The 144,179-nt window shown below is 44.0% G+C and overlaps 1 protein-coding gene across 1 annotated transcript; it reads left to right on the forward strand.

Annotated features, from left to right (window-relative positions):
* The first annotated feature begins 14,357 nt into the window (after positions 1 to 14,357).
* Positions 14,358 to 116,212, forward strand: STOX2 (storkhead box 2). The gene is made up of 4 exons (XM_008710496.2): positions 14,358 to 14,523; positions 98,273 to 98,425; positions 105,339 to 107,604; positions 112,888 to 116,212. The coding sequence occupies exons 1-4, from the start codon at positions 14,358 to 14,360 to the stop codon at positions 113,081 to 113,083; spliced, it is 2,781 nt and encodes a 926-aa protein (XP_008708718.1). The 3' UTR covers positions 113,084 to 116,212.
* The last annotated feature ends 27,967 nt before the right edge of the window (positions 116,213 to 144,179 follow it).

Here is a 144,179-nt window from a genome sequence, read left to right on the forward strand (position 1 = left end):
TGCACTCTCTCTCAAATAAATAAATCTTAAAAAAAATTAAATTAACATTTACTGAGCACTAACCAATTGCCAGGCCCAATTCTAAGCTCTTGACGTGCATCTCACTGAATCCTCAGACCAACCCCCTTAGAGGGGTGCCTTTGTTCCCTCCACCCTGTTACAGACCAAGAACTGAGGAAAAAGAGCGATTATAGGGCACGTCCACGGTCACCTGGCTGGGCAGCGGAGATGCCAGTATTCGGACACTGACGCATGCATTCCAGAGCCTTCCCTTGTGACTCCTATACCACGCCGCCCTGGCAAAATCTTTGCAGGGAAATCCTTGCCGTAGCAAAATTCCAGAGAGGGAGTCAAGGGAACCATGTCCCTCCAAGATGGCTCAAGGCCTGTCCCGTCCGTTCTCGGGTCCTGGGCCCCCGAGCCTCCTTCCAGGAACCTGCAGCTGCACACAGCCGGGACCCATTGCCCCGATGTCATGGGTACAGTCCAGCGCTGCAGTTCTCGAACTTGGATCACGTGTAACTCTGACAAGTGCGTAGAATCGCTTTCTCTTAAACTTTTAGATTTTGGTGGCTGAGGTTGTGGTGGCGATTACAACACTCTGTGATGACACATAAAAGCCAACTGGATGGTCTTCTCCTCATCGATGCATACATAGGATATATCTAGCCTCTCTCCCCAAGCAGTTAGTTTTCACTTGTTACAGAATCTAACTTTAAAATATCACACTTGCAGTGCCACCTATTCATTAGCATATGGGTGATGACTCTGAATACATTTATTTGTTAGGACCAAACATGGGTGGATTTCCTTATGCCTGAAACTGAAATAACATAAGTTTGAAATTGTATAATGGTTCTGGAAAATTCCATGGAAGGCTTACCTTCAAGGATTTGGAGGTGTGTAAAACACAGTGTCTGGAGGCCAGGAAGCCAGATCTGATATCCCCTGGAAATCAGTCTTTGAGATTTTTGAAGAAAACTGTGTCAAGTAACTGTGACTCTTTCTTATCTCTGGTTCAATCTTCTCTTTCCTTCATTGCCGTCTGTCTTTTTTGTAGCTTCTTATTTGGGTTGGGCCTTTTCCCACCTCTAGGATACTCTCCCTCCTTTCTTCTGAGGAGCCACTGAGATAGACAGTTTCCTGACTGGCACAGAGGTCTGTCCACACAGAGCCCAAATGCAGGCTGAGGCCAAGGCTCGACTGTCAGAACTGGGTTTTTTGTGTGCCGAAGCATGTTCCACATGTAAAATGTTAGAAAGTGTGTCATTGTCCCTTTCCTCTGCTGCCAGTGGCCTCAACACAGTGGCCTGGAGGAAGCCACCAGTGGCGTCTTAACACAGTCATTCCCTCCTTCTCTGTGGGAAGTGAGAGAGCGCCGGGGACAGAAATCTGGGGAAGGCTGAGTTCACGTTCCCTTCACAAGGAGCAGTTGCCGTCACAGGCAGTTACCTGAGCCGGTTGGTGTTTTGTTTTTTGGCAAAGGGGGGCATAGCAGAGCCGGTTCAGTACATGTGTTGGCCAGAACTAAACGTTTGCTACAGATCTTTGAATCCTCAGCGTTTTAGTCAGAGGAGAAAGAAGAGCAGATAGAGACACCCAAAATATTATTATTTTACATTTAAAAATAACATCTTCTTGGTAACTTCTCTTATCTCCCCACTTGAGATTTATTTATTTGCACCTATAAAGCAAAACTTAAAATTTTTTGACTAATCTTCCTGAAAGTAGGGTGACCAGATGTCCCTGTTTGCCCAGGAGGGCACTGGTTTAAGCATTTTGTCCTAGTCTAATTAATAGCATTCTTTCTACTTTAAAAAGTGTCCTAGTGGAATAATAAATAATATGGTAACTCTAATGAAAGTTGCTGCAAACGATTTTTAGGTTATAGCTACTCCTCTGTGTTTGAACTAGAGGGTCCACAGCGCTTTTAAAATAACCAAATGAACAATAATAGGAAGATTGAAGATTATTGTCCACAAGTCTAATTACTTCAACTCCTAGTGAAAGAAAGCTAAAAAAAATATTTCAAATGGACTCAGCAGAAATTATTAAATAACTGCATCTGTGTGCTTTTCACTCCATATTAAAGTTTAAAATGTTGGGGCGCCTGGGTGGTTCAGTCGTTAAGCGTCTGCCTTCGGCTCAGGGCGTGATCCCGGCGTTCTGGGATCGAGCCCCACATCAGGCTCCTCTGCTGTGAGCCTGCTTCTTCCTCTCCCAATCCCCCTGCTTGTGTTCCCTCTCTCGCTGGCTGTCTCTATCTCTGTCAAATAAATAAATAAAATCTTTAAAAAAAAATAAAGTTTAAAATGTTGTTAGTAATTATTACATGATATTACCTATAAGTCCTATTTGCACTAGAAGTAGACATAGTTATTCTTAAATACAGGCTGGGGAGCACCTGGGTGGCTCAGTCGTTAAATACAGGCTGGAATTTCCATATCTGGGACCTTTTTTTTTTTTTTTTTTTTTTTTTTTTTTTTTTACAATTACTGTGATTCGATAGAATAGGAAACAGAGCTTTGCTTCTTTTTTGCTGTATGATTTTAATTGTTCATGTATAACATTTCCTTAAATTACAGGAAGGCACATGTTGGGAAAAAGATCCATCCTTTAAAGTCCATCTGTGATCTAGTGTGGGTTTTTTTCACTGGCTCGGGAAACGGGTCTGTGGTGACCTGCAAACAGAACTGAAGAAACAACGTTTCAAGATTGATTAGTCTGCAGGAGGGTGTGGGTTTAACTGAAACCTCGCGCAGCGTCCGCACAAGCAGCCGAGGGAGTTATTTGAGTCATCTGCAGAAATTCGTCTTCTGTGTCACACGCACCCCTATTCATAAAACTCATTAATAAGATAACAGAAATTTGTGGGCCATTCTAGCAATATAAAATGTGTGTGAACTTCATTCATACCGTGAGCAGATGAGCCTTGCAAGTGCTCGCATCAGTCCTTTCAGAGGCAGGTGGGTGGGGAGGGAAACTTCTGGACTGGGAATCTCAAGGATGGAAGCCTGGGTCCTCAACCTTCGTATGACTTTTGGGCAAATCCCTTACTGCCTTTGGGTCTTCGTTTCTTCCTCTTTAATTACAGCTCCTGCCTTGCTCGCCTCAGACCTCAGAGACTCAATAAACTGTAAAGTCCTGTGCAAACAGAAGGCGTCATGTATTATTCCTTAGCTGCAAGTGGACCTGAAGGAAAACAAAATTGATAGAATATTAGTTCGCTTACGATCCCAAATCCACTTTACATACCCATGGTATTTGTTGCATTCTGCTAGGACCACAGCACTGAAGAGGGTCTAAAATTAGCCCAGCACTGCACACATTTATCGAGGGCCTCCTTTTGGAAAGGCACGAGGCTTCCCTGATGACTAGAGTGAAGCTGTCCCCGGCCACCCCATTTTAAATCGCAAAGCTTCAGCCCGGTGTTTGTCCCTGGCTTTATTTTCTTCCATAGCAGTATTGCTATTTCACGTTCTCTGTAACTTATTACTTTATTTGTTTATTGTTGAGGACGGTGACAGAACGTTTTGTTCTTTTTGCTCTTGATTTGTGACCGCAGAACTGACAGCCTTTGTTAGCACATAGCAGGTGCTCAGTGCGCTGTGGTTCCAGGAGCGAAATGGCCCTCGGTCTCAAGGAGCAGACAAGCCAGGGAGGCAGTTGGAAGCCCGGTGCAATATTCTGTTGTATGACAATGTGGTGAGCGCAGAACAAAGGCTTCGCACTCTGCAGGAGAACCGGAGGGCTGAGGGAGGGAGAAGGGGGAAAGCTTGTCAGAGTGCTGACCACAGTTCGAATCTCGAAGGATGAGTGAGTTTTCCAGGAGGATGAAGAGGTGATAGGCATCTCAGGCAAGCAGGGCGGCTTCCAAGAAGGCCCAGAGAAGGGAAATGACGTTGTTGAGGAGTGGGCGTAGCTCTGCGTGTTGTGCCCGTTGCAATGAGTGCCCGAGGTGATCCGTTGGGCCTTCAGGAGAAAATGCAAGGCCTTGTGTTCATACTACTCTTCTAAGTAAAAGGTACAACAAAAATGAAGACTTAGAGATTGAGGGCAGCAGCTGTATTGGGTGAGTGTGTTGGGTGGCTGTGTGTCACCTGGGGATGGCTTGGGAGCACATGGCGTGGAGGCCATTTCTGTGTGGCCCCGTACTGTGTTTTTTTTTTTTTAATTTTTAATTTAAATTGAATTTAGTTAACATATAGTGTGTTATTAGATTCAGGGGTAAAAGTTAGTGATTCATCAGTTGCGTATAACACCCAGTGCTCATTCCGTCACATGCCCTTCCTAATGCCCATCACCCAGTTACCCCTTCCCCCCCCTCCCCTCCAGCAACCCTCAGTTTGTTCCCTAGAGTTAAGGGTCTCTTATGGTTTGTCTCCCTCTCTGTTTTCATCTTATTTTATTTTTCCTTCCCTTCCCCTGTGTTCATCTGTCTTGTTTCTTAGATTCCACATATGAGTGAGATCATAGGGTACTTGTCTTTCTCTGACTGACTTATTTTGCTTAGCATAATACGCTCTAGTTCCATCCACATCATTGCAGATGGCAAGATTTCATTCTTTTTGATGGCTGTGTAATATTCCTCTGTGTGTGTGTGTGTGTGTGTGTGTGTGTGTGTGTGTGAGTGTGTATACACCACATCTTCTTTATCCATTCATCTCTCCATGGACATCTGGGCTCTTTCCACAGTTTGGCTATTGTGGACATTGCTGCTATAAACATTGGGGTGCAGGTGCCCCTTCAAATCAGTATTTTTGTGTCCTTTGGATAAATACCTAGTAGTGCAATTGCTGGGTCGTGGGGTAGTTCTATATATAACTTCTTGAGGAATCTCCATACTGTTTTCCAGAGGGGCCGCACCAGTTTGCATTCCCACCAACAGTGTAAGAGGGTTCCCCTTTCTCTAGCTGTGTTTTGCTTTTAGGATATTCCTCTCTGTTGCAGATTATCTGTGCTCAGGAAGTGGATTTACAGCTCACACAATCTTCACATTTTGTCACGAGGTGAGGAGTAACCAGGAGAAGAATTTCTAGACAGAAAGCCTGCTGGTTATCTTGTGGCAGAACACTTTAAGGAGTTGTTCAACATAAAGATACAGTATTTTTTATTATAAAATGATGAGAGTTAACAATTTTGCTGACCGGGGCGCCTGGGTGGCACAGCGGTTAAGCGTCTGCCTTCGGCTCAGGGCGTGATCCCAGCGTTATGGGATCGAGCCCCACATCAGGCTCCTCCGCTAGGAGCCTGCTTCTTCCTCTCCCACTCCCCCTGCTTGTGTTCCCTCTCTCGCTGGCTGTCTCTATCTCTGTCGAATAAATAAATAAAATCTTTAAAAAAAAACAAAAAAAAAACAAAAAAAACAATTTTTCTGACCTTTTCTGCGTACAAGGTTGATACCACTCACTATAATCTGAGGAACCCACCAATACTGTGATTTTAGCTCGTCTTCTATGGTTAGTCAAGTATGAGCTGAACATTCATGGAGACATTGTGTCGGGTTGTGACCAAAATCCTGGTGGTCCAGGGGAGAACTCAGCCTACCTACTGAAGCTTGGCCATGGAAGCAGAAGCTTCTCACTGTCCTGTAAGCCTGACATGTCCATGAAAAATGGAAAGAGTTACTTAAGGGATTGTTAATATTACCAGTCATGTCAATTGGGCAACGTTCTACTTTTTCTCCTCTCAATCTGCATGGAGGTGATGTGACTCAAATTTTTCATTCACTCCATTCACTCCACTTGTTTCGTTCTGAAGCTTATTGGATCATGTGAGAAAGCCCGGTATACATCTGCATGGGTTTCAGAAAAATATTAGGCCTTTCTAGAGGAAGCCGATTCTCTGTGAGAGCGTGCCTAGTTGCCCCTGGCCTTGTAAATGGCCATATTTTGGTGCTATCTTTCATTACTCGAAGTCTTGTGAGGGTAAGTTTAGGTTCCTTAGGTTGCTATTTTGCAAAGACAGTTTTTCAGTATAAGGAGGATTAAAAGAGGTGGTTTTGAAGCTGGACGTAGGGGCTGCACACCAAGATTATCGTGAACGGGGTTCTCTTAGTTGGCTGAACCACCAGATGAAAACTCTTCTGATTTTACTGAAAGGATGTTAAGCATTTGAAGAGAGACTTGCAAGCTTGATATGAGATCCTCATGGGTACTTTTCCAAAGAGGGCAGAAGGTATTACTATGTGGCATATTCAGAAGAAAAACCCATTCTGAGGTTTACCTCAGGTAACAGAACTGTTGAACAGAAGTCAGCTGCCTCATGGTCAGTGTCAAAATCTTATCAGAGAAGATGGTTAAATAGCTTTATGATTTCCAACTGCGTTCACATTTGATTTGGGGCTTCTCCGTTCTAGTTAATATAGAGACTGAAATGTATAATCTTTTTATGACTATACAGTCTGAGTTTTGCCTTCAAGTATTTAATATTGATCCAAATTACTGACGATCAATTTCCATTTTTAATTGTAAAACTTATTTTGAAGTATATATTTAGACAAATAAATGAGTCATATGATTATATATATCTTATTTTCATTTGTGATATTTAAATTTATAATATAGTTTTATTTCACTGAAGATTTTTGGTTACCCTTTGTGTATCTTTGGCACGTGACACTGGGTTTCTGTTTATGGCCAGCCACTGCTTCCCTAGTGCCTTGACTCAGGCCTTTGGGACAAAGGAAGGCAGTAGAAAGCCAGAGGAATATGGTGACAACTGGGGGTGGTGAGGGGCATGGGATGGATGGGAGGGAACCCTGAGGGAGAGAAGCGTAGGCTAGTTGATTCCCACGTTCTTGCTTTATGAGACTGGATGCCTGGGAGCACCACTCACCATGTTCGGAAAGCCAGAGGTTGGGAGAGCGGGGATGAAGATGATTAATTTTGTGTAATGAGCAGCTTGAGTTTGATTGTCCATGGAGAATCTGAGGAAAATATTCAGTTGACAGACTAGGGGAGAGGTCAGATGGTGAGAGTTTGGGGAAAGCTTTCACGTCCAGGGGTTAACACGAAGCAGAGGGTGTAGTCGAGCTTAGCTAGAGAGACTGAAGGAACCCAGAGAACGCCAGCTGGACGAGACCCGTAGCTTCCTCTGTGGATTTCAGACCAGTGTCTTCGCTCAGGCTACTTTCTCCGGTTGGTAGAAATGGAGAGTTAGAATGGAGTGTTCGTGAACGAATTCATTCATTCATTCATTCATTCATTCATTCATAATATACATTTAAAGAGCAAAAACCTCAGTGTCTGTAAACTTAAAAGGAATCTTAAAAGTTTGTTCTCTCGATCTTTACAAATTCAAACGCATCCTTGAAGGACACCTTTCCCACTAATACTTTGCTGGCACCTGACCCTGCTGGTTTACTTCTGAGCCTGTGCTATGCTCATGGCCTCCCTGATGTTAGCCCGTGCTTTCAAAGGTGATGGAGGAGAAGGTGTGTGCAACCAGTGCGGGCAGGTCAGAAGGCCAGTGCGCACTAGCTCGTCCTTCCGGCAGCAGTGCAAACGTCCTCTGTTCTTTTTCTTCTTACAATATCGGTGAAATATACATAAAACAGTTACCATTTTAATTATGTTTGAGTTAGTGGCACGATGCACATTTACATTGTTGTGCAACCATCACCACCATCCGTCTCCAGAACTTGTTCATCTTCCCAAATGGAAAGGTACTTCATTTAAGGGGAATCATACGGTCCTTTTGCGTCTGGCGTCTTCCACTTCACTTAATGTCTTCACGGTTCACCCGTGTTGTGGCCTGTGTCAGAATGCCTTCCTCTTTAAGGCCGAGCACCATTCCATCGTCTGGACAGGCCACATTCTGTTCGTCCACTCACTGATGGACACTTCGGCTGTTTCCAGCTTCTCTGGACTCTCTTCTTGATCCCAGTGACTTCTGCACTTGAATCCACGTGTGCGAGGCAGTGAATGCCTCAGCTCCCGAGTTTGCTCTAGCTGGGCTGGGTGTTCTCTTCTTTCTATTTTCCTAGCCCGGGGTCTGGATGCTGTGTATTTCACCTACGCAGCTCAGCAGTGCCCACTGTGTCTGCGTGCTCGCTGGTAAATCCCTGGCCCCCACTGGAATTTAGCCTGTTTTGTTAATTTGATACAAAGCAGGGTTCATAGGTGAACAAAAGGATCCAGAAAGGATTCAGGTTTTTAAAATGCTTCCCTCCCTCAGTGTTCAATAGTAATAATAAAATTGGTTATCTTTTATTGGTGCTTTCTTTCTACTTGTTAGCAGTCAATCAGGACATTGGTATATTTACCGCAAATCCTCGCTGCAACCCTTTGAGAGAAGTATTATTCCCATCACAATTGAAAAAACAAATGGAACTCAAAGACTGACTTTTCCAGGTCCCCCCCTAAGATATGATCGCCCATATCCTGGGCATCCCCACGCCTCCCTGCCTTCTGTTACTCTGCCTGCGATCAGTCTGGCATCGAGATGTGTCTCACATCACAATGTTGCCAGCCCCCCCATCAGCAGGCCTCCCAGACTCAGGCCCCTCTTGAGTTACTTCTCCTTGGTGACTCCCTCCATCCCCGTACATTGCTATCTTTGAGGGTGGCATTCACCGACAACCGTTACTCATTACGGCCCTGTCAGGAGCGAATGACAAGTGACAGTGTACCTAAGTGAGGATAAGAGACATTCAACTTAGATTTTGATAGCAAGGGAAAGGAAACCTATGCATACATTCTCATTATTCTTAAGAGTTCTCTTAAACGTGTTTTATCCTATGGATTATCACTTCCTGGGGTGTTTCAGCCACCACCTGTCCAGCATCTTCTAAGAAGGACCATACGTGCCAGAGCTGTCAGTTAAAATTGTAACTAGCAGTTTGGAGCCTGGGTTAAGGAAAACAAAATGTGGACAAAAGTGCCCTGAGGATAACGCCTTGGTCAGCTACCTTAGTTAGCAGCCTTTGAAGGCCAGCATCTCCCAGGCCCTACGGATATGGACATACACCTAGGGACGTAGGAGTGTAGCTATGTGTCCCATAAGAAATTCCCCCAATTTTCCATCTCACAAGCCTCTGAAATAGCCCTAGTCCATCAGGGGCGTGCTCTTTTCCAGATTCCATCTAGCTTTATCACCTCAGCCACACAGCTGCCCAACTTCATGGTGTGTATGTACGCCTTTTTTTTTTTTTTTTTTTTTGCTAATCGGTGCATTAGTCAAAGTAACCTATTGATTATCATCTGCAAATCATGCTTCAGGACGAAGCAGAAAGAGAAATTACTATCAGACTTGGATTTCTGAGTTTTAGGGGCAGGCGACTGGGTGGCTGAGTTGGTGAAACATCTGACTCTTGATTTCAACTCAGGTCATGATTTCAGGGTCTTGAGATCAAGCACCTCATCAGGCTCTGTGTTGGTCATGGATCCTGCTTAAGACTCTCTCTCTCTCTCTCTCTCTGCCCCTTCCTGCTCATGCTCTTGCTCTCTCTCTAAAAAAAAAGAAAATAAATAAAAATAACAAAATAAAAAATTTAAAGAATTTAAAAAAAGAATTCTGATTTTTATTTGACAAATATTTTAAGCACAAAGTTCCATGCATGTATCGTGTAACATACATCAATGACTATTTCCTTTCTGCACACTTAGGTCTTTTACCATACCAGTCATACTTGACTGCACCCCAGGGCATTGTGTGCTTAGGAGGTCCTGGATTGAAATTCATCTTTTCTAGGCTACACGGTCAAGGCTTGGACCTGTTACCACTTGTATTTATGCTTGTATTTATTTCCCACTCATCTCAACCTTTACTCCAGTGATTCGGTTTCTCCCCTATCTATTCCATGTTCAGTCTGTAGTCAGTATGGGCATTCTAATGTCTGAGGGGGGCTTTCTGTGCACAGCAAAGATAGTTTACAGATATTTAGGTCGTTCATTAATGTTCAGTATGCTAGAGATACAAATTGAAAAAAATCAAATTTTCTTTTACGAGAGATACACACTGAACAAAAAATGTCCTTAAGTTTTTAGATTCAGTTAGCTCTACTTGTAAATTTACAAGAATAAAATAAAATAAAAACCTGTAACTCTTGGGGGAACTTTGAAAAAATTTGATTAATTCAAATTGAAGACTTAAGTCCCTTTCCTCAACAATTAGTTCCATTTAGAAACACAGTTAAGTACATTCCCTTAAAAACTTAAATTGCATTTATAAATTTGGTATGTTTAATTTTTAAAAAGCACTTAGTATGTCTGACTGGGAAGGCTTCAGACCAAATGTTCCAGACTACTAGCTCTGGCTTCATTAGTCATCCAGTACATGCCAGGCACTGCTAGCCACTGGGGATACAGCTCCGAACACGTGAGCAACAGTGAATAAAACAGAAGAATCCCTTACCTTCATAGAGGTTATATTCTTACAACTCTTAAGCTCATTAAACTCTTGAAACCTAATAAACCAAAGTTTTAAATGAGAATTTCAAAGTTAGAATTCTTATACCTTTCAACTTAAAAGTATTGGTCTAAAATCAGTTACACATTTGAGTTAGAATCACAAAACAAACGTGTATGTAATTAGAGTCTATAACCTGATCGTCTCTCATCTGATATGTAAATACCAAGTATACAGATGATTCTTAAGCTTGATTTTAAAAGTACTAATACTGTAAACTTGATTTGCTTTATCATGTCTCCATTTATTTCTAAACTTTCTAGTACTGAATACTAGATTATGCAGCTGAGCTTCTGCGATGTTCCTAACCCAGATACATGATTGTCTCATGTAGGTTGAGAGATTTGAAACTAGTGGGACTGGGGACCTACAGGTTGCATATGACCAGAGTGAACATTTCCATAGGACAGATGGATACACTGAGCCTGATTTTAACAATGACTACAATAACAGGGGATTCCACATTCACTGGTTTCATAGTATGCTATTTGCTAGAGTCGAACCTTAACTTCATAACCTTTTTCGATATTGTCATCTGATTTGGATAGGTAAATTATGTAACTATCCCTACCTCTCCTACTTTACTATCTGATTCCATTCAGCTAACCCAACCCATTCTGATTCTTCGTGGCTGGCTATTTGGCTTTGCCTGCGAGGGTACTCGATTTATGTACATTGGACGATGCCCCCCACCCCGCAAGGCCAGCGTTCAGAGGTGGCTGAGTGTAGCTCTCCTTCCCAAATCTCCATCACCCCACCCCATTTTTTTCCATACAAACAATGAATATTTTCTCAGTTTTAAGTCAAGGGCAATTCAAGCTTGCTTTCCAGAGAATTCCTGGCCGACTCCTCCCTCCAAATAGATTCCCTCTGCTCAGCCCCTTCTATATAGAAATTTTACAACTATCATTGCTTCCTTGCTTAAAACCCTTCCGCAGTTCAAACTGCACTTGGGATAGAATACAAAACCCTTAATGCAAGTCCTTGCATGATCTGGCTCTCGCCTTCCTCCATGACCTCATCACACACCTTTCTCCTGTGCTCCAATTCCAGCCACCCTGGCCTTCTTTAACTGCTTCCAGCAGAAGCCATGCTTCTTTCCCACCTCAGGCCCTTTGCATGCACTGTTCCCACTTTCTGAAACACCATTTTCCCTACTCTTTGCTTGGATGACTCCTCATCCCATAGGTCTCAGATGAACTGTCATTTTTCTCATAGAGGTTCTTCTTCGTAGAATGTGGCACAGTTTGTGCCTTTATTTGCTTACTACGAGACCACTAAACTGTGTGGGGCCGTGCGTGGTGTTCTGTTTGTCCAGCACCCATCACAGTGCTGGCATATTCTAGATAGTCAGTAATTATTTACTGAATGAGTAAATACCACAGTTACCACGGCAATCACCGTTAACCCTCAGTGATAACTGTTGTAATCATTCATATCACCACTTCTGGCTCCTGGGAGGTACTGAGTAACTGTATGCTGAATTGGATTAAGATGCTTAAACATCAACATCTGGTGCATTCATTGATACAGTTATTTTGTATTACCTTTATGGTTCTTTACACATTTAGTCTTCTATAGCTTCTAAAGCTGTAGTCTTTCTGCTCTTAGAAGATCTCTTTCAGTAAAGAAAACATTTTAGCAAAATGTGCCTTTTGGGAGACTAGCCTTTCCTAATTTTAAAAAAAAGTCACTGACCATTAGCTAATTGGCTTACAGTTAGTACTAAATTTTGATTAATATAAGTTCCATATGTTACTTAGTGATCTTATTTGTTTGCTTGTTTGTTTACCCCCCAGCATCCCAAGAGATGGATTAGTTCCGCTGGTCCCAGGTTACAGAGGGCAGCCTTAAAATACTGAATGGAAACTCTAGTTCTAGATTATCTAATGCTGTGGCTTAAACCCTGCCCCCTCCGCATAGTTCTTCAAGAACCTTGCCGCCCCCCCCCCCCAAGAATTCAAGTCTCGGATTAGCACCGAATTGCTCTAGAACTCTTGAGTCTTAACCATTTAGAGCCTGCTGTTTTTCTGGTTTTTGTTTTTTGGCGGTATCAGCGTGATAAGATCATAGCCCCATAAAGATTTCATATCCTCGTTTCTGTACATTGGCAGCTGTGGCTACAAAACTACAGCATAAAAAAACCCCCCACAATTTTGAACGTTGCATCGTTAGTAATTTTTTAAAAAGTGCGAAAAAGGTAAAATATGCTGAAAAAGAAAAATCAGGTTTATTTTTGTTGTTTATAACACCCGAGCATTTTTGGAAACCCAAATGTGGGGGTATGAGCGTTTTGAAAAAAAACGTCGTCGGGGTTCGCAGCGTTGTGACCGCGCGCCTTTAACTCGGCGTGACCTCGGCGTCCCGGGCCCCGCGCCTCGGCCGGGGCGGCGCGTCCCTCCCCTCCCCTCCCCTCCCGCGTCGCGCGCATTGTTGTCCTATAGCGATTGGTTGCTGGACCAGAAGCTGCTGTGCAGAGCCGTGCTGTGTAAAAGACCTGAATGCAGGTTAGCGGGCGGCTAGTGACTTACGCGGGGGATCGAGGGAGAGAGAGGAAGAGCCGGAGGCCACCACCACTGCTTTTCCCAGGCGGCGTGGACCAGGCGCCCCGGCGTTTGCGGCTGTCGGAGGAGCCCCCGGTGGCGGCCCCTCCTCCGGCTCTCGCTGACCTCGCGGTTGGCGCAGGTGGGCAAGACAGGGCACCGCACATCTCCCGGTTCCCACCGAGGGGGTTCGCTCTCTTTCTGCGAGGGGGAGGGAGCATCCTAGAAATATGTAAATATCCAAGCGCGGACTCCAGGCTGGGGCACCGGCCAAGGTCCCCGCGCCGCCGCAGGGTGTTTTACATGAAAAAGAGAAGCCTGACAGGATCCGTGCTCTAACTTAAGGCAGCTGGGTGATTAGCATGAGACTGGGCGGCTGCCCTGCTTCCTGCCCGTCAATAGCCATCGTGCGCGCTCGCGACCGAGCAGCGGTGCCACCGTGCGGGTGTGGATCGGCAGGCACGGCATCGTTGGCAGCCATGGCTCCCGACGCCCCCTCGGCCAGTAAGTAGGAGCATGCATGTGTAGGGGGGCACATGCGTGTCGGCGCGCGCGCGCGCGCGGGCACACACACACGCACGCACGCACACCACCCTGAGCCTCGGAAGGAGGAAGATTGACGAGGCGCTGCAGTTGCGAGGACGACTCGGGCTCTTCCTGGATTCCGCAGGAGCCCGCCTGCCGCAGCTGCTGTCTGCAGAGCCTGCTCGGATCCCTGTGCACACGCGCCCCCCATTCGAGCCTCTGTAATGAAGACTGCCTCCCAAGGACTGCAGGGGAGGCAGAGCCAGCCTGCGCCCGGGACTGCGGGCCGCGCGGTCAGAAGGCCCTGGGGGACACGACTTGGACACTGTCAACCCCACGCCTCGCTCTGAGCCGCCGGGTGCGGAGGGTCTGCCGCCGCCCCTCCGGTTTCCCGGGCGCCCGATCCCGGGTCAGCCCGGGAGGCCTCGGCTTCCTCATTTGTTTGGGTCTTTTGTGCCGTGGCTCACAGTTGGCTAAGCACTCCTGCGCTGAATCGGGCCATTGTCTGCGCTCCCATTGCTTTCACGCTGCAAGTCTCGGCGCCCCCACCCCGCCCGCCCCCTCCCCGCCTCCTCCTGGCCGGGGAGCCTCCTAACGTGCCTTTCCCCCCAGGAATCTGGAAGCTATAAGCCGGGCGGATTGCAAATGAAGTGTAATGCATTGTGGGACGTGTGTAAAATCGGAGCCTTCGCCGTGGGGGGGTGTGGGGGCGTGGGGAGGGCCGGACCCGCCGCTGGCGGTGTAGACGCCGACGAGGAGGGGCTGGGAAAATGTGCGCAGAGTCCGCCCGGGTCGTGCCCGCCGTAGACGGATGAAGCAGCGCGCTGCGCCCCGGCGCTGAGGCCCCCAGGATCGGGGCGGCAGGTCGCGCTCCCCACCATGAAGAAGACCCGGAGCACAACCTTGCGGCGAGCCTGGCCTAGCTCGGATTTCTCGGACCGGGCCTCGGACCGCATGAGGTCCCGCAGCGAGAAGGACTACCGCCTGCACAAGCGCTTCCCCGCGGCCTTCGCGCCCCAGGCTTCGCGGGGCTACATGACATCAGGTGGGTGCCCGCGTTTCTGCCCCCGGGCCGGGTCCGCGGGGCGTGCTCGGTGCGCCGCTGCCCGGGTGCTTAGGTGGGAGGACGGCCGGTGATGGATGCGCTAAGTTACGGGGAAAGCAGGAAAAAATTAGCTCCCATCCACCATTTTGTACCTCGGCAAGATCCACAGCAGGCCCGCTCAATATGGGGTTGGAGAGCTAGTAGTTAGGTACCACGAGGGAGGGGGACGTGCCGGGCGTCTTGGCCGCAGGAGATAAATGACTGCAAGCTCCTTGCGCCGCAGGCTCCTGGAGCTTTGTGGCAGAGCCTGCGTCCAGCGCTGCCTCCAGTAGCGAGCGGGCTGGCTCCTGCATTGTGGCCAGTCCTCCTCGTGGGCATTCCAACAGCCCCCTTCTCTTCAAGGGGAACAGGTTCCGTCCACGTTCTGGACGGCCCGAGTCGGGGAAGAGCCCCACGTACATCGCAGGCTCGTGCGATGTGCACGCAGAGAGCTCTGTGGGAGCTCGTTGAATGCATTCTGTGGGGTAATGGTGTGGCTGCGGATTGAACGCTCACATGATTCCGTGTGGATGTAACATACGTTGCTCTGAATTAGGTTGTATGGAAAGCATGGAGGCTGTGTTTGCATGTCAGACAGGAAGGACGAGCAGAACCTAAACGGGAAGGAAGGCTTCAGAAAAGGGTTCATCATCGTAAAACGCAACGCTGTTAAAAGCATTTCGGATGGAGCCGGTTCCCTTTGGCAACACAACGGAATGGCTTTGGTTGTGACTTGGGAACGCAGGGCATAGCATACTGGAGGAAATGCTGAAGGAGGAAGATCCTGGAACTCTTCCCTTGTTTTCGCCTTCCTGATTGTTGACCACTTGTATGCAGGGATGTAGAAGACATCAATTTTTGTTCGTTTTTCATTTTGAAATAATTAATTTTCTGCCGAACATAATGTGATGGGAGAGCCGAGATTATATTTGAAACCACATACTCTTCCAAATCATCCTGAGCCCTGTCCTAACTGGCAAGATGGCTTTAAGCTTGTGGTTGGTGCTCAGCGTAGCTCCACTATCTTTCCCCTAAAACAGCAAGTTTTGTTGTTTTTTTAACTGGGGCCAGTACCTCATGCTTTAAAAATGTCTTGTGACCACATTTCCATAAATATAAAACCTAAATAAAATAACCATCTTTTTATTACAAAATCTGGCGACAGAAGGATGTTGTACTCTTTTGGCAATAAGGCTCCCTTGCTTTTCTCTTTCATGAAAAGCCAGATTTGCAAAGTGACAAGTACAGTTTATACTTTAGTAACTTCAGTCAGTCACTGCTGTGGTTGCAACGTTCTTCAGACTCATGATAGTAAATTTTGAAACACACCTAAGTCGAAATCTAGCCTCAAAACACATCTGTACATGAACGCGTGTTGAGATGATTCCGGGTGTCAAATGCTTGGGCTTGAATATCTTCATCCACACTGAATGGTTCCCATCTTTTTAAATCCCTCTTCGGGAACCAGTACTGACACCAGGTGTTAGGCTGTAGGAGGGCAGGTGGCCATCATTTCTTCAACAAACCTGTGAGGTTCTTTAATGACTTCAGGCATGCTCCGTGGAGCCTGTTTTTATCTGTCTTTAGCATAGCTTCATTATGAGCACATTTTCATTATTTGCTAAAGTACTTTTCTGCTACGTTGCCAGCTCTGCAAGGTGTTTTTGAGGACTCGGGAAAGAAACTCTTAATTTTATTCGAGTCTTTCTTCTTATTTCATTGCTTGACCTGCAAATGGTAAGTAAGCTGGTCTTCTGGTGGTATTGAAAGATAAGCTGTTTCAGGTTGGTGGTTTTCTATGCAGATTTAATGTTAGGCATCCACTGAGAAAAGAAACCCAGGAGGTGGGGGAAGAAGAGCTGTGTCATTCATTCAGCGTTTTCTGGAGTGTCCCCTAAGAGCAGAGTGCCTTGCTAGATTCTCATGGGGCTGTCGGGTTGGATATAATATGGTTTTGCCTAGGGATGGAGGGCTATTATTTATTCATCATTTTAAATGTTAGCCAGAACATGTAATGAAAGGTATTGGTGCTAATGGAAGGCAATGGGAAATATTAAGACAGACACCTACAATGAACACTGGGAGAATAGATGGACTCGCTCCTGTGTATCTTTTGTGCGTTTGGGGGGGTATCTTATCGATTTCCTTTTCAAATATGGCTCTTTTCCAAATCTCAGCCTCGATAGGAATAGACGGTATATTGAAACACACAGAGATCACTTACAGGAAGTTCTCTTCCTCTTAAGAAATGTAAAGGAGATCCATTTGTATCAAGTTAGTGACTCTGGATACAAACAGAGCCTTTGTCACATAAAATGGAATAGAAAATGAAGCAGCTGAGAAACACATGAGTCTTTTCATATTTCTTCTTTCTGTTTGTCCAGTCATTTGGGATAATGACGACTGGTATGATCATACTTCGTTTTCAGTAAAAAGGATTTTTTTGTTACTGAGTTCAAAGGACAAGATAAGTTACCGAGTTACTTAAAACAAGGAATTTAAAATAACTTCAGCTGCGACTCTTTAGAAATCCACCCCCCCACAAATATTCCTAAAAAATATGAGGGGGAATCACTTTTTTCTTAACTTTAGGAAAGGAGAGAGAGGGGAAATTTGAATAGCTGTTGTTTTGGTCTGGCATACCTGTCATGCAGGAGATACTGGAAGTTTAACTCTGTTTATTAAGGCAGAATTGCAGGCGTTCCATAATAGCTTTCTAATGAGACAGCACCATTTCAAACAGCCTTCTCTCCACTAATAAGTAATTACCAGTTTGAAATGTGATTTATAGCAATAGGCTTGACATTTAGCCTGGGCTTTTTCTTATAGCTTCAGGATAAACTACCCTTAAACTCAAGAGGTTCGGATAGGCGCCTGTAAAACTTAAAAGAGATCCTGTTGAAGCATAGTTCAATAGAGAATTCTGAAACTTTAAATCTTGAAAACCATGGCTTTTATGACTGTGTAAGCTCCCAATTCATGCTACCAAATCTCAAATAATCCTAAGAATTCACAGGCCTCCTCCTGGCAACCAGCAAGTCCACAGGCCATGGGATGAGTTCATTGTTCATCTTGAATATTAATTTCCCATTGGTAGTTTCTGGGCAGAAGGGGGGAAATCTTGCCTTTGTTCAAACCAAGATGAATAACTCCATGTGCATGCATTATCTGAAGAAGAAAAGAGGTTAGATCAAATGGATGTGGGATCATTCTTCTGCGTTTTCTAAAACCAGAAATTATGATATCAATTAACTAGAGATAAAAGTAAGCCCCTCCTCCCCAAAGAGGGACATATCTGTATAATTCCTAGTGCTTTACATATGAAAACATGCTCACATACCTCCATGAAATAATTTTCAAGGCACCAAAGCTTTTGTTGGTGAAACTGTTAGAACCCTGTGTGTTAACTGTGTGACTCGTGACTTCTTCACACAAATGATGCTACCAGTTCCATTTTCTTCACTGCCTTCTCCCCCAGCCCTGGGGATGGGTCCTTCTGGATGTTCCACATGTAATGTCACCAAGCTCGGGGGCATTGGGATTGGAAAGTAGTTTTTCCATGAGAAAGGGTCTATCGAGCATGTTCATAAAAGGGGTTGCTTAACGTGAGATCCCTCCAAAGTCATGGCACTTTCAAAGTGATACTTGTCATCTTAAAGAACAGGAAAGCAGACAGTTTTAATACTACGGCTTTAAAGGATTTGAAAAGAAAGATAAATCAAAAGCCCCAAATTGACATCTTTTTAAAGAAAATTTAAATCGGTTTTGTCTCCCCATCTAAATAATACCATCAGTGGGGCGGAGTGACCAGCCCACCACTTTGATGAGTATATTAGTTTTCATTTTATAGAAACGAATTCTGGGGCACAGCTGATGGTGTGTCCCAGTTCCTTATGTTCTGTTATTTTAAGAGACGTGAGAGTTTTCTGGCAGTGGAGGATGGACACTCGAGGTTCTAATCTGGGCCTGCCACCAACCAGCTGTGTCCCTGGCGAGTAACATGACCTCCCTTCCCGTCTGTAATGGGTCCTTCTGGTCCTCGCTTCCATTACAGAATTGGGCCCCACAGTGACTCTGTAATGAGCCATCACAGGACTTCTGAGCACTTACACAGAAATCGTTAGAAATAACCTTTGCCCTTTCTGCTTATTGGAGTCATGTGCTTCCCCGTCTGTGGGATATGTGGGAACAGTGCTCATTTTGCAATAGAATCCTATTTCTTGCCATCCCCAAGCGTTGCGTTAAATATGCGCGGGGCTTGTCCTGGCAATCAGGGTAACGGGGGTGGGAGATGATGGGCGAACTATAATCATATGCAAGTTTTAATAAACAGCATCCTGTCGCCTCCTTTCCCCTCTTTGCAGAGATCCGTTTTCAGCCAGCTACTCCAACTGTGTTTTAATTTGAAACTACTTGTGTTGACTCCTTTCATCAGGCCAGTGGAAGTGAGGAATATTACACTTGGTGGTGAATGACTTTATTCTTTATTTCCCAGGAGAACATGAATGCGCTCACAAAAGGTCACCTCTCGTGGTATTTCAATATCTTTTACACTCTTGTGAACGTTTTTATTTGAAAAAAAGGAATATGGGATTATTGTATGAACGCCTCAGCATTTTTACACCCCAAGAGCAATCGTGGCTTAAACTCCCTATGCCCCAGCGAGTTGGGACAGTTCAGACAATGGCATGTTCTTTGGTGCACGATTGCTTATGCTGAGTGCAGTTATAACCAAGACACAAAGTCTGGTTGGATCCTCGCTGGTGGGATAATATGCTGACTTTTGAATTGGGGGTGGCTTTTGTGGATCAGTGCTAGAAACTGCGTGGACCTCATCTATAAGGTGAAGAGTAGAGGTCCTTGTCGTCTGTAAGCGTGTAGGCTGTGGTCAGCTCTAGACTAACCTTAGCCACAGTAACACCAGAAAGAAATGACGTGGGTGATTTTTTTAAGTCGGTAGTAACCTTTTCCCTAAGTAGTTAATCCCTAGGCTATTTTTATGTGGCGTTGGAATGTACAACCAGTTGGTCAGAAAATCCAATTTCTACCACCTAAATATTTCTAAGATCCGCTCGTCCTTCTTCATCTGTGGTGTTTAAATCTTCTTCTGTTCTATTACAGTATCTTCCAGACTGACCTCTCTTCCAGTCCAGTTCATCCTCCAGGTGTTCCCAGAGGGTTTTTGTGTTATAGTTACATCATTTCTCTTTTTCAGTGTTTCGGCCTGTGGATAAAGTCCTAGACCAAGGTTCTTCATGGCATGACCTCCCCCACCTTTCCCACCTCTTCTTTCTGTGCGTTCCCCACCACCTCGTGCTCTAGGCTCGGGAAGCTCTTTACCTTCAGCAAGACCTCACTGCCGTTTTCGTGACTTTTGTAATGTCTCCTCCGCCGCCGAGAACATGCCCCCCTTCTTCAGAGGTCTGATGGAATACTGTTAAACCTTCCAGAACCAGCTCATAGACCCCTTCTCTCTCTGTCTTCCTCCAGATCCTTTCTGGAGTAAATCACTCCTCTGACATGCGTTCTGTACCCCTGTCAGAACCGCGTGGTCACATTAGGTCACACCACAAGTTCACGTGTGGGTCTCCTGTCGGAGCCGGTGAGTTCCTCAGTGGCAGTCCGTGTTTTATTCCCGTCTCTCTTTTGCCAGCAACCGCAGCGCTTGGCACAGATCGGGTACTCAGTAAATGTTTATTGGAGGAAGGAATAAAATAGGACTTCTCTTAAAGAATTGGATCAAGACAGGACCAGCTCTGTGGATGCAGCGTTAGAAAGCAGTAAATAATAGGATATAATCAAGAGGCAAGTGGGGTGGTTGATATGGACGGTGTAAATGGAACGGGAGTTCTGAGAATGGTATCAGTTAGAAGAGGCTGCCCAGAGGGAAGATTTCTCTGTGTCTTGAAGGACTGACTGGGTAGGATTTGAGGAGCTAGGGAAGGAGGGGGGTGGAGGGAAGGTTGTAGACGCGGTAGGAACCAAGGGTGAAAGGAGCATTTTAGGAGGGGTGTCTGTGGTGGCTTGCAGGACAGATGGGAGAGATGAGAGTCTCGAGGCCAGGAAACCAGCGAGGAGGTGGTCGAGGGGGCCCGTGTGATCAAGCCATGAGATGATGAGTCACCTCCACAGAGCATTGCTCCCCACACTGCTGGGCATTAGCCCACCGCCGCCAAGATTTTAACCATGTCCACAGACCACCTGTATTATTTACTTAATATTTTTCCTTCACCTGACCCACTGTTTTATTGAAATGAATTAAAAAGAAGATTTTGTATTCTGTGTGAAATTACAGGTTTCATTTGATAATTCTATTTTTCCAATCCCCATTAAAATTATTACTATATTACTATTTCAGTTAAAATACTCAAGTAAGTACCATCTCACCAACCTGAGTGGTACTCCTGCCGCAGTCGTAGAAAACCTGTATCGGCCAAGGAAGAAGGGATGGGCCTGAAGGGGAAAGGGAGAAGCTTCAATAATAAAGAACTGGCCATTCTTTGTAACTGGATTTAAGAGTTTAAAAAAAAAAAAGACTTGAGATTTGTGTTGGAAGAATGCGGCATATGACTGGGCAACAGGGGCGGTGGAGCCGATGGTGAGTTGCAGTTTGGATGTAAGGGGCTGGTTAGACACACGTGTTAGCAGGAAAGGTTGCAGACAGAGCGTGCGGCTCATCCCCTTAGCCACGTTAGTTGAGAACGTGAGGCTAGCTTAGCTTTTTGTACCGCACGTTCCGTTTCTTAGAGGGAGCAGACGACCGCCTTATTTTTATTTCCAGCAGATGGACGGTCAGTTGCGTTCCGTTCACGCTGAGTCCTACTTGGGTTGCTGCAAATGTGGGGGACCAAGGTTAGGACTGCTTGGGGGTCATCTGCTCTCCCGTTCCTGAATGCGAAGCGCTCTCGGCTGCCAGGATCTGCTTTATTAGTGTGTGCGTGTATTTAGAAGCCGGTGTGTTGTTGATAAAAGGAGAGCTGTTTGATGTGTACGGTCAGGTGTGAAAAGGGTTAGAGCTATGCGTGTAGCAGCCAGAAGACCAGACCAGCTACGTAGGTAATGTACATTTCAAACATCTGTCATATACCTATGCAGCTGAAAAATTATGGTTTAGGTAACTCATACACACAGTTAAAATCTCCATTTATCTTTCTACTCAAATCCATGATGGCCCCCCCAGGCCAAGTTTTCTCGTTTTGAAGATAAAAGAGAGAGATTTGGCATTTGCCTGTGGGCATTAGTGGGAGCAGGACTTACGCCTGGCCCTATCCTTCTGATAGTCGTGGTTTCAGAGGGAGGAACCATCTAGCTGTGCAATTACCACCCCCACCTCACCCCTGCTGCACATTCCTGTCTAGCTGATCCCCCTAAGAGAGCTAATAGGCCGCGTATTGCTTTCGGCATAGCCAACGTTTGCTTTGAAATCATTTATTCATCATTACGTGAAGTGAAGGGCCCTCGTAGCAATGAGGTACTGTGGATATTTCTCATTTTGGGGGGCTGCCCAGCATCTGAACCCCCACTTCATCTCTAATTCCCTACTGTCATGGGTTGAATGAGCCCCCCTCCAAGAGCCATTCAAGTCCTAACCTCTGGTACCTGTGACTATGGCCTTCCTTGGAAATAGGTCAGATGTAAGTAAGGTAATCTGGTTAGGCTGGTGTCCTTGTGAGAAGAAGAAAAGAAACACAGACGCAGGTGCAAGGTCATGTGAAGAAAGGCAGAGATGTGAAAGGCGTGTCTACAAGCCAAGGAAGGCCTGGGACGGCTGGCAGCCATCATGAGGCAGGAGAAAGGCCTGGAATGGGTTCTCCCTCAGAACCTCCTGAGGGGAAACAGTCCTGCTTCTGTCTTCCGGCCTCCAGAACCTTGAGAGAATAAATATCTCTTGTTTGAAGCTGTCCAGTTTATGGGACTTTGTTTTGGCAGCCCCTGGAAATTCATACACCCGCCTTAATGAATGTTGGCGGGAGGCGGAAACCTCATTTCTCTGTGTGGGAGCTGAGCTTGCCATGGGGTCGCTTTGCTGGCCTGCCTGGCAGGGAGGGCAGGGGTGCGTGGTGGGGTTTGACCAGACTTCCGAGCTGGCGCTTGTCCGCAGAGCAGTGGGGGCTGTGAGACATCGTCCCCTCGCAGGGTGGCGCTGTTGTGCTGGACTGCGCTTCGGAAGGGGGGGCAGGGGGCGGTGGGGAGCAGAGCCCCGGGGCAGGGTTTGGTAGTGGCCACTGAGGAGTCCTCACCGAAAGGGCTCTGGCTGCAGAGTTCCAAGCCTGGATCTCCACCCCCCCTGAAATTCCCCGAGTTATTCAAAATATTTCAGTAAATAAATATTTCAGCCTCTCTTTTCTGAGGGGCTGTGTCTCAGCGCGATTTAGAGCAGAGACGCTGGCTTCCTCATCCAGCCTTTCCAAGCGTGGCTAGGTAAATGCGGCTAAAGGACCGATTTCTTCAGGGCCTCAGTTTCCTTACCTGCAAAATGGGAATAATAATGGTATGTCCCCGTGAGGTTTGGGGTGAATTATGTGAATATACATGAAGCACTTACAGCCAGGCTTGGCACATCGGAAGCACTGTCTCAGGACCACACGTCATACCGTTGTCACAAGAGCCAGCGTTGGTTTCTCTTAACCTAGGGAGGTCATTCGAGTTTTCATTTTGATTGGTTTTAAAATAATTGAAAGGAGTATTTGGACATCCCCCCCCCCCCCCCCCCCGCCTTCCTTCNCCCCCGCACGCTTGCTGACTGGTTATTTATAACAGACAATGGTCGGCTGTCGATAAACTTAAAAAAAAAAAAATGCGTTACAAGAGTTTGTGTATCCAGGGAGTAAACATGCCCCCGGGAGCTGGACAGGAAGGATGGTCCCAGTGTCAGACGGGCTTTTCTGCCTTTGGAAGACTGGTTTCAGTCACTTTATAGAGCAGTCGAGCGTTGTGACTTAGGGCTTTGAAATCGGAGGGCTGTACCCCGGTGTCCTCGCACCCACTTGCTGCCTGTATAATCTTGGCCATTTATGGGATCAGTCTGTCCTCTGTCTGCTCTGCCAAATGAGGATAAAAGAGTATCGAACGGGTAGTTGTTAATGTGCATTAAAGGAGCAAAGGCTTGCAGAGTAATTAGCATAGAGCCTGACACAGGGTAAGAACTTCTGCACATTTTTGCTGCTATATGATTATTTCTTTGGGGGCATAACTACAGGACTGACTTGTTCCTAAAAGTTTAACACCTGAGGGTGCAGGAAAAGGGAGACAACAGGTAACCTACCCATGATCAGGGAGAGTTAAAAACCAGCGTGCGATCTGACTCTTACGCTTGGTTCTCATTTCATCAGAAATCAAACATTCCATTTCTTATTGATTTTGGTATGTGATCTCCTAAGAAATCTACAGAATTATTCATTTACCTAAGTGGGCTCACGTGTCCTTGAATTTCCATCTTAGGAAGAATGGTAGAGAATTGTTGTGTATTCAGCACTCCTGTGGGAGGTACATCTAAGAGAGCTTGGCTTCTCTAGAATGGGAGGAGCCGTGCCCCGCGTAATCCGACGCAGCTTCATCTGAGCTACCTGCATTGACTTTCAGTTGAAGGTAAAGGGAAAAAAGCCTCTTCCGAGCGGAGGCTGGGCAGCGTGCTTGCGTGTGTTTGTGTGTGCAATGAAATAGACAGGCACGGAAACGCAGCGTGAGAAAGGAATGCTGTCTATGGTACATCTATCAAGGGCAGTTTTGAAAGTGAAGCCCAGTGGCTTCTCTCCTCCGAACCAAGCCCATTTCCCTCCGTAGGTGGCTTGGGACGGTCCCATGGAATCTCAGGTCAGAAGTCCCCCTGAATTGTGTAGGAGGTAAAGGGGTGCTACAGTTTGGGGTCCATAGGTTTGGGATGCCAAAGGCAAAGTAAGCGGTATACCATCCCGATCTTAAGGACCGGTAGTGGAGGTTACGTCATCAAATGCAGCCAGAGGTGTGCAAGGTTCTCGCCAGTGAGGCCCTGCGAGTGTCCTCAGGTGGGGTTGGTGCTGTGGGTTTGTGGTAGGTGTGTCCAGTGGTTACACACCATTTGTGTAGATAGTGTGGGCCTGGGAGGTTTCTGTTCATCTTGATGGTGGGAAGCCAGAGGTCGAAGGGCCTGGGACCTAAGCATAGTTCCTGTGTGGCCCTGAAATGTAGATACTGGGGGGAGCCTTTTTACTCTCAGTCCCCTTCTCCCCCCAGGAAGGGAGCCACTGTTTACTGGGCATGTACTTGGTGCCAGCCAGGGGGTAAGAGCATCTCATCATTTCACACAACAGTCCTGCGAGGCAGCCACTAATTAGTATTGGAAGCAGCACGGATCACAAAACTGAGATTTTATATTTCACACACACACATACACACACACTCACACATACACATACACACACTCACACACACACACACACACTCACACACATACACATATGCACACACTCACACACACACACACTCACACAGACACACATACACTTTAAGTCATGTATATTCAACTGTTAGTCTATATGTCAGATGTTAGTAAAATTCACTTCTTATTTTTAAGTAAATATCAAGTCATTTCTTTGACTGCTTTGGTGGTTTGTCTTGCTCTTACTGTAGGTCTCCCCCACTTGATAGACCTGTGTTGTACTGAGAGGACAGATTTTCGCCTTTCCTGCATATTCCGACGAGTTTAACCTCAAATATTCGTGTATGTTATTTGAAAGTTACCTCTATTCTGCCAGCGAAAGTTCTAAGAGTTACCTTGACTTGCCTAAAGGACTGTAGTCTCCTAAAATCTGGCAGGCAATGGGGTGGGGGACGGTGGAGGGGCCGATGGTGAGGGGGGATGGTAGTGGGGGACGGTAGGAGGGACGGTGGGAGGGATGGTGGGAGGGACGGTGGGAGGGATGGTGGGAGGGACAGTGGGTGGGAGTTGCTGGAATCTTTTTCCTGCTGGTGTTTCATAGCCTTTCTCTTACCGCCTTAGAGTTTCTTCATCCGTCTATCGTGAGCTCCTCCTTGACTTAATTGGTCTCATGTTTCCCTGAGCCATCCGTCATGCGGTGAACATCCCTGATTCTTGGAGGAGATGAAACAGTGGGGATCACAGTCTTCCTAGGTCTTAACTTGTTTGGGCACAAAAGGACTTGACAACAAAATTTGAGAAACTTCGAATGGAAAGAAGTTCTCCACGTAAACGTCACTTCATTTATTTGTAAACCATTTTCTTCTGCAGGCTCATTTTCTCTTGTACTCTCTTTCCTTTTGTAGTTAGGAACGATCACTGCAGAAACGTTAGTGCTGTTGAACTTGGGCCGTCTGTTGTAAGAGCTCAGACTGAGCATTGTTCTGAGCAGTACTACAGGCCGGGATCCAAATAACTGAATAATTGGACAGTACTCTGCACAATAATTTTAAATGACGGTATGGGGGGGGGCAAAGAAGGAGAGTTATATTGGTCTGCACGGCACAAGATAGGACTAAATAAAAGGTAGTCAAGAAATTAATAGGGGCGCCTGGATGGCTCAGTTGGTTAAGTGTCTGCCTTTGGCTTGGGTCATGATCCCAGCATCCTGGGATCGAGCCCCACATTGGCCTCTCTGCTCAGTGGGAGCCTCTTCTCCCTCTCTTTGCTGCTCCCCCTGCTTTTGCTCTCTCTCTCTGTCAAATAAATTTAAAAAAATCTAAAAAAAAATAAATTAATAAAGTAGGAATTTTGGTGAATATGTTAAAAAAAGTATAGACGGTTAAAAGGGTAAGTGGACTATATCTTTGAAAAGAGTCAGTTAACTGTTTAGAGTACATCAGAGGTAGATCATAACATCTTCAGTTTAGAGGAAAAGGAAAAAAATGTCTCTATGATTCCCCATAGGAATCACTCTGAGAACATCCTGCACGGTCTTTCCTACTGTTTCAGTGGCCAAGGGAGGTGAGTTCAGTGGCCCATGGCAACGCAGTGAATGTGAATAATATGAAAACATAATCTTCATTTAGTATTTCTGCTGGCCAGGGGACTTGCAAAATCTAGCACCTATGTAACCCTTGGAGTGTATGGGTTTTTTTTTTTTTTTTTAAAGATTTTGTTTTTAAGTAATCTCTGCATCCAGCATGGGGCTTGAACCTACAACCCAGAGATCACGAGTTGTATGCTCTACCAACGGAGCCAGCTAGGTGTCCCTGGAGTGTCTAACATTTAAAGTAAAATAAATAAAGCAAACTCCCCTATTCTTTAGAATATTTAAGAATAGTCACAAGCTCTATGATACACCGGGTTTTCAAAAAAAACGAACAAACGCAGAACTTGCTTTTAGACACTATGTAATAGTTAAAAATTGTATCTCTTATTAACTCTTCCCCTGTTTTATGGTTAATCGGTGAACACTTGCATTCTGTCTGTACCAGACTTAAAAATACTAAATAAATATAACAAAATTGTCAGCTCTTAAATTTAAAAAAAATGTGACTTATAGTTTCTCTGTATTAACTTTAGAATCAAGGCACCAAACTAGCTCAACTCACAGAATGGAAAAGGTCATATTCCCTTGTATTCAGTTTCCCAAGATTAGAATTTCTGAATATTTGCATATCTTTGTTTTAACTTCTTATTGCCAGGAAAGCAATCTGGGAGAGATTTGATTAGTCAAGTACTTCTTTAGAGAAAAGTGTTTAACGATATGCAGGAAATAAAACGTATGGAAATGACGAGACTTCTCACCAATTCCCTGTGCCCTGCTGCTTTGAGATGAATAGTTTGCTCTCAGGTACAGGAATATTTAACTCTCTACTCATTCTTTAGTCATGTTTTTTTTTTTTCCTTTTATTTTCATTGTGGTAAAATCCATGTACCCTAAAATTTGTCATCTTAATTCTTTCGAAGTGTAGTTCAGTGGCCTTAAGTACGTACGTGTCGTGCAGTCCCCACCATCCATCCACAGAACGGCCGCCATCTTGCAAAACGAGAACTCTGTCCCAATATGTCCCCCTCCTCACCCACTCCTAGCTCCATGACTCTGTCTACTCGAAGTAGCTGATACAGATGCAGTCACGCCGTATTTGTCCTTTTGTGACAAATGTGCCCTCGTGTCCTTTTATTTCACTCAGCAAAATGTCTTCAGAGTTCATCCATGTTGTAGCAGGTGTCAGGATTTCCTTCCTTTTTAAGGAGAGATAATACTCCCGCGTATGTACAGACCGCATTCTGTGTGTCCATTCATCTGTCGACGGACCCTTGGGTTGCTCCCACCTCTTGGCTACTGTGAACAATGCTGCTGTGAACATGGGGTTCAAACATCTCTCCAAGCCCTGCTTTCAGTTCTTCTGGGTATATGTCCAGAAGGGGAGTTGCTGGATCACATGGTCATTCTGTGGTTAATTTTTTGAGGAAACCCCATGCTGTTTCCACAGGAGCTGTAGTATTTCACATCCCCGCCGACAGTGCGCTAGGGTCCCAGGTTCTCCACATCCTCGCCAACACTTGTTCTTTTCTTTCCCTCTTTCCCTTTCTCCCTTCCCTTCCTTCCTTCCTCCCTGCCCTCTCTCCACCCCTCTCTCCCACCTTCCTTCCTTCCCTCCTTCCTCTCCTTTTTCTTTAATAAAGATTTTATTTATTTATTTGAGAGAGAATGAGAGAGCTAGAGAGAGAGCGCATGAGCAGGGGGAGAGGCAGCAGAGGCAGAGGGAGAAGGAGGCTCCCCGCCGAGCAAGGAGCCCGATGTGGGACTCGATCCCAGGACCCTGAGATCGTGACCTGAGCCAAAGGCAGACGCTTACTGACTGAGCCGCCCCAGTGCCCTTTCCTTCTGGCAGCGGGCATCCTAACGGATGTGAGGTGGTCTTAGTCATGTATTTTAGGAAGTGCAGATATTCATAGCTTCGCTCTGTTCTTTCTTCCCTGGGGAGCTGGAAGGAAGGTGGAGTGATCTCCATGGGGTCATCTCCCACGCACAGAAACATGATGAGCGTTGGAGGCTTTTTATTTTTATTTTTTCCCAAGAAGGCCACAGCCCCTTGGTTAATAAGCACAGTGGAAGGTAAAGGTAGAGCGGGTAACACAAGGAGCTTCTAGTTTCTTTGAAAGCCTTTTTCTTATTTTTTTCAACTGAGAGACGTACTTAAATGTGGGTCGAGTCAACCTCTGATCATCCGAGCGCTATTCCTGCCTGCGGAGTCAGCCCCGAGGCAGGGCCCTGGGGCGCGAGGACAAGAGCCCTTACCCTCCAGGTGCTTGCAGCGTCCCGAGAGCCGGGAGCTTCCGTGGAGGTGAACCGCACAGGGCGATGTTGGGTCGTGAGAAGTCACAAGTCCTCACGGACGGGGGAGGGAGGGCGGCCTGAAGCCGTGTGGTGCGTGTGGCAGGTGAGCACGGAGGTTTGCTCCCGTCCTCGCGTTCCGGATACGCTCGGCCGGAGGGAGCCAGGCTAGGATCGTGCGGTGTGGACCGCGGCTCCCGGGTGTCACCTGTGGGCCCGCGCAGTTGCTTGCTTCTGCAGAATCATCCAGGGAGCTGGCTGAGCAGACACACGTCTCGGTCTCCTTCCTCAAGGACTTAGGTTGGTCACTGGGGGATGAGGCCCAGGGTCCTGTAGTTTTGAAGACGCCCCAGGTGATTCTGAGGCACCGTGAGGGGTGGCAGCCACTGGTTTTGCGTCCCTCGCCCGGGGCAGTGAGTCTCTCCGTTTTTTTCATCCCTTTGTTCCCTCGGCCCCGTCCTCTCACGTCCACGGAGCGCTGGTGGGAGAGCCTGAGTGCCTGTCGCTGTGGAGCGTGCACACCGGTCCTGGCCTTCGGGAATCCCGAAGTTTCCCGGAGCCCTAGAAGAGGCAGCAGTAGGACAGAACCATGGGATGGTACCGTGGGAGAGAGTAGTAGGCTAGAACCGAGCTTGGGGGGAGCTGAGGGAGGGGTGCCGCCCAGCAGGAGTGCCTGGCAGAAATCTGCGGGACTGGAGGGGACTTCAGGAGAGGGACAGTGGCCCTGAGTCGGCCCTTACAGGTTCCGGGGGCGTCCTATGGGCAAGGAGGGACAGATAGCCGGAGGGGGATTCACACAGGCAGCTCTCTCCCTTTGGAGGCGAGCTGGGGGTGATGGGAGATACTGGTTAAGATCCTAGAGAGAGTACAGGGTAAGATCTAGAAGGGTCTTCGGGTTCAAACTGAGGAGCTGTGAGCTTATTCGGAGGATAACGAGTCCCAGAAGAATTCTGGGCAGGGCTGTGGCATGCCGTGATTTGTAGGAGACCATCCTGGCTCGGGGCAGCGGGTTGACGGACCTGGAGGAAGACCTGGGGGGGAGGGGAGTGGTTATCAACAGGCTAGGAAGGGTCACAGGGGCCAGAATGTGGAGGGATTTCAGTGCCATGGTGTCTGTCTCCTCCTAGAAGCAGGAAGTTGGCCACCGGCTGCGAGAGGTGGAAGGGGAGATGGGTAAGGTGGTGAAGTCCAAATAGTCGTGTTGGCACCAGAAGAGGGGTGTATAGACGGATTGGTGGGCAACTTCTTGAGGAGCCCAGCTGGGGCCAGATACCGTGAGTTTGTGGAGGCATTTAATTTTAAATTTAATTTAGTTTGATTGAGTGTTTTTCATAACTAGTGTCTTTAAGCTGAGTGCAGAAGTGGAAAAACCAGACATTCGGATTTTTCTAGGATTGGCACTTTGCCGGGCAGAAGGATCAAGGATCCTAAGAAGCTGAGGTTCCTTCTGTTTCTGTGTTGTCACCTTCCACTGACGCCGGAGGTGGTGTCTCATTGGAGGTGTGGACTGGGAAGGACAGCTACAGCGTATGATGAGGGATCCAGGGGATTTTGCTTAATCTTCTGGATAGTTCTCTGATGATGGTTATTCTGAATACTCAAAAGCTGAATCCAAATTCGACGGGAATACAGAGGGCAAAAATTTGAGTTTTTTTCTCAAACTGAGTCATCCCAAATTCCTTTTAACATTGTTCCAAGAATAATTCAGATCTGAGTATAGCATCATGCAGAAGTTTTTCTTCAGGACCATTGGCGTTCTTCTGTAGTTCTAGTCAAGAAAAATTGATCATCTAATTAGGCCTTTGTCAGATGGGACTTGCTATGTATATAATGTCCCACTAGACAATGTAATAAATATAACTAGGACTAGAATTGCACTAATTTGGGATAATTAGGAGGAAGACTTGTCTAAATAAGTGAAAGATTTAAATTTTATAGAATGTTTAATGAAATGGAGTCATTACTTTCATGTCCTCAGGCTATCTAACGAATGGATAAATTATTTATAATTAGCATATCAGTTGTTGCCATGTAAGAATTTGCTGCTCTAGTATTTGAAAACAGGTTATTTTTCCTTCTTCAGTAATTGATATGATCCCTTGAAACCATATTTATGCGACTTATCCATCCTAACTGAAGTAAAGATGCCCTCCAGCCCAGCCCTCTTCTGTAATTCCCTAACTCCAGATTGGTAGATTCCGAATTAAAATGAAATTTTCTTATATGGGAAGATGAGGTAATTCTGCATCCTTAACAACATCTTGGGTCTTCTGCTTTCCTTTTAAGAAGAAATACATATTTCTGTTATCTATATGAGAACAGATATGTGTCTAAAATCCATAAGCAATACACTAAAAATGCACACTACATAAATACATCATGCGTAAATACATATTCAAGATAAATTAATATTATTCAAGGTAAACTTAAAAAGTAAAATTGAAAAAAGGTGATATTCAAGATAAAATAAATAAATACGAAAATTAAAAATAAATGAAGCATACAAGACAGTCAGAATGATAAATATATATCCCAGAAGAAATAAGTAAAAACCATGTTGTTTTTCCCAAAGGATTTTAGAATTTTGTGCTAATACTGTCCTTCATTATTGAGGGCCCGTGAGATGCCAGCTACATAGATACTTAATATGACCAGCAATCCTTTGAGGTCGGTACTATGATTATATCAGTTTACTGAGAGGGAGTCTGAGGCTGACTATGATTACATAGTCGGTAAACGTCAGAGCTAGGATTGGAAGCCAGAGCCAAGTTTCCTTAGTAAAAACCTTTAGTTCTTCATCCTCCAGGTTAGAATTAGGATAAGGCAAGTGGTGGTTTTTGTTTGTTTGTTTGTTTGTTTGTTTTTTGAGAGAGAGAGGAAAAGGTGGAGGTAGGAGCAGAGCGAGAGGGAGAGAGAATCTCAGGCAGGCTCCTTGCTCAGCTGAGATCATGACCTGAGCCAAAACCAAGAGTCGGACGCTTAACCGACTGCACTGCCCAGGTGCCCCAAGTGGTGTTTTTAACCAAATCCAACAGAATTAGGAGACGGAACCTGGGTTGTGAGTCAGGTGTCAATGTACAGCTAACAGAAAGAAAAAATAAAAATATGGTAATGCAAAAGTGGCGGCATCCCATGAGGAACCCACAACGGTACATCATGGCGAGTATTAGTCATCGACCCTTATCTGTTTTCCAGCCAGTTATCTATTCTTTGTACGCACAGACTTTTCAGTTGGTTTTCTGGAAGTAGAGTCAACGCCAGCAAGACTGGCCCAGGCCCAGGTTGGGGAGAAGGCTGCCGGAGTCCGGACACAGGTCATGCACCTGTACAGCCTGGCCTCTCTGTGTCCCATGCGTAAAATGGGATGATAACAGCATCTACTTATGGGGTTGTTTTGAGGATTAAATGCCTTAATAAATGTAAAATCTGGAGAGTAGTGCTTGGCACAAAATTTGTGCTCAGTAACTGTTAATAGTTCTTATTAATAATAACCTTATGGTCTGAGGATAGCAATCAGCAGCTTTGGGTCTCTAAAAAGGGGTCATTTATTTCTTAGAACTATATCTTTTTTTGTTTTAGGGGTAGGAAAGGCTTAACTGCCAGTAATTACAATTTCCCTGACCTGTAGGGAGCAGTTTTAAACAGTGTGTCTAAAATAGATTGGCTTTGCGGGATAGACGTGGTACTTTTTCAGCACACGTGTTACTGATCTGGAAGTAGCAATTAGGACTTAATAGTCATGAGGTTGCCAACTGATGTTTTTGATAGGAGGTAGGAGTGTGCGTGTGTGCTGCTGTGACATCCTAATTACTGCCTTGTTTTGCCCTTTCTGGGACTTACCCAGGGTTCTCCATCTGCGAGGAGCTCCCGTCTGTCTGTTCTGTCCTCCCTCTTAGCAGATACCCCACTTTCTATCTGCAGGTCAGCGAGCACCCCCTTGGCAAGGGCACACAGGCTTCCCCCCACGTTGCCCAGAAAGTGACTTGGCTCCGCGCTGTTGGAGGATTGTCTTGCGGAGGCTGTGATAGGACCAGCATGGCGGTCATGGTCCTCCACCAAGAGGAAAAATTGCAGATTTGCTCCCAGCTGAATAGAGGCCCTGAGAATCCACAGCGTGGGATTGCATTGGTTCCGTTTTGCATTGTTTGCTTTGTGGCAGCTTCTTTCGAACACATTCGTTTTTGCCTCAGGCTGTCTGTCTTGAGCGTGGTTGTTCCTCTTACCTCGTTGAGGAAGGGGGCCCAGCTGTAACGATGGGGCGTCTTTGCGTTTGGTGTCGCCCCTCCTGTTCCTGGTGGGTCTTCCCAGAGTGGTCCTGAGTGTCCGTAGCCCGTCTGGCTGCTTTCATTTGCAGAAGAGAAGCTCTGGGGACTAAAAACAACAGTAGCAAAACACACCTGTTTAAGGCTGCTTCCGTGCCTGACGGGTTTTGGCTTTTGCCTTCTCAAGGTTCTTGAGAAATTTCTAGTTCAGGTGGAGAGTATTGTGGAGAAGATAATGGAGGAGAGCCTTGGGGTTCAGGGATTGATTTATTAGAGATTTCAGTTACTAATGGGTGATCACGAAGGAGGTCTAGAATAAACTCGTCGTTTTGTGGAGGCTCAAATTTCGATCAAGTGTCCTGTCCATGTGGGTGTGGGCTGCTAACCCAGTGAGCGGGCTGAGCCTCCTGTCCAGCGTCCAGTCCAGGGTGGCCTCTCAAAGTTTCCGAGACAGGAGAGAATTTCCTTGGTTTCCTTTTGGGAAAGGTCCTGAGAAGAACCCCAACCACTCCTTTTGGTGGTAAGAATGAAAAGGAAATGAAAATGTCTGAGAAAGCCGTAGTTCTTACGCAGAGAAATAGAAGCTTTGGATAAAGTGTGAAATACAAAATTGGGTGATGGTTTGGGCCTGTGATGTAACTCAAAGCCCAGAAAGATCAACTTCTGTAACTGTCCGAGAATGCGCGCAGATGAATAACCGTATTTTAATCGCTGTCTTAAGTTTCATGCACAGTCTTTAAAGATATAAAGAGGTAACTTAAAATTTGTAGTTATTTGGGAAAATTACATGGAATATAGCCATCTTTAGGAATGTAGAGATTTGCTGAAGTCCGGGGACCTACTCATTAGTAATAATTAGGTTCTTTTGTACAACATGGCGGGTGAGCCCAAAGAATACAGAGCTCACCCCAGATATTGAGTAACTAACTATACCTACGTCAGATAATTTATGCTGTGTTTTGGTTCTGTGCCTTCCCTCGTCGACTAATCCAGCACGTACTTAGATACAGATGTTTTAGGAATTCAAGGAAGAGTAGTCTTGGTCTGGTGGGTTTAGAAGTAGTACGCAGTTTCCCCTCTTACTACATTAAGTGTAAGTAATGTTGGGCCATTGCCTTCGTGAGGGTAATTTTGAGATATCATTTATATCAATAACTGATTGATTGATGGGCATATTTCAGATATACAAGTGAGACTGAGAAAGTGCTAGACTCTTCGGCCATAGATCGCACCAGCTTCTTCTGAGCCTTTTGTAAACATGAAAACCAAGTGAACAAAGAGACTCTCGCGAAGGATTCATAACTTTCCCTTCTCGCTCCACCCCCACACGTACCCAAAAAAAGACCATTTAGCAGCACTGTGTGGTGGAGGGCCGCAGCATTGATGAGCTCGTAGTTACATGCATTTCTGAGGTACAACAGCTGTCTTGTTGGCACTCTGTGCACTGCTTTCTGATTATTTTTGTCCAGCTCTTGCAGCTAATTATCCTAGCTACATAACTTCTGTTTTTAAGAAGGAACCGGGGTTTCAGTATTAATTTTTAAAGCATAATAGAACAATATGAAGTTATATTTCTCGCCTTTTTCTTTTTTTGGAGGAAGAAGCCATATATATATATATATATATAATTTTTTTTTTATGCCACCCATCAGTATTTCTGAAAACCTGGCTCAGAATACGGATCCAGTTCTCAGTGTTTTGTTTTGTGTTTCTTGCGTGAGACTCTAGGAGCCTTATGTGGGTTCTATAGGTGTCTCCCAAGCAAAGAGACTGAGCATCGGCCATAATAGAAATTTCTGTTGACGGATTATGAAAATGTATTAGTATCAAAACAGCCCTTTAAGACAGTCATCTAGGAACTAGAGTTTATGGTTGAAATGCTTGCCTTAAATCCAGACCCTCGCTTGCGGAGTCATTTTTCCTTTTGATTTCGCAAAAGATTTTCATCAGTCATCTGCTACAATAGACTCATTATGGAGCTACCGTATTCCTGGGACTCTCTTTGGTTGGTTTATTCCATGATATCTGGGGTCTGTGTGCAAGCAGTATATTCGGTACCAGGCGCCTAGGGAGAGTACAAGACACAGAGTCTTCTTAGAGTCTGCAGGCATTGGGAAAGAAGGGGACTGAGAGACATTCACTATGCCTGGAAGGTAGTGTGCAAGGTAAGGAGAAGCCAGACCCGAGTCTGGAGAGAATAAGGCAACTCAGAAGGGGCTTTGTAGGTAGGGAGACCATATAATTTTATCACCCAAACTGGAACACATGGACCAGTGAAAGGGGGCACTATTAATAAATACACCAGAATAACAGGCAGAAGGTGCAACTATCCCAGACAGACTGAGACATGTGGTGGTTACCTGCTTCTAGGGTTAAGGAGTTTGCATATTATTCAAGAAGCAGTAAACAAGGAGCCATGGCAGGTTTTTAATCTAGAAAGTGACGTTACAGTACTTTGCATTGAGGAAGGCAGAAGGGGAGGCACGGAGACCATGTGAGGGCTGTTTCAGGGACCCAGGCCTCAGAAGGTGGCAGCCAGGAGCTTACGAAGACGATGGCGAGGCAGAGTGGGGGACAGACCCGAGGGGTCCCTTGGAGACCCAACTGACAGAGCGTGGGGATCCAGCAGACATGGCGGATGGGCGGGAGGGAGGAGTGGAGGATAGCACCCAGCTGCGCGGGTGAGGGAGGGGCGTCGTTTACTGATGAAAAATGCAGGAGGCGAGGAGCGGCTTCGGGGTGGAGGACGTCGGCGAGTTCCATCCCGGCTGTGCTGTGTTTGAGGCACTGCGGCCCATGTCCCCGTTGGAGGCGCTCGATAGACATTCCCCCTGGAGTGCCGCTGCGCAGTCCGCCTGCGCCATACGCTCGGGATGCTGCTCGTGGCTGTCGTTCCCTCTGAAGGGCCTAAGCGCCTGGGTTCGCCTTGTTTCGCGCAAGGGATCATGTGGCTCCTGAGTAACCCAGTTACTGTTTGGAGCCTCGTGCAAGGTGAGGAGTCTGGCGGCTCCTCCCGAAGCGCGTGCAGTTTGGCTACGAGACGGGGAGGCCGGCTTCCCGCGCGCCGTGTTCCCGCTGCTGTCAGACCTGTGGGACGTGTGGGTGTTTCCGCAGCTCTGCAGCTGAAGACATGTCCCACAGGAGAGCGCCTCGTTGGAACAGTATTTATAGCCTCTTGCAGAACACGACTTCAAAAATACCTGGTATTTATAAAGCACTTCTTTTTTTCTTTTGAAAGATTTTATTTATTTTTTGGGGGAACCTGGGTGGCACACTCATTAGGCATCTGCCTTCGGCTCAGGGCGTGATCCCGGCGTTAGGGGATCGAGCCCCACATCAGGCTCCTCCGCTGGGAGCCTGCTTCTTCCTCCCCCACTCCCCCTGCTTGTGTTCCCTCTCTCGCTGGCTGTCTCTATCTCTGTCGAATAAATAAATAAAATCTTTAAAAAAAAAAGATTTTATTTACTTTTTTATTGGAGAGAGAGAGAAAGAGAGGCAGGGGGTGGGGGCGAGGAGCAGAGGGACAGGGGGAACCCTGAGCAGGCTCCAAGCTCAGCGCAAGCCTGAGCCAAAATCAAGGGTTGGCCGCTCAGCCGACTGAGCCACCCCGGCACCCCTGTAAAGTACTTCTTCTAAAGAGTTTGCCTGTGTCTTTCCGTGTATCCTTCGGACATACGTACAAGGTCGGCAAGAGGTAGATTCACATTCTAAATGACAGTGAAAAAAACCCACAGCTATCACACCACTTTCTGAGTGCTTTATTGGTTAATGTTTATATTACCCTAATACTTACATTTTTAATGGGCAGCCATATAAAGGCCTCCCCTAAATCTCCCAGATAATTTCAGAATCAGATTATCTAGTTCACATCCAACGTTTATTTCAATTTATGGACAGATATGAATATCATACCTTTCCCCAATGTGTTTGAAATGATAGTGATTCATTTTAAATTTAACACTGTAGATTTAGTAAAAGGCATCTTTGGGAATGGCTTTTCTTAAGCGTGTTTAATCTTACTGAAATTAAAGTGGTTATATAAAAATCTGTACAAAAAGATGGGGGAAGTTGTAGGTCATAATACACTGTGCCCAACCTGAGTGTCCCTAACCATTGGCTTGGGGTGCAGTAGTTAACATGGTATTATCTCATGTTCGGAAAAGCATTTATTATTTATTTGCTCTTCACCTCATCCTCTCTCTCTGGACAGGATTTAAGATATCTTAGGGAGATATTTTTTTAAAGATTTTATTTATTTATTGGACAGAGATAGAAACAGCCAGCGAGAGAGGGAACACAAGCAGGGGGAGTGGGAGACGAAGAAGCAGGCTCCCAGCGGAGGAGCCCGATATGGGGCTCGATCCCAGAACGCTGGGATCACGCCCTGAGCCGAAGGCAGACGCTTAACGACTGTGCCACCCAGGCGCCCCTCTTAGGAAGATATTTAAATCTAATAATACATTATATGTTAGTTAATTGAATTTAAATTAAATAAAAAATATATAATATGATTTAAAAAATTAAATAAATGGAAAAACCTCCAAAGGGAGAATGAAAGGACAGTAAACAGAAGGTAGGACACTTAAAGAATTCACAAAAAGAGGGTATAGGGCTGGAAGCAGCATAAAATTCAAATCTGATTCCCACCTATTTAAAGATAAAATGTAAATATGATGTTGAATCGAACAATCTCTGCCCCTCTCTCCTGATGTCCTGCCCCACCCCCATTCTCTTGAATCAGGGACTTATTGAGGCATCTTGAGTTAAGTGTGTAGACATCTCTTATTTTTTATATAGCTTGTCTTTTGCCTCTGTCTCCGTTACTGACTTTTCTAGTTACCCAGCAATTAGTGACAGAGTTCTCTAAAAGAAATATCCAAATTCTCCCATTCAATAATTCTTTGATTTAAAACAGGGGTTTTCAACCCTCTTAGCCTCGACAGACCTCCTTTGTTACCACAAATACCTTGGTCATGCTTCTTTTCCTACCCAGAAATATAATCTTACCTGTACACATAATTTCAAAAACCAATATGTTCCTAGTTGCAGAATAAGTGAGAAATAAAAAGAATGCAATGCGTAATAAAATGATGAGTATTTTACTGTGTAAATGCTGGGCCAGGGCTTCACGGGAAAACCCGCTGTAGTGGTCAGATGCCTGCACTGGTCAGCGGTTATCCCGAATGCAAACGCAGGCCAGTCCAGCTGTGTTGCAGGGCGGCCCCAGCAACCATCGCCGTTGCCATTATGGACACAATTTTCTGCGGTGAGGAATAACTCAAGGCAACATTGTAAACAAAGCAAAATTTATGCCGTGTCCAGTTGTAATCTCCTGGCAAAGTCCGCGTTTATTAAAGGCGGGTGAGACAGTTTTGTGTTTACATGTAAAATGTAGTTCTCTTCTAAGTGCAAATAAGCATTTCACGAAATGGATGTCCAGCAGGACTGGGGAGCCCACACAAGAGCATGCCCTCTGGGGGCCTGTCCCACGCGCTGCAGTGGGACCCCAGCCACGGAACCTACAATGACACCCTCTCTTGGGTTGCGGCAAACAAAATTGCCTCACAAATGTCCCAAACGTCTCTAATTGGTATCACCCTGCTGAAGGAGAAGAGGAGGATTTTTTGGGAAAGATTTTATTTATTCATTTGAGATAGAGATACAGAGAGAGAGAGAGCATGGGGGGGACAGGCAGAGGGAGAAGGAGAAGCAGACTCCCCACTGCGCCAGGGCCTCATGTGGGGCTCAATTCTAGGACCCCAGGATCATGACCTGAGCCGAAGGCAGACGCTTAACCATCTGAGCCACCCAGGCGCCCCGAGAAGAGGAAGACTTAAAACGAAAATGGCAAATCCGTATTTAGAGTTGTCTTTCCCTTCGGTTTGGAGTGCAGCATTTGGGGATCAACTCCGTAGAGAATTATAAGGGTGAATAGATCTATCTGCCTGTTCCAGAAAAACTAGAAGGGCAACAGATGAGATGAGAGATGGGTGAGTGGTCAGAAGCCGCGCATGAGAAGGGCAGAGCAGTTCGGTAGCTGGTGGAAGTCAAACCAAGCCCCAGCACTTGGCTAGATGATCTGGAAAAATCCTTTTAGGCTCTCTGAGTCTTTTTCTTCACCTGTAACACAACTCCCTACGTCTGATTTGTAGGGTGGTTATGGGAATGGATGGGATGGTAATATGTTGAAGGAGCTGACATTGTGCCTGGGCCCTAGGATGGACTTAAAAACTGCTGCTTTCCTCCGCTCCCCTCTGCTCCTACAGAGACTTATAATAATGGTATTTGCATTCCGGAAGGAGGATGTAAGAGTAATAATTAGGTGACATTTTTTCCTAGGTGCTTATTAGGTTTTTAGGTCTTAATTTCTTAGGTTCTTAATTTTTAAGGTCAAAAACCTGAGATAGGGTACATTATATGCCTTGAAGTACCTTGAGTAGGTGTTGAAACGAACGTTCTGCATTTCAGATTTGGATTGGAGACTCTAAAAGATTCCCTGGAGAGAAAAAGTTACTTTTAAAAGTTACAAAAGAAATACGTTGCTGTAGAGATGTCAAACAGTATACCTGTACATAACCTTAAGCTTGAAATCCTTCCCACCCAGTCCAACTCCCTAAGGGTGACCAACGTGAACAGAATTTAAACTTGAGTGCTGCTACAGCCTGCCTCCTGGCCTCGGCCAAGGCTGTTCTTGCTTCTGGAGTCGCTGTGCGCTGTCCACGTGACTCTCCACATCTGTCCTGGTGAAGCCACCGTGCTGTGAAATGCCCACCTGATTCTACTCATTTCTAATTGCTTCCACGTGGCTTTTCTTTGGCAGAAGGCCGTGACCGATGTATAACACTTTATGTTTCTCCTGTAAAGGTTGTGCGTTTTTTTTCTTTTACAGTGGGTCATGAATTTATTGGAAAAACTATTTTACTTTATTGTCATATATTATTTTACTTTCTTATAAGGCCTTATGGTTTTTTTTTTTTTTGCATTAGACAGTTGCTCAAAAACCGAAAATATGGACCAAAGCATTGAAATTGTGATGATACGTGAACATTCTGTAGGAACAACTGTGTCTGAAGACCATAAATGAAAAACCTAGGGTATGAGGAACTCAGGACTTTTTGAGTCTTTATCACAAATAAGCTTACTTAAGAAATATAAGTGCATGGAATTCTTTAATATTTGGAATTATCAGCCTGCTTGTGTGACACCGTCTTAACTTCCTAGCTTTGTGCGGTATTATCTTTGTAACCACTTACAGGTCTTGTAAATGCTCCGTTACCTTATTTCCATTATAACTGTGATGGAGACAAGTTTTGTAAGAATGAACAATACTTAAAACAATTTGAGATGTAGTTTGGTGGCCAGAGGATTGACACTTTTGCGTATTATGAGTTTTCTTCACAAAGGCACTATCTTACTAATTTTAGCAAACTCTGGCGTAGGCATCATAAGCAAGGAGGGAAATAATCATGACAGTATCTTAAGTTTTCATGTCACAGTTTTTTCTGCACCGGTGTCTAATGCACCGTTAAACCCTCCCTTTGTCGGGGGGACTGTGGTAACCCCCACGGCACCTGACGGACGTTCGTTGGGGTTTTCCTTTCCATTCCCTGCCTGAGAGAAAGCTCAGTAGCATATGCAAGGAGAATCCCAAACCTATGGAAACTAGTATTTCATATACGTGATGCTTCGGCTGAAGTAAAAATCTGTCATTTAAAAAAAATTATTAATCGAGAATTCTCCTAGTTCATTCCGATTCCCCGTGTAGCCATCACTTTCTTGAAAGGCTGTCATGATTTCTTCCTCTGACTTGAGGGAGTTTCCAATGCGGAGAAGACAGTGTCTTCTCGCCTTAGTTCAAACACCCAGGAAGCCGTAATAAGCCGCCTCCTTTATTAGACGAGGCCACGGTGCTTCCGTGGCTATGTCCGCAGTTTACCTGAATGCTGCTCTGAGTGGGGTCGGTGGCCGGGTCCACCAGGACTTACATTCAAAAATGAAGAGTAGGCATGTCATTATATGTCAATAAAAGTGTGTGTGTGTGGGGAGAAATAGTCTTCTTTTGAAGGTGGAACTAGAAATTGTGTTGGCCACGGCCGTCTAAAACATACTCTCGTCTCTTGCTGTATACCTAAGTTTTTACTCGGTCTGTGAGCCGCATGCTTATAGACTATTGTATTACAGAAATACAGTAGCATCCCAGCACCTCCAAAGGTTTCCTCCTGCCCTCTTTATTTATTCGTCTTTTGTGTGTGTGATAAGAATCCTTAGCATAGGATCTACCCTCTTGGCAGATTTTTAAGTATACAGCACAGTGCCGTTAACTATAGGCATAATGCTGTTCCACGGGTGTATGCTTCTCTCTGACATCATCAGGTTGCATACATTAAATACGTGCGGCCTTTTGTATGTCAATCATACCTCCATAAGGTGGTTAAAATATTTAAAAATACCTTAAGAGTAGGCATCTAAACCCGAGAGGAGATTGACATTTCAGCCACGTCCAAGCACACTGTTCGTGGACTGTCTCGTTGAATTCAGGTGTGGTTTGAGCTGAGTTAGGAGGATGTTGTTACTATATGTCCCATCTTTCCTTTTTTTTTTTTTTGTAAGATTTTATTTATTTATTTGACACAGAAAGAGAGAGTGCACAAGCAGGGGGCAGTGGTGGAGGGAGAAGCAGGCTCCCCACTGAGCAGGGCACCTGGTGTGGGGATCGATCCCAGGACCCCAGGATCATGACCCAAGCCAAAGGCAGACACTTAACCAACTGAGCCACCCAGGTGCCCCTATATGCCCCATCTTAAGATTAGTTTCTATAACCCACAAGGCTACAAAACCTGGAAACCACTTTTTTTGTCAATAGATGATTTTTTAAAAAAACCTTTTAAGGATTTTATTCACTTGTTTGTCAGAGAGAGAGAGAGAGCACAAGCAGGGAGAGCAGCAGGCAGAGGGAGAAGCAGGCTCTCCACTGAGCAGGGAGCCCTATGCGGGACTCGATCCTAGGACGCTGGGATCAGAACCTGAGCCGAAGGCAGATGCTCAACTGACTGAGCCACCCAGGTGTCCCCAGTAGATGATTTAAACTCAACTCTGACTTTACTGGATAAATTGTGGGCATTGACTATTGATGAAGGATTAAAGATAAATTTTGAAAAAAACAGCATCTCTGGCTTTGAGTAAAAGCTAAAAAAAAAAAAAAAAAAAAAAAAAGCCCAAGCTTGCTGAATTGCTTTCAGATCTCCTCCATTCCCATTTAACATACCTTTTTGAAACTGATTTCTCTACTGTGACTGTTATTAAAACAAAACAGACGCATTTTAGATACACATTATCTCTTGCAAGAGCATTGCCATCCATCCAGTTTAGATTAGTAACTTAACAAGCAAGAAGCAAGCTCATTTGTGACATTAAAAACCTTATTGATACACTTAGTTTGTTCAGGGTGTGCATATTGACATTTAATATGGGGAATACTATTTCTCTCATAAATTTTGTTCCATTACAATTACGAAAAGACAAAGAATTGCAAGTATAATAGCTTTTCTTGAAATTAATTGTTGGAGTACACTTTCAATGAACAGTGTGCACCGTTTGTATTTTCTGCCTGTGTTTTATTTGTTCTGGTTACATTTATTGAAATGCAATTTGATATCTGCATACAATAAAAATTTGGAAAAAATAAAAAATGAAAAAATTTGGACTTCCTTTTTTTCAGTTTTAAATGTCATTTCCCCCAATAATTCATTTTTATTATATTTTACAAAAGCATCCTTGCCACAGGTAGTTTGAGAAGCACAAGTATAATGAATCCATCTGAAGCTGAGGAAATAAGCGGTTGTTTGGTTTATACACACATCTTATAAACAGCCCTTTCCTAAGAGCTTTTAGTGATGGATTACTTGTACCCTGTGGTTTTCCCATGATGTGTGGGGTCCCCATCATTGTTTTTGTTCTTTTTAAATAAAGGTAGGTTATTTCCTTCCAAGTTATTTTTTCCATGAGTTTGTTTATAGGCAGAATCTTTTATTCTCAGAGTTTGTTCTTTGAAATGCTGTGGCTTCTGTGTGATAACTTTGGTTTTCATAACTCACCTTGGAGACCACATTCTGTCTCATTTTAGGATGATTGTTTTGAAATTTCAGATATCTTTTCTAGCCTTGTAATATCAGTTGTTACAATCTATCAGCTCTGATTTAAAGTACCGATCTTGGCGCACCTGGGTGGCTCAGTTGGTTAAGTGTCTGCCTTCGGTTCAGGTCATGATCTCAGGGTCCTGGGATTGAGCCCCACGTTGAGCCCCCTACTCAGGGAGCCTGCTTCTCCTTCTCCCTCTGCCGCTCTCTCGAGCTCGCTCTCTTTCCCTCAAATAAATAAATAAAATCTTTAAAAAAATTAAATACCGGTCTTTTAGTAGGCTACTAGTTATAAATATTTTTTCTGAAAATAAATTATTTTTAAAATGAGAACCATGTCATGAAATTGGTCAAGAGTCAGCTCTTTGGTGTCTCCCGGGTCGGAGATTACTTTCAGAGTCTGCACTCGTAACCGCTGTTAGTGGTTGACCAGGTCGCTTGGATTTTTAAGCAACGTAGTCATTCGGTGATTTGGCTCTACGGATGGTGTTGGAGTTTCCTCAAGCTGCTGCAACGAAGTACGGTCAGCGAGGTGGCTCACAATCCCAGAGAGTTACTCCCTCACAATTCTGGAAGCCAGAAGTCCGAAATCGAGGTGTTGGCAGGGCCTCACTCCCTTTGAAGGCTCTAAGGGGTGAATCTTTTCTTTCCTCTTCCTGCTTCTGGTGGCTCCAGACCTTCCTTGGCCTGTGACTGTATCTGTCTTGTCTCTGCCTCTATCTTCACGAGGCCTTCTGTCTCTTAGAAGGATACTTGTCATTGGATTTACGGCCAGCCGGCTAATCCAGGATGACTTCTCATCTCAAGATCCTTACCTTAAAGACCCTTGTCTAGATACGGTCACCTTCGCTGGTCTGGGGGGTTAGCACGTCAATGTATGCTTTTGGGGGGCCACCACTGAATCCACTACAGATAGTAACAAGAGTTGTTTACAGTGACTGAGCATCTCTTGAGTGTTGTGTGGTGTGAGGTGTAATGGAGTCGCTGGGGGACTGGGAGCAGTGCTCGAGTCAGGAGTGCCGGCTTGGGGGAGACAGGCCCACGTCTGCGTTCCAGTTCTCGCATCCTCCTAGCTCGGTGCCCTGGGGACCTGCTTCCTAACTTCTCTGCATCTCAGCTTCCTCATCTGTGAAGCGACACAGTGAGGAGATGTAACATTCCTGAAAATTCTGAGCCATGTGATAGATACGTCGGGCCTGATCGTAACTACGGTATTCTCTTATTTGAAGATGCCTCTTTTTTCATTTCTGAAATCAGGGCGCCCTTGGAAGTGAGCCACGGGTTCCCTGACTCTGTGGATTCACGGTGCCTTTCATGCTTTGGTAACTTTGTCCTGGCATTCCTAAGGCGAAAGAAATTCTGTTCACTAATTTAGGTCCAGATGACTAAATAAATCTTTAAAGGATGTCCTAACAACTTAGTAGCAATTTGAAAACTATTTTTTTTATTCTTCAGGAACTCCAGTTACTAAGGAGACGTATGTGCATGCTGGGCACTGCACCACCTCTCAGACGTGGGCATTAGATTGGACACTGCCACCCTTATCCATGCTCCACACTGAGCACGACTCTTTTGCACACTATCGCTTTTTATCACAGCGGCCATCCAAGAGCCGGCCTCTCGGAGATGTTTTCATCAACAGGAATGTAGCACAATCTAATTTGAGGCGCTACGATAACCCAGGCTGGTTGTTGGCATGATATCTGACAGAGGTCAAGTGCTGTTTTCTAATTTGGTTATACTGCGTTTACTCCCGAATCAGCAACATAAAAGCCTGCCTTGCTTTTTCTTTAAGAATTTCCTACTTTGTATTACCCTGAATAATTGATATATTTTGTTTTGTTCTAAACACATTCCTTTTTCTAAATTTCCAACCCTATTTATTTTACTGTTGTAAAATTTTGTTTACTAATTCCCGCATAAAGGAATCGTTCCGTGAATGCTTTTTGATGAAATACTATGCCAAAGACACCATTTTTTTGTTCAGGCGAACACAGACGTGGACACAGGCGATACAAAACTTGCTGTGTGTGTGTGTGTGTGTGTGTGTGTGTGTGTGTGGTTATTGATCTAGTATGGCTAACCAGCCACTTCTTATGCAAAAAGTTCTGATCTAGCTTCTTTTACGTAGGCCCGACCTAAGGATGATGAGTTCGTAAAAAAACAAAAAACACTAGGCTATCTTCAGTGTCTCTTTCTATGAACCAAATTAATTACTCGGTGAGATGACTGTACTGAACTGTGGATTCCGTGGACGACGGAGCATTGGAGAAATATGCACTTGTACGCAATATTCCTTCTTACCCGTCCTTCTGGTTCTCTTCTTCTTCTTCAGTTCTTTCATTCATTCAAAAACTATTTCTTGAGCACCCCGGTCGTTGTGTCCTGGGGGTCTGTCCCTCCCAAGCGTCCTGAGCATGCAGTGAAAAGGCAGGCGTCACGTGGTGTGCTGTAGGACTCAGCACAGTGCCCGGCGCACAGGAAGTCGTTGGCAAATGGCAGACAGAATTAATATTAATATTATTAAGTTTATGTATTATGCATTAAAAAGCTCCACCAGAAGGAACACAGAGATGAAATATGAATCAGTAGATCGTGACTATTTTATTGTAAACTTTGGCTGGAGAGAGAATCTGAGACTTCTCTATGACAAGAGACATAATGATTCCCTTGTTGGCATCTGTCACATGCTCTTTAGTTTTTAGATTACACATGTGTTGAAGGATCTGTCCTCAACCCATTAAAAAATATGTATGGTCCTCAGGGGTATTTAGTACATCAGAAGTGTTTAAAACCCTCAAGGATTAGTAAGTAATTAGCCTTCCTGCCTAATGTGTAAACAGCAGAGCAATCTTTGATTTTGGCACAATCAATGTAATTTTGATATTAACAGATCAGCAGCCAACAGTTAAATAAACTTTGACACCCAGAGCAGACCTGTCAACAGAGGCACAATCAAATCTACTGTTGATTGATCAGCCAGCTAATTTCCTTTTAGTTTAGACATTTGTGAAACACTTTTCTTACACGTTTGTGATCCACATATGTACGAAGCTTCTTCCTTAAACAAACAACAAAACAAAAAATGAAAAATAGTTAGATAATTGTAGGGCGCTCGTGACTTGCCCTGTGAAGCCAGATTTGAGATGGCTACATTTGGGTGTCCACACACCTGNTGAACAGTCCCTGCGAGGCCCCGATTCTTCGGAGCTGGTATCTAGGAGACAGCTACACTTCCCTCTCTCATTGTTGTGACCTGTATGCAAAAACCTCTAGTCCTTGAGCTCCCCTTCACCAAATCCTTCCTTTTCTCAGAAAAAAAGAGTAATTCCATACTGCATAATTTACATTTGTAAATTGACTTTGTAGGCACTCCCAAACGAGGGGAAAAAAAGCCTTTTATTTGTGAAATACAGGCCAATGGCTGTTGCAGCTTGAGAAAACCAAACAGGACCTTTGTAGCCACCACAGGGCTGGCACAGGTTCCAATGGACAGACAGATGACATTCTGAAGGATTTTCTCTCTCCTGTGGTCTTTAGAAAACATCTTTCTCTTTTCTTTTCTTTTCTTTTCTTTTCTTTTCTTTTCTTTTCTTTTTTTTTAAAGATTTTATTTATTTATTTGAGACAGAGAGAGACAGCCAGCGAGAGAGGGAACACAAGCAGGGGGAGTGGGAGAGGAAGAAGCAGGCTAACAGTGGAGGAGCCTGATGTGGGGCTCGATCCCAGAACATCAGCATCACGCCCTGAGCTGAAGGCAGACGCTTAACGACTGCGCCACCCAGGCACCCCACATCTTTCTCTTTCTAAAAACAGTTTCCTTTGGAAAGCAATGCTTATGGAAGTGAAATTGATTATTATTACTCTCCTACTCAAATATTTTCATTTCATGAAGAGCTTGGCCTCTGGCTTTGGATTGCTGTATGAGCTTGACTTCTCAGTCCGTCTAATTGCTGGAGCTCTGAATTCCAGCTCTGGAAGGAGGGAGTTAAAACTTTCTAGAGAAACGTGTGACTCTGGGATGCAAATGGCTTTCAGAGTGGCATACAGAAGGCACTGGGAGAGTCCAAATGTAATAAGGTTCACTATTACAGATGAAGACTTAGGCTGGAAAGGAACAGTGATCCTTCATGATTAATGACACGCAGTTACTTCACCAGCGTTAATTGTCAGTGCAGGATATTACGGGACCGTGACCCTGTGTCTGCAGAGTTGACAGTCCTGAACACAGCTTCATGAACAGGACCGGGAGCTGCTTGTTTAATTGACAAACTTAGCTGAAGCAGGGAGTCATTTTATAAAAATCTAAAATATTTTAACTGAAAACACCTTTTTGATGTAGGGCCAAGGACTCTCCTTTGCATGTGATTTTGCATAGTTTTCCTTGAATAAATCATACCTATAATGTATCGTCTGTGATATCCAGCTTTGGTTTCTGTAAAGAAGGATAAAATGAATTAATTATTGAAGCTGGGTGATAGGTACATGAGTATACTATTCTGTCCGCTTTTGAATTTTGGGAAGTTTCCATGTTAAAAATGTTTTAAAAATAAAAATATTAAGAAATAAAGTGATCAAAAATTTAAAACATATGAGGAGATATGGAAGCACAGAATCATTGTTGAGTTTTATGGTATTTTAAGAATCAAGGAGATCCACTCCACTGTAGCTGTCTATGACTGAGCTTTTGAGCCAAGTGCTGTGGATGCAAAGATGGTTAAAGATAAGTACTACCCTTGAGAAAACCGTGATTTGATGTATAGAAGACAGATGTATAAACCCAACAAATTACTTACGGTGTCCTGAACGCTCTAACAGAGTGTGTGGGGCGGGAAAGAAGCCATGCTAGGAACTTGGGGAATACATCACAGACTAGTTGTCAGTACTAAATCAGAAAAAAATAGTTATTTATCAGGTCATTCCTATTGCAAAGTGAGCGTGTTGGCCAGGTTGTGCACAATGGAGACTGAAGCCGCTATACTCCTCCACATTCTAGAAAATATACCTTTCTTTGAGCCTAACATGGGGCTGATATGCAGGTCTTCCAGATGGTAGCGATACTCAAATACCTTGAGGAGATGTCGTTATTCAATCAGGTATTTACTGAGCACACTTCTAAGATACATGGGTGAAAAGTTGTGTAAGTTCTGTTTGCATTCGAGTTTGATGTCTAGTGAAGAATGTTTGGAAGAATTTACTTATTCAGCAAATTATGGCACTTCCCTATTTTCAACCTACCTTTCATTCATTCAACAGATACTCATCTAATATTTTCCACATCCAGTCCAGACCTCAGTGCTAGATGCTGGGTTCGTCAACAGAGAAGACAGACACAGTTACAGAGCAATCCACAATCTGATACTATTTAGTTAAGTCTTTTATTATGCACCTACAAATACCAAATATCCTATGTGTATACATTTACATATGTAAAAGTGTTTTAAGTATCCCGGGAGAACTGACAGCAAGTTAATGAGAGTGATTGTCTGTGGGTATGGAGACAATGAATCAGATCACCTTTACTGGAAAGATTTCATTTCTTCTATAGAGAAGATGATGACAAAATTTCAGCCGTTGCCGAAAGCATGGGGTGGTGGCTCTGCAGGTGTTTGTCATTTTTAAAATTTCTCTTGGATGTTTAAAATTTCTCCCAAGGAGGGAAAACACAGGAGAATCCCAGTTGCAGAATTTGGGGGATGGAGGTGGGGGAGACAGAAGACAGATCTCATTTTAGCTGAGGAGAGAATTGTCACATTCATTGGTGAGAAATCCATGGCAAAGTGACATTAATTGGTTATTGATAGAACAGTTTATTTACTTATCTATTTAGTAATTTTGTCCCTTGGATTTTGTAGATCGTTTCCAGGTTGTATTATGTTTATTTTGAACAAAAGTGAGTTGTGCTCAGGTCAGTTCTGGGGGGTGTAAAGTGCTGTGTGTGCCGGTGGAAGAGGCATTGAAGAGTGAAATCTGTGGCATTTCTCAGGAGAAGAAGTTTTGTGAAAACAGAGAAGGTTCGATCTTCTTGGGGGATCACGAACGTTGCAGAGGGCTCAGGAAAACCATGTCCCCAGGACAGCGAAGGCGTTTTCGGTCCCTGATGTCGGGGCACATCATTTCGGAGGCAGCTGAAAGACGCCGTAACAGGTCTGACAAAGACTTTTGGAAATGAGCTCTTGTCCTCACTCAGTGTGCTCTTTTACCTGTGGTTTGTTTTGCTAGGACACATCATTTCCTCTATCCTTGCCAAGAACTGCAGTCATCGTATCCTCCCTTTAGAATGTATTTCTTGAAGCTCTTTAAAAAACCTTCAGTCATGAGATGCTTAATGTTCTAAATCTGAATAATACATTTTGAGTGTGGCTGCAGAGCTCTCTTAGGAATACAGGTTTTTAAATGGAACAATTTAAAATATTTTCTATGTAAATGGGCACTCAGGGTAAATGATTTTGGTAAGAATGCAGGGATGTTTCTGTGTAACTGGTCCCATTCTAAAACAAATAAATACAAGGTATTGGCTGAATTTGAGATTAAAAAAACCCCACTTTTTAATTGTTTCAAATGACCTCTTGGTGTTTAATCAAAAGGCAGCACCGCATCGTGGTGAAAATCATGGGCTGTCTAGCCAGACTGACTCCATTTCAGGTCCTGAATTCAGCATTTATTTACTGTGTGATCCCAGACAAAGTACGTGGCTCTTCTTAGCCTTAATGCCCTCATTTATAAAACGGTCATTGTAAGAACAACTATTTGAGAAACGATTGATGTGGGGCGCCTGGGTGGCTCAGTCTTTAAGGGTCAGCTCAGGGCGTGGTCCCACGGTCCTGGGATCCAGCCCCGTATTGGGCTCCCTGTTCAGCTGGGAGCCTGCTTCTTCCTCTCCCACTCCCCATACTTGTGTTCCCTCTCTCGCTGGCTGTCTCTCTCTGTCACATAAATAAATAAAATCTTAAAAAAAAAAAGAGAAACGATTGACGTGAGGAGTAAATGAGGTCATGTATGTAGAAGGTGCCAGGCACACAGCAAGAACATAATAATAAGTCACACCTAACTGTTGGCCTCAGCATTGGCTGGTGTATTAACTGTGTCGTTTGTGAAACCGACCTGCCCTTCTTACTCAGCACGCACCCCCAAGTATGCCCTATTCTCTCAGCTCTTGGGCGATACCCTCTTCCACCAGGTGGATGCAGGATTTAATTTCCCTGTGCTCCTCTTCCCTGCCTGTAAAAAGTGAATGGTAATAGTACCACCTGCTTGGATTGTTGTAGGATTAAATAGTAGTAGTTACCTTACTCTCAGTACTCAGCAAATGTTTGCGGATTTTTGTAGTACACGCGCTCTTGTCTTTGCTTGGAATGCCTTTCCCTCTTACTTCTTCCTGAAGACTCCCTGGCGGTCGCCTTTCTCTGGGACATTTTTGGGGTTCTCCCAAGCAGTGTTTATGTTCCCTCTGTGTGTCCCAGGACCACTTGGTACATACTACTATAGCGGTTGGCATCTTGTGTTATAATTAGTTGGGTTTTTCCTTGATTCTGTGCTAGCCTAACTTGTAACAAGGTGCTGTTGTGTAAGAAGCTTCCATCTCAGGGTAAGTAGAGAGCGACTCTTGGCCAGTAGTGAAGACTTACTTCCTTTCAAAAGTAGAAGCCCGTAGACTATTTTTAGCTCGCACATTTATTACTTGTCCTTAAACTGATACGTAGGAGTTCAAAATTGGCAGGTGGAGTGTTTTCCAATTTAGCTCCACACTACTGTTGGTCAGTTCAATGCTGGTTTGGGTCATAATCACTCGATGGGGACCCAGGTGCTCGCAGGGCTGTTGCTGTAGTCTCTGGAGAAGCCATTAACTTTTTAATACTTTATTCTTAAAATTGAGATAATGAGACCTAACTTCCTGGGTTGCCATTATGATTAAATGAGACAACAGGTAAAATACTGTCCCTGGTACTTAAGGTGTGGCTCTCAGTAAACCTGAGCTCTTTTCTTCTCCTTGCTCCCGGTTTATCCGTTGTGGAAAGAAAATGCTGATTCTTAAAGATCATGAGAAAAGTAAGATAAGCGATATCTGCTAATTAAAATTCCATGCGGTGGTGGCGTTATAGTCTTGATAATTTTTTTTTAAAGATTTTATTTTTTTATTTGACAGAGAGAGACAGCCAGGGAGAGAGGGAACACAAGCAGGGGGAGTGGGAGAGGAAGAAGCAGGCTCCCAGCAGAGGAGCCTGATGTGGGGCTCGATCCCAGAACGCTGGGATCACGCCCTGAGCCGAAGGCAGACGCTTAACAACTAAGCCACCCAGGCGCCCCTATAGTCTTGATAATTATTTGCATGTCCTCATGGGGACATTGAAGTTCTTGGTGTCATAGTTGGGGTGGAGCGGTGTTCATAGCCACCAGCCAGCCAGACCTAAAGATCAGGCACCAAAGAAAGATGGAGAAATGTACAAAAACGGAGCGCTCAGAAATGATCTCAAGTCGTACAAACTCAGGAGCCACGTTGCTAACCAAATACTCAAATAGGCAAGGTTTCAGAGAATCAAAATACTGATTCCTTAAACAGGGGAACTCAAAGATACCATTTTCCTTCTGTTCTCCTTCTTTAATTTCGGTAAACTGGCATTATAGGCCCCATGTTTTGGGTTTGGGATTTGCTGTATTTTTAAAAATTGAGCATTCATTTATTTCACATTTTCACCAAGTATTTTTATATTGGTAAATCATATTTCCTTATTGAGTTCCTGTTGTTGTTTCAGGCTGAGGGTCTTATAATTTTAGAAATTTAGCCGAATGATGCTTTACATTTTGGGCTTTCACGTGGGAGTGCTCTGTGGTGGTCAGCGTTACGTAATGTTCTGGCCCATCCCACGTCTCCTGGAGCCCCTTTTCCTACATCATGCACCTCTGAGGGGTTTAAGGTCTCCCCGTGAAAGTTAATAACTTGAATTAAACATCATGGAATTTTCATTTTAGGCATGCTCTTCTGGCCATGGCACAGCAGTTTTATTATATTTGATTAATGTGTCAATTGCATTACACTTACCAAATTACACTGCTGTTTCATAGAAGGGGCGGCTAAAGCTGAAATTCTTTTAGTTTTGTTTCGCCAGGTGGATCTAGACACATCATTCAAGCATGCATTCATTCATTCATTTATTCATTCATATACTCAGGACGCATTTATGGAGAGTCGCTGTGGGCCTGGCAGTGGTCTGGGGATTATTTGAGGAGATCTGCTGGTGAGCGGAGGACCTTCATGGACCAACAGTTTAGTGGGAGAGAGACAGCATCAAACACGAAGGCTGCCATGAAACCTGGCCTGGGTAGGACTCTGGGCAGGGTGTCGGGCAGCAGGAAGCAGAGGGGAGGCCAGTGTGGCTGGAGCTCCCAAGGAGCTCGTGGGAGGCAGGATGGAGAGCCCGAGTGCCCCAGGAGTCACGGGCTGTCCTCAGTGAGGCAAGTGGCCCGATTAGGGTGAGTTTGGAAAAGATCACAGTGTACCAAAGAAATGGAATGGCATACGGCACACCGCTCACTGGGGGCGTGACATCCTATAAGACCTGCTACCTCAAGGAGCTTCCAGAGGGCTGGGGACTCCAGACACGTCAACAGGCAGCCCAGAGAGGACTGATTTCAGCAGGTCACAGTCCCGTAGGAGGACACTGGCCAAGAACTGTTAGCTGGGGCCATGGCAGAAAGCACTCTACAACCCATGTTAAAGAGGGTTTAGTTTCAGTAAGAAGAGTGTAGGGCAGTGGTTGAAAGGCTTTCCTCAGGGGAACGACATGACCACGCTGAGGCCCCTTAGAAAGCCCCTTTCTGTTCCATGTGGGGGGCATTGAGGGAAGAGGCTCAGGGCTGGGGAAAGGCAGGTCGTCCTTGCTGCCGCTTCTCAGGTATCTGCATCAATGACTTGGAAGAAGACAGTCTCTCCTCCACGTTTTGAAAAGCAGGCGATCGACTGTTTTTACTGTCCAGGGCTTTTCCTCTAACCTTTTCAGTTCTACACGTGGAAGCAGTTGTTTGTTTGTTTGTTTTTCGTGAACTAAACAACACTGGATGTCCAGACTCGCGTTCTCAGAAAGCGCCTGTGCTGAGAGAATGCATTTTGAGTTTTCTCAAAAGGCAAGAGAAGCAAGTGAATATAAAATAATCCGAGTCATGCATATTTCAAGACCCCAAAACGGCTGCGAACCCACCTGCTCCTTTTCCCTGAGAAGGTGTTCCAGGGGAGGTCTTGCAGTGCAGATTTGTTATAGACGCCTCCAAATCCGCAACAGTCCCATTTCACAAATTACCCACGATTCATGGTCATCTTCTAAACATAAGCGCAAAGCATCTATTCCTGATTTTACCTTTGTTCCAAACACTTTCCTGGAGCTTTGTCTTGGTCGTGAATGATCCGACATCAGCTGTAGGGTCATTTTCAGAAGTGTATGCAGATCCCATCAGTACATAGTAGATTTCTTTTCACAAAAGTAATTGCATCAGGGGAGCTTTCTATTAAACATATTTTTACCACTTTTAAATTTGTCAAAATGATTGTGGTAAATGAAAAGGGAATTTAAAAGGCTATGAAATCGGGAGAGCAGAATGAAAGTCTCTCCCTCTTGACAGTCTTAAAACTCTATGGCTGTGGCTCTCCGAACGTCTCATTGGAGCACCACTTTCGTGAGACTTGTTTCTCCAGAAAAGAAAAGGGTTCCCTGGTGAAATGAGTTTGGGAAATAGTGGGTTTGAACCCTTCCCTTTACCACAGGACTGCAGAGCCGTAAATATGCTAGATGAGTGGTGACCCTCCCGAAACGTGTAATATGTAGTGGTTTCCCAGATTGGTTTGACCACAAGACTGTTTTTCAAGAAGTGTTTTCTCGGACTAGTGTTTTCTGGAATTTACTTTGGAAATGCTAATCTTTTGTGCTGGGGTGCTAAGGGGAAGCAGACTACAGGCACTTTTCTCCTAGCCCCACATCTCTATCACTTTACTGCCACCTGCCCCGGCAGGTCCTGGAGGACAAGTGCTCCCCAGTGGCAAACCCAGGGCCCCATTCATAACAGCATGAGTAATAGTTTACTTGACTGGGCATTTTTTCTGTGCCACATACTATTAATGAGATATGTATTATTATTTTTATACCCATTTTACAGGTACACAGACTGAGACATTAGGGCATTAAAAACTTGCCCAAAGTCACAAAGCTAGTAAGTGCTGGACCCATAGGAGGTATTCAGAAAAGGTATTACTAATGCAATGATTTCTACGCTACCCCTGTGTATGCTATTCATCAGAGTTTTTTTTTTTTTAAAGATTTTATTTATTTATTTGACAGAGATAGAGACAGCCAGCAAGAGAGGGAACACAGGCAGGGGGAGTGGGAGAGGAAGAAGCAGGCTCATAGCGGAGGAGCCTGATGTGGGGCTCGATCCCATAACGCCGGGATCACGCCCTGAGCCGAAGGCAGACGCTTAATGACTGTGCCACCCAGGTGCCCCCAGAGTTTTGTTTTTATCATATAATTTTTACTTTTACAAAGTTTAGAAAATGATATGGCTAAGTACACACACACACACACACACCCCATTACCCTCTATCCCCCACCATTTCTGATTCTTACTTCCTAGGGGTCATCCCTGCCAATGCTTTTAGGTGTTTCTTTACTATTTATTCAGTTTCTAAATTATGTGCTTGTAATGCTGTATCTCAATTTATTAATTTTATATTTTGTCTTCCTGGGAGGGTACATGAAGATTTAGCTTCCTTGTAAGCTCACTTCCCTTCCCCTGATCTTTCCAATGCAGTTATATAAGAATTTAAAGATAAATCAGTAATCCGTGTTCATGTTACGATGACTGTATAGTTTTTGTTTAATGAAGGACCAAGAATTGCACTGAGTCCATTTACTTTCTTATGCAACTGTTTGTTTTGCCTGCAGTTAATGATTGTCTTTCTTTTTTGAATTGCATAGATTTTTATATATCCATCTTTAATTTTTCTCCCAAATGCTCCATGAGAGGTACCATATACCCACAAGTGTTTTTGTTTTTTTCAAAGTGCTCTCATATTTCAAATGATCTACCCATTCTCCTATTTTCTTGGAGAATTTCCCTTCAGAGCACCTTGTCCTCCTTTTCTGATCCGGACTAAATGCTTTCTAGGCTGGCAAACAGCTGTTATCTGGGAGTTTTCTTCTCACCACTCTTATGTTGGATCTGCTGTTTTCTAAGACCCGTGTCTTTGTAGTTCTCAGTTTATATTCTTATTTTGCCAGGCTATCTCTCCAGTGGCTTCCTGGGAATATTTAGGGGTTTGGAGAAGGGTTCTTCTACTCTATTCCCTGTCTCCATTTTTTTAGAGTTCCTTTTCTAGTTTTTGTCTTGATCCCCAGAGACACTAAAATGCCGTTTGGAAGTTCTGTGGGACATAGAGTTTGTCCTCTGTTGGACCTTCTTGCAGAGACATCTACTTTTCTCTTGCCTAGTCGGCTTCCCCGGGAGAGTCTGCTAGTGTCCTGATTGGCTGCTGGCATTCTAGACGCTGAGTGAAGTATGTTGTTTTTCACAAAATCCCACTTTATTCAGCATCTGACTACTCCCTGAGCTATGCTTGGGGTCCCTAAGTCAAAGATCATCCAGTTTAACCCCTGCAGAATGTAAAATTCCTATGTCTGCCTAGGAGAGAGGTCACTATTTTAGATGGAGGAGTGGGACTGAGTGCCCAAATCCGCTTTATTAAGGTCTTCGAACAGTAGCCTGTTTCAGTCTGTTCCATACCTCACCTTTAATGATACCTACATTCTAGAGACTTTCCAGATTTCTTTTCCCTCTCCAGCTTTGAATTTATTTCTTACCACATAAAAGTTATGAAACAGATGAAATGGGCACCAGTATAACCTTCACCTAGATTTACTGATTGTTGACATTTTGCCACATTTGTTCATTGTCTGTCTGTCCATCTATCCATCCATACATCTATCTATCCATCCATTTGCCTACCCATCCGTCTATCTGTCCCTCTATCCATCCTTCTGTCCATCCGTTCATCCACCCAAATGTCTGTCTATCTATCTATCTATCTATCTATCCATCCATCCATCCATCCATCCATCCATCCATCTATCCATCATCTATCATGTGTCTGTCTTTAGTACCGTTGGAGAGTAGGTGCAAACACCACGACACTTCATCTTTAGGGTGAACAAAGATATGCTGTTACATAATGAAACCAGAATCGCCAAATTCAGAAAGCTAAACATTGATATAATGCTATTATCTAGTGTACAACTCATATTTAATTTTGTCCTGTTATTCCAGTAATGCTTTCTATGGCTGCTTTCTTTGGATTTTTATTTTTTAATCCCAGGTTCCACTCAAGCCCCACGTGTTGCGTGTCCTCATTTTCCTTTAAGCTAGAGCAGTTTTCCAGCTTCCTTTTGTCTTTTATGACATTAACCTTCTTGAACATTACAGGCTAGTTGTTTCGTAGAATATTCCACAATTTGAAGTATGTCTGATTATTTTTCCTGATTAGACATAGATTAAACTTTTTTTTTTGGCAAGAATATTTCATAGGTTGGATTGTGTGCTTTTCAGTGCATAACATTAGGAGACATATGCTGGCTCTTTGTCTCATTGGTGATGCTAAGTTTGATCACTTGGTTATGGTGGTGTCAGCCTGGCTTTGCCATCATCTTTTCCTCTTGTAATTAAAAAGTAATCTATTCGTTGATACTTGAGACTGTATGAATGCTTGTTCTCCAGCAGTCTTTTACCGTGTGTTTTTATCATGCATCAGTAATTCTCGCTCAGTGCCTTTGATTACAATGGTGGTTACAAATGCAGATTCTAGGGGCGCCTGGGTGGCACAGCAGTTAAGCGTCTGCCTTCGGCTCAGGGCGTGATCCTGGCATTCTGGGATCGAGCCCCACATCAGGCTTCTCCGCTATGAGCCTGCTTCTTCCTCTCCCACTCCCCTCCTGTGTTCCCTCTCTCGCTGGCTGTCTCTATCTCTGTCAAATAAATAAATAAATAAAATCTTTAAAAAAATGCAGATTCTAATTCTTTAATTTCTTCTGAAGTTACGAATTGGTGTTCATTTGTGAACCAAAAAAAAAAAAAAAAGCATTATTTGTTTCTGCACACCCTGTATTTGTTCGTTCATTTTGGTATCACAATGTTACTCATGGATTCTTTTTCGTTCAGTGTGTTATATAGTGTTTTGCATACACATGATTTGATGTTCAATTTGTTTTTGATTTGGCCAAGGAAACCCCTTCACTTTGGTCCCTGAGTCTTTTCAGGGGTTCCCATCAGTTTTGGAGCCTTTTCTTGCTTTCTGGCACAAAAAGATGTTCCTGGTTCACTTGTGTGTTTCTTGCCTCAGACCTGAGACCAATCATTTCTCTGAGAATCCTTTTTTCTTTCAGTGGGGGATGGTATTTAGAACCCAAGATCTTGAATACTGTGTGGGTTCCTTGCTACTGGGGTAGCATTGCTTCTAGAGATTTTCAGTGACAGAGCTAGGAAACGGGGCTCCTCCTCTCCTCTCCCCAGACATACGTGTATATTCCTTCTCCCACAATGTATTTACTCACTTTCTCAACCTCACCATACGCACAACATCATTTCTGAATTACTACACCCACAACACCATCCGTGGTATGCTTTTCCTCTTGCATGTATATTTAAACTTTCTTTACTCTCTCCATTCAGCTACCTCTCATCCGTCTGTTTTTCCAGCTTCCAGAATTATTTGATGGTTTTATCTTCCATTCTCTTCTTTTCCAGTCCACTGGAAAAGGAGTTAGGAGGTCCTGTTTCCAGCCTCCCGTGTTTACCGGAGACCAGCCTCATTTATGTTCCATCTCCTGGTTACTTGAAGTGGGGAGACAGGGAGAGAGTAAACAGTATTTACCTTGAATACCCAAAATAGCTCTGCCAATCACCTCTCCTTGGCTTTCATAGGCCGGCATCGCTCCCATAGCCCTCACAGACAAATTAGAATTCTATAGGGCTTCTTGGACATTTCTAACTATCTCAGTGGGTGGGACTTCTTTCAGTGGTATTTGGTGGTAGATCTGAAAACTCAGAGATGGGGAGACCTTGGGGGGGCATATGGCCTGCCTGCCACAGTCTGTGTCTGCCCTGTGTTTGAGGACAGAGGCAGTCGTGGATGACTTCAGAGAGGAAAATGAGCAGACCTACCTGGGAGGAAGCAGAAGCCAAGCCGCCGCTCCAAGCCTGTTTTTGATATCTTGGTTTTCTCATTTAATTGAAATTAGTACTGACTTTTCCCTTAAACTCTAACACTTGGATTTTCGAAACCACTTTGAGGTCTGCTATCTCTGCTTATTCACAATGAACAGAATTTCCAATTTTAATTTTCTTTCTACTCTATTAAATATGTTAAGTGGAGAGCTGACACGAAAAAGAAGCAAGGGGGATTTTTACAGTAGAATTCTTAGAATGTGGTATCGACTCAGGTTGTCAGGTATCACTGGGAGGCATAAGGGGGGTTTGCAGAAAGGCAGTGTGTGTGAGGCAGCCATCATCCCTGAACCCGTCTGGGAGGTTTCGTTGATGTCTCTGTGCTCTGGTAAACAAAAACTGGCATCCTCTCTCCATGGGCTTTCGACTGCAGAGCTGCTGTTTTCGTCCTCCTGTGGCGGTGGTACATTTCGGTGGTCAGATCTCAAACACATGGCAGGTCCACAGACGTGCTTTCTGCTGGAACCTCTTTTCAGCACTTGCCGTATTGGCCGTTTTAACAGGATCTTTTTTCTCTGTGCTTTATTTATTTATTTACCCTGCTTGCATTGTGGAATTATGGGTAAAGCTGCTTCGAATCAGAATCATGTTAAACAAAAATATTTAAAGAGCATTCTGACCAAGAATAATATGGATATTTCAACGTAGATCATCTGTGCTGAATTGGCTTATATGTTTCAAAACAGGAAGAACTTCTTTAGCGATGTTCACGGTGGTTTTGCTTTGCTGCAGATTAGGTCTAGCGGTCTAGCGACAAATTCCATCTGGCTGGAGCTACACGCAGTCTCTCTATTGATTGGTTATATTGGGACTTCATGGGAGTGTCCTTCAAATCGCTTTTCCCAGCATTATTTAAAGCTCCATTGAAAAAAAAAAGAAGAAGAAAAAGAAAGAAGAGAGAGAAAGGACCCTGCATTGTTTCAATTTGCGTCCAACATGCAAAACGTAGTCCTAAATTTTTAATTAGCTAAGTGAGTGGTGAAAAGGAAAAGTAATATAACAAGCCTCGGTGAGCAGCTGGGATGTGTTGCCATGACGACAAGTTCAGCAGGCTGCCAGCGAGCATGTCAATGGGTAATACTGGGAGAGGGCTTTGAAACAGTGCCTGCTAGCCACAATGTGATTGGTCACGCCTCTGTTGTCTTTGTGTGAACCGGAGGATGCTGGGTAAGGCCTAGAGTGAATGCTCAGCTTGTCTCAAGGCTGCAATGAGGTAATGCTTCTGAATCTTTGGGGATTATGAGCTCCTGCCTCCAAAAGACTGCAGTCTAGAATGTTTTCATTCCTATTTGCGTTAATTACGGACTCGAACGTGTTAAGAAGTTTTACAGCTGCTTTTATTCATTCTTTTATACGTGCATGTGTACGTTATAGAGAACTTAACACGTGTGTATGTTGCATATAGAATCTCACGCGTCTTCTAAAAAAAAGAGATAACCCTCCATATTAGTCATTTTGCTTAGAGTCAACATTTCTTTTGAGTGCTGGCATCAGTGACAATATCTGTTGATGGATAAATGATGTATTAAAGTGCATTTATGTTGGGTAAGCAAACTTGTTCCTTTCTAGAGAATATTTTGGTGTTGATTACTTTGTAAAGTCTTTTATTTGCGATAAGTCTTTTAATAGATGGAGAGGAGGTCGTAAAGAGTGTCGGATTCGCTTGGTCAGGAGGTTGAGCTCATTTGAGATTCCTTGAAATTGGCTGCTTTATGTCCTGATATAGATCTTACGGTGGTTGTCATTAATGGAACATGATATCTGACTGCTCCCAAATTATCTGCTGAATAATGGTTTGACAGTTTAAACTTAAAGCTCTAAGGGGAGGCTGCATTTGCAGACGCAGAGGTCTAGAAATGTGTGTGTGCGGTTTGTGAAGCAAATCCATCCAGGTGCTGCTGTGACCGGGGCACGTGAGCCAAACCCCGAACGCGGTCCTCTAGGAGCCGCCAGTGACTTGGACTCGCGCCAGGGTTTTTAGGTGGTTAGGGAATTTTATCACATTCATAAACAGTAACCTAGTGCCCTGGAAAGGTTAGGGCAGCGTCTCCAAATGCTGGGTTGGACTTGGGGGAAGCTGAGTGGACGACCTGGTTCCTTATGTCTCAAATGGCAAGCACAGGAGCTGGCTTCTGGACGGAGCCTATAACCGGCCTGTTGTATTTACCTTGCAGAGTCCATAAAAATTTATAAGCCTTTAAATGGATACACAAAGAATGAAGACACCTCTCACAATACCCGTCACAATGGTTGCTGCCACGGCACAATACGGTGACCTCCGCCAGCTCCCGTGCTGGATCTGAGGGCAGGACACGGGCGTGCCGTGGAGACCGGGTGATTAGCCGGCCCAGCCATCACCATTCAGAAACTACAAGGCCACACAGCAGGCGTCCGTCAGCATCTGGTCTGGCTGCACAACCATGCTCGCTTTATGCCTTTCAGGAATTTAAAGGCTGCTTTCGTGGTACTCTGTGCGGTTGTAAACAAAGACCTCATGAACAGAAGGCAGGGACACGTACATGGGGTGGCCTATCTAGGTTTTCAGTGAGCGCTTCAAATACTTGGGGCACACGTAGGATCTTCGGCTGTGACTTTCCACCAACATGTTGATTCTGTCTAGTGGCGCAAATGCAGAGCCAAACAGCCTGGGCTCAGTCCTGAATGGGGAGGCCCTGGAAATAGGCTGGAGTCCTTTGTCTAAAACAAGGCAGGATGCGGTGATCCCCCCCGAACAATGCAAGAAAAACCCACCTGTTGATAAGACAGGCACTTTGTCCTCTGCGAAAAATTTGATGTTTTGTTACCTTCATTTCTCTGGGGAGAAGTTAATTGTGTAGTTGCAAATCTCAGGCCTGCCTGGCTAATTTGAACAGTTTCAAGGTTCATTAGTGATTCAGAGTTTTCCTAAGATTGGATATTCTGTAATGCAGCCCAGCGGTTTTTGGCAGGATTTGTTACCTTTGTCACCTTGCAGGCTAGGAAAGATCCTTACTGGAATATTGTGCAACCTTGTGCTAACCTGTTTCTCTCATCAAGTAGTAACATTTGAATCTCTTTTCCTTAGGTGATTGAGTATGTCTCTGTGGATCGGATTATGATATTGCAAAATCTTCATTATTAAGTCATTTTAGAGCCTCTAACATATGCAAAAACAACATGTTAAAGATGAAGTAAAATAAAAAGCAGAGAAAGTTTCTGCCTAATTTACTGTTTCATAAGCTGTTTACTAGTTCGCCAGCCTTCTGGAACAGGGAAATTGCAGGTCTCAACTAGCGTGAGTCGTTATGTCCTGTGACAGGTTCCACGATCAAGGACTTCTGACTGGTGCGAAGCCCGATGCGTAGAGACTGGGGGCAGGTATGGTAGGGCGGTGCCTTGCTTTCATCTGTCATGATATCACATGAAGCTAGGAGTTTCTCGAAGGCCTTTGCTAGAAACTAAGTGTGCTTGATGATATCGATGGTTTATAAAGTTGCAAAAAGATGACGCTTAGGGAAGCCCAGAGGTGGGGGGGTGGGTATGCTTTTAGATAGTTTGAGGGATTCAAGGGATTAAAAGGTATTTTCTTTAAAAATTCACACTTTACAGTAAACGGATCATAAATTTATAAAATGGTGTTTATTGAGTAGTGGACGTGAACGTTGTTGGAGGAAAAGCACAACTTTAAAAGCAGGAGAATAAAACAAGGGGCTCTGGAAAGTAGAGTAATCGAAAGTATGAAGGCTTTGAATGAGACAAAATCCGAATTGTTCTACATTCCTTCCGGGAAGCTTTTCGGTCACTTCCATCTCTGAGTCGATCCTTCTCCCATGTTTACCAGTCACAGAAGTCCGTGCCACGGCGGGGCGGGGGTGATGGGGACTGAGGCACACACCTGAATCTTCATTCTAAGGAAAGTTCCTTCACATGGAAGCGTGAGGAGGGGGCGCTCTTATCCCCAGTTGAGAACAAGGTGGCCTCTATTCTCATGGGCTTTATTATGACATCAAAAAGTTGCATTTGTGTAACACTTAACTTCAGTAATAAAGTGCCATTAAAATAGTTTTTGTAAGTGGCACAACTCACTATGAGAGGGAATTCAATGTCAAATGTTGACTTCTTCCATTTTAAGGTGTTATGTTATTTTTAATATGATAAAAATAAAACCTTAGAAATGCACGGTGTGCTGATTCAGAATGTAATGATTGAAATAGGGGTCGGCATGAAAGGTACTTGTCTTCCCTTCATGAAGAAAGGGTTTTCTAGTTGAGTTAATAGCACTGAAAAAATACAGAACGGGGAATGTCTGCTTTCAAGAATAAACTTTGCAAGTCACTTCCGTTCTTCATACAAATTATTCTTTACTACTCGAACGTCATGTATACGAAGGACCCCTTCTCAGATCATTATGCTATGGAGTCGCCCTCGTGTGGTGTGATTTATACATTTGTGTGGTTCCAGTAGGTCAGACCCTTTTGTATTTGAAACTGTTTTGTTAAGACTGAATATATGGTGAGGTCGTGTGTCATATCAATGTCCTAATGCTGGAATGGCCAACACTGCCTCTATCAATATCCCATGCTTCTCTTGGTGCCTCTGAATTGATAGCTTACCTCTCGGTGGCTGGTATCATGGCTTTGTTTTCCTCTCGTCCTCGTAGTACCCAGCCCAACACTAGGTGTAGAATAGGTACTGATCCATCTATCTTATCTAGTTAAAAAAAATTGGTGGGTTTTTTTTTGGAAAAGTTACCCCTGACCTTAGACCCAGGGAATGGAAGGGGTCTGTGAAATCTGAACAATGTTGCCAATTGAATTTTCTTATCATCAACTCATGTTTCTCATCTTTACCCAGTTTCTCTGTCAATCAACATGAAAGTTTTATGTGCTTGAGATTTGAGATTTTAACAAAAAGGACATACTGTGGTTGACTTGCAGTCAGAGCAATTATACCATGTATGTGAATCTTTCAGTCACTCCTTACCCCTGTGAGCTTCAGCCTTTCCTTGGGGAGGCGGGAGGCGGGATAGTGGCAAGTGCATGGGTTTGGATACTGCACAGAGTGACACTTGAAGTCTTGGATGTCTTATTGCTGTGAGACACAGAACAAATTACTTAGTGTTAGCCCTTGAAGTGAGGGTTATTCCTTTATTACAGGGCTGTATTAACCTAGGTAACTTATGCAAAGTACCAGGCATACAGTCCCTGCCATGTAGTAGATGCCCCATAAATGTTAGTATCGCTATGTCCTGTTTGCACTTAATTGCTACAATGGTCAGATTATTTTAACCTTCATGGGATTTCTTTCCTGCTGGGATAGAAGAATGATTTGTTCTTCAACTCAGCTAAGTTGTTCTAGAGGAATGTCTTTTGATATGATAAGAAAATTTTATCACTTGTATTTATGTAACATTAGCTTGGTTTTATATGCTTGAAAATAGGGATGTAATTGGTATCAACATATTTAGAGCATTTGAGGGTGATTATATCCCTATTTTCAAGCTGATGAAACCGAGGTTGTTACATAAATAAGGAGCCTCAGCCAGGAAGCGTATTCTGGTAGTCGTGCTGAGTGTGGGCGCGAGAAACAGCAGGAGGCTTTCCTGGTGGCCCGGAGAGGCCGAGACTGGCCAACAGCAAAGCAGAAGAAAGGGACCAGATTTAGAGACACCCGGGCAGGGAGTACACTGGCCGTATTGACTCTGGATTATGGGGAATGGATTCTGGATTATGGCTCGAGGTGGGTGGCATTATCAGTGAGGAAAAGACAGGACTCTGACCTTCTCAGGTCACGTGTCTGCACCCACGATGCTGCTGTAATCCCAGCTAGGAGATCAGAGAGATTGCAGGGTTTACGGGAAGGATGAATTCCGTTTTGGACATGTTGAGTTTAAGGCACTGGGGACACATGTAGATGGAGTTGTCTGGTAAGGAGAGAAGAGGAAGGTGGGGCTGGAAGGCAGGGGAAGGTTTTAGGACCTGGGAGGGAGGTTTGGCCCCTCTCAGCTGTGTATACCAGAGGGTTACAACTGGGATAGTGGATGGGGAAGAGAAGAGGGCGAAGGTTGGAGCCTTTGCAAGCACTCCTTTCTAGAACAGCCAGGGGAAACTCAGACCCTAGTTGTGAATTGAGAATCCAGATTGCCTTTTAATGATTCACACATGACTCATTTCCCCAAAGAAATTGATAAGTCAACTGTTTTGGAACCAAAAAGCCAAATGCTGGAAAGAGCCACAGCCGTGTAATTCGGCCCTTCTGCATTTGACTGACAGACTGATGGGTGTCCCGCGTCAGTGGGAGACCTTGCATTTTCATCACACCGCAACCTTCCCATGCTGCTCTTTCCCCAGAAGCTCGTCTCAGTGGCGGTTGTGTGGTCAGGCCAAACCACACAACGTACTCCAACTTTCGTGACATAAATGTGCTACAGATGGCTGTGGAAATGGAAGAAGACACCAAACACGAAACCAGAAATGTCGAATTAAAAATAGCTTTTAACTCTCTTCACCATGAGTGCATAAACAAGTTTATAATTAGAGGGAGTGACCTAGGATGCATGTGGAAATTGTGACTTGATCTTCTAATCTCTACTTTTTGAGAGCTGTTAAAACAAGCAAATTGTTCTTTACTTTGTCAAGTTTTGCTTCAAACCTTTTTTTCTTTCCCTGGATGTAGCTACATCAGTATCATAGCTGTTATGATGATCTGTCATTGAAGCTGCTTATTGACTATGACCCCAAGCAAGTTACCAAATTCTCTTGGACTTCATCCAGCAAATGGAGATAATAATATCTATTTCATAATGTTCTGGTGACAAGTGAATGGAATGACATATGTAAAGCCCCCTTGGTAATGCTTGGTACATATGGGAACTCAATAAATGTGGCTGTTGTTATCTCAGGAGGAGGGAAGGGAGAAATGTTCAGAGGCTCCGGGTAGGCATTATCAAGGAGAGGACAGTGGTTAAAGGTGACGGCGGTGTGTGCACCCAGGTGACAATGCTGGCGGTGGGTGGCATTACCAGAAGGGTAGATGGTGCAAGGGAGAGCAAGGGGAAATTTGAGTATATCTGGTGTCATTCAAGGTGAGTGAGGATGGGTGGACGACACTAGCCACCCGAGCATGTTGTCCAGACCTGACAGTTGGATGTTCGGGACCCAAGGCATACCTAACCGAATTTGTTGAGTTCCCTATCCTCTAATTGTTTTGTTTGCTTTGTTTTTGTTTCCTGAAATCAGACATAGTACGATTGTAGGATATGGTGAAAATGGGGATACTAAGAAGGAAAGTCGTTACATTGTATTGGATTAAAAAGATCGTCACCTTTGGATTACAAACTAGATAGTGCCAAAAACTACAGAACATTAAAACTTATAAGCCAGGGGCTTAGTCATGTTAATCTTGGAGACAGAAATATGAAAGTCCTGTTTTTTTAAAAGCAGGAGAAAACAAAGAAGAAGCAGACAAAGCTTAAGAAAAAGTAATGAAGTGGTCCACTTAAAAAATTCGTTAGTACACACTGATTAAATAGCTAAAAACAATACCCTTCTTTAATCCAAAAGATATCAGGGTCAGTAACACTTTTCTTTCCAAACTCTGGGCATCACCCGTGGATGGGGATGGTTTCAGGATGTGTGAGAATTATAGACCCCTGTGCCTCTCTACCTCCCACCCATCTGAAATCCAATTCCAGGGATGATGTTTGGGTTTCAGCGACCAAAAGCATTTCAGTAAAGTCTGTATGGACCAACATCACATCACCCCCTTTCAGTTCTAGCAAGTAAGTGCTTTTAAAAAAGCACCAACTGTTGTCAGCATAAAAGATCTTTTTTTTTTTTAATCAAGTAGACTTATCTTGATGAAAACTTTTCTATGTTGTCCAATCTTTCCTTCTTTTCACTGGGGACTTTGCATTGTTCGCACAAACACAGATGTGGGGCTGGAATTTGGAAAGCTCTGGGTCCAACAGTCATCTTCGGGTTCCCAGGTGACCACCAGCCCGGACAGCTTGGGAGACAGAAATCCTGCCACTTCCACAGCTACAAACCAAGTGCTGAAAAGACAAGCACTTCTTCCAGACCACGTTGTGTCCCCAAGCCAATTTACCAAAAGGAGCTTTGTTGCCAAGGGATTTTTTTTTTTTCTTGAGACTAGGTTGGGCTGGGGAGGGAGTGAGGATAGAAGGGATAAAGGGTAAGTCATATAACACAAGAAGGCTAAAACTTAAATACATACAATGATTAGGTAGTATGACTTTAAGACAGGCAAGAATTTGTTAGATTCTAGCGTAAAGGAATACTGGGTAGTATCGCGATGGGAATAATGTCTTTCTTCATCAGTCATAGGGTCTTCAAACTGGCATTTTATAGGGTATGGAACTTGAAAGAGCACAGTTTTGCCATTCTTATGAGCCTCAACTGCATTATTTCAAAAATTTGAATGTGGCAGAGATGCTGATTTTTTTAAGTTAGCAGAAAAATTTTACTCATCTGAACAAATCATTAAGAGTACGGCCTCCTTCATCAGTGTATGTGTTACTTCCAGAAAAAAACCCCAAACAAACCAAAAAGACAATAAAATTTAAAAACTTGAATTGGCAGTGATTTATCAGCAAGGAAAAGGCTCAAAGTTGAAACGTGGAAGCAAAACTGTGCTATGATTCTTTTCTTATAAAAAAACTTAGAGATACCTTGGGTCGATAAATTTCATGAATTTAGAATTATTGCATAGGAACAGCTTACTATTCAGACACATTTGCTTTGTAAATTAGTTTGATTCTTATTTATTCCTGGTGTATTAACTCTGGTTTTATAATTTGCAGGGTTTTCAGTTTTTGGTTGTTAAACTTACTTATCTGCTGTTGTGGAAACTCTTGATCTGGGTCTGGACATCTAAGCAAACCCGAGTGTGAGGGAGCTGGTCCGTCACCTTCCCCTCTCTGGACAGACTGTGAGGTGCAGCTCATTGCCCGACGGGAGAAAATACTTCTAGCATCTTGTCCGTTCTCTTGTTCTCTGTAGCCCGATGTGTGTGTGTTGGGGGGGGGGGTTCAGCTGAATTTTCTGTCCTGAGTTTGAGTTAGAAACCAGATTTTACTTACTTTATAATTTGTCGTTGTTTCAAGAAACATTGGTATTTCCGACCTCTCGGGTGGCCTTTGCTGTGTGAATACCTCTCAGAGATGTCCACACTGGTACCTTAGTTTCAGTGAGTTCGCAGCCATGGGATGGACACGAAAGCTGTGTTTTCTCAGTTGGGTGGGGAGCTCGGCTGGGCACCACACTGTGCAGAACAGACCCAGCACAGCTTGTAACTCTCTGAGGGGGAGGCCCCTGGGCCTTGTTCCCTGACCCAGGTCACATCATTGTTCCCCCTCCCCAGACCCTTGCTTAAGTGTACCCTTCACGTGTCATGGGGGAGTCATGCAGAAGGAAGGGCAGTCACCTCACAGCTGAAGGAACATGGGTGGCTTCCCACTAACAGCAGGGGTGCGTTCTGAAGCAGTTGGAGCTGAGTGGCCTTCTTCTCTCCCTCACTCTCTCCACCACCACAGTGCTGCTGCCAGTAGCCAGAATTAAAATCCTCGTTTGGGCTGAGTAGGAAAGTTTATCCATTAGACATAAACCTTTTCTAACAAATCTGCTCCTGCTGCGGATAGGACTTGCGGCCTTCACTCCGTGGTAGCGTAGAATTATAAATACACCTTGCCCACTCTTCGTGCTGCCCACTAGCGATTTCTGTTCAACAGACACATTCTGTCCTGTGATGACTAAACTGTCCCAGCTCTGTCATGCAGAATGGTATCTGCGGTGTGAACATTGTCTTCATAGAGCCCTTTTTAAGGTGCCACTAGGTAATACCCTCCCAGCCAGAAGGCCATTGGAATTTGGGGGTAAAGTTACTTCTGGGTGGGACTATGTTGTTGGGGTGTAATGTTTGAGAGTTTTGCTTTTGTTGGAAGGTTTCGAGTTGGTAGAGTCCAGAGGCTAGTCATGCTCACGTACTGAACAAATTGAGTGACATGCCTCTGGGGGCCTCAAATGCCAAAAGTCTGGAGTAAAAGTAGGAGAACTGAACATACCTGAGTAAAAGTCTCCAGCCACGCTTGTTTCTCCCGCAGTGGTAACGGCCTCAACCACGGCGAAGGAGGGAGTCTTTGAAGCACCTACTACCATGTTGTGTGTAGTGTGGATAAAAGAGAGAGGGCCAAAGAGGGAAGCAAAGAACGCAATAATGACATTTGATGCTAATGATCTGGTTTGTGGGGAGTGTGGGTGCCTCACTGCTCCTGACCCATCTAACATTCATGACAAAGCTCATTAGTCCTTGTGCTGGAGGCTGGGCATGGGGAACAAGAGAATGGCACTCATGTCAATCATGTTAGCTTCTCTGTGGTGACTCTAAAGAAAATATTGTGCTAAAGAGGCCAGGCCCACAAAGAAGGAAGTGAATCTTAGTTAACCATGTCTATCTATCATTATCACCGAGGTGGGAAAGGGAGGGGTGTTTGGTATGTGAGAAATAAATGAGCTGAAGTGAAATCTTTTTGCAGCTAAAATTAAACAATTTGAAAAACCATCTCAATTAAATACATCCTGAAATAAAAGTAAGTTTTTATAAAAGGAAAACAAAGACCAAAGTTAACATATTGGCTTTTGTTGTCAACAGTGCTTACTTATTTATGATTATGTTTATTTAAACAATAAAGAGAAGATTCCACTTGTGAGGAAGATAGATAAAATACTCCACCCTGTCTTTCCCACTGAATGTAGCTGTGAATTGCGTGCAGAAGACATTAAACTGCCACGTGAGGACTCTGAAAAGAAATGGTAGTAGCAGGCAAATTGGGAAGGAGACCAGAATTTGAAGTACCACCAAACTGGTTGTGAGTTTCCTCTGTCTAGCCCCTCTGGTATCACATGGCATAGACTCAAAGGTGGCCCAAAACCCAGTAGGGCACACTAGTGTGGACAGAAAGATCTTGAAAAGAAGTCCTCACTTTCTGACTTGAAGAGCAGAAGAATGGACTCCTACATTCAGATGAGTGAGCAAAGTCACTGTTTTGTTTCTTCTTTTTTCTTTCTCTCTGGTCCAACTTATAGTCATCCTACAGAGAGATAGCAGCAGTAGGGGCTGGGCAGTCATCTCAAACTGTAAAGATAGGGGAATCCTTCTCTCTGATGAGAGGAACCATGGTCGCAAGGGTGTAGGGTAAATTCCTATTACTTTTTCTCCGTCTCTCTGTCCTCCTACAACTTAGCATCAGACTGACTGAGATAGTAGCTACAAGTACATGGTTGAGCAAGGAAACCAAAGCCTCAGCCTTCTGGCAGAAGGACCCCGGGGAACTAGAAAGTGTTGAGGAGATCACTGAGAGGAGGGAGCTCAAGACAATTGTCACATAAAATGTTGTACGAACTCCTGGGTCCACTTCTAAGCTGGGCATGTGTGCATCTGGACCCTAAGCAGCATCCTAAACATTTGGAGGTCTGACATGAACTAGACCATGACAAAATTCTCAGATTGACCACTGAATGGTATGCACAGGGGACAGATCCAAATAGCATTGCAAAAGCTTTAACCACACTGACATTCAAATCACACCTGACAGAGGTGGTTTGGAAACTGCAGCCTGAATTTACCACATTGATCACATCCCTTAAAAAACAAAACAAAACAAAAATACCCCAAAACTTTTTCCTTAGGATTTAAAGACTCACACAACACAATAATTAACATTATTCAAAATTACTCAGTATATGAAGAACCAGGATAATCTCCATTTGTTTGGTAAAGGGGAGTCAGCAGTTACGAGTGCTGAAGTGTCACATGTTGCAATTATTAGACAAAGACTTCAACTATTAGAATTATGGTTCAAAAATTATGGATAAACACTCTTGAAAAAGAATAGGAAGGTGGAGTGGAAAGGGACAGAGGATATAATGTAGAATCAAATGTTTTAGAATTGAAATCTTAAAATAACCAAAATTAAAAATTTATGCATGGGCGTAATACAGAATGGAGCTAATCGAAGTCTGGACTTGAAGATTGATCAATGGGAGTTATTCAATCTCAACAACAGAGAATAAAAAATTGAAAGAAAAATAAACAGAATCTCAGGGGATGTGGGACAATACCAAAATGTCTAAAATTTTTGTCATCAAAGGTCTGGTGTGATCTGAAAAAATACTTGAAGAAATAATAGCTGAAAACTTTCTAAATTTGGTAAAAGACATAAACTTTCAGATTCAAGAAGCCCAGCATATTCTAAACAGGATAAACTCAAAGAAATCTATTCTCAGATACATCATAAATTGCTGAAGATTAAATAGGAAAAAAATCATGAATGCAGCTAGAGAAATACGATACATAACATAATAAAACAACAAGTAGAATGACTGCAGATTTTTCATTAGAAATGATGAAGGCCAAAATGAAGTGGAATGATATATTTTTAAAAATTAATTAATTTTTAGAGAGAGGGAGTGTGTGAGCATGAGTGGGGGGAGGGGTAGAGGGAGAGGAGCGAGAGAATCTCAAGCAGACTCCCCCGAGCACAGAGCCTGTTGCAGGACTCAGTCTCATGACCCATAAGATCATGACCTGAGCTGAAATCAAAAGTTGGACACTTAACCAACTGAGCCACTGAGGCACCCCATGGAACAATATTTTTTAAATATCCAGTGAATGTATCCTTCAGATATGAAGGTGAAATAATGACATTTTCAGATAAAAGAAAACAAAAAAAATTCACTGCCAGAGACCTGCTCTAAAAGAAATGCTGATGGACAGAAAATGCCAGAGGAAAACTTGGAACATCAGGAATGAAAGAAAAGCAACAATGATAAATATCCAGTTAAATATAATTAACTTTTTCTCTTAAGTTCTGTAAAATATGTGTAATGATGGAAAACAAGTATAAACAAATATAACAAATATATAAAAAAGGTGATGAACTTTTCAGTGTGTATAGATATAATGTAACAACTATAACATAAAAAGAGGAGAGTAAAGGGACCAATATGGTGGTAAGGTTTCTCACTTGAAGTGAAGTAAAATATTAATTCTAAGCAGACTGAAAAGTTAAGCATATATACTGAAATGTTTAGAGGAACAACTAAAAACACTATACAAAGAAATTAATAAAAACTCAATAGGTAGATTAAAGTAGAGTAGTGAAAAATATTCGAATATTCCAAATGAAAATAAGAGGAAAACAGGAACAAAATGAGGGTGGAAGCATAAAAAGTGGTAGATCTAAATCCCAACATATAAACAAGTACATTAAATATAAATGGTTTAACATACCAAATAAACAACAGATTGTCAGAGTGAATTTTTTAAAAATGACCAAGGGATATGTTGTCTACAAGTAATATATTTTAAATATAAGGATTATTATATCAAAGACCCAACATTTAAGGAGGTGTTAAGTTTAGTCACTCAAGTGAATAAGAAGTCAAGAAAGGGGTCTTGGGGAAACCCCAATGACCGGTTTGCTAGTAAGGAGGAAAGAAACAAAACGCACAGTGAAGAGGAACAGAAAGCTGTAGCAAAGCATCCCAGAAAAAGCCAGCTGGATTGGCAAAAGTGCAGAGTGTGTGTTGTGGAGAACCAAAGAGGAAAAGAAAATATCTGACATTGTCAGAAGGAGCAGAAGGCAATTAGAGAAAGCAAAGTGTAGGCTTTGTCAACACACAGACTTCAGAATTCCCCTTATGATAATCTAAAGAATGCTATGCATAAGGGAAGATTTTATTTGCCCTTACAGTGGAAATCAGTATCTATGCAAATCTTGAAAGATGAAAGGAAGGCTCATAGTGATTCAGAACCAGTGCTTGTCCTGCTGTGTTCTGAGTGGTGAGCTACCTGGAGGCAGGCTTTGTGTCTGTCTGGCTCTTTCTAGACCTGGAAGTGTAGTAGGCTTTCAATAAGTACTTGCTGAATTATTCATGAATAAAGTATCTCTAAGACCAATTTTTATCTAAGCCTGTTTCAATTATCTTCCCTGTCATAGGCCCAAGGTTCATTGGGAAAAAAATGTGTAAGGAAATGCAACCAGGTCAGCGTCTCAAGGGTGACATTGGTAGTTAACTTAAGAAATTAACAAGATGTTGTCATACATTTGACAACTGAACAGTAAGATTCTGAACTGTAAAGGTAGAAAAGTATGCTTCAAATATTTGGGGAAGTTTTTATTTTTCTAAACAAAACTGATGCTCAAAGACCCCAGGTTCTTAACATCTTTAAGCCTCAGTTTAACCAGAAATTTGTGAATATCCATTCTCTGAATTTTCAAATTTAATTTAGATTTCCCTCCATCCTTTTTCTACAACAAAATCTGCCTGCTGTGTTACATAAGTTATGATGTCCTATGCCATAAAGTAATTTGTTTAATATTTTTGTTTTTTGGTTTTGAAAGTTTTGTTGTAGTAGGTCCTTAAATTAAAAAAAATTTCCTAAGGAACTGGACATTTTGTTATTGAATAAATGTGATCTGTAAGTTCAAAATAAATAAATAAATAAATAAATAAATAAATAAATAAATAAAATGATGTGACTAGGTTAAAAGTAAAAGCTAAAATGACATACCATGTAAACACTAATCAAAAGAAAGCTGGATTGGCCATATCAATGTCGAAAAGTACCAAGCAAGGGAAGTCATTTGGGATAAAGAGGATCACTGCACAAAAATGAATGGGTCAGTTCACAAAGATGACATAAAAAGTGGATGTACTTCTTCCACCATACACAAAAATCAATTCAAAATGGAATTACGACTTAAATGTAAGACCCCAAACTACAGGACTTTAGAAGAAAACAGGCAGCTTCAGGACATGAGTCTTGGCAATTATTTTAATGATTTCCATTGAATGATTTCAGTGACTTCAATGATTGTCATTAGATATGACGCCAAAACCACAGACAACGAAAGCAAAATTAGGTAAGTTGGACTAAATCAAACTAAAAAGCTTCCGCACAGCAACAAAATCAACAGAGTACAAGAGCAACCTATGGAATGGGAGGAAATATTTAGACAACATGTATTCAAGAAGAGGTTAATTTCTAAAATATATAAGGAACTCCTATAACTCAGTAGCAGAAACAAAAACAAAAAACTAAAAACCTGATTTAAAAATGGGCTAAAGACTTGAATAGACATTTCTCCAGAAGAAATATACAAGTAGCCAACAGGTATATGAAAAGATGCCAGCATCACTAATCATTAAGGAAAGGCAAATCAAAACCACAGTGGGATATCACCTCATACCTGTTAGGGTAGCTATTATCAAAAAAACAAAAACAAAAACAAAAAAACAAGTGCTGGTGAGGTTGCGGAGAAATCGGAACTCTTGTACACTGTCGGGGGGAATGCAGAATGGTGCGACCACTATAGAAAACAGTGTAAAATTTCCTCAAAAAAAATTAAAAATAGAATTACCATATGTTCCAGAAATCCCACTTCTTATTTAGTCAAAATAATTGAAAGCAGGATCTTGAAGACGTATTAGCACTCCTGTGTTCCTTGCAACACGATAGACAAGATGTGGAACAAACTAAATGTCCATTAACAGATGAATGGATAAGCAAAATGTCATACATACATACAATGGAGTATTATTCAGCCTTAAAAAAGAAATATATTCTACAATATACAACAACATGGATAAACCTTGAGAATACTATACTAAGTGAAATAAGCCAGTCATAGAAGGACGAATACTGCAGGATTCTACTTAATATATCTAAAATAGGCAAACTCATAGAAGCAAAGAATAGAGAGGTGTTTGCCAGGGGCTGGGGGGGAAGTGGGGAGTTGCTAATCGATGAAATATATGAAATTTTAGTTTTGTAAGACGAATAAGTTCTAGTGATCTGATGTACAACACGTGCCTCTTAATAACAGTATTGTATTGTACACTGAAAAATCTGTTAAGAAGATAGATCTCCTGGTAAGTATTCTTACCAAAAAAAATCTGTCTTTTAAAAAGAACATAGTAAAACTATATGTACTTAATAACAGAGCTTTAAAGTACATGAGACAAGATAGGACTGAAAAGAGGAATAGATGATTATAGCTGGGGACTTCAACATGAGACCTGCAGTAATTGATAGAATTAAGTAGGTTGAAAACCAGTAAGAATATAGAAAAACTGAACAATACCATTAATCAATTAGATCCAAATGACACTTTGAAAACGTTCCTCCTCAAAATAGCAGAATATGCATTCCTTTCAGATCCTCAGAGATCATTCACAAAGATAGATGATATCCTGAAACATACACCTAAAAGCAGTTAAAAGAATTGAAATAATTCAAAGTGTGCTGTTTTACCATAATGGAATTTAGCTAGAAATCAACAACAGAAAGGTAGCTGATAAATCCCCAAATACTAGGAAATTAAACAACTGCTTCGAAGTAATCCATGGATCAAAGAGGAAGTCCCAGGAAAAGTAGAAAGTATTTTGAGGTGAACAGAAATGAAAGTACAACATATCACAATTCATATGAAGCAATGAAAGAGGGCTTAGAGGGAAACATATAGATTAAGTGCTTATGTTAGAAAAGAAAAGTTCTGTAATGAACCATCTAAGCTTTTGCCTAAGGGAACTAGAAAAAGAAGAGCAAAATAAATCCTAAGCAAGCAGAAAGAAAGAAAGAATAAAAAGTAGATGTCAAGGAATTTCAACACAAAGTTAATGGAGAAAGCCTATGAAGTCAAAAGTTGGTTCTTCAAAAATAGCAATAAAATCGATAAACCTCTAGCCAAACTGACCAGGAAATAAGATATAAATTGAGAATATTAGGAGTGAAAGAGGGCATATCCCTACCGACCTCACAGACATTAAAAGTAAGTGAGTACCACAAACAGGTCCGTGCGCATAAAGTCAACAGTTTAGATGAAATGGACCAAATCCTAGAAAACATCCTATCAGAACTCACTCAAGAAGAAGTAGATTACCTGAATAGTTCCTTATCCTTTAAATGCATTTAACTGATAGTTAACATTTATCCCCCAAAAATCCAAAACTCCAGGTCCAGATAGTTTTCTACCAAACATTTATGGAAGAAATGCCACCAATTTGACATGAAAAGAGAAGAAGAGGCAACACTTCCCAACTCATTTTATGAAACCAGTGTTATCCTTATGCCACAACCAGACACAGATGATACAGTGAAACTACAGACTAATGTACCTCATAAACATAGACGCAGAAATCCTCCAAAAAATATTAGCAAATTGAATCCAGCAATATACAGAAAGAATAATAAACCGTGACCCGGAATGCAGGGCTAATTCAGCGTTTGAAAACCAATCACTGTAATCCACCATATTAAAAAACTAAAGGAGAAAAAAAAAATCACATGATAATATCCATTGATTCAGAAGAAGCAGTTGACAAAATTCAACATACACTAATGATAAAAGCTGTTCATCTGGGAATAGAAGACAACTTCCTTAACCTGATAAAGAACATGTATAGAACTCTGCTGCTGACATCATATTTAATAGAAAAAAAACCTGAATGATTTCCCCTTAACACTGGGAACAAAACAAGGATGTCCACTGTCATCATTCCTATTCAGCATCATGCTAGAATTCCTAAAAAACATTCCTGTGTAAAAAGGAACTAAAAGATTTACAAGTTATAATAAAACTGTTCCTATTTGCAGACAACATGATTGACCGTGTAGAAAAATCTCAAGAAATCTATGAAAAAGCTCCTAGAAGTACATGGCTCATTGGATTGCAAAATTACATAGCCAATCCAGAAAATAGTTTAGTAGTTTCCGATAAAGGTAAACACACTCTTACCATATGACCCAGTGACCCCGTTCCTCCTACCTGCAACAACACGGACACATCACTTGTTTCCGGAGTTAGGAGTGCGTAAGGAGCAGGTCGAAGGTGTTCTGGACGGGGAGGGGATGATGGAATTGTTCTGTGTCTGACTCATCCTGATCGTGGTGGTAACTACGCAAGTCTACAGATGGGTTAAAACCCATAGATGTTGAACATTAAGAATGTCCTTGATGTTGGTATGTTAATTTAAAAAATTACACCAAAAAATTACAGGCTTTCGTGGTAAAAGGGAATGGTATCTGATATTCTTGTGAGTGCTTATTGATTAACTAGATCAGTATTGTCCAACAGAACTTTCTGAGATGACGGAAATGTTCTATATATGCCATGCTCACTATGGTGAATACTAGCCCCGTGTTAGCTAACGAGCACTTGAGATAGAGGAACTAAAATTGAAATTTATTCAATTCAAATTAACTTAAAGGTAAAAAAAATAAGCATAGCTAGTAGCTACTGTATTGAACAGAGCACACACACATGATTGTATAATCACTGAGATCCCAGACGGCAGAGAAATTCTAATTATTTTTATCCATTCATTATAGAGGGGTGAAAGGAAATATGACTGACATATTTTTTGACACCAGAATTTTATGATTTTTTTTTCCTGGTTTTGTAAACACTTTATTTGTGAATACAGATGTACACTGTGACTGTCTCGAGATGACACGTGGAGACGGCACTGAGGATTGGACTAACATCAGCCAAAGAAGTTAGTGGATAAGTAGGAGTCTGCGGTAATGACTACTCAGGAAACCCAAGCCCACATAATGTGATTGTTGTTTTTCCATCAATAACTGTTTGCCGGCTTTAGTGCTGAAACCACTGTTTTCAACCACTGTTTTGAGTACTGGAAATACAGTCCAAATCCTGTTCTCACCCGAGTCAGTTGGAACAGTGTAGACGTTAGAGTCAGCCCAGGGTTTCTGAAGTGTCGGAGGAACAGCACGCTGGAGGCACCCCAATTCCCCTGAAGCATGTGTTTGGATTAGTGGCTTCCCCCCACCCCACTTCCAGCAGCGTTCTGTCGGAACCTGTGAGAAGCAGGAACCCAACCCAGGCATGCCGAGTTCAGCTTCGTGATCGAAATGTTTGGCCGGTATTTCTTTACACTCCGTCTGGACTTAGTTTGCCGTAATTTCCCCCCTCTTATTCATAGTTTTCTTGGGGAAGGTAGTGTGATACCTTCTTTTCACGTGTGTTTACTTTTCATTCTTTAGTTAATTAGAAGCACCTTGAGGTCAGAGGTTAGTTCGATAGATATGTCTCCTTTTAAAAAATATGGCAGGCTTTGCAGCGTTCTTTTTTCTCTTTCTTTCTTTTTTTTTGTGATTCCATCTTACAGAGGAGGAATGCAGCCCACAGAGAGAATGACTTGGCCATAATTAAATAAGCCACTGATAAAGTAATTCAGTTTCTCAGCTCTTTGACCTTCTAACTAATTCCAGCTAAAAGAGCTCTAGGATTCTATAATGGTATGTCTTTAAAGCTGCAGAAATACAGATGATAACTTTGAAAATGAATTGGGAAATACCAGTTTCTGGTGTGTTTTCAGATGTAGCTGTTGCTTCTCAAATTGGGGGCATATTTGCCTCTGGGGACTGGGGCCTACACTGCAGGTTTATACAACCTCGAGACAAATGTGGACAGGCTTTCGCGAGCGAGTTCCCTTGTAGATTTTGGAAAGTAATGTTGAATGATGTTCAGTGGAAACAGTTTTTTAAAACTTTCACTATTAAGACAAAAAGTGATATATTACAGAGTATAATATATAGTTTGCCTGAATTTCAGGGAGACTTCAAAACAGAATCTTTTCCCCTGGCAAACTGTGGGCTTTCTTTGGGCACAGTGTCCCCGTCCTCTGCAGTTGCAAATACTGAGTACCCCTGTCTGAGATGTACCTAGGTGAGTTTTCACCCAGTGGATTGGAAATGATTAGTCCACAAATCCAGATGCTTTTGTAGTAAAATTATAATGGAATTATATGACGTTGAATTAAATTATACGATCTCACTTCCCCGTGTCTTCCTGTAGTTTTGTTAACATTTAATATCAGAACATCAAATTTAAAATCTATCTTTTACCTGAAAACTCACCGGCTCTCAGTTTTTCTGACTTCACTTTTATCTTTTCCTTCCTTGTCTTCTTTGGATGTTGATTAGAAGAACTGAGGTCAGAAGAATAATTTATACCACAGTGAGGAATGGAAAATTGGACATCTGCCTGCTTCATTTATAAGATCTTACCCAAATGCATCCAGAAAGGCCTTGGAGTTTAATATTCTTTTAATAAACTTTACAAGGTATTGCGGAATAACGGAGAGATGTCTGCACTGAGAATCAGGACCTCTGGGGGCTAGCTCTGGCTTTGCTACTAACTCTCTGTAATCTTGGGCAAGTCATCTCCCCTATTTGGACCCTAGGATTATCTTCAGTCAAATGATAATTCACCAGATCACTCTCAGTGCCTTGTCCAGCTGTAAAATGTTATTATTCAGTCTTCCTAATCCCAGGAGAATTGATCTAGTCCAAAGACTTTTTTAAAAAGATTTTATTTATTTGAGAGAGAGAGAGAGCATGCACACGAGCAGGGGGGGCGGCAGGGAGAGGGAGAAGCAGACTCCCCACAGAGCAGGGAGACCGATGCAGGGCTCGATCCCAGGACCCTGGATGTGGGGTTGTATCTCAGAACCCTGGGATGTGACCTGAGCCGAAGGCAGCTGCCTAACCAGCTGAATCACCCAGGCGCCACAAATCCAAAGACTGTGGAGAATTTTAGTAAATCACGTAGAATAATCTTATTCTTCACTCTGTGGTCCTGTTGGTGTTCCCCACTGCTCGCAGGGATCCCACAAGTGTATTTGTTCTTTAAATATTTAGTTTGCTTGCCTGTACTGTGCTGTACGGAATCCCACCATAATTGCAATCGCTTCTGCCACCGTAACAATAATGCATTCACCTCGGTAAACCCTGGGCTGTGAAGCCCTTGAAGACTCTGGAACTTTCTGTTTCTGAAATCACTCTCGTTAAATTTTAAATTTGTGCCTTTTTTTTTTTTTTTTTTTATCAGCACTGGGGAAGTCTCGTCTGTTATTGGTGCCCAGGGATTTCTCTTTAGAGGATTTCTCCTCTTCCCTTTATTTCTCAGTTTGAACTCATCTTCTACCCTGGGCACTACTCCAGATGTCAGACAATCAGCCGAGCACAGACAGGCTTTTGGATGGATTCTGGGTGAGTCGTGGTAGGTGTGCATGACGCTTCTAGAAATGCATTGCGGATAATACTCCAATATTTCACGCTGGACATTCTGGAAAGTCCCTTGGGGAAACAGAAAAGTATCTCACATCTCTGCACTTCTCTGTGCTCTTTGTTCAGGCATCTGGTTGGGTCCCTCACAATAGGCTCTTCCCTTGTGTCGGTCATTCATTATCTTCTCTCTTTGGATGCGTCCTGTACCCTGTTGCCACAGCAACCTAAGCTTACAGCAGGAATAGCATCCCGCTCTGTAAGAACCTGTAATGCTTTCTCCTACAATTTCCTGCTTCTCAAAATCTTCTCTCAGTCTGATGGCTCTGGTTTTATCTCTGCCCATCTCCTTCATGGATCCTGCCATGCCGGCCCAGCAAGGTTGGCCACCAGCCTTTCTCCAACACATCTTGTACTCTCTAACCCACGTGGTCTCTAAGCACACTGCTTTGCTGCCTCGACATCCCCTACTTTCTTCTTCCTCCCCCTCTGCTGACCCGTCTTCGGGGCCCACCGCGGCTGCCACTCCGTCCCGTAGCCCTGCCCAGTTCCCACCGTGCTTCCTGGCCACCTCTGTCTTGGGTCGGAAATTACCAGATTTCTTTGGTCTCCTGGTACTCTTTCCCTGTTTGCCTTGAATGACTCAGGTTGACACGAAACTGTGAGGACAGACGCTGTAACTTCGTCACCTTTGTTCTGACCTGGGCAACAAGCAGCGTCTTACACGTTGTCTTTAAGAAATGTCTGTTGACTTGAACTAGATCGAATTAGGGTAGGTTTAGTATAATGTTGCCGCAGACTAGGATTTTGTTTCCTGCCCCATTGGTATGTTCTTGCAAAGCAGAGAGAGTCTGGGCATCACAGACTTCTGTGCGGTGATGCGGGTGCAGAGAAGCCCCTGGGGGAGAACGTCTGGCCATCCTGTCAGCATGCCATGCCTCTAATGCACCGCCAGAAGCTTATAAATACTTGTTTTTGGAGAATGAGGGGTTCACGTAGCGGTAGTGCTTCTTAGGATGAGACTTACTAATAGCTATGACAAATGCCAAGCGGATTTCATTGCCAATATAACCTGGGTCATTTTCTAATCCATTGGAGACTGTTCTTTTTCTTTTTTTTTTAAAGATTTTATTTATTTATTTGACAGAGAGAGAGATAGAGACAGCAGTGAGAGAGGGAACACAGGTAGGGGGAGTGGGAGAGGAAGAAGCAGGCTCATAGCGGAGGAGCCTGATGCGGGGCTCGATCCCAGAATGCCAGGATCACGCCCTGAGCCGAAGGCAGACGCTTAACCGCTGTGCCACCCAGGCGCCCCTGGAGACCGTTCTTAATCTGATTTTAGGCCACCCCTTTGCCTCCTCTTCGTCTGCGTTCCAGGATGAACCCTCTGCCGCAGGCAGGCCCACCCCCTGCCTCGGTACCTCCATACCGGGGTTCACACTTGCCCTCTCCCACTCATTCATTCATTCATTCAGCACATGTTTATTTCGTGCCTACCAGTGACTGGGCACTTCTCAGGACTACATCTGTAAACACGCGGCACGCAAAAACCCCTCTCTTCACGGAGCTCACGTTCTAACACATGCATGCCCTTTCTCTTCTCTCTCCCCAGTCCAGATTTTAGGACAGATTTGCCTTTGCCTTCGAGCCGCTCCTGACTGCTTCAGCCAGGTGCTTGATTCCAGAATTCTCACAGGCACCTGTTACCCGTTCCTCCTCTTGGACAGACACTGTCTTGTGTTCTTTGCACTTTCTATGTGAGAATATTGTTATCTCCTCAAGTGTCTTAGAAGCTTCTTGAGAGTAGGGACTACGTCATTTGTTCGTAATCAGGTTTGTGCGTACCAGTACGTGGCCTGCACCATCTACGCTATTGAAAGACGTTCGGATCTCCGTACTTACAATAGGACTCTGCACCTGGGCGCCCAATAAATATTTTTAACGGATTTGAGATACTCGTTGCTCTGCTTTGTCAGGCACAGTCGCTCTAAGACTCTGCTCCACCATCTGCTCATCACAGCCTTCGGTAGGACCCTGCGTGACGGTGCCGCGGGGTGGTGCTGCTGTGACCTCTTTTGCCAAGGAACCTGTCAAGTGCCAAGCACAGCCCTGCCTGCACCTCCCCAACTGAGCAAGCACCCCTGCGATAGTCTGTGTGGTATTTGCAAACCTTTACTGTAACACCGAAGCTGGGATTAAAGGGAGCAGGAGGCGTCAGGGGGAGGAGGAGGGCTGCTAATAACGTCTGCAGTTGATGCTTGAGTTTATCTCCCCATCAGACTGGTAAGGAAAACATCAGAGGGCCTTTCTCGCCTTTATTTCCAAGTCGAGGCTAATGGTTGTCCATCCTAAGACTCACCGTCTAGAAGGGCAGCAAAATGAGCTTCTGGTTACGGTGGTGGCTGATCCGTTACCCTCCTTTGCATGACCATTCAGTAACTGGCAGCGAGGCAGGACGGCGCTGGTTGCAGACTGGGCAAGGCAACTGCTGGGAAGGGGACCCCGCATGTGAACTTAACCTCAGTGGCCTCATGTGTAATGAAGTGAATTACCTTCAATTTAAATGTAAAAATTGAGGTGTAGGTGTTCTAAAAAAATTCTTGTTTCTAGGGGTAATTTTATTATACGAGTTGAGAGGCAGTATGTGTTGTGGTTAAAAGCTCGGGCTCTTAACTCTAGGGAACAAACTGAGGGTTACTGGAGGGGAGGTGGGTGGGGGGATGGGGTAACAGGGTGACGGACATTAAGGACGGCACGTGATGGAATGAGCACTGGGTGTTATATGCCACTGATGACTCACTAAATTTCATCCTTCAAACTAGTAATACACTGTATGTGAACTAAGTTGAATTTAAATAAAATCTTGATAGAAAAAACCATAAATTTTTAAAAGTCCTTCATTAAAAAAAAAATCACAGACCCTGGGCCTGTTGCCCCAGGTTCAAATCCTGCTTCTGCCACTTACTAGCTGTGGAACTTGAGGAAGGCAGTTAATCTCTCTCTCTCTCTCTTTTTAAAAATTTTATTAATTTATTTGAGAGAGAAAGAGAGCATGAGCTGGGGGAGGCCTAGAGGGACAAGCAGTCTCCCAGGTGAGGGGGGAGCCCAACATGGGACTCGATCCCAGGACCCTGAGGTCCCGAAGTCCCAATCACCCAGGTGCCCCTGTTAATCTCTTTTTAAATGGGGATAATGACAGTACTTACTTTACTGGATTCTTGGAAAGCTTAGGTGAGTTTCTAATATGATCACAGGTGACCCACGTATAGTTAGAAACACGCATATTTGAATATTAGAAAGTTTGAATACATTGCTGTTGTAATTTGCCATCCTTTCTTTTTGGGTACTTTTTTTCTTTATCCATTTATTACCTTTCCTTTATCATAGAGGAAACTTGAAATTTTAGCTGTCAAGAGGTGGTCCAGTGGCCCAGAGCCTCCAGAGCTAAAGGTATCTCTATTTAGATCTTAATTTTTAATACATTTCTCATACACTTACATCTTTGCACTCTTAAAGTGCAGGGGCTTATTAGGCGTACTTTCTGCCCTTGTGGTGATCAGACTGTGCCCCGTAGGAATGAGGCGGAGCCGGTGGGATTTGGTAGGTTTACAACTAACGACGCGACCAGACTCAAAGGGAGTTGAGTAAAGGTGAGCGGTCTTGGTAGGACGCCCTGGTGCTGGGCCACGGGCTCAGTCTATGTCACGGGCGAGAATCTAGGTGGCATTTCAAATGAGAGGAAGTCATACATCGGGAAGGAAGATCAAGACCAAACCATTTCTGATGAAATGCATACGGCATAACTGGTGAGGAGTTTTTAAGTGCATGAATGAGGCCTTACGTACTAGCACTTAATGTGAAGCCGTTCTCCGGGGGTTGACGGTGTGACTCAGCCAGAAGCCTACTGTCATCTTGGACCATGTGACTGTCGAGTCCAGAACAAGGGAGGGGAGAGCGCAGCCAGAGTGTCCTCAGCTCTTCCTACAGCACTTTAAGAGGGAAGCCGGCGTGCCAGATCGGAAGCCAAGAGGGGAAACCACGAGGGCAGAGGACTCGGAAGCTCAGACGGTTGCAGGAGTCGAAGAAGTTTTACTTAATAATGTCAAGACCAAGTGTATCAGTCTGTCAATAAATGATCATAGAGTGTGCCTGCTTACAAAGGGTCCCAACCTGTAGGCCATGGGAGAAGAAAGGGTTCGGAATGTAGGGACGGGAATTTGGTTTGTAGATACTGCGTATTTTGTCAGGTGGAAGAGGGTTATACATTTTTTATTTTCCGAGGGCAGAATGGGAATCACTGTGCGGGGTCATAGGACTCAGCTCGGGGACGGAGGGCCTTCACTGGGGCTTTAGGGGAGGCTCAGGCTGGGCTGAGGCCCCGGCTTCTGCAGGACGGGGGCGGTGACAGGCTAAATCACAGAAGTTCAGAGAGGCTATGACTGTGGTGGGACTTGAGCCCGCGGATCCTTCCACTGCAGTGATCTGGGACAGTCCTACGGCGAGATTCCTGCCGTCTCCGGACTCCCAGACTGGCTGCACCCTCTGCGTCATGTTCGTGCTAGGCTAGCTGCTGCATTCACAAGGACGTGGGGAACGGGCCGTCCCAACAGCCCCTGCCACCCACATCTACTTGGTTTCTGTGTATTGGACAGTTTCCTGGCCCCTGTTTGGTTCCTGAGCGCAGACTGTGAGAGGCGCCTGCTCTGCTCTTCTTTCTTTGGGGGCGGTTTGGGCAGCATCAGTACTAATACAACAGAATTCTCTTCTTCCTTAGCGATTCTTTTCCTCCAGCCTCCATTTTTCTGTGGTTTGAACGTGGTTGCTGATACTCCCCTCTCCCTTTCCCCTCTGCCAAACACCCACCCCCCCTTTTCCTCTGGAGATGTTTATATGCGGTGCCTTGTGCTCTAAATAGAGATGAATCATTTTCTCTATGGTTCTGTGTGTATGTGTGTCTATAAATACGATCGCACACGTGCGTGTGCACGAGTTAGTGCGGGGCTGATGAGGAGTGTGGTGCAGCCCAAACCGTGCTGGGAAACAGACATTTGCATGCAAATATGCATTCGATTTTTTTTTTTTTGTCTTTACTGATCTTAGACACAGATTTTTTTTCCCCAAAAAGCAGAGGAAGCAGCGATCTAAAAAATAGATGCGAATCCTACCACTCCGTGCAATCTCGGTGGTGTTGGGAGCTCAGGAGAGGCTCACGCTGCAAACGAGTTCCTGACATAGTGACCTCATTCCCAACACCGCCTCTCTAGGCGGCCGCAGAGGCTGCACCCGCGGCAGTGAGCGGCGGGCCGCCTTTGCTGCACGCCTGCCGGCTGTGCCGGGAAGGAGGAGACCCGGGCTTGCAAGGGCTTGCACGGCGACTGGAATTTATGACAAATAGCTCACTGCAGCTAAACTTTGATCCAGTGTGCAGTAGAACCGCCTGTTACACACAGGAGGGAGATTCGTCCTTCATCACAATGAAAAGCCAGCCTTAAAAAAAAAAAAAGAGAGAGAATGTGTCAGGTTTATAATTACAGACTGGTGAGTATATGACGCTAGAATCATTTTAATGTGTATTTTTTTTTCTTCAAGCATCTGGAGGTATATTGCCCTTTTTGGTGTTTTAATGATGAAAAAAATCTGAGTTGGCGCTGATGCACGGGAGGCGAGCTGGGCCCCTCGGGGAGGAGGCTGTACCCCTCGCAGCCCCGGGCCTGGGGTACAGTCCCAGCCCTGCGTCTCCGCACTGCACAGACAAAGGAGCCTGCACAGACAACCAGAGGCTGTAGCTTTTCTCGGAGCGATGACTCATTTCAGTTCACAAAGGATTCTGGGCAGGGTAGTGAGAAGTCAGGTTGGCTGATCCGTCCCGATGACTTCACTTTGCAGAGAACAAGGCAGAAGCCGAGTGACATTGCAGATTCCCGAGGCACTGCAGCGGGATGTGGGCTCAGTGCAGGTGGCTCTGATATATGGCCTAGGCATGGGACAGATTCCAGCTGTTCCAGGCAAATAGGATGAAAGAATGGTAAAGAGGATTTTTTTTTTCTCCTAAAATCGTTAACCAGCAAAGTACATTCACAGAGCCTTCTTTAAGGTGCTTTTTGCCAGCTTTTGAACCGAACTCGAACCAGTATCTCGAGAACTGAATTGTAAGAAGAGCTGAGAGTTCTGGAACTCATTTTTTAAACGTAGATGGACGAAGGTAAAGTACTGGCTTCCTGTTGTGCTCCACGTGCCCTCAGCAGCCCATCTGAAATGCTCATTGAGGCTGTTACGGCTCGAAGGCTTACTCTTTCTTCTTATTCCAGATTCTAGGACGTCCGTTTCTGTTACTGGCTCCTTCTTGTGCCTGGATGCAAAGCCCTTTGCACGCACCAGGCTTTAGCGTCAAAGCTGCCTGGGGGATGGAGCCAGTCCAGAAAGGGTCAGGTAGGTTTCCCCTGCTTTTCTTTCAAGAGTTGTTGTGTGCGAAGCAATACGGTAAAATGTCTACACCCGCTCTGATGAGGGTGTGCTGTCCTCTGAAAGGTGGGCTTGCTGTTATAACCCCGTGCGGCCTCCATCGAGGCAGCAGAAGCGCCTCACGTAGGCTGCCCCCCAGATGCATGATTCATCCTAAGTCACGTCCCAACTGAAAAGTCAGACAGCTGTAGGATCTGCAAATAGGGAATAATTAAGCTGCTCCAGATTTCCATCAGCCGTAGGATCTCTTCCACTGTTCTTGATGGAGGCGTTCGGTAAACACTATCTGACATCTTTTTTTCTCAATTAATATAGTCCCTGAAATTTGGCGTGCTGTTTGGCCCGTTAACCTACACGCAGTGCACTAAAATCCGAGGGCGCCTGATTTAGACGCTCAGGGACTGTTTCCAACACTAACATCAGATTGAGGTGGCTGTAAACCAAGCAAGCGTATTCCTTCCGAGTCTGCTTTAGGACTCAAATTATTACATAGCTGTTTTCTTACAACATCCATGGGCTTTTCACACAAGGGCTTTCTCTTTTTCCGTAGGGAGATGGCAAAATGGGGTCCTCCAAATTCCATTACATGCTGTGTTTCCAGAATGAAACTTGGCAAATTCGAGAGATGGTTTTACCATCTCACCGAATTTATAGGTTAAGCAACTCTTTGTCATTAAAGATATTTCTGAGAATACCAAATCCCTTATGTCATTTGTAATAATAATTCGAACATTTTAAAATGCAAACTATACATTGGATCGGCTTCTCGAATATCTCTCTTCTCTTTGCTTTCATATCCATCCCCTTAGCTCACCCTTTTGCGGAGGGGAAGAAAGCTGCTTCCTGTTTTGCTGTCAAGGATGTCTCTTCTCTGTGATAGCGCTCTGCATCTTCAGAGCAAAGTGGAGAGTCAGTCACAGGCTTGGTGACATCATAGTACGTTGAGAATGTACAGTAATTATATAAGGTCCCCACACCCATCAATTCCATTCATCCTTAAAGACCCTATTCAAAGTCTCCCTCTCCTATAAAGCTTTCCCTGATTAATCAACAGGAGGTCATTTCTTAATGCTGTTGGGGAATTACTATTTCTCTCTTGGAGAGATGGGTATAATTATATATTAATAAATTCCTATCGTAGGACTTAATTGGTAGTCATTCTTATATTTTCTTGTATCTCTTCTAAGGATGTTGTAAACGGTAATTTGAATATGTTAGAATTGCTTGTATTTTCACACATTTGTATCATGTTTCCCCACCTAAATCATAAGCTCATTGAAGGCAAGGATCAAGATTGATGCCTTTTTCCAAAGTTCATATCTCCTAGTAGTTCCCTCACATGGAAACACTCAGGAAGTAGTTGATTAGGAAGAGAGGCAGTTTAAAAAGCGTTCATGTGTCACAGAGGGTGAGAATGATCTGTTTTGTTCATGTTAATAGTCTTCCCAGGGTAGATTAATGTAGGGTAGACGTCGGGAGTTCAGACTCTGGAAACGATGATTGGTCTTCCCTTGAGTTAGGATTACAGACGTGCAGCTTATAAAGGGTTGTTACTGTTCAGAACAAATGTGAAGATGAGGCCCTTACGTGTGGACATTGATTATGGTTTCCTCGATTAGGAAGAATATTATCGCACAAGCTGTCTGTAGGTAAGAGTATGCTAAATACTGAATATGCTTGTGAAAGTGACTTTCTTGAATCCCACAAGACGTGTTCCTTACGAGAGGTGACCGTCACGGTTCTATCAAAGTTTATGTCGCTCCTGGTGTCCCTGGTCTTTAGCACCAAGGGTGCTCAAACTCAAGTGTCGAGTTTCCTTTCTTGGGTAACAGATTGGCCCAGCCAAACTTGGTGTCCTTGTAACTATCTACCCATCCAATTTCCCGTCTTCTGGTGCTCTCCTCTCCAGGGTCCCTGGGTAATGTATGCTTCCTGTTTGCTTTCAGACCATTCTCCCCCAGCCCGGTAATACATGCCAAATGCTGTGTGTGTGTGTGTATCTTAACTTTTCTGCTTCCCAGTCAGACTCTTCCATTCGCTCAGTGCTCGTGCTCACATTAAAAATCGAGAGGTGAGAGGTCTGATTGAACTAACTCATATCAGTGTAACAAAGACTGTTGCCCTCTTGGCCTTCTTGCAGATGTCTCAGTTTTGTTTAAAAAGAAAAAACAACGTTTCTTTTTAGGTCCAAATGATTTTCCTATTGGTAGAAATTCAAACACCACGAAAGAGTAAAATGAATAAATTCCGATAGGCTCAGAGAACGTAATTGTAATACTATTTCTATTTGTCGGATATTTTTTGGTCCCAGGGACAGCGTAAGCGTTCAACATCCCTATCTCCTGAATCCCCTCAGCTCTACAAAGTGGACCTCACTTTGCGCCCTTTACCAAAGAAGAAATGGCGACCCTCCCCGCCGCCGGATTAAATAATTTGCCCCAAATCCTGCATCTAATGAGGAGCAGAGCTAGGCTCTGAATCTGGTGTTGGCTGCAGAGTCCGGGGCCTCGACCCCTGTCTTGCGATGCGGGACTTGGGAGAGAAAAGTTCCTTGCTGGCGCAGGGAGTCGGGAGTGTTCTCTGTGGTGTCCCCGGCCTCTGCGCGCCTCCATCCCAGCAGACTCTTGCGTGTTCTTCCACAGTAGCCCCCGCGGCCGTTGACAGGGGTGCTAGAGTGCTCAGCTGTTGGGGAGTTGGTAGCAGTCATTCGGTATAATTTTGCTGCGATTTGGGAACTGCCAGCGTTTATATATATTTGAACTGTATCTCATTAGGCCTTCTTGTTCCGGTGTAATTGCGTTGTAGAGAAATCAGTCACGGTGCACTTGCCATACCTGCACGGGTGAAGCAGGGAGGACAGAGGCCGAGAACAGCTGTGGCGATTCTGACTTGTAAACAGGGGAAGCGAATGACCCTGGAGATGTCGGACGGACGTATCAAATTGTCATCGAGAAACATCATCCGTGGAAATGGAGCGTCTCCTACGGCTCTGGTGTTAGGCTGGGTTCTGGTAGAGGATGGAGATGGAAGAGAGCTACGTGGTAGCTTGAAAGAGGCATGTCGGTTCTGTCTTGCATGACACTCTTCCAGCGAGGAGGAGGAGGACGCTGTGTTCCACAGGACTCCTGTTGGCCGGGGGCCTCACAGGATCGCGGGACATCCGAGAGGTCTTACCCGTTGTTGTCAGCTAGGACTGGCATGTCATCACGGTTTTCTTCCTGGTGGTACACGGCTGTACCTTAGCCCTGGATGAGCGTTTGGAGAGCAAAGGGGCAGCCGGTGATGGAAACGTCTGGCAGTTAGCCGGGGCTTCCCTTGCCTTGTCTGTACGTGCGGTGCCTAGGTTTTCAACAAACACGTGCGTGCCTGCTTGGGAAGGGCGCGCTGCTGGATTTAGTCCGTGGTGCCTAACATACACTGCTCTCGGGTTGTAATGTGGAGCCCGAGCAAAGGTGTGAATTACTGAAGCCTATGATTGGCCTGATGGCTCATATTGCCATCCTAACTTTTCAGCTACGAATCTATTGCAAGAGCAAAATGGTCCAGCAGCATTAGCTGCTTATGATTAGACAGGCGTTGGCGGTCATCCCTGGTAACGGTGACAGTGGCCCCCTAGCAGGGGGTTCTCGGCCATCACTGTCCTGTGGTCACCCTCCTCTGCCTCATTCTCTACCCTTTCTGGCTTATTCATCTCTGCTTATCCTGCAATGATGTTTTTTATCAATAGTCAAATCTCAGGAACAAGAGCGATAGCTAATATGACTAATGAAAGCTTGCAGAGTGAGGAAGGTAGTGGGTTTCTCCTACAGACCAGCGAATGGATTTGTCAGTACACCTAGGAGCCGCGCGTCTACGCATTAGGCTGCGAAGCAGGAAGGTTCAGGGGATAGGGTGGACCTCAGCCCATCTGTGCATACGCGCACGCGTGTGTACCATGTGCCACCATGATTGCTTCTGTTTACTCTCATGTGCAGTTTCTTAGTGAAGTCATAGGTTGCCGGCCACCACTAACTTTGGTATTACTAATGGGAGCCCCTCATTTACATTTCTCTTTTGAATTAAGACGATTTATTCAAGTGATAGCTTAGGAATTGGACCTTCTTTAAGAGATCCATCACATATTGAAATAAAGCACCAGGTATATTTGCAAAAGCTGTTGTAGAATTTCTAAATGTTCTGAAATTCCTTTTCTTAAAAAAAATGTCATCTGTACTGCCATCAACGATTACAGTGAAGGCTCAGCCTTTAATTTCTGAAATCAGTGGCATTTAAACCAAACATACGGTAAACTGGTAAAGGGGCCTTTCTCAATGCCACTTTCCTTTTAGATTTCAAATACAAACATTTGAACGTCAAGGATAGTAATTTGGTTTCAAGGGAAAGCTGTTGAAAATGTTGCAGCGTGTGAGTTAACGGGAGCTGTATGCTCTGCCCCCCTGCGAGGGGGTTGCTGTCTGCTGGAGAGGGTCTGGGAGGGGAATATGTGTTCTTCTGGGCAGCTTCTTAAAAATATTGTAGTAGACCATCTGTTAAAAGAACCAAACACCATTTATACATAAAATTGGGGTTAATAAATTGAACTGTGTTGTAAAACCCAGGGTCTGTCTCAGGCTCTGCCTCAGAGACATTGTTCACTTAACCTCAGAGAGCTTATGACTTCCCCAGGCTCAAGGGTGTTTCAGATAAAACTTGGCATGTCAGGAGTCCTGTGTACAGTCTATTGAAAGGATAACAGTTGCATTGCTGCTTTGCCCACTCTACATTTTATAGGCATGTTTGACCATTTTTATGAGTCACGGTATCTACTGCATGTGGTAATTTTATTGGCATCTATAATTTTAACTTTAGTGTTAATTTTGGCAACACCGAGAACAAAAACAGGCACACTTTAGTCCTGAGGAGCAAAGCTGAGCAAGACTTTGAATTAGAAAGAGCAAACGATGAGGCCTTTATTACAAGGGGAGAGATGAATGGCCAATATATATTGCTATTCTTTTTGAAATGAAAGCCTCCTTTTTTCAGATTGGATTGAGTATTAAAATAGTTTCTCCAGCAAGCTGGAAATAGACCTACACATGAGTACTGTATTATGCTTTTATGCCAGAATTCTGCTGCATTGATAAAGAATTATACAATCATGGAGAGCCTGAAGGAATCTTTGACATCATCTCCAAACCCTCATTTTATAGATGAGGAAACAGACGCAGAGTGGTAATTGTATTTTGTTATGAGAGACTGGGCACTTATCAAAATATCTCCGGAATGCCTTTATGTGTTGGGAATTTCCCGATTATAAGTTAGCACAGTTCCAGGACTGCGCTGGGAAATAGGTTGCTTTGACTGATGAACTTCCCTAGGGTCACGGGTCACTCTTTAATCCAGAGTACAGATTACATTGGCATTCACGGCAGAAAATAGTATTTACAAATAAAAAGGAAAACAGGATAATTTAAACATAATGGTGGTGGTTGAAAAAACTGGATTAAAGAAGGCTAGGATAGAAGATGGGCTTTGGAGTACTTTCCAGGGTGTAGTTTATGATGATTTGGTTCTCCTGGAAAAATTTTGGCCGTCTTTTTCTTATAGAGTTGCATGAAGATGGAAGGAAATAGATTTATGTTTGCTTTTCTAGCTGGGTAGCTTTTGGAAAGCTGCAGGTATCGTCTGGGAAGAGATGGTTGTGAATTGTTGTGAAAGTCATGTCTTCTCAGGAGCTGTGTCTCCCTGCCTCGGATGCAGAGGTTGGAGACTACAGAGAACCTAAATTAATGACTGAGAAAAAATGGCATTTATAAAGAACAGAGCTTTATTACAGTACTTTTTTTTTTTTTTTTTGGCACACAAATAGAACCAAGATAGGACCCATTTTGCAACGTGAGTGCCTAAAGGTATTGAATGTATAACAGGCTCTCAAATGGATTTCTTGAAAGGATGAATTACGTGAGGGCGAATTTTTTTGAAATAATTCCAACAAAGGAACTGGCCAAAAGTTGGAAGGGAAGGGGGGGGGGTTTCAATAGTAAAAATGTATGTTCGTGATGAAGATATTTCTGAGGTGGAAATGATTCGCGGCAGACGGTACAGGAGAGAGAAAGTCGGCGTGTGCATGATCTCCGCCCGTCGTTCCAGACCCTCCTTGTCCACTGCCTGGGCAATTGTCATCGTTGCGGGGGGCGGGGGGGGGGTTGTTTCCCACAGTTGTCCAAGAGTGATTTTCTAACACCGACGTGTCTCGTCATTCCTCCGGACAAACACACGCAAAGGTTCCCCATCAGCATTGAGAGTTAGATCTAAGCCTCTAGCTGGCTCTGTTGTTCTCGCCATCCCACCCCCAGCGTGCTCCAGCTGTGCCCAGGTGTGCCCAGGTGCCACAGGCTGCCGGCTTCCGGCCCGCTTGCGCATGCGCGCTTTCCGCCTCAGCCGGACTCCCCATGCCCCGCCCCACGCGGCACCTGGCGCTCTCCTCTGCCCTCATGCTGCTCAGCTGACCGGTACCTCAAAGAAAAGCAATGTCCAAATGCTCACTGAGGCATTTTGACTTTGATGTTACATGCTCTTAAAGTCAGAAAGATGTGATCACAACTGGAATATTGGCATGTCTTCTCAGATTGTAAATTGACTTACCAGAAATTTATGGGATGCTTACTCTGTCCAGGGCACTGTGCTTGGTTTTGTCTGAATTATTTTGGATTTGACACGTGCTCCCTAAGGGCTGTTTTTAAAAATGGATGTTTATAAGAAAATAAAGCTGAAATAAAACCTACTTACCCCTTATTTTTAGAACCACAGGACAGAGTTGTGGCAGTCCAGAAAAAAATGTGTTAGCCTGCAAAGTAGCTATGAGTTGTCTTTATGAATGTGTTCAGAGCTCATTCTGACAATAGAAAAACCCATCCCATAAATTAGAGACAAGTCACAATTCATAGTTCATACACAATTGGGTAATTTCTGTACATTATGGTGACCATAATACTTGAGAAGTACTTACATTCCCTTGTTTTCTTTTTTGACCATTAAGTGTGGTCCAGGTGTTTGAAGAATTTTCTGGTATTTTTTAAAAGATTTTATTTATTTATTTTGAGAGAGACAGAGAGAGAGTGTTCAAGTGGCAGGGAAGGGCAGAGGGAGAGAGAGAATCTCAAGTAGACTCCATGCTGAGCATGGAGCCCAACACAGGGCTTGAGCTCACAACCCTGAGGTCATGACCTGAGCTGACATCAAGAGTCAGACGCTTAACTGACTGAGGCACCCCAAATTTTCTAGTATTTTCTAGTATTTTAAGAGTGACTAGCTGGCTCCCGAAGCAGGTCTTATATAAAAGATCCATAGAAAATCATGGTGAACTTGAATAATGTGTTGTATTAAGACATAGCTACGATTCCTTAAATATAGGTCTTAAATGCATGTCCTGATCGTCACTCAATATATAATTATTTTTCTGTGATGACTGCTGTGTTTCGGTGCACTGATATTGATGAAACCAAGAGAAGGAGTCTTAGAAATTTCCTGGTTGAGTATATTTGGTCTCTTGTTATTTTGTTTGTTTTGCAATTATTTAGCAAAATATGTGAAGGAAGTCACAATCCTTTAAGTACTCTGGGAAATTCCTAGGATTACAATGTTATAAATGGATATTCTCTTTCTTTCTTTCTTTCTTTCTTTCTTTCTTTCTTTCTTTCTTTCTTCCATTCAACAAACATCTACTGGGTGTCTCGTGTAACCTCTGCATTATTCTAGGCACTGGGAATATAGTCAGAACAGAGAATTCATGTGTTCTTCTTTTGCAGAGCTTATAGTCAGGTGGGTGAGACAGACGGTAAACCAGTACCCACCCACGCACATTCAGAGAGTGAAGACAGTAGCTTGCTTAGATTGTGGTACCAAGTCGGGGGGGGAGGGTTCCACACCACCAAGCAATTTTCTAGCCCCAGCCTACAATTCGGCTGATTCCTGATACCGTCTACCCGGAGAGATCATCAGATCCCACAGGTTTTATCTGAATTATTTGGGATTTGACAAATGTTCCCTGAGGACTATACTTACATGGAAGTTTGTAAGAAAATAAAGCTGATATAAAACTATTTACCCTTTCTTTTTAGAAGAATATGAATTACGGCGGCTCAGAAAAAAATTTGTTAGCTGCCAAGTAGCTACAAGTCGGCTCTCTCCTGTAAGACTGCCCCCTTCCAAGCCGGTGGAAAGCCCAAGTTGTCACCTGTGCTCCGAATGGACTGGCTGTAAATCAGAGGTTTCCATGACCCCCTCCTCGGACTCAAGTAACTTGCTAGAGCAGCTCATAGAATTCAGAGAAACGTTTTACTGATTCGAGTGCCAGTTTATTTCCTAAGGATACTGCTCAGGAACGGCTCAGGAAGAGCCGCGTGGGCTGAAGTACAGGGAAGGGGCTCAGAGCTTCCGTGCTCAGCGTGCACCGCTCTTCTCCAAATACCCATGTGCTCACCAGCCTGGAAGCTCTTTGAACCCCATCCTTTGGGTTTTTATGGAGGCTTCATCACAGAAACAGAATCAAATCACTGGCCACTGGCGACTGATTGAACCTGTCCAGCCCCTCTCCCCTTCCCAGAGGTTGGGGAGTAGGACAGCAAGTTCCAACCCTGTAATCACAGAGTGAGTTCTCCTGGCCCCCAGCCCCCCATCCTTCACTTCAGGTCCAAAAGTCACCTTATGAACATAACACAAGACACCTTCTCTCTCTCCTCACTTAGGAAATCCCACAGGTTTTAGGAGCTCTGTGCAGGGAATGGGGATAAAGACCAGATACGTATTTTTTATATATCACATATCACACTCGGACAACATGAGAGAGTGTCCGCGGTAGGGCAGGAACAGCATTGGGTCAGGTGGTCGGGACAAGGCTCCCTGAGGAGGCCCCGTTTAAACTGAGACCCAAAGGAGAAGCCACTCCAGCTGAGGTCTGTGCAAGGGGCCTCCCAGGAGCTCCGCAAATGCAGAGGCCCTGAGTTGAGAAAAAGCCTGTCGTGTTCAAAGAGCAGAGGAAGCTGTGAGTGTGTGTGTGTGGGGGGGGGGAGCAGGAGGGTCATGGTCCCAGAGGTGGCTGGACAGGCCCAGACCGAGGCCCTGTGGGCTGCTGCAGGCCTGGGGGAGCATTCTGCTCGCGCTCTTTCTGGTAGCAGGCGGCTGTCACCGTAGGACTTTAGGAAGGGAGGTGGCGAGTTTTCTGCTTTGCTAAGACCTGGCTGCTCTTGGAGAAGGGACAGCTGACAGTCATCAAGCTGGTCCAGTGCGCCGGGGTAGAGGGCGGTGCTTTGGGGAAGGGGTAACACTGGAGGTGGAGCGAAGGAGCCCGTCCAGGGAGCATCCGGGCATAGTGCAGAGAGGATTGCCCATGGGGTTGGGGACTGGAGGGGAGTGGGAAATAATTTATCTTAGTACAGTATAAAAATGAGAGGACGAAAGTGTCACTTAGAGCATCCAAATTCCATTCCATTCTAGATCCTGAGTTAAAAGTTATTGTACATGTTCATTATTAGAGCGAAACTGAGCTTTTCCAAAACAGATGTAATTCAGACAGACACACTCGAAGCATGCTGGCTCTCGTAGTTGGCAGCGACGAATGTAAAGAAATTAACTTAGAAGATGGCAGTTCAACCCAACACATCATTTCCGCTAAAAGCATAAGGACCAGCGTGGACTAAACTGCAGTGCTTAGTTTTGCTAATGGTCTTTGCTTTTCCACAGAGAGTGCAAGTTCCCCGGAACCTATACAAAATCAGAAAGCGGACCTGCGTTTAAAAAAGAATCACGTTTAGTAGTTAGTATCCTTGAAGTCCTTCCTTAATCGTGGCAGGCAAATCTCAGAAGGTGTTCAACTTCCAAATGGTACATGGGTCCAGAGGTGCTGGAGTCTGCTGTGATCCCCCCTGTGGCCCGCTGACCCCAGCTGCCTTTTCATCTCATTTTTAAAATCATCCCAAGTGACTCTGAGGTCCACGTGGCTAACTTGGCCACTCATCGAGAAGCTAGCCTCAGTGTCTCGTCCTTTCTGCAGAAGGCGGAAGGACAGAGAAGGAGTTCCAGAAAAGATCTTTCCGGTGGCTGTGGCTGAGCTACGGGGCCCACGGTGGGGGAGGAGAGAGCTGAACAGGGATAGCTCCAAACTCCCACCTCCATTGTACCTCGCAGCCACCCCTGGTTCATCTGTCACAAAGGAGGCTTTAGCATTAGATTTTGTTTTAATTGAGGACACAACAGGTTTTAAAAAAATATACAGTGTTCTAGGAAGTAGCATACTTGCCCACTGAGATGGTCCCACCCCTCATAATTCTGTCATTTTTGAGTCACCAATATGAATTGAGCTTACCCGTCATACCCCCAGTGACAGCCAAAATTCCATGTTCTCGTGTCTATCCACTGCTACCCACCAAAGGTTTGCAAGAGGCCTCTCTTTATGAAATTTAACCCAGAGCCCCCCAAAGTTTGTGGGTTCTCAGTGAGGTCAGTTCCTGTCTTTTGCTATTCTTCTCTTGTTCTGGGTTTGGGTCCTGCCCCCTCCCTCTGACCACTGGGACAATTGCTCTTCTCACCGCCATCTTGCAGAGAGTGGAGCCCTGAGTGAAGCAGGAGAGCGGGAAGCACTGAACTGAGCTGGTTTGGTGGGAGGTGTGGGGCTCCAACTTTGATGCTGGGGTCTGGCTGCTTCGTCCATGCGCCTGTTAGACTTAACCCTCCCCTGGTGGTTTTCATTCTCAGGCCCCGTTGGCCTGGTTTCATCCATCAGACCTTTTCCCATCTAGTCCATCAAAGCACGTTCAGGTTCTTTGTCCAAGGGCTTCTGGGCTCCCAGCAAACCAGGGATGGTGGCTGGGCACAGCTTTACGTGCCGCGACAGAGAGGAGGCTAGGCCACCCCAGAGCTCCCTGACACCACCCCAGGAGGGCGCTGCTCGGGCCACAGGCGGACCCGAGTCTGGGATCTGGCCAGTTTACTATGACAGGGAAGTCATGCTTGGGAAACAAAAAAGGAGAGACTACATAGATACGTGTGGGAAGTAAGCTCCAAAGCTCACAGATATTTGCTCTGCTGGAAACTTGACCCTCTTTCTATAGGGCCTTTTCTCAAATGAAACCCTACGGAGCCCCCGTGTATGAAACAGGTGGCATCCAGGTGTCAGGGTCAGACTTCCTGCTCTTCCAGCCTCTCCCTCTGCTGCCCCCCGACCCCCACCCCAGAAGTCCTTCCAGGGAATTCTAAGAATCCTTGGAACATAACCTGCAAAGCACCACACCGTGACATGAAGGTCACAGGAAGGACACACACCCTGCATGCTGACACTCTAGAAGAGCCCAGCCCCTTGTGGATGGCGAGCTGCTCTCTGCTGCTCCCTCCAGTCCCTCCTGTTGCTGAAATTCCCATCTGACTTTGTCATTCCTGAAATGCCTTTGGTGGCTCACCGTCCCTCATAGGATGAAGGCCCTGGGCACTCAGCTGAATCCTCACGGATGTCTCTGCATACCTGTGCCCCTTCTCTGCTACTCCCCAGAAGACGTCTGCTTACAGGTGCCCCCCACCCCCCAGCCACCAGGCACACTCCTGCTTCAGCCCTGGACTCAGGCTGCACATGGGGTGGGGGAGCCTCCCACTTCCTGCTTCTAAGCACCGCCCTCACCCCCGTGCTGCTGCACCCCCACCCTGCCCTCTCTGCCCTAGCTGTCTGTAGTTCCGCCTTTCCTGGTGAACCGTGAGCTCTGGTCTACTTATCTGCCCCCTCCACTTCAGCAGAAGCTCCTTGAGAGCAGAGATGTTTGCCTCTCCCGAGGAAATCCCAAGCCCCCAGCAGACGCCTGACACAGAAAGCACTCAACATCGGAATGAATGAATCTTCACGTTTCCCCAGGTGCATTTGTGGAGATGGGAAGGGCAGTTATGACATAAACCAGCTCCAAGTCAGTAAAATCAGAGATCATTTTTCGGTGCCGTGTTGTACGCCTTTCAGTACTGAGTCTGTTTCGGTGAGGTCTCAGGTTTGCAAGGCAGGGTCTGTTGGTCAAGGCAGTTGGAGCGTCCACTGTTCTGGGGATGTCTTTCCTCCTGCATGGCGTTGACCGTGGCCGTGGCTGTAGCACACTTCTGCCTTCAGAGTTGATCCCATTCCTAATACAGGGAACAGGGAAGAGTCATGGAAGGGGCGTGTGTGTGTGTGTGTGTGTGTGTGTGTGTGTGTGTGACGAAAGGCCGGGTCTTTGAATGAACCGCTTACTTGAAAATTGTCTTTCTGCAGGTGATGTGTCACCAATCAGCATGTCTCCCATCAGTCAATCTCAGTTTATCCCACTGGGGGAAATCCTTTGCTTGGCCATCTCAGCAATGAACTCCGCCAGAAAACCCGTCACCCAAGAGGCACTGATGGAGCACCTGACCACGTGTTTCCCAGGTAACGGGAAAAGAACGTAGCACTTTCCAGATAGGTGTGTGTTCCATTGCTCGAGGATGTTCCAAGGACCATTCCTCTCATTTAAATGTAATAGAAAAAAAATTCTTTGCCAAAACGGACCAGAAACTTTTCTTAGTTCTATAGTTAAAAGCCAAGGCACCTCTGTTCCTTCAAAAATAATTTGCTGTCTTTGGGTAATGCTGCAGGACTTTTTTTAATTGGCACCAAGAGGAAGACATTAAATCAGAGTCCATGAAGAATTCTGGCAAAAACTAGCACGGTTCTGGTCAAGCTCACCGGAACCGTCTTGAAGTACGTGAACATCATGATTCATGGGGGCAGGTCAGAGAATTTTAGTCTCCAGGGATTACATTAAAGAGACAGTAATGTCAAAAATAAACAGATCTTGCATGCTTGTCATGGCTTGATGAGTTTTAATATATGATATTTGATAAATCAGTTAAGATCCCATTTGGAAAGACAAAAATAAAATGTTTCCTTTTCTCTTAAATGTTATTGAAAGAAGACAGTAGGCCAGCTGTTGCGTGAATGGCATTGGGTGCCTCCAGCCCCAGAAGACGGTAGGAACGGTGATGAGCTAAAGACTGCATGCCCTATCTCGGGAGAGGCAGCCCACTGCTCAGCTCCAGTGTAGTGACCCCCCCCCCCAATGTAGAACCCTGCCCGAGTTGCAAACCTCCTACTTTTTCACGAGAATCTGGACATTCCATTTTATATGAAATCTGCAGACTTCACTATTGGCAGTTTGTGTGTGTGTGTGTGTGTACATTTTAACACATGTGTGCCAGTGACGTGCAAGTCAAACAAAACACATTACTGGGCCACCAGTTGGCCAGCTTGGCTTGGACTCCACCTGTGCTTACATTAAAAATGAACCCTTGACACAGGTTTCATTCAACCTAGAAGAGACCTTGGTAATAGAAACTATAGGCTGTAGCCACTAGCTTTTGCTACCAAAATGCCGGGTAACAATGGCAGAATGTCATGGCATACAACAGGGAGCGTTTATTTAGCTCACGTATCTGTGGGTTCTCTGGGAGTCAGCTGATCCAGACCGGACCTGCCCAGGTGGCTCTGCTCCACCTGTCCCCAGTCCTTTTTGGAAAAGAGACAAGCAGAGGTCTGTTCTGCTCTCTGGGATGATGGAGACACAAGAGAACTGGCCCCGTTGTCCAAGGGCTCTTCAGCCCTTTGGTCACACCATACCCACTAATGTTTCATTGGCCAAAGCAAACCTGGCTGAACTCAAGGTCAAGGTGTAGGAAAATGCACCCCACCCATGGCGGGAGGGCAGAAGGACCACTTCTAAACTAAACATTCATCTACCATATTGAGTCTCCCCACTTTTCCTTTTGCCCCAAAGGAACTTTGTATTTCTCTCCTGATGATTTTTCCTCCTTCAATTTTCTGATTAACATGTTTTGAAATTATGTATACTGTTTAAAAACTCTAACACGGACCCAGCTTTGCAACCTATAAATTGCCTTAAATTTTCTAACATTATCTCTGAATATTCTTCACTGATGGTCTTTCTTTGTTAACTTCCAGGAAGCCTTTTTCCTTTCAGTAGCTAAGATAAGCAGAGTTGCAGGTGACAGTGATCTAAGGAGACAGACACCGTTCACAGACGTAGTGCCCGCGTGAAGAAAGACCCTTCTCGCAACCTTATACCTGGTTAGCCACTTCTGACATCAAATACCCCAGCAGCTTTTAAAATCCCTCTATTTTTATGTAGCTTCCTGAGAGATCACATAGTTTTTCCAGAATTCGTTACATCTCTCCCATTACTGGGCTATAAAATAGAGAGTGGAAAGAACACAGGGCCAGTATGTAATAATAAATCGTGAAAAATAGCAAAATAAAATAGTAAATTGTCAAGCAGCTGATAACAGTATCACTAGGTTGGAATACTTTGCAGAGAAATCCATAGATCACCTGTACTTAAAACAACAACCGCTCTGCTAGCTTTTATGGTAAGTGAACTTAGATCTCAAGGCCTTATTGTCCGATGGACCGAGAGGAGCTACCTTAACCTTCTTCATCTTTGTGACGCTAATTGGTCAACCCCAGATGGCAGGGGCACTGCATAAACCGGAGTCTAGGGCAGCGGTTGGCAAACTATGGCTGCAGGCTAAGTGTGGCCCACCTCTTGTACTTGTAAATAAAGTTTTATTGGAACACGGCCTTGCCTGTCTGTTTATGTATTGTCTTTGGCTGCTTCTGCTGCAGTTACAGAACTGAGTAGCTGCGGCTGGGAGATCGTATGGCTCACAAAGTAAAATAATTACTTTCTGGCTCTTTACAGAAAAAGTTTGCCAGCCACTGGTTGAGGGCACGGTAGTAATGATTTAAAGCTTTTTTTCAGCAATAGTTCCATATTTTAAACTAGTATTTCATTAAATGAAGTTGTTTCCTGCCTGTCTTCCTCCTTTCTTATCTCTCTTCCTCCTTTCTTTTCTTGTCTTCCTTTGATTTCCTTCCTTTCTTTTGCTGGCATTTAAGGTACTTCAGAACAAAACAATTTAGAAACTTAATACAATTCGAATTCTATTCCAAAATGTATATTCAACAACAGTGCTGAAACTCTGGTGGGATTTAAATATCATAGTTGTGGGGCTTCTTTTGTTTTCTTATTTACTTTTTTATAGCTTCCTATTTGAAAACAAAGTTGTGAAGTCTAACCGAATGTTATTAAAATATTTGAACTCTCATATTTAATGCCTATGTTATAAATAAAAAGAATAGTCTAGACTTTGGCCTCTATTACTGTTTTGGACATTCATATTCTAAAGAAAGTTGTTTAGTGAAAAGCCTTCTAGTAAAAACGTCTGACATACTGACATGTGAACCCTTTTATCACCTTTCTGTATTGGTTGAATTTTTGAAAACAACTTTTGTCCACCAGTTTCCATTAACAAGAATTTTTTTTAAGGTATAAAAAGAATGACATACTTGCTTCACAGCTAAGTACTCATTATCCATCCATCCAGAATGTTCATTTAAATCAGACCAGTACTTGTTAAATTGTTACAGTCGGATCTTCCCGGGAGGAAAGCTGACCCTCAGAGAAAGAGCTGCTAATGGGGCTGAAGCTGGCTTTCGAATTTGCTAGAGAATGTTAAATTATGTACCCCACGTTTTATCTCCCAGCTCATCCCCTTACATCAGTTCTTGCAGAATTCTCCCTCAGCCAGTGTTCTTGAAAACACAAGAAGAAATCATCCAAAGAGGCCACTGAAAGTTTCCGTCCAAAATGCTTAACCTGCAGAGCATGTGCGCGGGCTCTCGTTCCAACAGTTGCCGGATCTGCAGAATTAGAGATCTATAAGTCTAAGTAGCACCTTGTTGACATGCAGTGTTTTTAGATATCTGTTTTTGCTTTGGAAAGATGTTTTTGCTTGTGGAAAAGGAGAGAAGTCAGCTTTCAGCCCTATTTGGATATAAAGCTTATCTTTGTTCTTTAAGCCTTCACAATCCAAATTCGTGGTGAATTTTGGGACTAGAATCTGGAAGTGGTGGAATGTGCAAACACTGAAAATACCCATCACAGCCATCTCTTTCCCAGGTGAGCCTTGTAGGTTTCTCGTGCAAGTCTGGATTTCATAGATAACTGAAAATACCAGTCCTTAGACGAGGGCTTCGTAATAAAAAATCATCCCAAGTATCAGTGACTCGCAGTGAAAGCTTTGAAAACCCACAGGTAGACGTGTGGAAAGTGGATTGGACAGGGAATGTTTCTAGCCTGTTTTTTCCAAATTAAATATTATTAGACTGACAAACTTGAAAATCCAAGGTGTGAAAACTTTAGATGTAAATTCTCTTTGGAAACTCGTTCTTATTCCGTCCTTTGGGAATAATCTGAGCACTTAACTCTTAATGGTAAGTAGACATGATGACCCTGTAGTCACGATTCTGTATACTTTCCCAAGTTTTCTCTGATCAGCGCTTGGGAGGCCTACAGTCAGCAGATTCTGTTTATAGTACCGGCTGTTTTTCTGAAGTACACCTCAGCTTTCCTTTATTCCAGCAGCGGAGTAAACGGGTCATCACGAATGCTTATGAATGAGCCTTACCGGGTTTTCGGAAGAACTTGTGTCTGTTACAGTCGCGGTTGCAAGCATGCTACCACGTCTGATACAGTTCGTTTTCGGTCTGGGTTTGACACCCGCATGGCTGTGCCGCACAACCCCAGTGGGCATCATTCGGGAGGCTGCAGGGGGCACAGTGTCTCATCTTGGGAGCGGTAGGCTGTAGGCTGTGTGAGTGGTGCCCCGGACTTGTTCAGCTGAAGGCCCTGGTCATGAGTAGGGCGTAGCAGCTCTTTGCTTCTTTTAGGTGCAAGCATGTTTGTTTTATGACGGCACTTAAGAATTTCATATGTATAGTTTGGGTTGTATCACCGTTTCACATGGAGTTCATTTTGTGCAGAAACTATCATAAAATTTCTAAAAATTGTCATCATACCAGCCTGGAAGCCATTTGCATAAAAACCAGCGTACATCTCTCAAGAGTAGAGCCCTAGACTAAAGGGAAACCATGCAGCACAAAAATTACATAATTATACTAAACAATACATGATTCGTAAGCAATGTTGCCTTTCCCACCTTGGTCACAAAGGATGCCTTCTGACGATGGGAACACGGATGGATGGGCAGGTCAGCTCACATTCACGGACGCTCTCCGAGGCCATTACTCATGCTTTCATATCCCCCTATTGTAGTTTGGGAAGGATTGCGGGAGCCTAAACTCAGTTTACCCTTCTGTTCTAGGTTGCTTCACGATGTTCTCTGAAGGTAATCTGGTTTCCGTGGGTCCTGTCCCAGAGTTGACGTGATTAATAGCTACTGTTGATTGAGGCCCCACTATATGTCGGGCGCTGCTCTACATACAGGAAGCTCATTTAAACTCACAACTACCCTATGAGGGTACCTGCTGTTACAGCCACATTCTGATGACCGTGGACAGAGGCTCAGAGGAGTTAGTTAAGTTGCCTAAGGCGATAGCAGCTGTATTAGTTTTCTAGCACAGCCCTAACGAAGTACAGGGGGCTTAAACAACAGAAACTTATTGTCTTACAGTTCAAGAGGCTAGAACTACAAAATCAAGGTATCAGCACAGTTGGTTGGTTCTTTCTGAGGTCTGCAAGGGACGACACTGTTCCAGACCGCGCTCCTTGGCTGCTGGATGGACATTTCCTACCAGTTTCTTCATACTGTTCTCTCTGTGCACGTCCTTCAGCCCAATTTCCCCTTTGAAGAAGGACATTGGTCATGTTGGAGTAGAGCCCACCCTGATGACCTCATTTTAACTCGTTTATCTCTATAAAGACCCTGTCTCCAAACAAGGTCATATTCTGAGGTTTGGGGCATTAGGTTTAAACAGAGGAGTGGCGTGGGCAGGGGAGGTTGCCTAATTCAACCACTACCACCAGCGAATAGTGACTGAGTCCAGCAGTGTGGCTCTGGGCTCCAGGCTGCCGGTCTCCACATTCCTTGCTTTATGTTAAGTTGAGTCACATGAAATTGCCATTTTGTGGGTCAGACACGGTTGAATATTTGCAGTATGATTCAACCTGACCAATTTCCAAATTCTGTCGTGCAGGTCAAACTAGTCAGTCCTATGACGCTCCGTGTGCCCGGCACTGAGGGATGGAGAATGCCCAAGAAATAAAGCAAATGCTGTGTAACCTGGAGAGTTTATACTCTCTTAAGAACTTAGACTCTTAATTCTGTCTCTTAAGAAAGACAGGGCACAAACTTGCACACAAATCCCTTTGAAAACAGCATCGGTCACTGTGCTGGGAAGTATCTGTCATTTTCTTCTGGAATTTCTATTCTAGTGGATATGGCAGTTTCGGACTCAGTGACCAGACGGACGCAGAGCATCTGAGTTTTCACAGGTGTATTCGTTAGGGCTCTCTGGTTACGAGGTAGGAAAACTACCTCCATCCTGCTGACTTAGTCCAAGAAGGAGAACGTTCTCACTTGAACTTTACCGACACTGTAGTCGCTTTCAAAACTGAAGGTGATGATTTCAAAATTGGGGGGTGCATCATGAGCCATGGTCAAGTCTGCTTGCCCTGTTATGTAACTTACAATTTAGGTTTATTAAGGAAGCTTAGTCTTGGGAAATGAGTGTATAGAGTAGCTTCCAGCGTATACGGTAGCCTCTGTATGTGTTCTGTTTGTTTTCGAATGCCAAGACAGCTATTTCAACCCAGTTTCCCTTGTTTTTTTTTGTATTGAGAAAAGCTTTTTTCTAAATGTATATTACATCATGTAAAACATTTTTCATTTTCCCCTCCGTTAAAAATACTCTGCCTTTGATGGCTCAGTTCAGTAAAGGCCTCGTGACAATAGTTCCCATCTCACTGCACCTGGCTTCCACCTCTGTTCCTGAACCCCTCTGAGTCCTGCTGACTTGCCACGTGATAATACTCTGAAGCTCGGCAAAATCAATAGGATTTTGTCTTAGTTTGGGCTGCTGTAACAAAATCCCATAGACGGGGTGATTGAAGCAACAGACATTTATTTCTCATAGTCCTGAAAGGCTGGCAGCTCTGAGATGCAGGCACCCGCAGATTTGGTGTCTGGGGGGGGCCCTCTTGCTGGCTTGAGGATGGCTGTACCCTCACATGGCAGAGCGAGGGAGCTCTGGTCTCTTCCTCTTCTCACGAGGGCACATCATGAGCCCCCCCCCCCAAGAACTCATCTAAACCTAGCCACTTCCCGAAGTGTACCTTCTGGTACCGTCACATTGGGGATTAGGATTTGCACATAGGAATATTGGGGGTGGGGGTACAAACATTCAGTCCAGAGCAGATTCTGAAAAGTCAGGACCCAGCAACAGGTTCCCTCTACATTCTCATGAGTGCGTGTTCCTTTGGTTTTAGGTGTTCCCACCCCGAGCCAAGAAATTCTGCGGCACACGTTGAACACGCTGGTGCGGGAGAGGAAGATCTATCCGACTCCGGATGGCTATTTCATCGTGACCCCACAGACTTATTTCATTACCCCTTCTCTCATAAGAACTAACAGTAAATGGTACCATTTGGATGAGAGGATACCTGACAGGTCTCAGTGTACCTCTCCACAACCCGGAACCATAACGCCCTCTGCCTCAGGCTGCGTCAGGGAAAGAACATTGCCCAGAAACCACTGCGACTCTTGCCACTGCTGCAGAGAGGACATGCACAGCATGCACGCTTCCACTCTGCAGAGGAAACCTGCCAAGGACTGCAAGGACCCCTATTGCCCTCCATCACTCTGCCAGGTGCCACCCACGGAAAAGAGTAAAAGTACTGTAAACTTTTCTTATAAGACAGAAACTCTCTCAAAACCTAAAGATAGTGAAAAGCAGTCCAAAAAATTTGGGCTAAAGTTATTCCGGCTAAGTTTTAAAAAAGATAAGACCAAACAGCTTGCCAATTTCTCTGCCCAGTTTCCTCCTGAGGAGTGGCCCCTGCGAGATGAAGACACGCCAACTACTATCCCTAGGGAAGTGGAAATGGAAATCATTAGGCGTATTAACCCGGACTTGACCGTGGAAAATGTCATGAGGCACACTGCACTAATGAAGAAACTTGAAGAAGAAAAAGCGCATAGGAGTAAAGCTGGGTCCTCTGCCCATCACAGTGGAAGAAGTAAAAAGAGTAGGACTCATCGAAAGTCCCACGGAAAATCTCGGTCACACAGCAAGACACGAGTGTCTAAAGGAGACCCTTCGGATGGTTCTCATCTGGATATCCCAGGTGACAGAGAGTATGACTTTTGTGATCCTCTTACCAGGGCACCCAGGGAGGGCTGCTTCATCATTGAACACAAAGGAGATAACTTCATCATGCATAGCAACACAAACGTGATTGAGTCTCATTTCCCCATGACACCAGAATGGGATGTGTCTGGGGAATTGGCCAAAAGGAGAACTGAGATGCCTTTTCCTGAACCTTCCAGGGGAAGCTCCCACTCAAAAGTGCACCGAAGCCACAGCCATACCCAGGACCGAAGGTCCAGGAATGAGAGATCCAGCAAAGCCAAGGAGAGATCCAGATCGATGGATAACTCAAAGGGCCCTCTGGGGGCTTCTTCTCTAGGGACACCAGAAGACCTGGCCGAAGGCTGTAGCCAAGATGACCAAACCCCCAGCCAATCCTACATCGACGACAGTACTTTAAGGCCTGCACAAACAATTGGTCATCAAAGGGCTCATGTTTCGTCCACGAGCTACAAAGAGGTGTGTATTCCAGAAATAGTCAGTAGCAGCAAGGAACCTTCTAGTGCGTGTAGCCTTTTGGAGCCAGGCAAACCACCCGAGAGCTTGCCATCCTATGGGGAACTCAACTCTTGTCCAACAAAAACAGCTACAGATGAGTATTTCCAGTGCAACACCTCCAGCGAGACGGTGCTCACGGCACCATCGCCTCTGGGAAAGAACAAAGAGGATCGTGACACTCTAACTCTGGCAGAAGGGGTGAAAAAGCCGCCTCTGTCCGATAGGCAGGCCCCACATTCTTCCAGAGAGCCGGTGGGGCACAAGGAGGAGTCACCAAAAGGGCCAGGTGGGGGCCCAGCTGCTTCGGGCGCAGTGGCAGAAGGCATTGCCAATGGACGCCTCGTCCAGCACCACGGCGCTGAGCCCAGCAGCCTGGACAAGAGGAAAGAGATATTCAGCAAAGACACACTGTTCAAACCTCTTCACAGCACCTTGTCTGTAAATAGCTATCACAAACCGAGCCTGTCCCTCCTCAAATCTCTCCCGAAGACACCTGCCGACACACTGCCAGGCCGCTGTGAGAAGCTGGAGCCGTCCCTGGGGACCTCGGTGGCACCAGCCATGACTGGTTCCCAGCGTCAGCAGGAGTCGGGGGGGAACCAGGAAGCCTCCTTTGACTATTACAATGTGTCCGATGACGACGACTCCGAGGAAGGGGCAAACAAGAACACCGAGGAGGAAAAGAACAGAGATGACGTAGGCACCATGCAGTGGCTCCTTGAGAGGGAGAAGGAAAGAGACTTACAGAGGAAGTTTGAGAAGAACCTCACCCTCCTTGCCCCCAAAGAAACCGACAGTAGCAGCAACCAGCGAGCCACCCATTCGGCTCGTCTCGACAGCATGGACAGCAGCAGCATCACTGTGGACAGCGGATTCAACTCCCCACGGTAGGAGAGGCATCTCTGTGCACGCGCACGCACACACACACACACGCACGCACACGCACACACCCATCAGGGCCTGGGGCTTTATACAAATAACTTGAAAAGTTTCTGACTTCACAGTTTTAATTCCGTGAATGCGGGTTAAGGGTTGTGTGAGTTGTGCTGTTAACGACCTGTTTCTGACTTCTTTTTCAGGAATTGAAACAAATGTTTCTGCAGCTGTAGAGATCACCAATCTGGACTGGTGGGTTGGCTTCCTCCCTCAAACTTGCATCAGGCCAATCTAACTAGGACCAGCATTTTCCAGGACTTTTCTTCTTTGTTTACATTGCCACCATGCTGATAAAAGAAGGGGTTTTTTAGGTCCTTAAAAATAGTAACTTTTTGAGTAGAATGAGTGGTCAGGAGTCAATTGGGGGTTGAGTAGGGCTTGGGTATAAATTGATTCACCCAAGGACGGGGTCCTTCTAGTGGGAATAGCAGATGTCAACACCTCTCCGGGGGATCTAGGTGCTCATTGCCATTGCAGTCCCGACTCAGTGCACTCCCTCCCCCACTTTGCTTATACACTTCACGTCCACAGAGAAATGGAACCTTGTGTCTCTCACAGAACAGTGAGGGGCTGTGTTCCCTTAGATCAAAGCGTTTGCCCACACTCTTCTCTCTCTCCCGCAGAACTGATACAACCCATAAGGCACTCTGATCATAGCTGGTAATTCAGCAGAGAGTGTGCAATGCCTGAGGGTCATGTCCAGCACACTGAAGTGGTTCGGGGGTTAAAAAAGCAAAAGATAGTCTATGCAACTTCCTTTTTTTTCTCTTTAACTCTTCCTTCTCCTCAAAGGGCAACTCGGGACCTAATTCTCCTTCTAAACTCTACTCCAGATTGGTGACTCTGAGATGCAGAAATACTACTGAGAGGTGGACATTTCTCATTAGCCATGATTCCCAAGATTCTACGATGTTGATAATTTTAACAAGTACCCAGATATGATCATATACTTCATATATTTTACTATTAAGAATGAAACTTAGTGCTGTTGTGATCATTTCACTTTATCTCTGGATGATTTGGGGACAGAGCATCCCCAGATCAGAATTGGGAATCATTAATCTGTCCCATATTAGACCTTTGTTACTTCTTAAAGGGCTGGTTTTTGATTATGATGATGATTGTTTTTGCCATGTAACCTTTTTTTCCAAGTTAACACAAGTGTGGAAGGCTAATGTCTAAACAAAGCACAGAGATGGTGCTCTGGTTAAAGTGGGTGTGAGGCCAGGAGCCCCATGTCTCCTCTGCCTGTCCCTCAAGAAGCCCTGACTTACCCCAGGGAGCCGTGGCACTCAGTCCAAAAACTATTGGCCTATTAAGTGACTTTCCTACAAAATAACTTTCACTAAATATTTTTTTTAAAATCCTAACTCAAATCTTGTCTACCAATTCTTTCATATATCCTTTTCTTTCTATTTCCCTCTTCTGCTCTTTTTTTTCTCTTGAATTTCTAACAGTGGATACCAGAGAGGCATAATTGAAGGTCTGTAATTGATGGTAGACGTTCAAAACCATTGCTTATGGAAGGTGTGGTTTATCCGCCTGTACCTTATGTTCAGCTGTTTCTTATTATGCAGACTCTGCGTGCCTCGTGCTCTGCACACCAGTTTCTGACCTTGCCCCGTGCCCTCTGGGTCCTGCACCTCGCCAGAGGGAGGCTGCGGGGCTCCCCACATAATTGCTACGGAGACATTGAGAGTAGTTTAATGGGTTCTAACTCAACAACCTACCACCACATGATACTGAAAGAGGTTTTGTTTGTTTGGGGACAAATAAACACAAATACTCATGAAATAGCTGAATCAGTCTCGCCACAGAATGTATTGTTTTATCTCTGAATTTGGGATGCAGAATGTAGAATTTATGCATGGGATTATTTCTTGGAGTAAGTTTGCTTTCATTTGTTTAATAAGGTGCTTAAGGTTAAGCACCTCGTCACGGTAAGAGGCAACATGGTTCTGAGGAGACCGCTTTCTCACATTCAGCTACGTGTCTGTCCACTACCATTGGGTAGAATTTTCTCTATAGGAATATGCAGATTGCCCATAAATTTCATGCAGTTAGATAATCTGCAGAACAATTCCTAATTTTGCCCCTTTCATATTTAATATCCTTTGGTTAGAAATTAGGTCACAACTGTTTTTAAGCTGTATTTTCAGTACACCTCAGTTAATCAACTACGCTGTTTTCTGATGCATGAGAATGGTCTATGAAGGAGAATATTTGAGTTACGGGGAGTTTTATTCTCCAGCATGAGGAGTATTTCAGCCAAATCGCATTATCAGGCCGATACTTCTCCACTGCTGTGAGATACAAACCTTAAGTGGGCCGTTTATTCGAGTGTTTCAGTACATATTCCACTGCGACTAAGATCCAGTAACAACAACGACGACCCAGAAAGGTGATCTCCACACTCCCCGCCTTCTGCGCAGGCTCAGAAGCCACGTTCAGTCACATTCCCAAAGTTCCTCAGTCCCTTTCGCTGGGACCTAAAGGGTTTTGAGAAGGAAAAAGGTAGAAGCTTCACCCATGCTCCGAGATCTCATATTGAACACGAGAAATCTTGACCTGAAAAGCCTGCGATTCCCAATCTGAGGCCAAACGCTGGTTGACAAACACGGTGTGAAAATCCGAGGTAGCAGAGCTGCCAGGGATGGGCCTGCCTCGTGTAGGGTGAGCACGCGGCGTGGGAGCGCGGGGCCGGGGGAAGCACGCGCATCCAGGACGATGAGCGGCACCCCTGCTCCGTTCACTTTTTCTGCTTATAAAATCCTGACCTCTTATTGCTAAGCTTGCGCTCCATTGGGTGTCTTTTCCAAGAAAGCTAAGAACTTCTAAATCAGGGGAGTATTTGTTCCGCTGATGCTCTATCTGCATTAGCTTTTCATCATCACACCCAGAACCCTGCACTCGTTACACGGTAACGAAATATATCCTTCGGAGAAGCTGGAGCACGGTATGTATTTATCACTGTGAATGAGTCTGGCCAGAGGTGGTCAGATGCATCTTAGAGCACGGACAGCTCCCCACTTAGACGATGTTTTGCGGTGATGTGTGTGCACAGTGCCTGGCACAGTGCCTGGCATACAGCGGGTACTTGATGAGTGTGAAGCCTGGGCCTCAAAAGCTGGTTTCAAAGGTTTAAGCGGGTTTAAGGTCTTCTGGACCCGAAAATGCATTTTTCCGTAGAAAAGGTGTCATTAGTCACACGGATTCTGAAACCAACTCATAGCAGCTCCTTCATCCATTAGACGCCCGATGTGCGATGCCCGATGTATAACCAAAACAGTGATAACGTATGTAGCTTTCCAGTGTACAGGTTCATCGACGCGTACTTCTCCACAGTCACTCTGGGAGTAGATAGATCTCGTAACTCTCCTCAATTTGGAGATGGGGAAATCAAATACTGTAAAAAGTTACTCTCACGATTAAGAGTGAAACCGAAGGAGCGTGTCACACAATCGTTGGGGGTCTACATGTTGATTGCCCTTCTTCCTTCCCCCGCCTGACCCTGGGCCTCAGCTGTGGTGCTGGCAAGCCACGGATGCATTTTCTTAGGGAAGGTGTAAGGCAGGTAAGTAGGTGAGTCTAGCGCTTAACATCGCTTAGTGATGATGTTTTGGGGTATTCTTTAGGTAGGTTCAGATCTACCGTAAGCACAATGAAAGAACTTAACTTATTTCTATAAATGCATTAACGTTCTGGAGGTGCCCTTTGCCGTCGAGAAATACCCAGTTGTCTTTGGTAGTCCGATGAACAAACTTCCTTTTAAATAATTACCTCTTGGCTCCTGGATGAGAAGCAAATTCAAGGCCACAGGGTTAGGATGAGATAATCCACTATCAAGGAAGTTCTGCCAAACAAAGTACAGGCATCCCCCGCTTTCTGAAACTTCGTGTTAACATCCCTTCACTTTTACGAAAGACCCAACATTAGTAACAGCTTTCTTTGTGAAACCAAAAATCTTCTGATTTCTTTCAGTTAGCAGAAAACAGGTACTAATGTAGGTCTTTCATAAAAACAAAGTGGCATTAATGGCGAATGTTTGGAAAGCACGAGAATATTCTTTCCGCTACGAATCTATCTTACGAAAGATTTCACAGGAACACCCTACACTCTGATAGCAGGAGAAACTGTGTAGGGTTTAGACAAATTGCTTCTAATTTAGTATGGGAATGAAAGAGAGGTGGCGAGGATGTCCACTGCAGTGGTCTGGCCTGCTGACTAGTTTCAGCAGGCTTAAATCGGTGATGGGGGGGGCCAGCTCTCAAAGAATATTGCCTCAATGCTGAATCTGTCCAGTCGGGTGGGTGGATGTTTTGAGCTTCAGTGTGGTTTCTTCAATCTTTTTGTAAACTAAGTTTCTTACTCCCATTTTGAGGACTTTGAACATAGGACCTGTTCAGTTCCTATCAATCAGGCCAAGAAACCTTCCAATTCCACTATTGCTCTACACATTTAAAATGTTAATGTTCTGAATCTCTTGGAGCCATGAAAAAAATTCATGAGTTTCTAACTTAGAAAAATTTAAAAAGAAGTAGAAATACTAAAGCCTTTAAATCACCTTTATTCTGTAGGAATCCTTGAAAAATAAAATATTGCTCCCAAAGTGGGGGGAGAGGACGTAAATTTCACAAATGAATGGGAAAATCTAAGATTCCTTATCAGAAAATATAATGTATTTCCAATGAGAGTGTTAACTTTTGAAACAGAGGTGCGAAGTGTTTTAAGAATTTTATTCCCATCAGCGTGGCAAATTAGCTAACGGCATGCTTGAAGCCCACCAAAGTAAAAATCTGCTAATCAGGAATGATAACAGAATCATTAGGGGCCAAATTGAGTTTATTCATTTATTCAGTGAATTTCCAGCCTGAAATGAAATCATCGCACATGTGTATTTAAGAGGATTCTTCTCTAAAATGAACGCGATAGTTATCACATCAAATTTGGAAGCGGTTTCCTTGAATGGGAAAGGAAGGGGAAAACATTTAAAGTGCATTTAGCTGGACGAAAACCCGTCATTCAGGGTGCTGCTGATTGTAACATGTGCGAAAGCTTCTGGAGCCCACGCTGGAAGAGCATATGTGAATAATCAGCGTGAGGTTGGTGTATATATGACGTCATGGGCCAACAGAGGAAATCCATTAACTACACCATTTGCTCTTCCTCTGGGGCTCACGAGATAATTATTTATGTTTAAAACAAAACAAAACAAACCCTTTTTACTCTTTTAGCACTCGGGAGAGCCTGGCTTCCAACACGTCAAGCATTGTTGAAAGCAACCGTCGTCAGAACGCTACCTTGAGCCCGGTCCACGGTGGAGCCGGCCCGGCCTTCAGCTTCCGAGCAAGCACGGACCCCGCAACCAGCGAAGCTGAGAAATTACAGAAACCCTCCAACTGCTTGCAAGCTTCTGTTACTAGTGTGTGACGGTCGTTCTGCCTCAGATCTCCTGTCTCATTCGATACAGCCAAGTTTACGACACTGGGACTGATGTTTACATCTTGGGAAAGACAAGCATCTCGACCACAGTTTTTGTGTTTACTTAAACTGTGCTGCTAAGTAGGCTAGGGCAAAAAACAAAAATCTTTATTTCAGAGTATTGCTTTTCACATTTATGGCTCTGTAGCAACCGGATAGCAGTAGGGGTGATATGTATACTTTTGCTTCACTACTTGTAACTGAGCATACGTAGGAAAGTCTAGACACTGTAAGTGTGATACGCATTCCAATGTCATGAAGTTGTCAATTCCATTTTTAAATGCCACAGATGCGTGTTGCTCCCAGTCTGTGGTCAGAGGGTGCCACGGAACTGATCCTTGACACTTCCCCCCCACTCCAAAAAAAAGAAAAAGAAAATGTAAGCCACCACAAAATGTCAAATGCCAGGGTCCGCCTTGAGGGAAATCAATGTCACACCGACCAGAAGGGACCCCAGCCCTTTGTGTGTGAATCGTTTATGCACGAGTCATTTCTCACTGTGAGTTTTCGTGACACGATTTTGCAGGAGCCTGTGGAAGTGTGTCAGAAGGGGTCGTGACCGAACTTCTGGGAGTGTTTGTTTTCAGGATTTTGTTTGTAAGTGTAACAGATGCTTGTCTGATTTTGAACCTTCCATAATCACAAACAGGAATATAGGCCTTTGATTCTGAAGTGGACGAAGGAAGCGGATCCCCAGCCTGGCTGGGGCACAGTGCTAAGGGATGGAAGAGGGAAATGTGGACTCTTTAACGGTGTCAATCAAATATTTAAGGAAGATAATTTCCTCCTTGTGACACTTAGGATGATCCTATCTTACTATAATAGATACGATAATTAGTTTGTTTAAAAGCAAACTGTTCTTTGTGATACAAATGAAGAGTAGGCCTGGGGATGTTATTCTTTCTAATGGAAGGACATTAATCTATTTTATGTAGTTTTAAATAGAATGCCTAAATTAGGCTATGGGAGATCATTTTTAGTGGTTATAGGAAAGAGCAAAGTTAGGGAGAGTTGAACTTCAGGCCTTTTATTCCTGGAAAGATATCTATAGAGAAAACTTTAAAATAATTTTTGATTAGAAATATACATGTGCCCATGTAATTACCAACAGAATGTGCTCATTCTGCAAGTATGGTATAACCCGAGCTTGTACTCCCCTGAAATTTATCAGAGTAACAATTATGCATACATGAACTGTGCCAGAGTAATGTTTACAGACACTTTGTAACCAATTTCAGGAGGCGTTTTTAGGTGGATGTATAGTTACAAGCCCAACTTACTTCAAAATGGTTTATTAACATTTTGCTTTGGTTTACAATGTCATGTTGAATACAAGGAAGACTCAGCAGCAAAGGGATTACCAATAATCGAGCTTCAAGTTTACAGAAAAGAGACATTTCAAAGTTCCCCGTTTTATTCTATGAGAACAATGGGCTAAACGTGTAGATAATGAAAAACTACTTGCAGAAGTGTTACATATGACACAAGTAAATGGTCTGACCAAAAGTTTAGTTTAGTGGCATATGATGTTTGGAGCCATCTAACCATAAAATACATATCCAAAAATAAATCTAAAATCTTTCCACCTCAGACTTCGGTAATTGGCATAAAATGTGTGGAACACTCTGCTTCAGTAGTAGGTTCAATTACTAGGGATCTGTTTACAGAACGCACCCCTCCACAGAGTTGGACCGATTCTTGAAACATATGGATACTCTCTCATGCTTTTTCAGATATTTGGAAGTTGCATTAGGTCAAACTGGACTCATCGAGTTCAGTCTAGATTCCTTGTTTTGTGCTTATAATGAAACGTAAGCACATTTCTTGGTAAACCCCATACCACTAAAATGCTTAAGTCAGTTGGCTTTCAGTCTCAGGCCTTATTTCCTCCAAGGCATGCCCTGATTGCCCAGAAATGCACTATTTGTCTCATTGCTTAAATATGTCCAGGAGGAATGACAATGTATCTAGTAGACTGTACACAGTCTTTTTCCTTGGGGAGTTATATACCATACGGTTGCTAAATTCTTATCTAAATTCCTTTTTTTTCCCAAAAAAACCTGCTCTCAAGTGTTGAATCATACCATCAATACATAAATAATGTAACCATTGAAACAATACATCGTCTCTCGTTGATCCTCTGAAAGTAGCCATTATAATAATCAAACGCTGTGTGGACAGGAAAGGAAAGCATTACCTTCAAGAGAAGCTTTAAAATAGGAATTTATCAATATTTCACAAGAAATAGGTTTACAGAAGACATTATTCAAATAAAATGTGTATACTATTTGCCTGATGCTATGGGGTACATGATTTTAAAAACAACAACTCCCTTAGACCTGGAGCCATTAGCATAGAAAAGATGGGCTTTAAAGATGCTACGACGTAAGCAGACGTTCCCTGTGGAAGTGTCCCCGTCTGCATCTAATCAGGAGTCCTGGATGGGGGAGGCGTGGCGGCGGGAAGCATTGTTACAGATGTGACCCGAGATGGTCCTGGTCGGCGGGCGAGCTTCTCGGTGACCGAACCCTCAGCCCACGCCGAGCTTTGCCAACATCCTTTTCCTCCCCTGAACTGATAGCTTTGTGTGACGTGGCTGCTTATCTAGTCTTCACTTAGAGTTTATCAGCTGAAAGGTTTACAGAACTGAGTCTGGTTGAATCTCTGTGTAGCGTTCAACTTGAAAGGGTCAACCCGTCTGTCGGCATTTTGCACACTTATGTATTATTATGATGCAGCATATTACTTTATGGCAATTTTTATTTTTACATAGAACTACCTCCATAAATTTGATGAAGCGGCAGCAGTGTGTTTAAAGTGTATTGTTCAGAAAAGCAAAGTTGAAAACCTCCGTAAACACGAGGCCATGGCGTTCTGTGTGTGTGTCAGTGACCGCCCCTGTGGACTCGTGACTTCTTCATGGCCGTGGGTCTGTTTTACGGCATTATCGCGCTTTCAGATGTAAGCCTGTCTCTCCTCTCTTTCCCACTGAAGCACACTTGATTTTGTTACCAACGAAAGGAAGTTGACATTTCTTGTCTTTCCCCACCCCCCTCCCCCACCCCCATTCCTGCTAAGAGTTCTCCCCGATGAAGAGCCGATCGGCAAACATAATTTAGCAAGCTATTTACTCCTGTAAGAATCTGATTGGGGAATCCTAGGTTTCCAGTAACTGACGACACACAGGCTGGACCGTGCCAGCTTTGAAGTACTTTGGGCCTCTCTGCCTCTACTCACATGCTACCATCCCGAGCCCAGACTTCATTTTAACGAAAAGAGCTGTGTTCTGTTCAATAAGTTGTATTCCGTTTTATATATTTTGCACATCTCAGGGGACCTTAATGAGCGTATGAAAAGGGGGGGTGCCATCAAATAGAGAAGACAAATAGAAGAGCTGAATGGGGACCAACCAGGATAAAAATACCAAATTAGTGCTTCTCTGATGTCGTAAAGCCCAAGTTCAGGAGGCATAAATTGAAAGTTAATCTGGACTAGCGATGATCTGAACACCAGCTGTTCCCAAGTCTCCCTTTCTCAGAGCCCAGCCAGCGGCTCGAAGATGTAAATTTAAATTCTATCGCAATCGCCATGGGGAGAAAAACCTGTTGGATGAAAAGGAAAGCATTGTGTGCTTTTTTTTTTTTTTTTTTTTAGGTTGGCACAGCTTTGTAAAATCCTACCCAGGATAAAAACCACTTATCGCCACCAAGTGTACTTGAAAATAAAGTTTTTAACGTAAATTATAGGCGTGTAGCTCACAATACAATAGTGAACCTATTTTGAAAAGTGTCGCCATTTGTAACATGGGCAGTATTTAGAGCTTGATTAAAAGCCAACAACAAACTATCATGACTTTGCCAGTTCATTCTGGGATCTCAAAGTGCTTCCAAAGCATTCAGATTGACAAATAATTAACAAAGCAGGTCCTATTTGTAATACCCGTACTTGAAATGGACAGACAGAAGGAGGGACCTCAGATTACCCAGAAATTCCATGGCAGCTACCTGTGATCTGTTTTCTATCTGTTTGATAGACCATCATGAGAAATTACTAAATACAACGCTATTTTTCTGATGTGTGCTAATAAAGAACACAAATACAACTGTACACTTTGGTCCATTTTCATTCAAAGAGTTCAGGGTGTTTGGAATTTTACAAAACCCATCCAAATGCTGTTGCGGTCCGAGGCAGATCCTAGACATACACCCTTGTTTACAGTTTCCTATTGGGCTTCTGTAATTCCTGTGCTAAAATACCACCCTTCAGGAACATGACTGCTCCGGGCAGTGGAAGGTGCTGAAACAGAAACTGTAATTAAAAACTTTATCAAGTACTCTTCCCTGTGCTGCTATCACGCACTACAAGTTCAGTACAAGATACTGAGTCCTACCTGGAAGAATCTGGATTTCCGAGGGAGCCGATCTAGCTCTCAGTGTTTTCTCAAACTAGGAGATACCAGATCCTTCCTGAGGATCTTCTCCATTGACACAGGCCAGCCACAGAACCAGCTAGCAGCACGCTGTCAGGCGACAGCAGACCCCCAAGCAGAAGTGACCCTGTCCTCTCCTTCCCCCCCAGCCCCACCTCTCCCCACCGTCCTGCGGGTTCTCTTCTGTTAACGAGCCAGGCTTCTGCACATGTCTAGGGCTTCCGGAAGCCAGAACACAGGAAGAACGAATGCAAAAGCATGGAAAACACTGTTTTGCTTGGGGTTAGTAAAATAGGGGCAGGAAGATTACTATCACTCTGATCTCTGCCAAGCTCGATAAAAGAATCAGCTGTCACTCTGTCATTCTCCCAGAAGGTTTTACAGTATTAAGGATACATCCAGTATTTTCCCATAGATTTTTATTGAGGAGACATTTCATAAATTATATATATGAAAAAAATTCATGATTAAATTTCCTGGCGTGTTTCGAATAGACGTTGGCACCTCCCTGATTGCGTTACTCTCAGCGTCTTTTGCAGCAGCGTCCCAGAGAGAGATTCCCCAGTGACTGCTCCTCTCTCACCTAATCCTGTGTCTTTACCGTTGTTCCATGACTTACGGTTGCTGATTGGCAAGGTTGAGAATTCTACAAGGCTCAAGGGGGACTAAACCTTCTTATGATTGTATATTATCAGTTATAGGGCTTTAATTGCTCATCGTTGGCTTCAAATGCAAACACACACACACACACACACACACACACACACCCTGCCAACGAGGGAAGGGGAGTTTCACAAGTGAGGCAGCAAACGTAAGGCTAGAGGCTTGGCTGGTCCATCTACAGCTGCCTACCTCCCTGTCCAAAAGCTGACCTTGGCATCCCCGTTCCCTTGCTCCCACCAAAAAGAGGTACCAAATCTGAGATCTGAGAACTCCTCCAGTATCAGTCCTCTGCAGTTATGGGAAATTCACGAAGTACACACTCAGCAGCTCCTTGCCCGCCTTTCCTCCCAGGTCCTTCTTCCCTGTCTCCTTCCCACTCCCCCACCTAGATACCGATCCACCGTCACGGTTTCCACATTGGAAGGGCAAAATAGTGTGTGGTATTGTGCACACGCGATGGGTTAGGACTAGAGCTGCCCTAGGGTCACCTTCATGTAAGTACTGACAACTACAAATTAAGGTCCTTAGAGTAGTTGACATAGATACTACTTTCTAGAAAAGAACTAAATTTCAACGTTAAGTTTAAAGGGATCATAATTCTGCAGGTATCTTTCTCTGAGTGACTGAATGTGACTATTGCATTGGGGTAGTGAATTAAGAAGTGCAAGTGGGATTTACTGTATGTTAGAAAGGAGTTTTGCAGCCAAGACTGCCTTGAATAAAATGTGTTTGCACTGAAAAAAAAAAAAACTTTAAATTACTTGGTCTCTGGTTGCTGTAAAGGTCATCCAAGATGGATGTTCTGTTTATATTGTATAGTATTTCATATGAAATAATTACAGTTCATGAAATGTCTTCCCTAATGTTACTGATTTATGACAGCACATTTGTAACATGGTTTTTATCGTGTCGGTGTGCCATATTGTAAATGATGATGGCTTGTCATGCTTAGTATAATAACTTAAAAGGAAAAAAAGCACAGGGATTTTTGTAAGTCTATATTTGAAAGTCCCTCCATATGGTAATATTGTGTTCATGTTGTTTATGTAGTGTTGTGTGAACTATCCATTTTGGATTGTGTTACTTTTTAAGATATTAAATAACATTTGGTTATATGTCTAAGTGGATTTTTTTGGTACTTGAGCGAAAATACTTTAGGTGAGACCGATTCACTTCTCTCCTCAATTAATAGGATTTTGTAACAAATTTTTTACTGTACAATCTTTGTTATTAGAGCTTTTGAATGAAAACAACTGAAAAGGGAACTATCTGATCAGAAACTTTTCCCAGGGGTATTGAAAAAGCCACAGTTTTTTGGCTATTCAAATTTCGACGAGTCAGCCTTGGAGATGCCCAGAATTGTGTTTTCTGTGAAATTAGAAAGCAGTGGGGCACAACTTCTATCCCCAAGTAAATATGATCCCCTTTCCAGCGAACACCCCGGGGACAGCCACATATTCCCGAGGTGGGAATTCCTCTGTGTTTCACTGCCTCCAGACTCTATCAGATCCTCTCTTGGCTGTCCTTCCCAGTGGCAAATCTTTGTCCTTGGAGAATGGACTCCCTTTTTTCAAACCAAAAGTAATCTGCTGTCAAGCCAACGATAAGGCTAGGAAACGGCATTATTAGTCAAAAACAACAGGAAGCTGTAAGGTTGAGCCTGCTTTTCTTGAAAGGCAATACCCAAAGCAGACTTCCGATGACACTGTCATTTGGATAAGCGTGGAGAACCCAAGGTGACCACTCCGAAGGACAAGTCTGATTTTAGGTGTCTATGTTTGTCTATAGATACTTTAAACTGTCTCAATTCAGACACTTGATTTTTCAAGCAGAAAGTTCGGGAGAACAAATACACTGGAAGAAACTGGGGTTTACACTAGGATGGAAAACTGTGCTCAAAGCAAGGGAACTGTGTGCTCCCTTCAGAGCGGCCCAGCGAGCCAGACACACGGAGGCAACGTGGTGACTGTAATAAGAAGATGGAAGGCAGGGTTCTGACTCCTTTGAGAGAATGGTCACAGTTCATAAAAATCTTTTCTTTCCAAAGGAAATGGTATGGTTTTAACTTATTTTAGTGTTTAGAGTGGTGGGATTTTTTTTTTCGTCCATCAAGAAAAGCCAAGCAGAGCGCCTGCTGCCCTGTTACAGCTGTGAAATCGAGAGCCACTGAGAAATAAAAAGAAGGTATTCACCTGACTTTAATAATTTATTTAACTGTGAAATCGTATCCCTACTGTGGGAATACTTGGATTTCATGATATTCCCCCTGTTTGGGCCCGGTGGCTCCAGACTTTCCCTGTAAAGCAAACAGTTAATCATGTAACACATGGAGTAAGTGTGTGTGATGAACGTTCACAGCGCGCACCGCACCAGACGGCAGTTCCAAGGAAAACCAAGGCACCTGCCCTCCAGAGAGGTGAGCAGGGGTTCCTGGTGAATCTTCTTAGAAGAACTGCAGTAGAAGTGAGGTGTTAAGAGCCAGAGGGAGATACCATATGTTTGGTAAGAGAGGTAGGTCAGAGATGCTGATCTGGAATTCGAGGGACAGAACCGAACTGATGATGTGCAATGATGAGCGAATTCTTTCCTCCTCAGACCTAGGACTCTGGGGCTAGTGTCTGGGGGTCAGGGGGAGGGAAGGTCCCACACTTGCAGCCAGCACTGGCCTGTGATGATGCCCCTTTAGATGGGTTACTTAGCCAGCCCCCAAATTCCACCAGCACGTTCCTCCTGGGTCACCCTCCTTCCTGTCTCCCCTGTTTCTCTTCCTTTGTTGTAAAGCTCCATGCAATATTTTTCTTTTCTATTTCTTGGGTGTATTTTACTTTATTACTCTTTTCTCCACGCTTAATCAAGAATTTTTGTTTATTTGTTTGTAGTTATGCTTTCTTGTCTAATGTTTGGACTCTTTCCTGGTCTCAATTATGTGTAAGTATATGTAATTATTTTTATATATTTTTATGTATTGTATGTTAATGATATACTTACATAATATCATATATATTATAGATACAAAAGTATGTGTTATAATGTCGGCTATCTGATAAGTGAATACATAATCTGTATGTAGCTACGACTGGTAGCTAGTATTTTAAATTTCCTATTTCTATTGCCCTATCCTCTTTGGAGCCACAGGCCACTGTCTTCCCTCAATCTCACTTCCACTCACCTTTCCACTAAGAGCTTTTTGTTCTCCAACACTTGGATAGAAATCTGCCACCAGCTGATTCATCAAAGGTCTGATAAGTCACTGGCAGCTTCCAGAGATGACAGATAGATCGATGATAGACAGCTGGCTACTGCATGTGACCAAAGGCCTCTGTATCACTATAGTCTACAAATGGCAATGACACAAAACGAGATGTCATGCAAGAGGCCATAGTTTGACTTCTGTGTGACTCCCTTTTAATGATGTGTGGAGAATTTATTATCTTGGGAAATTATCTTTGAACAGTTTTCTATCTGTGGTTCAAGCCAGCATCTGCCGTTCTTTATTATCCCCTAGATTGTGCGTATGGGGAGGGAATCCCCCCTGAAAGGCACTTCCTTTAAAGTTAACTACAGCTCCGTGGTTTCTAGCATTTCAAATCTCATTCTCAAATATCTTCCACCAGCAGAGCATTTCCCCATTTGCCATCCCGCTAGATCGCAAAGGTACCAGGGTCTGTCTCACCCAGTGTCGCTTCACATGGTTTGTAATTGTTGACAAGATATGCGACAGGTTAACACATCTTAAATGGATTGGAGATGACAGGGTCTTTTTTCCCCCCGTCCTATGTTATTTGATGGCAGTTCATAAGACATCTGTGCTGAATGTCAAAGGATCGATATTCAGTTGTGGAAGGTATCAGGGTTCCTAGGGACACAGTGACGGCCTTGGAAACAGAAGATTCCATTTCCGCAGTCAGTTGTCCTCCCATGTTTCCTTCTGTGTTCCTTTAAAAGGGACCGAATTAGGACGCCTGTGTGGCTCAGATAGTTAAGCATCTCCCTTCGGCTCAGGTGATGATCTCAGGGTCCCGGGATCAAGCCCCAGCTCACCGGGGCATCTGCTTCTCCCTCTCCCTCTGCCTCTCCCCCTGCTTGTGCTCTCTCTCTCTCTCTCAGATGAATAAATAAAATCTTTAAAAAAATAAAAATAAATAAGAGGGACAAAATTAGGTGGATTGGGGGTGCCAGCTGGCCTCATAAGAAGTCAGGCAAATGGGTCTGATGGGGTTATCTATTACAATTGATTTTTGTTCTAGCCAATTAATTGGTAGCACTACCAAATTCTTATACAGTATTAAAGATTTTGGCAGTCAGAATATTTCATAGAGTGCTTATTTAAAGCACTTCCATTGAGTCTTTAAAGCAAAACTTTTATAATAGTTTTTGAATTACAGAAATATTGTGACAATAGCAGAGAGCGTTCCTGTTTCCCCATCATTAAACATCTTGCATTAGTACGGTACGGTGCTCACAGTTAGTGAACCGGTATTGATACGTAACCGTTCACTAAAGCAATACTTTATTCAGACTTCCTCCTGTCATTTTTCTGTTGCAGGAGCCCGTCCGGGATACCACATTACATTTAATTGCTGTGTCTCCTTAGTCTCCTCCGCTCTGAGACAGTTTCTCACATTTTGTTTTGATTCTTTAGACTTTGATGACCTTGACCTTTGATGAGTTGTGAAGGGTATTGGTCAGGAATTTTGTACAATGTCCCTCAATTTGGGTATGTCCTATGCTTTTCTCACGATCAGGCTGGAGTCATGTGTTACTGGGAGGGGGCTCACAGAGTAAGGTGCCATTCTCATCATACCGAATCGAGAGTAAATACTATCGCTGTAACTTATACCACTGACGTTAACTTTGATCACCTCGCTTGAGGTACTGTTTGGAAGTTACCCTTCCTCGGCTTCCGTACTGTCCTCTTTGGAAGAAAGTCACTATGCTCAGCTCACACTTAAGGAATAAGGGGTGAGGCTCCATCTCAGGGTGGAGTATCTAAACAGATTATCTGCACCCCTTCTGTACAGATGTCTCTTCTGCCTTTACTTAGTCATTTATTCCTATCAGTGTAGATTCATGGATCTTTATTTTGTACTTTGGGTTGTAGTCCATTACTGCTTACGTTATTCCTTGAGTTTTTCCAGCATTTGCTAGTGACTGCTGTTTCAGTTGGCTCCGGTGTCCTTTGACACCCCCCCTTACGGCAGGTGACTGTTGTTTTCGAGCACTTCCTAACTTCCTGGCACTGTACAATGCTCTAAGCTCATTTCGTATATACTGGCCCAGTCTTAGAATCGACCACTTCTCCAAGGAGCCCTGGTTTCTTTTCCTGGAGGATAGTATTAGAAACTAACATCTAGTGGTACCAGGCATGCTCACTGCTACTGGAGAGCCATTCCTTTTTTTTTTTTTTTTTTTTTTTTTTTTAGATTTTATTTATTTTTGTGAGATTGAGAGAGAGAGCACGAGCTGGGTGAGGGGGAAGGGAGCAGAGGGAGAAGCAGACTCCCCGCTGAGCAAGGAGCCTGATGCGGGACCCAATCCCAGGACTCTGGGATCACCGACTGAGTCACCCAGGCACCTACCGGAGAACCATTCTTTCTGGGATCTCTCCGGTGATAGAGCCAGGAGACAGAGGTGTGCGTGCTAACCTGCGTATATTCATGACTGTCAATATTTCTATCTGTGACCATCCATATCTCTGGTAAGCTAAATGTGGGTTCATACTGATGTATCCCACTCTAATCCATTACTACGTGGATCATTCTAGCCTGCTTATCTGTAACCCCCTACTCCAGCAGTGAGAAACCAGGCACCCAACACCGCCGTCCATTTATTTAATTGTTCAGTTGTAGGATACATGGATAGCAGTTCATCCACTGCATTTTATAAAACTGATCAGGTAATCATGAATAAACAGGGAAGTAAAAAAAAAATGGAAGGGTTTTTCACTTATCCTAAGTAGGTGGCTTACTTAATGTGACAGGACCGTGAAGATCATAAACTTGACTTAATTGGTCTGATGGGATTGTTCTAAAAATGTTAAGGTTCAGAGGGGAAAAGGCCACTACTGATAATATTTAATGTGTACCTTTGCTTATGTCACACTGTCACTACTGGTAGGGAAAGGGCTGTGCTGACTGAGTAGTAATAGATCCTATGTTTGGAGGCCCCCACCCCCTTCTCTCCATTTCAGTCTCCGCAGATCTAAATTTTAACCACATTTCAAGGTCCAGATCAAATGCCTTCCCATGCACAAGGGCTTCTCTGAACACCCCTTTCCACTTCCATGCCCTGACAAAAGTATGGCTTCTTTCCCTTTCTTACAGTACAACATCTATCATTCCCAACACTGTGTTCTCGATTTCCGTCTTAAAGTCAGGACTTTAGACTCTTGCCCAAGACCATGAATTCAGCTAAACAATTTATGCCACTTTTATGCTATTTACTGGACCTGGGGGGGGGCGACACACACCTCCTTTGTCATTGTTTCTCAGTGGCCCTTAAGACCGCTGAAATCTTCAGTAGGCTTGGCTGTGCAAGCAACAGGCTGCATGTGATGTTCCCAGCAAAATTTCAAAAACCGTGAGCACTTTGCTCAGGCCTGCTTCTAACCTAGGCAAACTTCTGGAAATGTGCTCGCCGGCCGTGCTGCTCGGCCTCAGTGTGTCTTTTCTCTCACAAAAGAAAACCACCAAGAGGATGCTTTTGAGGTGTCAGAAAGTTGCTACGAGATTAAACTCTGAGTGGGAAGCTCTAGTCCTTTCTTGTGAGCGCATGCGCTGCGGACGCCCTCTCCTCTGCGCCCGCCGGGGCGGTGACTCGGAGGGGTTGGGTTTCACTCGGCGCCTACAAAGGTGGGAGAGGAGTGAAGAGACGTGGTCCAAAGCCACTGGATCTGCCAGGCGGGGAAAGCCGCTGGCTGCGCGTGAAAGGGGCAGACCTCGCTCGGTGAGTGTGGAGAGTCTGTGTGTCTGTGTCCCTGAGGCTGTGCGTCTGCAGGGCTCCCCGAAGCGGTGGGAGTATTTATGACCACGGCCACAATAGGTTTCCTTTTCACCGTATCTTAAATCTAAAGACAGCCGACTATGATTTATGCAAACTTTCCACGCAAGCATCACAAAAAATTTATTTTCTCTGTCTTGATTTTGAGGTTTTTCCCCCCATCTTAGCCACATGTTTTTCTTTCTGCTTCTTGTCATTTCTTCCCCCAATCTCCTGCTCCTTCCCTTTCTGCGTCTGTGAGATTTTGACCACAGCTAATTTCTCATTTTAATGTTCTCATTTCTCTCTCTACTTTCTCATACACTTTTAAAACAAGTCCTGGATTTTGATTTCTTGATAAGCTTTTTCCTGTCTTCCTACCACAGGTTGCCTAGCTATAGCTAACTCGTTTAGTAGCTGTACTGTGGGTAGTTTAAAGGCTTAGCTAGGGAGTTCTACTGACAAACTACTTGCTATTACTTCCAAATACTCAGGTTCTTTGGAAAAAAAAGTTAAATAAAAAACTGAGTCGTGCCCTGGGTGGACAGAACACCAAAAATCTCCCAAGCTCTAGGGGACCTGCTGTGTGGGGGCTGGGGTCTTCAGCGGGACTGTCTGGAACGATGATTTGCTCTGTGGCACCAGGGTTCAGAAGCCGGGATTGGAGTCCTGTCCTGGGGCCGGTCTGGCTCCGGGTGACCTGAATGACTACAAAATCAAGTTCCCATTGGGAGACGTGGTGTTGCACAGTAGCCTCCAAATCCGAACTTGAAAGTCTTGCCTCGATGAACAGACACCTCTTCGTTTTAGTTTTCTGTACGTTCCGATTATTCTACAAGCAGCACACACTGTTTTAAAGTCAGAACATTGTTTCTGAAAAAGCAAAATATTGAAGAATACGACAAACAGAAGAAAGGTCGTGAACTGAGACAGGTGCACCCTCTGTGTCACGACTTTCTCTCTGGTCTCTTCGCCTCTGCTGGGGGCTAAACTCTGAAGCCTGCAGACTCTCTGGAGTAGAAAAAGTCTTGTTAATTTTTCAAGTTGCAGATCAATGTGTTTCTTGCTCTCCAGAGCAAAAGTATTCTCCTGGTCTCAATAAAGAGCAACCCAAGATGTCTTCATTCTCAGGTAGGGTTAAGAGGGGGGGAGCCAAGTTTAAAGGTAAAGGTTGTTTCTTTCTTCAGGCCCTGAGTAAAAGCCACCATGAAGGGGAGACAAATGAATCCTCCGTGGCCTTTATAATAAGCTGGTGCTTGATTTGTTCTCCTTATTCTCATGACTCCAGAACTTAAACATTCTCCCCAAACGGTCGGTCACCATGAACTCGCTCTTCTTCAGAACCTAAGTGAGGGTCTTCGGCGAGATCTGACTGTGCCTGGGAATCCAGTGCTTGTCAGTTTGTGTAGTTTGACTGAGCCTGATTATAATTTGTAGCAAATATATCTAAATCATAGACTCCATATTTTTTAAAGACTTACGTTATTTTAGAGAGAGTGAGTGAGCATGTGAGCAGAGAGAGGGACAGAGGGAGAGAAGCAGACTCCCTGCTGAGTGAGGAGCCCGGGTCCCAGGGGCTTAATCTCAGGAACCTGAGATCATGACCTGAGCCAAAACCAAGAGTTAGACGTTCAACCAACTGAGCCATCTAGGTGCCCCTAAATCATAGACTTTAAAAAATATTACCCCCCAAATGGTAGTCCCTTAAAGGGGATGCATTTTCAAAATGTAGGGCCCGTTGTTGTAGACTCTTTTTGTTTTGTTGTTGAAGGCGAGGTTTTTGCAAAGCTAGCTAAATAAATGAGGTTTAAATTTGATAGTCTCCTGGGGCGCCTGGGTGGCGCAGTCGTTAAGCGTCTGCCTTCGGCTCAGGGCGTGATCCCGGCATTCCGGGATCGAGTCCCACGTCGGGCTCCTCCGCTGGGAGCCTGCTTCTTCCTCTCCCACTCCCCCTGCTGTGTTCCCTCTCTCGCTGGCTGTCTCTCTGTCACATAAATAAATAAAATCTTTAAAAAAAAATTTGATAGTCTCCTGAATACTGTTTCTCTACATTCAGAAATTAATAATATACTATTTGAGGAAGGGACCTAAGTCAGAGGAAAGTCTGAACACAAATATCCCTGCTCGTACTATACTATCATTTGAATGTTAACTTTGATACAACAGGTATTTTGAGCAGCAAATGTTCAGTGCTTTCATGTTGGCTGCAAGGCATCCCAGTGGGTTCTGGGAGCACAAAATGAAAGATACGATCATTGTCTTCTAGGGGGTTCAGAACGGAAGGTCACCCCTACACCTGGAAAAGTAGCAATGCAACCAGGTTGCAAAATGCTCAAGATAGCATGAGAAAGTGCACCCGCCTGGAGCAGCTCCAGGTTCCAGAACTATCCCACCTGCTCACCAACTGTGGGATTTGGCAGCTGGCTTCACTCATCTGACCTCGGAGGTTCAGCACTACAGTCTATTAGCAAAATGGGGCTAGATTCTGCCTTCTCTCCCTCACAGTGGCGTCTACGAGGATTATGATTACAGGAGAGCCGTGCCAGCCACACACCCCGGGGAAGGTACACACCAGTGCTGTGCTACGGGGCAGGGTCCGGGGAGACGGCGCACTACTGTACTATTCTGGCAGATGGATTCTCACAGACACTTGGGATTTAAGCTGGACCTTTCAAGAATGTAAGGACAGAGGGGCCCGAAGAGTATTCCGGGCATGTTAAAAGCAGGAGTGGCAAAGACACATTTGCAAGACAGAGAGTATGTATCATTAATCTTCCTTTAGACGGAATGTTTATCATCATAAATGCTGCGAGTGCACGTGGGAGGAGGGGGGCTAATATTACATAGACATTTTCTAACACGATTTTGCTACAGAACATTAAAACCAATCACGGGAAGGTGCGCACTGGAAGTATGCCCGCGTCTGCAGACGGAGCCACCGTATACCCTTGCTTCCGATTGTTGTGTTAAGTCTAACTTGGAACAGTAAGCCCTCTGGCTTAGCCCGGGCCCTTCCAGTCATTTGAACACTCTTGCGTGCTTTCCTTTCCTTTCCCACGTACATGCTGTGCGCCCGCCGCTGGCTCCCAACGGTCCTGAAGGTGGGAAGGCTTCGTGCTCATGCGGCCTCACAGAGCCTGGCAGGGGGGTGTGCTTGTTGGGGCGATGCTGTGATGCCCACAGACCCCCCTTCCTTCTTATGCTCCCGCACGCACTGCTTCTGACACTCACACCCACCTGCAGTTCCGCTGGTGGCTCTCCAAGCATCATCCACAGAGTCACTCGGGTAGAGAAAAAGCCAAATGGATTTCTAAGACTTCTGAAAAACCTATAATTTTGTGCTGACTTACCATAATGTCTCTAATGTCAAGATGCCATGATCTTCCTGCATTTTATGTTTGATTTGAAATGGCTAAATACTAAATTCAACTCTGAACCCAAAATACAAGTCTGAGTCTATTATTCCCCTGCTTAAATCCGTTCACTGGTCAGAATTAGGTAAATGAGATCCAACTCTTTACTACGGCTTATGAGGTGCCTCCAGATCTGGTCCCCACCTTTACCTCCCTTCCCTCCCTTCCAGTGCTCCAGCCGGAACCTTTCCCTGGGCTCCTTGCAGCCTCCAGATCATTTCAAAGCCTGGCAGATAGAATGGAACATTCTCTCCTGCCCCCGCTGCCCCGTCCTAGCACCCATTCACATTCGATCTTCAGGTTTCGCTGACCTGGATCGCGAGATTTTTCCCTGGCTTGCAGAACCTGGAGAAGGCTTGAAGCTTCCTGCTCAGAGTTGGGGGCTGTCTCTTGTCAGTGGTTAGGTTCCCTGGGATGCAACTCTTGAGATGAAGATTTGTATTGGAGGGAATGCTTAGGTCCTCCTAAGAAGAGAAGGGGAAGAAACAAGGCTGGCCAAGGAGAGGCTGGACTATGTCAACCCTCTTCAGCTAAAGACCACCAGGAACAGCACACCTGGGGTTCCACAGATGGAGTTTATGACTCGCTGCCGAGAGTGAGCTGCCCACCATGGAGAACCACGGGCCTCTCGGTACGAGTGTGACAAAGACGCCAGTAGACAGCACTTGGGCTTCGGTTAGGAGAGTTGGGAGAAGACCTAAGGTTCCCTCTAGATTGCACACTGCCAGAGCAATCTAGAAAACAAAGTGTCAGCAGGTCTATGATGGGCCTCTCCATAAATCTTACCCCTGGAGGGGGAAGGGTAGAATGAGGATACCGCTGTAACCGGTGAAGCAGCAGCAGCCGTTCATTCTGGCCAAGAAGGGGTGAGGGGAGAATCTGTTACTGTCCGAACGGCATAGTGACCTTGTCTTGATGCTTCAATGAAACTGTGAGGAGGGCTTGCTTCGTCTTGTTTTATCATGATCTCAGAGTAGCCTCACTTGTGTGGTATTCTGTGAAGCTGTCTGTGTCCCGCAGGAGAATGACGTGGCCCAGCTGTGAGTGCCAGGCCGGCCCCCACTTATGAGGGCCTGGAATTTTCTCCTTTCTCCTGTGATGCAGGCTCAGCAGGTTTCTCAGAGGGCCCCAGAGGCAGCTCCCAACCCAGGTGACCCTGCAGAGTGCTCTGGTCTCCCAGTGGGGCGAGGGCGGAAGGTCTTTACGCTCCCACATCTGTCCGTCACTGGAGGCAGGCTGCCCCTGGGAAGGAAGGGCACCCGGGGCGCAGGGTGGTCTTTTCAGCTGAGGCCTGAGTGACGGTACCACCCCGGCAGCAGAGGCCCTGGTTTGCAGGGCAGGCGGCGAGGGGAACCAGAGCAGCCCCTCCACCTCCTGGCTTCGCTCTCTTCTCTGTGTGACTGTAAGCTCTGGGACGACCAGGATGGAGGCTCCCTGCGTCTTCCTTGTACCTGCAAAGCCTTACACAGTGCCTGGCCCATGCGAGACTCTCCATAAATATTTGCCACGTAAATTAACGAGCCGCACGTCATGAGGTCTTGATTTTCCATTTGACTAAATGCTCTACCGCTAGTCTTTGAGTGTAGCCTTTTCTTTCCAATTGACAACTTCTTTCCTGTGGACTATTAGACACCGTCTAGACTGTCTAGAGCAATAGTTCTCATCAGTGAACGGGTGGCATGAATTAGTTACCAGAGAACTTTTTCAAAGTATCCCTGCTTGGCCCCCAAGGAGACCCTATTCACTCAGGATTTTGATTCAGTCAAGTCTAGAGTGGTGCCCACCTACGGGTATTTTGAAAAAACTCCCTAAGATTGAGTCTGTTTTCCTTACTACCTGCCCTTTCCCCCCAAAAAAGTAGCTTCAAGTTTAGTGGTAATTTTTTTTAAATATTTTATTTATTTATTTGACAGAGAGAGACAGCCAGCGAGAGAGGGAACACAAGCAGGGGGAGTGGGAGAGGAAGAAGCAGGCTCCTAGCGGAGGAGCCTGATGTGGGGCTCGATCCCAAAACGCCGGGATCACGCCCTGAGCTGGAGGCAGATGCTTAACGACTGAGCCACCCAGGTGCCCCTTAGTGGTAATTTCTTAATTTCTTAAAATGGCCTTCAGGAATCAGGGAATATTCTTTTTTTCACATTTACCCCCTCAGACATAGTTCTAAAAAGCCAAACACGAAATTATGTCATGGCCAAGCTGAAGAGCATTCTGCTGAGACATCCTATATAACAACTAACATTTTCCAAGGACGTGAAATCTTAAAAAAAAAATTCCGTCTTACAATTACAAGAATCCAATTTAAACCGAAAGCCTCACCCCTGGGTATCCAGTGACTACCTGGAGATGGAAAGATCTCCAGTACATATGAGTAACATGCCAGCCTCTCCACCAACACAGACCTCTACAGCCACTGCTTCTGGAATCTCTGCCACACTCATCTCTGCCAATATGACTCTTTAGAAGAGAAAGCCATACCCAAGCGCGTCCCTTGGCAACATGGAAAGCAGGTGAATATGTCTTGAGCCTCTTTTCCGTTTCCTGTCAATCAGTTTGTCTTACAGCCCTGTCTTTCATACTCAGGAGAAAAGCTAATGCCGGTCTAGAAAACTTCTCCTTCCCAAAGAGATTTACATTATAAGACGATACAATGGGAGGGTACTGGTGACCATGACCTTCTGTATAATGTCACAACAGGCTGCTTATGTGTCTGCCTGCCCATCTGTCCGTAAGGAGCTTCTTGCTGGCGGCAGTGTGGAAGAGGGTGGGAAGACGGTGTCGTAGTCCTTTCTGCATTTTCTGTGCTGACGCAGACAGGGATGTTTACGAATGAATGAATGCATGAACAGGTGAATGAGTGCGCTGGAGTGGTGGGGGGAATGTAAGCACTGGGCTGACCCTGACAAAGTCTCAGGTGCATCCTACTCACCCAGCGCTCATTTGCTGTTTTGTTTCCAACTCTAAATAGCCAGATGAAGAGTCTATGAAACAGAGGTCCATTCTTTCAAGAAGCTTCTCAGCGGAATCTTGCAGCTGTGGTACTGATACATTGTTGGGGGGCATTGTTATCAGTAATTCTTAAAACAAAATGACTGAAATTTGAAAAGTATTTGAGATAGAACATATTTGTATCTTTAAAAAATAAATTGAGTAAAATCAGAATTAGGCTTATAACACAAATCTATCTTGAACCATCTCTAGCTTTGCCCTTGAACCGCTGACCCGTGTACCACGTTGGCGCCGCCCTGTGCGTGCCTGAGGTCCCGACACGTGTACGCACGCACTGTCACGCGGCCCAGGTGCAGCGGTACTCTAAATGTGAAGAACTGGGGAGCTAGTCACGGGTGGGGAATAAACGCTTGGAATGTCTGGTCTGTTTGCTGCGCCTCACTGATACTAACATTTATTATCATTTTTTGATTAAGGACTAATATATGTTTATTACCTTAGGAAAATCTGAAAATTATAGGAAAGCAGGAAAGAAGCAAAGAAGAACTAAGTATCATCACATCACCCAAAGATGATCACAAGTATTATTTTGATAGGCTTCATTTCCTTTTAATGTTATATATTTTTTTCAAGCAAAATTGGGACCATACAGTCCAAACTCCTTTGTTACTTGCCTTTTTCCATAGTTACCACGAACATTTGTCATGACTTTATATTTTCTTCTGCCACATTGCTCCAAATGGCTGAACGATAGTTCATTTTCCTTCTGTTCCTCATTGTCGGACATTTCTTTAAACATTTTCCTGATGTTGAATTTTCAGGCTGCAGCGAACATCCATGAAGAAATCTGAATGTTTCCTGGAATTAGAATTCTTAGGTCAAAAGCTATATGCATGTGTAAGGCTTTTAAAATACATTGTCAAGTTTCCCTTCACTATTTGCCGCGTCCACTTATGCTCCTGCCTGTAGTCATCTTAGACTTTATTTTCTAACACACTTAGAGGTCACTTTCACTTGGTACTTTTGCAATCGTACTACTTGCACTCAAGGGCTGGGTTCCAGGGTACACTCTGTGCAGTGATCCTACCTACTGGTTGAGTCTTTAGCGGCGAAGGGTATCACACGTCTCCTAATTAAGTTTCAATAAAACAGCAAGATGGTAAAGGACTTCTTGACCCTCTCACCTCTAGAAGTACACCATGGGAAAGTGGATTAGTCATTTCTAATCATAAATATTTTGAGAGAAACTCATCATTTTGCTTATATGTCTTTTTCATCTGGAGGGGCGGGAACAGCGTATTCCAATCCATAATTGTTTCCACTTTCCCACTGTCGAGGACCCAAGCACAAGGCAAGTACGATTTGGTCTCCAGCTTGGTGGGGAAACATTTACAATACAACCCAGATATTTTCATCCTGTTTGTATGGATTGAATGAAAGCCTTTCTAATTCCCATGAGGGTGCAATGTCTTGAATAAGGTGTTTTTCATTTTATCCCAGAGTGAAAGCTGCACGGAAACTACTTGATGGTATTCTGCTCTCTTAGTAACAGTAGATTCCCAAGATGCGACAGGTTTTCAGATTTATTATTCTCCTATAATGAAGAAACTCAAGGATCCTCAAACCTGGAGGAGCTTTTTATCTCACACTTTCTTTCAAGGTAACAGCTTTGCTGCAGTTTGCCTAGTATGCACCTGCTTATTAGTGGTAGGTCTTTGTGAAACTGTGGTTATCAAGAAAGGATGATATATAGTGAAAAACAGCTGCTCCAAGTCACAAACTATTCATAAATAGCTTTATCCCCCCTAGAGGGAGGCCCTCTCTTCTCAAGTCGTAACAGTCAGCAGAAAATTAAAACCCCATAGGATGATAAATACTTTTAAAAAAATATTTCTCCCTAGTGTTTCAAATGTTGTCTTGTAATGCGGTGCACTCTCACTGAACCAGAAATTGTCTGTAATAAAAGAATATTGGGGGGAAATGTTTAGATTCTCATTGAATTCTAGAACTTAGAAGGAGTGTTCTGTTTTCACTGTTAATGGTTAATAGCTGAGTATATGTCATAAGCTTCAATAAAATGAGAGCCTTTGGTTCCATGCCCCCAGTAAACACAATTTTTAACACATAAAATCCAGAGACCTTTTTCCTAATTTAAAATAACCATTGGGGCACCCAGGCGGCTCAGTCAGTAGGTGTCTGACTCTTGATTTCAGCTCAGGTCATGATCTCAGGGTCCTGAGATCGAGCTCCACAGTGGGCTTCGCACTGGGTGTGGACTCTGCTTGGGATTCTCTCTCTCTGCCTCTCCCTGTCTCTCTCCCTCTCTAAAAAATATGATGTAATAAAATAAAATCAAAAACCGTCTAATGAATTTCCTGGCAATAAGCAAATGATTGCTTTTTAAAAATACTGTAAATACTGAATTTTTAAAAATCATTCAAAAGAAAAGACCACTTCTTTCAGCTACCTTCTGACTTAAAACCATATTTTCTATCCACACGGGGAGCAAATATGATGGTTCCTCGTAATCATGCTAATGTCTATTATGGTTATTAATCATCTGTTTATTCATTGATCATTCTCCTAGAGGCACTCTGAACTTGCAGGTTTCTTCCTTATAAAAGGAAATCGAGGCATCACAGAAATAATTTTAGAATTCTCCCAAGATCTGTTGAGATCGAAGTGAACTCTAAATGAACCATGCTAGTAAAGTTACTGTCAGTTCTAGACTGTGATTTTCTACTAGAATCAATTTATTTCCGCTAGGGGTTAATTGAATGTCTGTCTTTCCTGTAGGTCATTCTTTTTAAACTATTAGTAATCATCAATACCTACAGAAGAGACTCTCAGTTGTAAATGGCTTGACTGAGTCTAGAAAATGAGACTTTGTTCTTATCCTAGCTGACTGATGTCTTAAAAGTCCTTGAAATCTTATCTATTCTTTCAAGTGTATGTGCAAAACAAAGAATGTGAGCTTGTTTTCCACAGTCTGAGTCTTCCCTGAAACAGATGGAGCTTGTGCTTATCTGGATGGCGAGAATCCTGAGGACTCCCACCTTGACATTGCAATGAAAACTTTCCCTCAAATCTCTAAATTCTCTCATCTGGCACAATAAATTAGAAAAGCCTGCTGTTCCCTTTGGTAGGCTTATAGAGTGCCCCCATGTTAGATTAATATCCAGAAATCATTTCTTCTCTGGTGGAGCAGAAGGCAGATGATGAGTCCCAGATGTTTCTGCAAGACTGTCATTCCCAGACATAATAGATTACATCAGGGAAACCAACAATAAAGAACTATGTACTTTCTTTTTCTTTCTCTTTCTTTTTTTCCTCCTTCTTTCCTCTTCCTCCCTTCCTGTCCTCGTCGTCATCGTCCTCCTCCTCCCTCCTCCTTCTTCTTCTCTCTCTTCTCTCTCTCTCTCTCTCACACATACACATCTTTTTACTTCTTTTCTAAAGGATTCAGAAGTTTTGAACATTGACTAATAACCTCACTTTATGGAATACTTGCCCCATATTTCAGGCACTGAAGGCTACAAGACTTTGGTTGGTTGGAGGTATTTTTTTTTTAAGATTTTATTTATTTATTTGACAGAGAGAGACAGCGAGCAAGAGAGGGAACACAAGCAGGGGGAGTGGGAGAGGAAGAAGCAGGCTCATAGCGGAGGAGCCTGATGTGGGGCTCGATCCCAGAACGCCGGGATCACGCCCTGAGCCGAAGGCAGACGCTTAACAACTGAGCCACCCAGGCGCCCCAAGAGGTATTTTAGGTATGGCAAACTTGGACATCATGTAGGAACGTGGAGTGGACTATAGGACTAATAGCACCTCAGGGCAGGAGTCCACTGGCCATGTGTAGCTTTTCTCTTGGCTGAGCCTCCTGCAATTCTATGTTGGAGGTAAGAGCTGTGGTTGATTCCTTTCTACTTGCTTTATCCCTTGCTGCCTTAAAATCATAGGGACAGCTAACAGACCTCCCTAGAAAATTCCAGAAAGTCTTCAGCTGCCTGAGGGAAAGTGAACTTAATAATACTTGAACCTCCCTTTTCTCTCCAGTACTATGCTAAGCAATTTTCATACAGATGATGGCCTTAAAGATGAATACAACCCCCTGATTTCATAGATGAGGGATCTAAGATTCATGAGAGCACATGGTCCTTACTCATGGTACAAAGCTAATGGGATTGGGAATCCAGGCTATGAATCCAAACCCGTCTAACTCTAAAGCATGTGTGCAGTGGCCTGTTGGTAGTAAGTACTACCAGCACAGCTGATGTCAGGCTATCAGCATGATGTCACCAGTCCTGCCGCGTTGGGAAGAGGTGAGCACAAGCCGCCCTGGGAGCCGTAGTGATGGCTCAGCACATACTACCTGTGTACCTGGAGCCTGGGATTTCACGAGCCTCCTGGTGATGTTGGGGGAAGAACACGGGCAGGGAGAGAGATGAGCCATAGGACCTTCCTGTGGTGACGGAGTTTAGAAAGTTCTTTTCTATCTAACTGCAAGGCTGTCTCATTCATTGCTCTTAAGCTTCATCCACCTGGGACGTGCTGGAATTTCTCTTAAGTGAAGGCATTTTCCAAACTGAAGTAGAGAGAAGAAAGCAAATGCCGTGCTAGAGTGCTTTCTGGGTTGCCTTCCCTCTAATGGATCTGCTTCATAATATTATAAACCTGTGCATGCCACTTTCCTATTCTGTGGTTTCCCATCTAACTGTCGGAGTAGATAGTGACTGGGGATTTATTCCCACTTGTATTTGGAGGAACTGGGCTCTGAGGGAGAAGGGGGCGCACCAGGGTTCTCCTCATCCCTTTCTTTCAGCTAGCCCATCGGTGCTGCTCACAACTTAATCACAGGCAGTTGGGCAGAAGGTACATGGAGACTCTCCACTCCCTTTCTTGCTGGCGAAAGTAAGTAGCTTTTCAGAGCCTGGAAATATTGAACCTAGTCCTTGTTCCATCCCCACCACTCACGCTCCCTTGCCACGCATGCGTGCAGAGAACGTATGCAGAGCTCCCGCCTGAGCTCAGTACAGGTAAATAGAGAGCTCACATAACTTACCACTTTCAATTATTTTGATCACTCTATAGGGATAGCATAAGGTTACTGGCAACTTCTCCTCTCCAAGAAAAGGAAATCTGCACTTGGAGGTCAGTTATATTGTCCAAAGTCATACGGCTAATAAACAGCAGAGTCTGGAATCAAATGCCAGCCAGTCTTACCGTAAAGCCTGGATTTCTCGATGATGCCACACTGCCTCATGTACTTTTAGATCAGTCTGCATTCTGTTTATGTGACTGAGTCAGTTATAAAGCTCATGACCGCACTGTCTTTGGGGTACAGGACGCTGTAGCAGGTTCGCGTGTACAGAACGCGTTCACAGACCAACCACAATGATTTCTTACAGAACTCAGACTTCAGAGCAAAATAAACTACACAAACCCTGCTGAATGTCTTTCTATGAAGCCAAGCCATAAGAAAGTTTCTTTTTAAAATAATATTTAACTTTTTTGCCTCTGTTTATAAAAGTAATAACCACTGAAAACACATCTAGGAAAACATAAGAAAGAAAATTAAAACCACCCATAATGTTAACATTATGACACACAGTTTTAATTATACAGCTGTATATATATAATGTATATATACACACACACTATATATAATCCTATTTAATTAAATCAGACTAATACATATACAGTTGTGGGTTTTTTTTAACCCTGGCATTATCTCTGACAATATGGCCAAATGTCAGCCACTCTACGGATCAATGTAGGGCCTTACTCCAGGCCAGCTCCTCTTACAGGCAAAGTGTTACCCACGGGGAGGATCTCCTTCCCCCAGTGTTCAGGGCTACCCCTGCGTGGGGCCATAATCACCACAGTCCGCTCTGGGGTGGTGCTGGCATATGGCACAGAGCCATCTGAATCTGGCCTGAATTGTTATCCTCTGTAGTCAGCTGCTCAGTGGGAATCTGCCCTGAGGCAATGGGTACAGGTGAGGCTGCCCGTGTGGCCAGAGTACGTACACCAGGCACGTGAGTGACTTGTTCTCGAGCCTCACTTGTGCCGTCAGGAACTGTTAGGCATGGGCCTGTATAGATCAATATATCCACTTTCTGTAACGGTTGAGCATGTTTCAAATAACCACCAAATAACAGCCACATGAATACTCATGAACGGCAAGTTCCAAGTATCTGGTCACCTGGTGTCCCACGGTCAGTGGTCTCAAGGGCCCAGTGGCAAGCCAGGAGCCGTTACTCCCAAAAAGGGAAGAATTATTTGTTGAAGGCCTAGCTTTGCTCATAATTCTTAAAGTCCTTCACTTTTGATGTTCTCGCTGAAGCCTGCAATAGGCCCCCAACAGCCTCTTGATTCACCCAGACCTTCAAGCACCGCTGTGCTTTTGGAACCTTGAGGTTCTAGCAACAGCACCCATTGCCCTGTACCCTGATCAGCGGAAGGGCTTGTCCTGGTTCTGAACTCACTTAAGGCTAGCAACTGCTCATAACACCAGCATTGTGTACTTTTTATTACCCTCACATCTAAATTTTTGTTTCCCAATGCTTCTCAACTTACTTTTCATCAATTATCAAAGTCAACATTATGCCTAATCCTGATTTCCCCAATATAAAATGAGCAAATTCCCCCATATTTCCTCTTCTACCACCTTCTCCCTCACCAATTTTCCAGACTTTGTTAATAAGAATCCAGCTTGTGGTTTCTGACATGGCTTTACTTATGTATTTTCTTAACCATGAAAAATATAAATTCATTTACATTTACTTATTTACCATGTTTTTTTGAGATTGAACACTGTTAATTGGTTTTAATGACAAGTGGCCAGTCCTTTTTTTCAATAAATCACTAGCGCTGGAACCGGGATGATAATCATCTTTCAGTCTAATGCAATGTATCTTCAGATAAATTTTTAAGAACACAGAGATGATATGATTTCTCAGTTCTTGAAGGTACAAGATAGTTTTTCTGAAGACTTCACAAAAGAAAAATAGCTTTCTGACTAAGGATAAAAACTTAAGCCACAAGGACAGTACCCCAAACTTATTTCCTTTCTTCTGATACCCCATGTAACCCCCCAAAATCTAAATTGTTTGCTAGTCCAGTTTGATTTTCGTTCTTTTGAAGGAGCCTCTCTTTTATAACTAGATACGCTTACAATGGTTTTGTTGGACAGCATTTACAAATATATATATGTTTTTTAATATTTCAGAATTCCAAAAACGTTCCAAGAATAAGATCAGTACAAAAAACACCCAAATACCTTTAACACAGATTCACCCATCACTGATTTTTGGTCCCGTTTGTCTTCTTTTTCGCTCTCTTCCAGCGTTTAACACTCACGTGCAACCACACAGACACACGCGGCGTGCACGCACAACGCGCACGAACGGGCACACAAGCGTGCACGCGCACGCACATTTCGGCAGACGTGCGCACGTATGCGCTCGTAGTAGCGCATGCGCGCATGCACGAAGGGACGCGTGCACGCACACAACTCTCTTCTGAACTCTTTGAGGGTAAGTTATGTACCTTTTACCCCTAAATACGTCAGTGAATTTCCTAAGACTAGGGAGAATCTGTTTGCAACTTCAGTAAATTTAACACAGAAAACATTTTTTTAATCTAATCTAACCATCCATATTCTAATTTCATCAATTGACCTAATAATGCCGTTTTTATCATGTGTTTTCCCTTTGCTGTGTTTTCTTTTGTCGATTTCTTTTTGTTCCTGGAAGGGTGGAGGGGGGGACTTGGAACCAACCGACTGCCATTTTTCTCAAACCTAGATTTCTCCACAGGCACGTGTACCTTTTTATTAATGATGCCTGAAATATAGCACGCTTTTTTCAATTTTACGCCCAGATTATTTTTTTACTCCAGAAATTTTTTTGTTTAATTATGTCTTTGATAATTGAATCTGGTTCAGCTTTTTAAAAAATATTCTAACAGACAAAGAATTGGGATCTTTGTTCTCTTTCCTACCTATCCATCCTCCCTTTTATATATGCACTGCCTCTTTCTTTTTCTCTGCGGTCTAGGAGAATGTCTGATGTTTGTCCTCTGTATCACTGCTTTGGTTTTCCACACATGATACCAGTTGGTATTAATTAGCTAGAACCCAAGTCCTCAGTAGTTGAGCATAATAGATGTTTATTTTTTAAATTCAACTCGTTTAAGGAAAAAAAAAGTGAAGTTTATTTTTCACTAAAAAAAAAAATGTGCTTATGAATGGAGAGAAAGTTTTTCACAAGTAGTGATTTAGGGATTTAGGCCTCCTTTCATCTTCTAGCTGCACTCCTGCTAGGATCTCAAGAGTTCTCTGCTAGATCCTCCGCATCTGATTGGCAAGTAAAGAAAGAGAGCGTGTGGAGGATGTCTCTCTGGGCCTGACCTGGAAGTGGTGTGTATCTCTTCACTGTATGTTTTACTGGCCAGAACTCAGTCATGAGGCCATGTCTACCTGCAGGGGAGAACAGGAGATGTTGCTGTGTGCTGAGGAAGAAATGGAAACAAGTAGGTCAGGATAGAGCCGTGTTAGCAAAATAGGGCTCTTTACTGACTCCAATTCAGATTTTAATTCTATAGTTGTAATTATAATTTTGAAATGATGGCTTTGAATCTGTTCATTTCCACTTTATTTTCAGCTGTGGGTCTTGCAGCTTATCGAGTTGTCAAGTCTTTATTTTGTCTAACTCTTCCTGTTTATTCTTCTATCATGAATGCCAGTTATTTTTCTGGTTGTAATAAATTCTTTCTCCTGCATCGTTAAAATTACATTCTATCCCTTGTGTTCTACACTTATTTTCCATAGAAACTCTGTTGGTTATTTTCTGTTTATTCATCCTCAAATAGAGAGTAAGCTATGTAATTTTGAGTTTTGGATGAGTGGGTTTCTCTCAGCTCTACTTAATGTTCTTTCGGTAACTATTGCTGGAGGGGATTTTGATGTATACAACTCCCAACTCTGTTTCTATTGTCTGTTATTTAATCTTTTGCTATAACTTTGCTTCACTCATCTGTGGTCAGTTATTTGCCTACACTTGCTGCTTGTCTCTTGTAGAATTTCCCAGGAGGATTGATCAGCAGGCTCAGGCTTCTGGCCGGTCTGGAGTTCACCTGTGCAAGTGTTTTTAGTGTTGTGACTATGTACTTATTGTTCATTACAAATAGATTACAGTCACAGAGTCACTCGAGCAACACTATAAACCAGCTAACTTAACAGACATATACAGAACATTCTACCCAACAACAGCAACATATACATTCTTCTCAAGGGAACATGAAAAGATTCAAAACAATCCCTATCAAAATCACAATGAACCCCTCCCCATTTTTTCAGAAATGGAAAAGCTGATCCTAAAATTTATATAAAATGACAAGAGATCTTGAAAAAAAAAACAATATTGAAAAAGAACAAAGTTAGAGGACTCACACATTGTGACTTCAAAATTTACTGCAAAACTACAGTAATCAGAAAAGTTTGGTGTTGGCATAAGAATTGACGTAGATCCATAGAACAGAAGTGAGATTCTCGAAATAAATCCATACATCTATAGTCAATTGACTTTTGGCAAGGGCCCCATATCTATTTAATGGAGGAAAGAATATTTTCAACAAATGATGTTGGGACAAATATATATCCAAATGCAAAAGAATGAAATGGGACCCTTACCCAACACCAGATACAAAAATTAACTCAGGGCTCCTGGGTGGCTTAGTTAGTTAAGCATCTGACTCTTGATTTTGGCTCAGGTCATGATCTTAGAGTTGTGAGATGGAGCCCAGTGTTGGGTTCCACACAGGGCATGGACCCTTTTTAAGATTCTCTCTCTGTGCTTTCTCTCTTTCTCTCTCCCCTCTCCCCCCAAATTAAATAAAGTTACAAAAAAATTAACTGAAAATGGGTCAAAGACCTAAACATAAGAGCTAAAACTATAGAACTCTTAGAAGAAAACATAGGGGGAAATCTTCATCACATTGGATTTGGCAATGATTTCTTGGATATGACAGCAAAAGAACAAATAACAAAAGAAAAAATAGGTAAATTGGACTTCATCAACATTAAAAACTATCGTGCACCAAAGAACAGTATTAATAATGTGAAAAGATAACCCTCAGAATTGGAGAAAATACTTGCAAATCATGTATATGAAAAAGATTAATATGCACAATATATAAAGAACTCCTATAACTTAACAATAGCAGAAATCCAAACGATGCAGTTCAAAGATGGACAACTGGAATAGACATTTTTTCTAAAGAAGATGTACCAGTGTCCAATAAGTGCATGAAAAAGATGCTCAACATCACTTGTCATTAGGAAAACAAAAATCAAAACCACAATGAGATATTACTTCAAATTCATTAGAATGAATGTGAATTATTTTAAAAATGTAAAATAACAAGTGTTGGTAAGGTTGTGGAGAAATTGGAACACTTGTCCTTTGTAGGTGGGAATAGAAAATGGTGCTACCACTGTGAAAAATGTCTTGGTATATACTCAAAAAAGTTAAACTTAGAATTACCATTATCATCTAGCAATTCCATTCCTAGGTATATACCCCAAACAATTGAAAGCAGGGACTCAAACAGATACTTGGACATGAATGTTTATAGCCACACTCTTCACAAGAGCCAAAGAGTGGAAACAGCCCAAATGACCATCAAGTGGTAAACAGATAACCATGTTTCCCTACAATGGAATACTGTTCAGCCATAAAAAGAAATGAAGTATCAATACATGGTACAAAGTGGATGAACTTTGAAAACATTATGCTAAGTGGAAGAAGTCATACATAAAAAACCATAGAGTGTATGATTCCATTTATATGAACTATCCAGAATAGGCAAATCCATAGAGACGGAAAGCAGAAAAGTGGTTGCCAGGGACTAGAAGGATGGGAGTTGGGGTGACTACTTAATGGGTATGGGGTTTTCTATTTCTACAGTTGACCCTTGAACAATGCAAGGGTTAAGGGCATTGATCCCCCACACAGTTGAAAAGTCATGTATAACTTTTGACTCTCCCAAAACTTAACTACTAATACTCTACTGCTGACCTGAAGCCTTACCAGTAACGTTAACAGTAGTTTAGCACGTATTTTATGTGATAGGTATTTATACCGTATTCTTATGATAAAGTAAGCTAGCAAAAAGAAAATATTATTAAGAACATAAGGAAGAGAAAATACATTTACAGTACTGTTCTGTATTGAAAACAATCCACATATAAGTGGACCCATGCAGTTCAAACCCATGTTGTTCCAGGGTCAGCCGTAGATTGAGGTGATGGCATGTACAACAGTGTGAATATACCAAATGCCAATGTATTGTGGTTAAAATGGTGAATTTTATGTTATGTGCTTTTTACCACAATTTTCATAGTCACAAAGGCACATATGAGATTTCTTTTTATACAAGGCCTTTTGTTTATCGTAGAGTTTCTAGTTATTATTTTACATTGCTTTCCTTTATTATGTTCTCAAGTTTTTCAAATGCTCTCAAATATTAGGTCTTCTCTTGTGCCCCACATTTGCCAAAAAAACTTTCTTTCACAGCCCTGATTCTCCTGGTCCAAGCTAGGTTAATTTCTCTGCTACATGGAAGTTCTCTTAACCTCCCTCCCTCCACACCTCGACTGAACCTCTGTCTCCCCTTCCCTTTTCTTTTTCAGTTCTTTAACTTTAGTGTATCTTCAAGTAATGCTGAAAATGTCTATAATTCAACCTGAAAGCTGATTATTTGCCTAGATCTGGTTTAAATACGCTTTTCCCTTGTCTGAATGTAGCTTCTGGTCTTTTGTATTTTGTATGTCACTTGATTTTTCTCTCCAGAGTTATTAGATTCTTTTTATTATTCATAGTATTCTGAGGTTTCATTATGATGTGCTGGACACAAGTCTTTTTCATTTGTTCATTTATTAAAGTGGGCTCTTTAAATGTGGAGATTTTTATTTTTCAACTCATAAATTTTCCTGTATTGTATCTTTGCTAATTTTCACCCCTCGATTTTCTCTAGTCTTTCTTCCTGAAGCCCTTATGTGTTAGACATAGGACATCATGTATTATTTCTCTCATACCATTGTCAATTAGTTTCATTTTTTAGGAGATTTTCTTAATCCTTCTTCAAATGACCCTATTGATTTATTTCCCCTTGGGTCTTGTATTTTTAATTTGTAAGATTTTTAAAAATCTTCTTTCATACACATTCGTTTATCAAAACATCCTGCTTTCATTTTATAGATGTTATATAATTCTTCAATTTCTTTGAGAATGCCAGAGTTTTTGTGTTTCTTTAGTTCTTTCCTACTCCCCACATTATCCTTTCCTTTTGGGATCATGTTTTCTATCTGTTTATCATGAACTGTCTTTTTCAAACTTTTTATCAATCCCAGGTTGGCCATTCATATTTAAGAGTAAGATTCTAGAAGTAGATTGGGAGCTTTGTAGATTCGGGTAAGGTTTTGTTTTAGGACCATGAGGCTGGGAGGCAGCTGTTGTCCTGGGAGTCCACCAAAACCAGAATGTGGAGGTGGTGACTCACTTGTCTAAAAAAGGAACCTGATTTGTCAGCTTTGGAATGTTCCAGTAATAGC

Source organism: Ursus maritimus, unplaced genomic scaffold, assembly GCF_017311325.1.
Source record: "Ursus maritimus isolate PB19 unplaced genomic scaffold, ASM1731132v1 scaffold_28, whole genome shotgun sequence".
In the NCBI taxonomy this organism is placed as follows: domain Eukaryota; kingdom Metazoa; phylum Chordata; class Mammalia; order Carnivora; family Ursidae; genus Ursus; species Ursus maritimus.

What these genes read in the sequence shown, in the direction of transcription:
- STOX2 (XM_008710496.2), top strand. Translation starts at nt 14,358, where the DNA reads ATGAAGAAGACCCGGAGCACAACCTTGCGGCGAGCCTGGCCTAGCTCG. An exon ending in GCGGGGCTACATGACATCAG is followed by an intron (nt 14,524 to 98,272) that starts GTGGGTGCCCGC and finishes GTCTTTCTGCAG; the next exon opens with GTGATGTGTCACCAATCAGC. An exon ending in AGCGGATTCAACTCCCCACG is followed by an intron (nt 107,605 to 112,887) that starts GTAGGAGAGGCA and finishes TTACTCTTTTAG; the next exon opens with CACTCGGGAGAGCCTGGCTT.